Raw genomic sequence first — 121,896 nt, 5'->3', positions numbered from 1 at the left:
CCTACCGCAGCAGCATTTTGCAACATAAGTTCTTCTAACAAAATCCGGACACACTAGGGAAGCGTGGCTTTGCAGTGAACAGTTTGATATTGCACAATACCAGTTATCAATGTTATAATGTACTTGATTCCTGAGCCAGCAAATACTGGAAGAACAAGCTGGTGTTTCCTATGTTGGGGAGCAAAAAGCCCGAGGTCAAATGCAACATAGCTTTTTAGATGCTTCTAAGATTTGAATTGTTTTCAGTAGTCCAAAATGAAAAAAAGGCATTTTTCAGCAGTAACTATAAGGCAGTTAGAACCAAAATTGTTTAAAAAAAATGTAATTTTTGAGAATGCCTTAAATTAAAACTGGAGTTTAGCTGGCCAATAGGAGAGGAGTCTCAAATATTACCTCAGTCAAGCTTTCTTTGTTTGTTGTCAAAGCTAAGGATTTAAACCCAATCGTCATTGATAGTTCTCAAGGCAACAAAGCAGCTATTCGTGTTCGAGTACTGTCACCCCTCATGGCCCAGAACATGTCCTGAGACTCCCAGCAGCTATCAAAACCTTTCCTGACGCACAGAGCTCTACCTTATGTGCTGGTTGTTTTGGATTGCGAAAGATTCAGCAGCTCCTTCCAGTGGGACAGCATTGCGAGTCATGAGGAGGCAGAGAGATGATTGAGAAAAGTTATGTTAATATTCCCTAGCTTCAAAAAAATAAATAAAAAAAAAGAAAAATAAAGCAGGCTTGCACAATAGCAGAGGTAAGTATGCAGGCACACACCTCATATTAGAGAGAGTGTGTTGCTTTAGTTTTCATGACGAGCACAAGCCACTGGGGAAGTGTGGCCTGTGCTCCCACTGGAAGCTGTGAGAGCACGCGCTTCAGGAAGGATTTATCCTCGAGAGTGCTGTCCTCTACAGTGGGGCTGCAACAGGGAAGTACAGGCATCTCTACTGGGATTTTTTTTTTCTGTTTTGTATTTTGTTGGAAAAGTATAAAAAAGGAAGGCGCAAAGGCTAGCTGATGAAAGTGTAGTGAAAAGAAGCAGAAGGGTTTCCCTTTCTTTAGATTACTTTTCAGTTCTTTACAAATTCCTCCTGATTCCTTATTGTCCTTACACATAAACACCAGTGATGGAATTGCACTTAAGGATGAAGTGAGGAATTCAAACTTGAGAAGAGCTTGAGGGTCTGTACAGTTCAGCTGTTCGAAAAGTTAAAATTCTGATTGGGAAATTCAAGCCATTATACACTTGCACATGAATGCCCACATGTACCTAATATATTAGTATGTTTTTCCCCCACAGTCTCCATTTTCCACACAAATTAAATTAACTGTTGAGAATAACCTGGGTGAGAAGGACAGGGTTTTGTTTTCTTGGAAGTAAATATGAAAACTGAGATACCTGCTGTCTCCTTGTCCTTCTGTACCTGTGAACAACAAGCAGATCGGCAGCTTTCTTATTTCCAGTGAGAACAAACACTTAATTTAAAGGAACTGGCTGTGATGTTCCTGTTTGTTTATGATTTGGTGAAAATGGCTTGGTAATGGCAGTGTCTAAGTCACTATCAGCATTTTAACATCTTCTATGGAAATTCCAGAGATATTTAATTTGCTTACTTGGTATATAAAAGCTGTTCCTGCTGGGCATAATGTGTTGAATATAATTCTTACTCAATTACTAGAAGCGCACTGTAAAAATTGTTGAAACTTGCTAAGGGAGCCGTAACACACCCAATATGTCAATTTACAGTTTCTCTTCTCATTTGTCTTGTAGATTTCGCTGTTTTCGTAATTACAAGTGCAGTCTGAGAAGGGGAGTAGGTTGCGATTATTTGTGTTTTTATGTATTTATGTGTTTTTAAACTTGTCTTTTGTCCTCTCTTTCTTTCTGCAATATGTCTCCATAAGTCTTAGCACAGTGGGATGTAATTGTAGTCTCTTACAGTTGCAAAAAGCCTAAGAATTATTGAAGTGTTGCTTTAATGAAAATGATCCTTCTCCCTTTCTGAGCTGATGTACATAGTTACAGGAGCTGCAAGGAATGAACTAGGTTACATGAAATAAGTCACATTACAAAGGATTTATCTTTTTTTTTTTTTTTTAATTCAGCTTTAAAATTTCTGTATTTTTGCCTGTTTAGGTGTATTCCTGCAGCATAGTCTCTGATCTAGGGTTAGTCACCTGATATTGAAAGCATAATTTCTAATGTGAAAAGGTACACCCTGTGTTTGTAAATGCCAGCGTTTCACTTGGACATCAAAGATTCGGGATGAGCCAAGGAGAACAAGTGCTGGACAGGACAACATCTGAGATCTGAGGAAAACTCATGCTTGGGAGCCACAGCACAAAGAAGACCAAGAACTGTTTCTGTCTAGGGAAGCAACCTGTACTGAGAGGCAAGAAGTCCCCCCGGACTCTCCCTCCTGTTGTGGACTGTGTTAGGACCTGGACTCCCCGTGTATAGTACTGAAATTTTCTTGAGGAGTAGGTGGGTGGAGGAGAAGCTTTAAGTGAAAACAAAACTACCAACAGAAAACAGCGACTGTTTTTTGGTGGTTTTGTGTGTGTGTGCGTGTGTGTAATCTAGTTGTCAAAAATGTTCCCTTTTGGTAGTCTGAAAGCTGAAATTTCAGCTCAGCGTGCTTAATATTTTTGGAACATTGTCAATGATGCCTCCTAAACAACAGGTGACAGAGGGACCTGAGAGAGCAGAGTGTGGTTTAGAAAGTCTAAACGTTTCTGGAAAAACTGTCCAAATCCTTCAGCCTGGCAGGGGAAAAAAAGAAATAATCTCTTGCCTTTGTGAATTGTTGGTCCTGTCTTTTTGTAAAGAGCAAGTTGAACTGTATTTGCCCCTGCCTCAGCCTGGTAGATGGACCTACTATAACATCCGTGTGGGACAGAGTACTTTGTGTGTGGAAATCAAAATGTTGCTTTCTTTCTGCTCAGTTGCACATTTGGCCTTTTCAGCTAGCCTTGACTAGTGGAAAGATTATATTTTCTTCTTAGCAGTCTCTGTTCAGTATCCCATACTTCCCTCTTAAATAGCTGGTATTAGCAACTGCTGGAAATGTGATGCAGACTAACTGGACCATGTATTTATTTACATAATGGCCTTAGCTTTTTTTTTTTTTTTTTTTTTTTTGTGGTGTGGTTTGGGTTTTGGGGGACCTTTTTTTTCCCTCCAAATCCAAGCATCATTCCTTGCATTAAATACGCTCTCTTCATTTCCCCTTGTGTAAACCTCTCGTATAAACCATGGAGTACTGGTAGCTGGGGATTTCCCTGCAGATGGAAAGGAAACCATGAAGTTTGAAGCTACTGGAAAAAGTGAAAACTTAAATCTCTACAGCTATTCCAGACAGTCTTTGAAACATTAAAGCAAGTTTTATTACAGAGATTAGTTTACGTTACACTCATTTATTAAAACCTAAGGACATCTTTATAAAAACTACCGTATATAAAGACAAGAGCAGTGCAATAGCAGTGTAAAACACATTTTTTGGTTTACTTAGCAATCACTTTAGAAAGACAACATGATTCATAATATGAAGTTAGAGAATGCTGCAAAAAATAAGACAGGATTAGATCAAAAACTAGATTAGCAAATCACTGGACACTGGCACGTATTGATTTCAAACATCGAGTGTTATGTAAACAGTATTATTGTCAATGTATTAATAGAGTGAGAAATCACTGTAACCCTAGAATTTCTAGTTAGCTTAGTTAGCCTAAAATTTGACTGCAGACTATTAAAATAGACTATTGTACTGTATATATTATCTTCTTAATGATTTACTATTTCTTTAAAAAGAGGACTAGAAGAAATGCCTGTCTTATACAAGAGAATTTTAAAGGCTGAGAAAAGATGTTTCTTCCTGGCGAGTGGGTGAGGTTTTGTTTTTGTTGCTTTACTTTTCATACACCATCACTGGTGGCTAAACAGAACTGACTGCAAAAATCACTTTGACATGTTACTTCATCGCTTCTTCAAGTGGACAGGTCTCATATACAAATTACAGCCATAATAAAACTATTAAAACCAGTTATCTAAAATAGCTGCTACAATATGCTGAAGTATATATATTAAGAGGCCAGATTGCTTTCACTGTTTTTGTAAGATCGATAACCAGGCACGAAAGATGGTTAATTACAACATCAAGTCCTGCACAAGCTTTATAAGTTAACTTTTTATGTCCTACATTATGCACAGCAATTATTAAGAAGTTGGACACTCAGTTCCCAGTAAAACTGAAGAGAGAAAATGAGTTGGACAAGGAAGGAGGTTTCTGGAGCATGGAAGTTGTTAATAGCCACTGAGTCAGACAGCTGCCATTGTTAAACAGGGTGTACAAGGGAATTATACAATTATGTAAATGTTAATTTTATTTCCTTTGTTTTTCCAACTATATCAGGATGAACATAGAGGAAAATATATTTCTTTTAGTCCAGGTCTTTTTCTGTAGAGGGATATTGTGTTTGAACCAGTCTTTTTCTGCAGAAATAATTGAAGAATTCATTGCAGAGTATCTGGCTCACCATAATTTTGATCAGTTAAATGCAGAGGGATATCAGAGCACTGCTACACAGATGGCTGAGGTGGTCAGGTGACTGTCTAGCCAGTGCTCTCCTGCAATGTCCCAAAGGCTAAAGGAGAAGGGCCGATAGTGATGGTGGTAGGGAAAGACGTGTGGTGCACTATTTCCCTTTAGTTTAAGGCCCAACAAGCATTAGTCTTATTCAGGATCTTATATTCTGCTAAATTAGAAAGCCTATCAGATGATTATAACAACACAGTTGATGAACACTTGTTCATCAGCTGTGACATGGATTTATCCATAAATTAACGGGTAGGCAAAATCAGAATTTCAGCCAGAGAGTATCTACCTTCTATTAACTGGCTCCATATAGAGAATAGAAGAAAACAAACAAACAAAATGCACATCAGTTACAAGGTATACATGTACTAGAAGTAAAGCATAAAACTGCTCATTAATAACGCACAAATTCCCAAAGGGAAAAAAACCCTTACAAAATACAGTAAGTCACACAAACCAGTATCTAATACAAATTCCTTCATGAACATAAGCTTTTTACAAAGCTCTCTGTGGCGGTCATCACCTCACAATGAAAGTAGGTGCTGGTAGAATGTAAAAGGAGCAAACAGCTACTACGAAGCGCCAAGGTAACACTGATTACTGTAGATACGTACTTTGTTGGGTGTGTGCAGGGGTTGTAGATCTTGGAGCCAACGTGAGAGTGTGGAGAAGATGTGATGCTGGCAGAGGTATGGATGGCACTGCTTCCAGCTACTTGGTTTCCTTTGCTTTTCTTGCAAGCTGACACTAATAGCACCACCTTACATCTCATAGGGTTAGCTCTCCCACCACCAGGAGCACTGGCCCTTTCCCTCCCGAAGCTCTCATCATCAAGGAGAGAGCAGTCTAGACTGCCTGCTAGTATCTGCAAGCTACTTATAGTGTGTCTTTGCTGGAGGTCCTTTTTGTTCCCAGCTGAAGTGCTTTGAATGTTCTGTAATGCTCTGATGAAAGATTAATTTCAGAAAACTAGAATCTCTTAGGTCTAGCATCAATCAAGGTTTAAAAAATACTCTGTTTTATTTGAAGTGCTACATTCCTCACACTGTAGAACACCCCAGTAGCTCTGTGGCAGCTCTGTTACGGCTCTAACAGCTGAGTTGCACGCAGAGGTGCTCACGCAGGAGCTTCTGTGAACAGAGAATGGGCCAGGCCTTAAGCTTACCCAGGACAGGATGGGGAGTCTAATGCCTGAAGGGTGTAATTTGAATTCTTTCTTATTAGCTGTTGCCTGCCCTTACTCAGTGATACGTGGCATTTTTTACTGGTTGGTTTGCAAAGAAAATGGGCATGTGCATATTGGTATCCTACGCGGATTGGGCCTTCCTTGAAGACTGTGCAATCCTGTGGTCTCCAGATTTGTTGGGTCCCCCAGCACTATTTAATCCTGCGTGGTTTTAGTCATGTACCATCATGCACTCTAGTAGCTGTGAATTAGCTTGAATCACTCAGTAGCCTATTGCTTTTGAGTTCAACAGAAGACCGAAATTCACTCAAATCAGAGAGGTACAAAAGGAAAACTTGATCGATCATTGACAAGGTGTTCTTCATGTTGCTTATACAGTAAAATATATGGTTATTTTAAAGTATTTCAGATTTGCAGGAGAAAATACTAGGCATGAAGGATTAATTTGGCATTATCATGGCTTTGTGTTATGATTTCTAGATGATTTCTCTTCGGTTGTCATGGCCAGGTTCTCTCTTAAATAACTGAATTGCACAGGATTTGCTTAAGTAATTGATACTGTATAATTTTAAAATAAACCTGTCCTGTGGAAAATTAAATCAAGCTATTGCAACCTAGTGACCAAGTACTCCACATACTTCTGTGGTAGCATCATTGCCCTTCTGGCTTACAAATGAATTCTTAGATTTGTGAGGGGTAAACTCTGAAGCTAGTCAGTGGCTGAGGGAATTGGATTATTGCCTTGTAAAGCAGAGGGACAATGGTATTATTGCTTTTGAAATATATAGGGTTTTTATTTTCTTATCTTTCTTTTTCAGCTTCAAAGATTATGGGGGTGCAATGGGATGTCTGTGTTGCTTAATAAAGCTCCTCTCATCAGGAGGGTGCGTGAAGCTGAAGCCAAGATGTGATCAGATGTTTGATGTCTTAGATCATTGCCAAATATCTTAAAATGTGTATTAAGGTTGAAATGATTGCTACCCTGCAGTTGACTTGATGAAAGGGCTTCACTTAACCTTGTAATGCATATGACAATATGCCTAACAGTGATGGGGATTGCCAGCATCTACCCTATTGTGACAAAACATTCACCAGAGAACTTTGGAAAAACTCACATTCAGTATTCTGACACTTAGATTAGGCTCAACTGGCAATAGATGGATGGGGAGGCAAAGAAAAGTTATCTACCAAGGGTTTGTCTTGTGATCTTTTTCCACCTTTGTGTGGATTTGCCAGAGCAACTTAATTTTCTTCCCATTGAACATTTCCTCAAATATGATGCTTCCTTTCAGAGATACTATTGTCAGTCTAGAATTAAAATATTGCTTACAGACTACTTTCTTCTGGAGACTTTTTCTGTATCATTGCCTACAGAAGTTGTCTGAATCGTATTTCTCTTCAGGTGACTTGCTGAATACCTCTCTCGCAGTCTTTCTCTCTCCTGCTTATCCATCATTTTTTTCAGCTCTTGTCATTTAGTTGTTTTTCTTGAAAGCTGCTCCTTGAAGTCTGATCTTACCTCTCCCATCTTGAGGCACATCAATATAATTTTCTGGAAGACATAAACCACAAATGTTCCCGTAATGTTTCCTGAGCACACAGCATCAAAGTATTTCCTGTAAAGAAAAACTTGTAGTTTTCTCAGTTGTGGAATTAATTTGGGGAGGTAAGAAAGAGGAAGCAAAATGTGAGAAAGAAAGAAGAGCTGTTAGGAGGTCTCTACCTTCCCTTGTTAGAGCTATTTGGCCCAGTGTGAGCTTGTGTGATACGGATGGTTGCATTCTCCTTCTCTTTTTTCCTATATAGTCAGAGTGGAGGCTAACCTTGTTTCTCCCTATTCATATTAAACTGGTCCTGGTTCTGCAAAATATTAATCACACGGTAGGTGTGCAAGCTGCTTATTCTTACTTGTAACCTGGGGGAACACGGAGTGATGCCTAGCTCCTGGGTCTGGGTGCATACCTGAAGTGCTGATGGTGTGTGCCAGGCCAACCCCTGGGTGAGCATTATCAAGAGGGAATCCTGGGGACTTAGCAGGGAGGGAGACGGGATTCTTTCCTGCAGGTCATGGAGCCTTGGCTGCTGGAGACAGCAAGGCTGTATGCTACATTATAAAAATCAAATTTCACCCCAAATCCTTCTTCCTGTATTTATGCCACTGTACCCATTCCACATTGTTGTGTTGTCTACTACCTGTGAGATGAAAAGATCAAATACTCACCTGAAAAAGTGAAAGAGAAAATGCAAAGAACTGCTAACCTCTTCATTTCTACTACTCTGAAAGTACAAAGTGCAGAGGGCTTCCGTCTGCAACCATAAATTTACTTATCTCCATGGATATCTCCATGGATAATCTCATCGGAGCTGTTTACATGAGTAGAGTGTGCCGGTGACCATATGGTAAATGCCTTTATCAAATGGCATGGTGACCTCCTATTGCACTCATTACCAACATATGCATCAGACCAAGCATAGGCTGCTTACTTTAACCCCTATTCCTTTTATATGATGAGAAAAAAATGCACTTCTATTTCCACATATGTAAATGTGTAAGTATTACATTCATGTGCTTTCATCACAGAAGTATTGTGAGTATTTGTCATTGCCTCCTGGACATAACAAATGCTTTAAATCTGCCCATCTTTACCTTGTGCAGAGTGTGTGTGTGTAAACGGCTATGTGATCTGTCCATATATGAACTATGGCAGCGTGTAGGTAAATTAGCTGAAAGCCCAACTAGGGAAAGTTTTGAGGTTACTTATAATAATAAATTAAAGCAATGCATCTTTTTGCTCAAGCAGGCAAACATAATGGTCCAAATACAAGCTGCTGGAAGCACAATTTAGTATCCTAGTAGCAACAATACTTAATTAACTTCTCCCACCAGACAGAGTTCTTTGCATATTGGGTATTCCCAAATCTACATGCTACATTATACATATTGCATTCCATTAATGTATAAAAAATAAAGAAACATCTAATTCAGACAGCAGAGTATCTGTGGGAATCAGCATGTTTGAGGTTATTTAGTGTTTTACCCACCAAATCTATTCAGTATCTGAGGCTTGAGTCTCAACTTTTGTGTTGGCATAACTTCTTTGAAATTGCAGCGGTGAATCTGCTCAGAAGTGCAAGATCAGGTAGGCAGCCACCTCAGCTGTAGCTCAACTGTATTATCTTAGTTCGGATTTAGGCATTTCTCACAGTACTGTTAGCCAGGGAGGACCTCTGAGCAGAAATATGCAATTGTCCCCTAACTCTGAGGATTTAAGTCTTCACCCAAAACTCAGTTAAATGAAACCTATGTCGAGGTTTGACAGTTAATTGCTTTCTAATACTCAGATAGACTAGACAGCTTTATTCATGTTAGAAATGCAAAAAAATTACTTTGCCTTCTTTGTTCTGTCAGTGTCCTTTTTTGATGTTGGTAGAAAGGGATACTAACAAAACATGTAAACCTGTCTTTTGTGAGGTCTGCAGGCAGCCGAAGTTTAAAACAGTTGTTTGTATCTAGAAGAGAGTCTCCTGAGACTTATTTATAACTAATTTAAAAAATACCTGGGGAGAGAGAAACTGAAGAGTAAGAGCACATATCATGGCTTGGAGCCACCTACATCCTTCACAGCACCTTCAGTTGTTTCTTTTCACTCTTCCGTAGTGTTGTGTGCTTTAGCTCAGATGAAATGCTTTACTGATCTACAATCTGCAGTTTTAATCACTAAATTGTTTGATAGGATGTGATTTATTTTAGTTATTTATTAACTTTAAAAGAAATGTTTAGAGATAGAGCAGGTAGAGCAGGCATTTGTGTGCTCCAGGACAGAATGCAGATTTAAATGTGTCAGACTGATCAGCCAGTTACTCTTTTCCTGTACCTGAGAATCCCAAACTTGCTCCTGGCCAGATCCTTCTTCCAAGATTAATGTAAAAACAAGAGTGTCACCAAGGTGGTGTAAAATGAGGGTTCCTGGATCCAAAGACCACAGGAAAGGTTATGAATATTTGTATGCAGCACAGAAGATAAAATATCACTTGTGTGAGTAGCTTCAATTCTCTGCCAGTTCCCCTAATGTGTGTGTAAAGCTATGGGAGAATGAGTGGGAGGATGAGAACAGCAGAGCCAGCAAGACATAGACCACACTCAGCTCTGAAAGCCTCGGACATCGAATATGAAGTATTCACCCTTCATTTCCCGAGCTCCTGGCTGAGCCTGGTGCCGAATCAATAGCTTCTGCCTGAAACTGAACCCTGACAGGAGAGACGCTAGGCCAAAAGGTCCTCTTCCTCTAGCAAGAAGTGGACTGGGGTGTGTGATTGACTGATTGACGGCTGGACCAGTAAAGGTGAGATGTACTGCTTCAGATCATTTTGCAATAGTGGGATCAGTGAAAATACTTGCATTTTCCTAAGAAAGATGAACACTAATTTCCATGTGCAGTTAGCCAGAGTATTATATCCCAGCCTCCCAACACTGTGTGCTTGGCAACAGAAACCCAGTATTTGTCACTTCTGGTCACTGCTACAGGATTTTAATGCATTTAGAGCTGACACATGTGCTCTGGAGGTGGCTCAGGTTGCTCCTACTCACTAGCAAAGGTTACCGTCATTGTGTGGCACCCCAGATTGCCATCGCTGCCCTACCTGACTGCTCAGTGAACAGCACCCAGTCAAGTTGCATCAGTTGTTGCCTGGCAAGGAAGTAGCTAACCAAAAGATTGCCTCCCTTTCCACAGCGATGACTTTGCATGGCGGCTTAGTTCTGCTGGAAAAAATGGCATCCATTAATAATGAAGGAATGATTCAGAGCCTCCGGAGACAAGTTTTTTTCAGGAACTTTTGTAATTTTCTGACAAATTAAGTAAATAGTTACCACACTCACTATTCCAGCGCCTCTTGCTAAGTTACTGTTCACATAAAAGCACCATCAATGACCACAGCCCCGTCAGACTTCAGATAACAAAGGAAATGGTCTCCACAAACGTCCAGATCTTGCTCTGGCATAAAATTGTATTACACTGATCTAAGCAGACCTGCACTGATCTGCGCCTGTTGAGGTTCTGTTGCCTTCAAATCTGGTCATGCTGGGAGTGGAAGAAAAGATTTTGCTTTCTTTGTTCATAGGAGTAGCTCGGATACCAGGCTAACAAACAGCTTTCTGCAATAAGAAGCCCTTGGCAGATACACTGATTATTATAGGCAATAGGAATGTCCTCCTTCCCCATACGTGGAAGGACAAGGGAGGACAAAGCACAATGCACTAGATTTTAAAAAAAGCCTCACAAGATTGAAAGGAAGGATATGAGAAATGAATTGCAGGACAAGCACCAAATGAAAAGCCATTCAGGTGTCTAAATACGTTACAAACCAGAAGGAAATAGAAGATAATCTAATCACTCAGCCTGTGGAGTCTGCCAAAGAGCAGGGAAATAATTTTCATAGCTTGGCATCTGCACACTCCTATGGCTATATTATACGTAGCATATAACATTATATCCAAAATGTACGCCGAAAGGCTGCTCGGGTTACCAACTCTAATTCTTAAAAGTTATGAAATGCCAGAACGGATGCTGCTGGTGCAACCTCAGTTTGGCTCTCTTGTTTGCGTGAAAGAAAGTGGAAAGTCTCAGGCTCGTCATCTTTTTTACTTTGGGAGAACATCAAAATAGCTGAATGATTCAGGCTTTTCCTATGTAGGGGAAACTTCAACAACAACTGAAGTTTGCCTCAGGTTGGCTCGGTCCTGAAGAGGTCAAATGTTTCAGTTTATTGAATTGACTAGGAACACTGCGGCATTAAGCAGTGCCGTTGGATGTTGCCATCTTGCCATAAAGGAGTGGTGGTTTGGCCCCTATTTTTATCCCAGGCTGAGTGATCTTTTACTGGGTTACATCGCTTTTGACGCAGCACAAATTCTCCCCTGGTCTAGCTGTGAAATGCATCATGGCACCTGCATGAGGTCTGCCCTAAATGGTGGCAGGTCAATTTTGTTGCAGCCATTATGTAAAATGACCATCACCACTGGTAGCTGTCGCTAATGTTTCTAAAATAATAGCTGGCTCAGGGAAGATAGACATCTGGTGCTTAAGAGTTTAAACAAAACCCAGGCACTGGAAATTTTCAACTTGAAAAACAGACCCTGAATTTTCAGCTCAAGTGTTACTTCTACCATGGCTGACAATTCTGCAAAGGTGGAGAGAAATGTCAAAATATGTTTGAAAGCAAATACCTCAGGAAGGTGTTAGGGCTTAAACAGAACAAATGTGCAACACGTGCCAGATTCATCAGAGTTAAGCAATCCCTTACCTGCAGACCTGATACAAGACGACGGGAATACCTGGGATGTGTTAAGAATGAAACCAGAAGCTTCTGCCCTGGTAGGTGCGCTCTTGGTGGTTGGGGGACGCGTAAATGGGGCCAACTGAGAGAAGCCCTTTGCTAAGTAGTCAGAAATGTCTGGGATGCTTCTATCCATCAGGTGATAAGAAACACTGGGACTTCATAACAGGCCTGTAAGCCCAGGGAGGCATGGGCAGAAGGGCTTGTTAAATCTTGATTATATTCTGTGGGGACATTTTGGAGGCATTCATATTTGAGGGCAGGTACCCGCTGGTGGCTTGTAACTTACCCAGTACAGGTGTGAACGGCAACTAGAAAGGTTATTACATGCCCTAGGTTAAGCATAGATGGAGGACTGTGAACCACTACGTGCATGAGTCATGGATCTGGGGTGTAGCACTAGGGTGCTCAGGAGGTGAAGCTTTTCCCTGTCGGTTCAAAAGAATACATTCTCAGCAGGACTTCTCTGCCCTGCTGCTCTTTTGGAGGACATATAACCTACCCTTTTGCTATCATAGCTTGTGAATTGCTATTCTTATTTAACATGAGGCAAAAGATCGTTCGGTTGGAACAATGAGTGGAATAACATGCATTTAGCTGGTGTCTTATGGAAAGATAAGGCCTACTTACAGGTCTTTTGCAACGTGCCCTGAGCAGTGCTGGGATGTGCTGTGTACTTCAACATAAACAGGGCTATCAGGAGAGAAAGCTTTTGCTGGGGTAGGTTAAAGCTTATACTAAGTTCATAGTAGTCCTACCGAAGCACCAGGAAGCCTGTTTTCCATAACCGATGCCACGATTACGTGAGAGAGACTGCTCATATTGTTGCTTTGCAGATGGGAAGAAACCATTTGGATTACATGAGTTTCCTTTGCAGTGTGCTTTCAGCAATGTATTTGCTCATGCTGCAATGCATTAGTACAATGCGTACGTGACAAGGAACAAGTCAGACACACAGCATGAACGGGACCAACTCAAAAGTGCAGGTGGAATAGGTCCTACCGAACAGTCACTGGAAATGGGGCTGCATGTCACCTGTCAGACTGGTCTCCTCCCTTCCACCTGGGAAATACAGGTGGGAAATAGGCATGTGCTTGCTTCCATCGTGCTCGCAGAGCAGAATAGCCTGTCTGTGTTATGGAACTAATTATCACCTAAAGGCTTAATATGTTACAAAAGTGAATGCTGTCAGCTGTCTTAGATATTGGAGCATTGCAGCCATATATTCTAGAGCAGCAATGACTGTTTACAATGCTTGAAGAAAGGTTACCAGAAAAAGTTCAATTGCACAAATTATGAAGCAATGCAATTTTTAAGAAATTTCCATTTCAACGAGTGTTGGTAAATCTGCCTTTTAAATTGCTCGCTCCATTTCTTAAGAATCTCACCTCTTTTAGCCTGGATAAAGTTTGTCTAACTCCCATAAGGACTGGGGGATATAAACCAAACTGCTCTTCTCATCGCTGCTGAGAGCTGCTCACTGGCTTTAAAGGAGCTTTAGAAACTTTGGGAAGATCTTGCATTCCCAGGGGGTAGGCTGGCTTGGGGACTTGTATGGGAGAAGGAGCTGCTGGTGGATGGCAGGTACCTGCTGGCCAGGTCCTTGGTTGTGCTGCTGCCCTGCAAGGGAAAGGTTGGTGGGTCAGGGGAGGAGCAGGGGTACTCTCCTTGCCAGAGGGACATACAGCAGCTTGAAGGATTTACACTCTACTGTTATTTATTTCTAGCTAAATCTGAACCCAATGCTAAGATCTGATATTAATGACAGCCGAGCCCCACAGTGGTGTGCAGTCACATGAAAGAAGATTACTCACACCAGTGGAGAGTTTTTATTTGCATCTTTAAATTACTTTTAAATCTGATTCAATGACTTCTGGTTGCTAATAGAGAGTTCAAAGATGGTTTTTGGAGGAACACTTTATCTATAGCACGTGTTTGGGCTTGATACTGATGGGTCCATTGTTTCGGACTTGTATCTGCAGCAGTGCTCTGAGCTGGTAGGCAGAGAGCTGGGAAACAAATTGCAACCAGTTAGAAACTGCCTCCCAGCTCTCCCCTGCAATGACAAAAACAGCCCTGTACCAGCGCTGGTTTTGGCACGGCATATGGTCTCGTTACCGATGCTCTGGCTGCTTTTTTGGTAAGTGAAGCTTGGGATCTGCTCGGATCCCAGGTCTGTCTCACAGACGGATGTGGGAGGAGGCTTGGCACTTGGAGTGAGCCTGGAGAGCTGCTGCAGGCGAGGACTTGCCTTCCCCACCTCCTCCACCAGAACTGCGGGTGTTAAAACAGCAGCTGGCTTAACTTCTGTTATTAATATGGCTGCCTGGCTAACAGACCAAAGCTAAGAGAGAAAACGGGTTTCCTGTAGGGTTTCTGGAATATCTATAATTGTACAAATTAAATACATCTTTTGTCCCATCAGCTGGGTTGGGTGGGAGAGGAATGAAACCACACAGGATACAATTTTCTCTATTTTTTTTACTAAAGGCCATATTTTACAATTCTCACAAAGAGCAGTGATGTGAAACCAATACGGGTTGCTAACATAAATAAATATTACTTACTGTGAATAATGGTTTCTGAAGTAATCCTATGCTTCTGAAAGTCAAGTATTTTTCAATTAGTAGCAATGTTTTTCATTTGATAGTCCCTGAAATGGTTGATACTCCTGAATACAGTTCTGGAAAGTAAAAACATCCAGATCTCTTGGAGAGTTTCTGAGGAGTTTTTTAAAAGGAAATATAAAGCATTCAAGGTTCTGATTTATAAGTGTTTAATAGAGGAACAGATGAAGGTTTGAGGACATAAACTGAAAGATGATCACTTAAAAGCTGCATGTGTCTTCCTTCACTGAAGCGCTGCAGTCTGACTTTTAATGACCTGAAAGGTTTTCTTCCTCCTTGTATGGTTGTTTCAAAAAAATACTCAAAATGCCCTGGACTTTCCAAAGCATCTTAAAAGTGTGGATGGCCAAATACAAGTAAAACTGAAAGTAAGCTGGGCTTACTGATTTGCCAGACATCTATGAAACCCTCAAGTCACTACCAGCGTGCCCGAATCCAATGCGTCACTTGAGGCTGAAATTAGTCTGGCTGATTGTTGACAAATTTTCCTGTAGGCTAATGTGTGGCAACCATTAAATAACTGATACACCTGAAAGCAAATTAATTTGCATGGTTCACAACACACACCCCTCCCCCCACCCCCCTGGCTTCATTATGTATACAATTTGAACTGCCTTCATCTTTTCCAAGACCTCAGCGAATCACGATACCAAACTGAATAGGGCTATTGTGTAATGGACTCAGATTCCTTGTTCCAGTTGAGACTGTGCTCATTTTCACATATTTTCAGCTAACTGGAGTGACCAAATAGCTTTAATTGCATTCCTGTCATAGAGGAAGATGATTTGAGATATTTAGACATGGAGAGGCCAACAGGAACTATTGCTAGAGGCAAGTTAGTATATTTTTCCCTGCTTCTTTAGGGTCTGGAGCAGGCATGTTGCTTTGGAAAGGAGATTATTGCTATGTGTAATTTAATGGCATAGATACTATAAGTAGTTTCATGTCACCTAACTTCAGACCTCAAGACGGTTAGATGTCTTCATTTCCAGAGAGTCACCTCAGGCTTCTTTATTTTCAACAGAAAGCAACAGGCACCTCTGCAGAGCTCTCCTCCTCCTGGGATAGGCATCAAGTCGGGTATGTGATGCTGTGGGGACTCCACTTCATCCTTACTGGCCCCAAAAGAAACTGATGGGTAATCAGTTCAGGTGCAGGTGCCTCAAAGTCCCATGCCTAACACAGGGAATGAGTAGACCCACTGCCTCAGAAAACTGAATTATAAAAATGTGTAACACTAGGATGGGTTTTTGTTACCATCATGTTCAGTCTTATACTGCCACATGCAAATACATAATCATCTATGTAAATACATCCAACTCTGTGCTATTTACAATCCAGTACCACTATGTGGAAGTTGATCTGTAGTCTCCATGTTCCGGTTAGAAACCTTCTTCCTTTATGTTTATTCATGAGCAGATTTGATTCACATATTTAAGATCTGTAACATACCAAAAGATTTTGATGGAAGAACCAAGGCCTGTAGGTATTTCCTCACATACAGCTACCTCTCAAAAGAAAAGCAGCTTCTTACCCTGCATGTGCATGTGCAGCCCCAAAGATTTTTTTTTCCCCTTCTTTCATGAACTTCCATTGGCTGAGTGTCAGAAAAAGTGCATCCCTGAGGCTCTTGACTGAAGCACCCCAAGAAATGCTGCATGCTCCTGTGGATGGGGTAATAGATGGGCAGTCCTTGGAGCAGGGCTCAATACTCAGGATTTTTTTGTGCAGTGAGGTCCTTCGTAATGCTACAAAAGCTTTTAAAAAAATCCATGAACCTTTGAATATTTCTACATCAGTGGTAAGGACTGAATTACCTTAATGTGTCTGATTTCAGCTCATCCCAATTTCCCAAAAGATGATGTTGGCGGCTTTCAAAATCTGTTCCCATGAAGGGGCTTTGACATACCTAAGACACTCCAGTACTCTTCACATTTGCTCAGCTCTTATACAGCAGTGTCAACCCATATATCTAAGATCCAAGAAAGCACAATGAAAAGTACAAGAGGCTTTACAAAAGCGTGCCCTTCTATGTAAAATTCAGGTGCATGATACGAGAAAAAGGCCTCCTTTCATGCTGGTTGACAATTTGAATTTAACAGATCCGCTACAAATTGAAAGCCAGGTTTAAAAAGCAAGCAGTAAAACTTGCCGTGTGATTCATGATGTAGCTTGCTAGGACACAGCCATTCCCTGCTTATGCAATCTCCTAATGCACCCAAAAGTTCTACTAGTGATATTTTAAAAACAAAACCACCAAAGCTTTGGTATAACAGTAGTGCCTGTTTCAGAAAGCTGTGCGGTTATAAGTGTATTCTTCTGTCAAGTCTAGTAACTTCTAATTTTTTTTTGCAATTCCCCTGCCATACAGTGACCAATAATTTATTTTAAAAAGAAGGACATGATTTAGAAGGATGCTTATGCAAGGTATACTCAGTGTAGACTATCTTTATTTATGTGGGCGGTCAGTTCTAAGTGTTGTAACAGGTCTTTGCAACTTACAGCTGAGGTTAAATGGAGCTTTATTATACAAGATGATGTGTGGTTTGTACCTTTCTGTTAACTGAGCTGTACAGAAAAGTTAGTAAGTTAAAATGTGGCCATATGTAAGGAACTATGTGGGTAAACATATAATGGTATAAGCGTACATGCATGTGTTTATGTATGTACGTATATATGTATCTAGCATTTATTTACCTGGCCCACAGTTTCTGTATAAAATCTCCCACATTTTATAGATAACTGTAGCTTAGTTTCTTCATAAAATTCAAGAATGAACTACTGAGCTAAACAAAAGTAGGTCAACCTACATCAGGTGAATATCCGGCTCCTTTTATTATCTCTTTCTGCCCTAGTGCTCTTTGCCACCTTGGCATCAGCAAAATTCAATCTATTAAAATTGCTGCCTAGCACGTCCTGAGGTCCAACAGAGGATAAACCAAAACACATTCACGGAAACTGAACTGTTGAAACATGCTGGAAGAGGGGAAAGGGGTTAGCCAAAAATTAGATATGAGTGTTTTGGTACCATTTAAAGAGCTTCAAGGTGCTGACTTCTTTCAAGGCCCATGGAAGTCAATAAAACCAAAAGCTACTGAGATGCCAGGGGATTCATGTTAGAAGCAGAAGAATTTTCTTCTAGATTCCATTTGAAAGAAGATGGCAAAGTTTGTTTCCAAAGCAGATCAGATTAATATATTGCTTGAACCAGATCCCAGCTGGATCACCCACAATTTTTAATAACACTAGGAAATACTCCAGGCTCTTAATTCCCCTGGTAGCAAGGTGGGTGTTGTAGGGGCAGAGGGGGCAGAACAGTGGCCCTGAAGAGGAAGGCGGCTGGTTCCCGTGCCCATATCCGACAACTGCCCAGCAGCAAGGTAGGCAGTGAGCCCTTTGGACGCTGGAACTGCTCCTCAGTCCCCACCTAGCCTCTGCATTTCATTTGACTTACTAAGTTACTCTCTTTTCTTTCTCCTGTTTCCAGTTTTCTCTCCTGTGCATAAAAAAAGCCTTCTATAAAAACTGCTGATTCCCCCAGGAGAGCTGAAACAAGATGCGTGTGCTGCTTCCCTTAGCCTTGCCAGAGGCTGAACTTGCTCCAGCTGCAGAATAGTCTCTTTAGGAGGGAGGAATTTGTTTCAGCACTTGAATTTTGATCCCCAAACCTGTGGTTTAGCCCAGAGTTGTATATGTACTCCCAGTTAAATCAGCTTTTTTAAAATTTACCTTTGCACAATACAGGAAATTCTTTCATTTCTGGAAATCAGATGCATATTAATGGCATATGGAAAACATTTCATTTCTTGAAGTAGTTATTCCTTTTACCAAAGAGCTTTATTTTCTCTTTTCACTTTTCAGTGTTAAGAGGGCTAGTCTTCTCAGTCAGAGCTCAAACATAAAAAGAGTAGTAATTACTGTGTTGAGAGCTAGATTTCAATGTAGGATGAAACAGTCATTGTGTTTCCTGTAACTGCTCTTTCTGTGTATGATTTTTTTTCCTCAGCTGAATTTGTGTGGCCTTTCTAGCAGTATGAAGTCTAAACCTATTTCTTTTAAAATAAATTTCTGAAGATCCTTCAAAAAGGAGCAACGAACAGCTCTTTAAAATTAACAAAATTATCAACAATTAAAAAAATAGGAGTAAACCTGTTGCAATTTAACCTGGTTACTGTCTGGCTTCCTGTTGTAGATCTGGTGTATCTTTCTTTGCACGTAACCATCCAAGCAATAAGTAATTTTTAACTTTGTTTATTTGTAGTTAGAAGCAGAAGGGTAACACCCACAACACCATCACTGGAAACAGCACTAGATGCTGGAAGAGATGTTAGAAAGACAATTTTATGCAGAAATGTCTCTTCCCTTGCTCCTCCCTGCCTTTCCCATGTAAAAAGCCATAGGCAAAGTTGAGGTGTGTTGACATGTGGAAAGAGAAGATGCGAAGCACCCTGGACAACTTTAGCTGAGTTCAAGAGGCAAGAAAACATTTTCTCTTTCATGGTTATCTGAGCTGTATTGCCGGCTTTAAAAAGAAACATGCTTTGACGCCAGTGGTGGAACTGTGACTGGTTTATTATTTTTAAATTGTCTCACAGCTGCATCTAGATATTGGTCTGCTGGGGTGTAAAATGTCCTTTGGCTGCAGTAGGATCTTTGTGCATGGATCAATGACAGTGTACGACCCCTGCTGAGTAGCAATTCTTGAGTCACAGAGAAAGAAAAACAGCGCCTGACTGGCGTCATCGGGCTGAGGTATTCCACTTGGTATGGCTTGGTTTGAATGATAATTTATGAAGCATGGAAATTTTTGTTTTGAACAATTATGACTGCCAGCTGGTGGGTTATTCTCTGTTTGTTCGACGTTATCCTTCATTATATACTCATTTGTTTGCATGTGTGTGCATGTTTTGTATTGTGGATCTATTGTATGCTCATTTTTTCATGACAGACATTTAGGCTTCTTGCAATGGCCCAGTGATGCCTGTGGTTTTCAGGTGTGCACCTTAATATTAGATGAAAGGCAGAAAGACCATAATAATTCAGAATGAGTAATTCAACAGCAGCTATCACGTGCACGCACTGCACCAGAGAATCCTGCTGCGCTGTGTCAATATTCTTGTGTCCACTCTAATCTTACAGCACTTCCAAATAAAAAATTGGAAGCCAATTATTTACACACAAAAATAATCTCCACCTCTTCAGCTCTGCTACCACCCCGGCTTTCTGTGCCCAGAGAACATGAGAGACGATTTGGCAGGTGGTGACAAGATGAGACTTTGCCCAGAGATTTCCATTCTTTGGTGTGATTATGCAATCACCACGCACTCCCACTGGCATCAGCAGCTATTGTGCAGCAGCTGCATAATCAGGCATTTATTGGAAGAGGTGGGGAGGAAGAAGGCCACATGTTTGTCCCGTGTTCCCTAATCATAGAGGATGAAACAATTGGAAAAAGCATTGTGTGATTTTTGATGTGCAGCTGTTGGCCTGTGTTTTCTGACTGCTCTGTAAGTCCAAAGAGAATGCGAGGCTAGGAAAATGTGATGCTTGGGTCACAACAACCCCATGCAACGCTACAGGCTTGGGGAAGAGTGGCTGGAAAGCTGCCTGGTGGAGAAGAACCAGGGGTATTGGTCAACAGCTGGTTGAACATGAGCCAGCAGTGTGCCCAGGTGGCCAAGAAAGCCAACAGCATCCTGGCTTGTGTCAGGAATAGTGTGGCCAGCAGGAGTAGGGAAGTGGTCATGCCCCTGTATGCGGCACTGGTGAGGCCACACTTCAAATAACCATGATCAGTGTTGGGCCTTTCAGTACAAGAAAGACATTGAGTTGCTGGAGCGTGTCCAGAGAAGGGCAACAAAGCTGGTAAAGGGTCTGGAGAACAAGTCTTATGAGGAGTGGCTGAGGGAACTGGGGTTGTTTAGCCTGGAGAAGAGGAGGCTGAGGGGAGACCTTATCGGTCTCTACAGCTACCTGAAAGGAGGTGGTTGTGACGTGGGTGCTGGTTTCATCTCCCAAGTAACAAACAACAGGACAAGAGGAGATGGCCTCAAGTTGCACCAGAGGAGGTTTAGATTGGATATTAGGACAAAATTCTTCACTGAAAGGGTTGTCAAAGATTGGAACAGGCTGCTCGGGGAAGTGGTTGAGTCACCATCCCTGGAGGTATTTAAAAGCTATGTAGATGTGGTGCTCAGGGACATGGTTTAGTGGTGGACTTGGCAGTGCTGGGTTTGCGTTTGGACTTGATGATCTTAAGGGCCTTTCCCAACCTAAATGATTCTATAATTCTATCAAAAGTGATGTTGGTGTGAGTCTTCTGGGAACACAGCCTCACACATTCCCCAGGTAAATCAGATTTTAAAGAGCTGTTCTCCTTAGGGTCCTCAGTTTGGCTTCCTGTGCAGACCTAGCTTCCCACCCAGTGACTCTTGCTTATATTGCATTAGCCCCTTTGCCAGTTTTAAAATCACAAGTACAGGTATTTTGCTGCATTTCAAGACATTTGCCTGGTGAACTGCCGATTTTGAAGAGATGTACACTTAGGTGAGATGAATCCCACTGTCAAACTTCAGCTGGTTAAATCTTAGTGACCTGTATAAGCTCATCTTCCAACATAATGTCAAAAAATCAATGAAGAGAAGTCCAAGTGATTCAAGCCACCCTAAGAGAGGTGGGATGAATAGGCCTCTGGAAATGCCTCTTTCAATGTGTGAGTAAGGGTGCCTAAACAACTAGTAGATGCTTGATTTTTAGATAGCTAAGCTGAGGTTAATCCTGCTCTTTATCGCCAGTCAAGATTTATATAAATTGATCTTCCAGGAATTGGATCTTTTTCTGTCTTTGTTTGCTATAGTCCTCTATTACCTGAAATCTCATTGCCATGAAGAATTTACAGACTGGGATCAAATTGCCTTTTACTGTGCTTTTAGCCTTGAGCTTCTTAAACTTCTCACAGTTTGACAGACTTTCCAAAAGTCAGATAAGCTCTGTAGCTCCTTCTGAATGCTTTCCCAACTGCCATTACAATTTTTTCTGCTATAGGCCCTACTGAAGGTGATGTTTCTCTCTAGCAGTTTCACCACTGCTAGTGCGATAATAACAGCTTCCTACTAATAGGCATCTCCTCTTTATATACTCAAGAATTTCATTAGCTTGCCTAGCCTGTAGTTAATAGGCGATACATACTCTAAGTATGTATATGTACATACTTACATACATACAAAAGCATATACATACTGTGTATGGAACTGATGGTGGGTAGTTACCTATTGTATTACTGGATATTTCAAATGGTTCCAGGATACTCTATATCAGTGATGCCTACAACAGCACAGTAGAGTGAGTTATGCTGTTACCCAAACCGTATGTCTCTGTTTCTACTACCTAATGTAAAACGTGCAATCTTAGTGTTGTGAGGCAGGAACTTTGTTGCCCAGGTAGGTGTGCCAAGATTCAAATACCAAAGCAGAGCGTGGTATAATCAGTCTTTAAGAGCTAGATTACAGCCCGCTGTATATTTGATCTTTGTAATGCATTTGCAAATTCTCATAGGACTACAGAAAAGACATATGTAGAAACTGGATGCAGTGCTAGAAGTTTGTGAATCCTTTAATGACCCCTTCATCTTCCCTTAGACGGTCTGCTAGAACCTTATCAAAGCAGTAGATTACACCCTGCACTGTGCGAGCAGATCTACTCATGTACTCACGCGCTTCCATGTGGTCTCCTCATAGTATGTCAGGTAAGGTGCAAAACCCAACTAGAAGAATCAGTGTTCACATATGTTTGTATGTAGAGCAGGTTGAACCTGGGACTGTCAGAGCCCAAATCAACAGATTTCGACATGCCTCCACAGCCCCAGGATTACTGCCTCCTAGACATGAAGGAGGTATGATCCTCTGGAAACTGCAGTATGAGACTAGGGGTGGAGGGCAATCTCTTGCTCTTACAGTATTACAAAATTTACAAAATTTTATACAAATTACAGTAACGGAAGTATTTTCAAATACTTTCAGTGTGGTCCTCAGTAACCAGATAAGCTTTTCTGTCTCATCCATCATGGAAGTAACAGAACTTGATTAGCTCACATAAACACTGTGTGGGTAAATACACCACAGCCTATTAAGTACTCATTTATTTGTGTAGTATATAGGAGCAGTGCTAACTCCAGCTATAGCCAGTGGTTGTGAGACCTGCCTTTAAGCAAGATAGGGAAATGCTAGCCAATCCCCTAGCTAATTTTTACTAATTTTGTTTTTAAAACATTCCAGACCATGTTTGCACTAACGTAACTAGAGTAAAGGAAAAAAAGAAAATGAGGCAGAGGTTGCCCCCAAGGGTGAAATTTGTTAGTGTGACAAACACTGGAAGATTAGAACTGAAAATGGGAAGATGTAGATTACTCTTTTCACTCTCCTAATGCCTAACAAGATCTTTTTTCTGTTATCTCACTTGCCTCTTACTCCTCCAAAACCTGCCCCTTACAGCCAGCATCATCTTGTGGACTTTCTTAAGTATGGTTGTTGGACTGCTTCAGGTACTTTACGTTTGCATTATGTATTCCCTGGAAAAAGGCAGGAAGAGTCAACCTGAGCAAGAGTTGGCAAATGCTGATCTAAGTTGGTTTTTTTTTTTTTTTTTCCAATAGCATCACAAATTGGTTGTATTTTTAACACATCCACAAAAATGCACCCATGTTTTTGTCTCCTTTTAGTTGTCCATGCAAATAGTGGGGCTCTTTATAATTGGGACACCATGTTTTGTTGTGAGCTCTGAAGGGCTTCAGTGAATAGCAGAAAAATAAAAAGGCAACTCCCAGCCCCTCATGTAATTTTCTTTAAAATGTCTTAAAATGCAAATTAAGCAAGTGTTTTTTCTAGTTAATTTCAGCTGTTAACTTCAGTGGCATAAGAGAAGTTTGGGAGGTTTTTGGTGATCCAAAGAGGTGAACTCTGGCTGCTTTCCAATCACAATTTCTTTAGAACTTTTTAGGTGAAACTGTGCTGGAGATGAGCTGTTGGCATAAGAATGATAAAAGGTGCCGGGTTCAGCAGCTCCATATGACTCACCACTTTTCAGACGTGAGAAGTTGGAAATGCAATAGAAAATAACTTGCCTCCCTCGTCTGTGTGACTGATTAAAATCTGTATCGCTAGCAATGTAGAATATGGTTAATGACTGTTTAATTAATTTACCGTAATTTTTGATGAAGCTCACTGCAGTTACTTTTCCACATGCTAGTAATGATTTCCAACAGAAAGAAGGCAGCCTGTGTAGCACATGTCAGATCTCAGAGCAGCATCACTTTAATGACTGTAAGGGATTGCTCTGATACAGAATTCAGCTCAGATATACGATTAGGTAGTTAATGCACACAATTCCTGTAACTATTAAGGCTCCTTTGTACATAAACTACTCAACTACGTACTAGAGCACCAGCCCTTCAGAAAGAAATATTGTAGCTGGACCTTGTCCCCTTTTAGATTTGAGCCCAGCAGCCATTGTTCTGCCAGGTGATCGCGTGAACCGCTGTGCAAACTCCTTTCCATCATTGCTTTTAGCGCTTACTCTGAATGGTTACGTCTCCACAGTCATTCCACCTCTGAGATTCTTTGGAGCCTAAGTAAAGGTTACCAATGTGTACAACACCAGGAAACAGATTACCCAATTGGGAAGTAAAGTGAGGTAGCTTATTTATTACACACGTAACCACTTTTTATTTTTACTCTCCTGTGTTTTACGATGGGTGCCCAATTTCCACCATTTATTCCTTTGATGCTGCTCTGTGGAGGCTACATAGCGTTGTGATGATTAAACTCATTCCTCTGACGTTTAAAGTAACGTGTCTCACTTGTTCTGTTTTGGGATTATGTTACCACCTGACATGAGACTAACATTAGCAGCATTTCTAATCGTGTTCCAGTGACATTTGCCATATTCCTGCCATTTGATGTCTGAAACTGGCTTTATCTCTAGAATTACCGATTCACAAGAAACTTCTTCTAGTGGATTTCAAAGTCTTTTCAGAGGCATGTTTTTTTCATTCAGAGGCAGTGAATAGATTTTCTTCAAAATTGTGGTTGTAGATAACTGTGTATATGTACTTATGACAGTGTTGATCATGTAACTTCTCCAAAACCTTTTTAAGTTCTTGAAAATTGTATGCTGATTGACATCAGTGTTCTCTCATCACTTAACGCACAGTAAAATGACACTGATGTTTCTCAAATTCCAATGCTTTTTTGATCTATTTTCCTTTTGAGACTTAAACAGCCATATATATGATATCTTCCTAATGATGAACAAACCAACTGTGTTTAACTGATGGCCTTTTCTTGAACTGTGCAGCAAAACATCATTATAAAGCCAAGGCCATACAAACATGTTTTATCACTTTTCTGATGAAATGCCTAATTGCTTGTGCAATTGTCTTCATCATGATCTAATCAGGGAATAGTGACAATAAAAGTAATGATGTGGTAGATCCTTGACCTCAGCTCTCACTGCAAATAATTGTCTGACATTGTTACCATTTATGGTCATGCATCCAGCATTATCACATAAGCTTCTGATGATTTCATTACTGTCTGGTATTCTATAGTATGCTATTATTTCGTGTAGAAATTTTAGCATACTCTAAAAGATCTTACGCAACTCCATAAAAGGTTTATTTATTGCAGATGGCTTTTTGTTTAATAGTAACTCTGAGAATAATGAATTGATCTGTGCATAATCTTCAGCTCAACTACCTGCTTGTTCCTCCTTCAGTTAGGGAGTTATCTGTTTCTTGACATCCAAAATATATGTTGGGACTTGATTTTCCAAGACACTGAAAGCAATGGGATTTTACTTCAGAGACTTATTTTTCTTCTTCTTCTTCATTCCCACTTCTGTTAAAAGCACAAACTGAGCATAGATCATTGTTTTCAGGTGCTTTCAGTAGTTCTCTGGGGCAAAACCCACTTATGGTGGACAGCATTCTGTCTATCATTTTCTTTCTTTTTTTCTTTTCCTTTTTTTGAAAAGTACTTTCTTTCAGTCCAGAACTCCAAATTACGTTAAACCTCCTAGTTTGAAATCCTGTTGCAACTTTGCATGAACAGAGGAAGGCTTGCCTGTTCAGATAATTTACTGCAGCTCCTTAACAACTCCCCTTTTATTTCTTCTACCACTTGCAATACCTTTGGCTGATGCTGTTTACGCTCCCTGTTGTTTGCTTGTCCATCTGCCTTATTTAGTCTCTAGAAAATGAAAAGCAATTAGTTGAACGTTATCGATGTAATAGAAGTTTTGGTCCCTGCCAGTTAAAGCTTAATACAGCTGAGACTGCATAATTCAATACAAGGTATGGAAATTACTCACTGCCTCATATCTTTGCCTTTGCTACTGTAGATCCAGCTACTCTTAAAAGCATGTCAGGGGCAACTAGGATGATTTTCAGTTACATTTCTATTTACAGATCTAAATCAGAGGTGATTGTGAGCACCTAACTTAGTCTTTTAAATGCAAACGTGACAGTGAAATCAGCCAGCCTGGACCCCTTTGATGTGCTATTGAGAGAAACAGCCAGACCGCATGAATGTATGTGGGTATGAAGCTCAGCTGGACTTGCACAAAATGGCTGGAGCTGTTTTAAAGTTTCTCTGTGATGCTTCAGAATCAAAGTGAGGAGGTTTAGAATAATCTTGCTATTTTATTATGCAGTGCATATATAAAATGTGTAAAACATGCATATGCTATTACTATTGAGCATCTGGCACCTAAGAGGATGTAAGGGGTAGGAGTTTTGTAACTACTAAAGTAACTACAGAGTCTTTCAAAATTAAGTGGTTTGTATTGTGAAAAAGAAGATTGAATTAGTTGATAAAACTTGGGATATCACACTTGTTCCTGTGTGTGATGCTATAGTGTTGTGACATTATGCACTGCAATTGTGGGCTTAACTGGAGTCTTCTGATTTCACATGAATTTTATGTTGCTATCTGCTAACTTCAGTAGCGTTACTCCAGATTTGTTGTAATGTAGATGAGGTAAAGATCTGCAAAAAATTCTGCTGAAAATATATGACAAAATTTAAATATGGAAGAATGTGGAACTGGTTTCCAGTATTTTTAGTAGCTTTCTTTTCTCAGACTGCAGAGTTCATTTAGCAATAGTCTTCAGATACCTTCAGATGACCTTTTACCTGCTCACTTTTGTTCTAATTGCTGTTTTCTGTCAATTCATTACCACATTTAAGTTAAGTTAAATCACTTCAACTGTCCAGTCCTTTTAAATGAAAGACCTTCCTGAAGCTGATGAATGTGAGAGTCCCAATGTGATGGACAGGCTGAGAAACAGCTAAAATGGGGAGTATCAATCAGCCCACATCCAATGAATCTGCAGTTCACAAGAACGTAGAAAAATTAATGTTGCAACATGGGGCCTGCAATTTACAGAGCAAAAGGAAAAGGAGAAAGGCGTGAAATGAATATGTATTACATAAGTATCAATAAAAGATGCCGTGGCTATCAATACACACAAAGATTGCCTATATTCAGACGGAGGTGGACAGAAACCTTGCATATTGGCTTAGCTTCACATGCTAACAATGGATTTCTAAATACAAGGAAGAAAGAAAGCACTCAGTAACTTATGTATCTTAAATGCAAATGATAAAAATCAGAACTAAATCTTCCCATTTATTTGCATGATTATAGTACTGAGGCAAGTAAATAAAACTTGGAGCATTGCAGGTTCGATCCAATCCCTCTATCTGTTTGTGCTCTTGGTCTCCTGCCCTGACATCAGATAGGAGGCCAGGCAGCAGAAGGGATATGCAATGCAAAATGAGTTTCAGCATCTGGCTCTTCTAGGAGCAAGAATTTTTTTCCTTAGCTGTGCTTTTGGTTTTAGGCAATTTCTATTTTTACAATTACACAGTTCCTATCAAACAATCAGTTTTTGGGGGGCTATGGCCATGTTCACACTGCACAGCTGACCCACTTCAGTGCCAACGTGCCAAGCTAGGTGACACAGGCAAGGCTGCATGTGCAGCTCTTAGAAATTATTGAAGCAGAGGACCTACTCATTCTGGATATTTCACTCCACTGATAGTCTATATCCTGGTTCAAAATCTGGTATCAAAGCGAATTCTTTCATGTAGCCTTTTTAGCCACCAGCAAAGTATTTAATCCCTGTGTTTTTTGCACAGTTGCTGTGGACATGCTCAGTTACCTGCTGGCTTCTAAACTCTGCCAATATTTTTATAGGCTTTTTCCTCTCTTTCTTTGTAAGTGCTTTGGTAGTCATTTGAAGACATGTCAAGTAGCAGGTGAATAGCAGCAGGCTAAAAACTATTCTATTTGTTGTCTGAAAGACAATGTGGCTCAGAGGAATTCACAGCAAAAGCAGACTGCAACATCTAACAAGGGGAAGTAAAATAGACTTGCCTTTGTCTAACTCATTCCAACTGCACAAAGGAAATAAGCACGGGCTTACCCTGCTGGGCTGATACTTTTCCCGATTCTGGACAACCAGCAGGTTTCTGAAACCGTGAGTCATGTAACAAAACATATATGATCACATATAGAGCAGACATTGCCTCTGCATGCTGTTGTATAGAAAGGCAGGGAACAGAGGCAGAAGTTAGACTTCAGGACAATATTCCCTGTGATTTGAATCCTTGATGGAGGTGGGGAGGAGTTCAACATCACCAGAGCAATGCAGAGAGATCATGTTCATCTGTTACCCTCTCACATCTGGAACACAGCACAGCCACGGAGAGTATAGAGAAAATCTGCCAGGCTGCCCTGGCCCACACTTCCTCTTATGTGGTCTTCCTTGCTAATCTGACCTTTTTTAGTCATTATTAATTAGCAATATTCCCGTGGTTGTGAGAACAAGTTTTTTTCAGTAGTCAGGATTTTGATTCCTCAACTTACAATATTTCATTTTATCGCCTTCCAAGCTTGCACTTTGTGGAGCAGTAGTAATGATTTGCCTGCTGCTTGTTGCTGTTTGATCTCCAGCTGTTAAAAGCTTGCTCAGGCTAACCAGACTGCAGATTCTTACGTGGACCAGTGAGCATGGAAGGGGCCAGCTCATGCACCTCAGCCATGACCTGGAGGAACCACCATGAGGCAAGCCACAACCTTTTAAGCTCATTTACTTTCAGTCTGTGACGGTGTTCGGGTTGCGGAAGGTACGTCCACCTGGACCTTCAGACCACACAGGCCTTTGGACAGCCCTCAGATGGTTTCCATACTAAAGAAGAAATCAACATTAGTTGGGCCGCAAAATCCATACACTAGACTACATTATTCTAAATTGGGCTCGATGTTGCTGAGATTAATGATTTTCCTTCCTGTCCTTGCAACAACACCGCAAGCCCTCTGCAGAGCAGCCAGCAGCATGTATAACAGATCCCAGACTTCTTTAGTTATAATAATATTATGGCTATACATGGTCCTCTTTGTCTCAAGTAAATAATAAAGTGATCTGCTACAACAAAATGTTTAAACATCTTGGGGATGGTTCTACACACTATATGACTTGCTTGATTTTTCTCTCTGACATGTCTGTTTCAGTCATTGGTTTCATTGTCAATTCATAGCTTTTACACCAGAATAGGAAAAGATAAAATAAAAAGCACTTGCATAATTTTGTTAAATCCAGGAGGATCCCAAACTGCTTCACGAACTATAGGTTAATGCTTTCATCTTTTTGGGGATAGTTTCTTGATGTGCAAGAATCATTCTCCTATTATCATCATGTAGTGCCTTCTAGAATGGGAAAGTTTTTTAACTGTATTAGGATAAATGTAGTACAGGAAGCTAACAAGTTTAACAACGCCTGTCATCATGAAAACTTGCAAACTGTTTTGGAAAATATTTTTAACAGTATTTAAGTTTTTAAGTCCTGGCTTATATGCACATGTCACAGGATAAAAAAAAAAAAATACCTATTTTGTATTTTCAAAAAGCTCATCTGTAAACAGGAACTGTTCTTATGGTACGATACCATGTATATATATACATATATATACACACACACGCAAGCGTGTTTGTGAGGTCCTAAAGAAAAATGCTTATTTTTCTTTATGGAGGGAAAAGCTGGGATAATTTTAGGACACAATAAAAATGCCAACACAAACTGAAGAGTTGATTTCATAGACTGGAAACCTGCTGTTACAAAAGCATCTAAGAGATTGGTATCATCACCTAGAATAATGAAAATTCAGGTATAAAATACAGAAAGATATGAATAGATTAGGCAATTTTAAAACCAGTGGTGGAAATTATAAATCCAGTAACACCCTTGCACTTCTTCACTGATAGTATGATTACATTTGAGTAGACAGTACTGAGGTCATTCATCAAATACAGACTGCAGCAGAACCGGACTCTCAAACTCAGCTTAATTTCTCTAGGGCAAAATTGCCATATTTTCACGTATATAATCTTCAGATTATCTAATAAATAAACCAGGCAACCTCCTCTTATTCCCCACTGTCTTAGGAACTGCTATAGTACACAAGCCTGTCATTTTCTGAGGGAGAGTTTTACTCAAAAACCTCTTTCACATGCTAAACACCTTGTCTGTGATCACCAGTGCCTACTACCTTTTTCCTGGTATTTTTTATGTATCCAACTCAGACTGAGCCATCTATGCACTCAGTTAAGGGGTTGCGAGTTTCAAAAGTTGCAGGTTATAAACTTGAAAAAGATCTCCTGTAGTGTTTTACATGCTGAAATACAAGGGATAAATATTGTTTTGCTAAGGAAACATCTACTTATTTCTTCCATTGAGCAATGAAAGGATTAGGAAAAAAGAAACAATTTTATGGGAACTGAGGGGAGCGCAGACAGACAGTTTATGGGGGTAGGGGTGAGGGTTACTGGAGTGACTTATCAATGCTCATCTCCTGCAAACACAGGAAGAGGAGCATATAGGGTATGCTCACCTGATCCTAACATACATTCTCCGCTTAATGCTTTAAAAAAAGCAAAGAAAAAGAACAACAAAAGTCAGTAATGGAACGTGACCAAGAATCCTTCAATAATTATTGAATAGTTTCCTTTAATTTGTAATGGTATGGTGGAATTACCAAGTGGTATAACCATGCTGATATTTTTATATATACACAACATGCAGTCATTACATTTTTACATATGCACACAAGCGCACGCGCACACACACATCGATTAAGTTAGAATACAATTATTGTACTACAAATGTTGGTCTTAACCTGTATGGCAATTCTGACTGACAAATGGCAAATCAATGTGTAAAAAAGCTGAAGGAATTAGATAAAAGGAGAGAAGAGGAAGTAAAAAGAAGAACGTTTACAACTAAGCACAAGCAAGTCTCTATCTTAAGTAGCACTGTTAGACTCTTCTGTTTGAACAAGGCCTACTAGAATGGTCCTTAAGTCTGATCTGCACTGGATACATCCAGTACTGGCTACCATGCCAAACGACCGCCTCTTTCACTGATCCTGTCCTTGGGTCAGACTGTCACTACCTTTTCTATTAAGAAAAATCTTCAACCCTATGTGCTCTAGATTTACACTTAATCAAAGGGCAAGTTATGAACTAAAAGGACTACTGCTGTCGTCATCTCATCCACAACACAGTGCTACCCAAAGCTTTCAGACCAAGATCAACGTTGTAGCTTTATGTGCTCTACAGCTTCAGGAACTGCTCTCATCTTTTTCACCCCACTCATTCTTAGATTACTTTGTTTTGCCAAAACTCAGCACTCAGCCTTCTGGAACACTTTTAAAAGACGCTGGTGACCCTGTACCTTCTCTGCTCCCTTGAAAATCTTCATGTTCTCTTATCAAGAAGAAAGTACCTGCCTTTCTTGACACTTTATTCAGAGCATCGTTTTATTCAACTCTCTTCCTTTGCTCCTGTTTTCTTTGGTAAAAACAGTCCAAAACCATTCAATGTCATTTTGCCCCATCACTATCAGTATTAGTTTCTTCTATTTATATTGCGTGTTCTGCCTGCTCCTGAAGTATCTGTCTCCCTTTTGGCCTGGGTTTTTTGGGAGGGTTTGTTTTGTTTTTGTAGCATTTAACTTTACAGTAGCCTACTTGTGTCACTCTGTCAAATGAGATCAAGCTATGCTTTTTTGGCTATGCATATAAAAAAAGGTAACCTGTTTTTTATGTCGTTTTTGTGTCTCATGCCACATATAGTGTGAATTTGTGACATCTTGAAGGTATATCAGTGTTGCTATTTAGACAATCTTTTAAAACCAGACCAACAGATACACATAGCAATTAATCTTTGACACCAGATTAAAGTTAATTTTATAATGGCCAATGTAGAACAAAGATTTGTAGCTTGTTTGGACCACAGAGTAGTAAAACTATTTAGCACTGAAAAATGGCAGCATCTATTTCTCTGAGAACAGCATTAAAAGATTACTTAATATATTCCAGAGTAAGAAATCACTCCAAGCAGTAATTCTGTAAGACAGTTCATGATTAAAGAATTATGTGCTAGAAATGATGCCGTTCAGCCTGAATTTACAGGCACTTCCAAATAGAGGTGTTTGTTCACACTACCAAACACCACAGTCAAAAAAAAAAATCACAATATGGCTTAACTTACTTACCAGGCAGATGTACTCTGAAAAGACATCAGGGGTGGGCTTAAAGCATCTCCTTTTAAAGTATGTACTGTCTGTGATGTTTGAGGCTGTGGCTGAGTTTGAGGCTGTGTCTCTGGCTGAGGCTGTGTCTGTACTTGGCTTGGATCCTGAGCAGGGTTAATCCATCGGCTCTGTCCCTGTGTCATCCACTTTCCCTGGATTCCCCACCGTGCCAGGTAAAATTTGCAAATATCATAGTTCATTGAAGAGTAATATAAAAGGTCCAGTACCAGCAAGATCACCACAAAAAAGCCATAGATCCACACTCCTAACAGTGCACTGTAGTTGCTGTGAAAGAAAAAAAGGGAAAACAAGAAAATTATCTCAAATCGGTAACGGTCATTGCGTTAGTTTAAGAAGTTTGTTTGTCTCATTAATTAAATAAATATAATATATAGATGGATGAAAACAAAAATTTTGTTCTAAACCATGTGTCCTTAAAGATTATTTATTATTTCAATCTAAATACAGCTATTTGTGTAACATGGGAGGTTTTTAGAATCTAAGGCCCCCTGTCTTACAAATATTTTAATTTCTCACTCTCACCTGTGTATTTATATCAGCACTTAAGTTTGGTGTACAATTAGCTTCAATGCCTTAAGACCACTGGTATATTCACAGTTGACGGGTGGTATGTCTTATTCTGCAAATTCTCATTCCTAGAGAGTCACCCGACTGAAAGTGACAGGGCATTTATGAGAGTGAGGGTTAACTGTGTGAAATATGCTGTAATAACTGAGACCAAGGAGTGTCTATACTATTTAAAACATTCACTTCTCACGCATTATAAACTACTTGCCTTAAAGGGTGTTTAATGTGCTTGGATTTGCTGTGAATTTAATAATTAATTATTGCTGGATACAGAAGATACTAGTAGAAGGATAAGCTTTCAAGAGCAACTGCTAAAGATCCCTTAGTTTGCTGGTAAACAAACTTAGGAAGGAAGAACATTGACAAGATCATATCATACAATGCATTCCACAGGAAGGAAATATGTCCTACATTTATACTTATATGTTGGGATAGTTATAATGTGTATAAATAGGTAAAGGCCTTGAAAATTGTCAGCTCCTGTCACAGTGCATGGAGCTGTAAAGCTATGAGAGGTGACTAAAGATATTAAAAGAAAGGGCGGGGGGAAGGAAGAAAAGGTATAAGGGGTCACAAATTTGTAGATCAAAAAGGGGCAGAAGCACTAAATATCTGCTGGAGATGCCATATTATTAAAATAAAAATGACTGTCAGGTGTAAATGCAGTTTGGATTGGAAACTCTGTGAGTGGGGAGGATGAGATCAGAACAGAGAAGGAAAGAAATGGGTAGGAATGATACTGTTAGGTATACAGCAAAGAAGGCTAATGTAGACCTATGAGCTAACGTTGAAGTGTGTGTACCAGAGATTGTAAAAACAAAAGCAAGCAGAAGGGATACTTAGTGAAAAATATCATTAAGACGACAGTCTTGGAGAAAAATTGTACTGAAGTAATAGGTGGGCAACCCACATCTATGTGAACCTGAACTTACATGAATAAAATTGAACACACACTCAACCATGCTCTCTTTCACAGAATTCAGAGAAACTTTGAGGGAATGGTGTTTTATCAGGACATTGATCAAAATGGAAGTGCTGTAAGAAGAAAAAAGGCTGAGAGCACATATTATAGATGCAAACCAGAAAGATATTTTGACATTTTAAAAATATGTCCCAAGCCTTTTCAGATCTAAAACATTTCAAGTCTCTGCTTTAAACTTTCACTTCCATTTAAACTTTTATATGACTCCTTCATTTTATAATTCTAAAATAAACAAGATTTGAAATGAGAAATCAGACAAGAAATCATAATTTTAGTTTCTGTGCTGCTGCCTATCAGCACGTATTGAGACTGATTCTCCTCACCAGAGAATGATTTTTTTCACAATACAGATGTAACATGGAACCTCATTTAATCTAAGCATAGCAAATAACTCTAAGTAACAAGAGGAAGGTCAGAGCTGTTAATGGGTCCCTTCCTGTGTAACTTTAGGATTACGCAAGCCTAGGATTTAAGAAATCAATCAATCAATAAATAAAAAACCCAGTAAATTTCCAGGAGGATTGGAAGTAGACAAAAAATAGTGCTTCTGAAAACCCTTAACTCAAGAGTCTTTGCCTCTACTAAAGACTTACACATGTGTGCCTAACTTCACACAACAGTATGCAGACCTTTGTAATGCATTAAAATCTTTGCAGTCCAGGCACTTGAAAATATAACAGGATCTGGTTAATCCAGGCTTCTCAGCAGTGCTACTCTTGACTTTCAGTGGATTTATTCCTATTGGGGTAAACTCTTCTGTTTTCTGTTAATATAGATAAAAGGGAAGTGAAGGCTGAAGAAGTCAGGCAGAAATCCACTGTAATAAAATCCTGTTGTTCTTCATCACTAATGCCAATAGGAACCATTTTACAAATAGGTGACCCGTATTTGATCCATAGTAAGAATGGAAATGTTAGAAAACATGTTATTTTTGTTTTGGCAACAATGTGAGCAGCAGGAACGTTTCTTATAGCTATCTCAAAAGAATTTGTTTGTATTTTAGATATTTAATTTCACCCATCAAAATTTTAGTTAGCAAAAATTAGAGCTATTTTGAGTGTTCCAACTTAAGGCAACAATTTATTAATCATACCATATGTGAGTTATCCATCTGCTCCTCCTAAATAACATCTGTTTCTCACATGTACAAAAATGAAAGACTGTTTTATTTTAATTAAGAGACAGTAGGACAACAGCACTATCAAAAGGGCCTTGTGAAAAATCACAAGCAAGCTTAATAAGTAGTATGTTTTGAACACAAAGGGAAATTCCATACTTTCATGTTTTCTGCTTCTCAAACTATAAAGATAGTAGAAAATAGTAATTTTGCTGATGGCTACTACTTATAGTAAAAAAATAAAACTTCCCTACAAATTCAGATGATATCTTAATTAGAAAATAAACAATCTCACTTTCACTGAATAACAGTAAGGCCAGAGACACAGAAAAGAACTGGGAATCAAAAAACTCCTAAGACTTGCTCTCATTTCATTGAATTGAATGATTTAATTGTAAGTGTTTCATCCTGCAATCTGATTTTCCTGTACTTTTGTGCAGAAGTTTCATTTCAATTAAAAATAAAGTGTGACAAGATCACAAATTTACTGAGATTGAAGTTATAGGGGTTTGTTCCTTCACAGGGACAATCAAGTATAACAAGTTGTTACGGTGTGGTTGTTATCTCCTCTCCCCTTCCCCAGCTGGAAAGCTTGCCCTGCCCTGCTAGCGTTCCTGCCCCTCCCAGTCACTCATTCTGGCGGTTTCTGTTTAGGTTCAGCACAAGGTTTAGCAATGCATCACTGAAAATTACTTCTAAAGCTATGTTGCCCAGTCCTCTGCTGCTGCTGGCACACAAACACAAAAGCTAAATCTGGAGTAAAAGTTACAAGACAATTTCCTTTTAGCTTTTCTGTGAAAGAGGGTAATTCATGGACCTATTTGAAAAGTTTAGCAGCTCATTATTTTAAGATACTTCATCTTTTATAGAAATATGATGCATATATGGTATAGCCTTGACAGAAAGCCCACTTGTGTAAATGGAAAGATTTGCTCCAACTTCAGAGAGCCTTGAATTGGGCTTTCTGAGAACAATAAATACTTTTACCATCCATCTCCTCCTATTCCATCTACCGAGTCCTGTTTAGATTTCTCTAACTTGCCTACACACAAATGAAAAGACAGGTTCTTTTATTAGTATTCTTACCCCATGTGATTCCTTCCATCTAATTTATTAACTTCTTAAGACAGATGACAAGCAGGTTAGGACCAGGCTATATTTGTTTTTAGAAGAGTTTGTTGGTTTTTATGTGCAGCACATAGACAGAAAATAATTCATTTGGGAATTCAGGCTTAAGAAAAGTATAAATCAAAACAATTGTGAGCGGAATTCTACAGCTGCAGAGTTTAACTGTGGGCAGATGGCCATGGAAACTGTTTCTTTCCCTCTTCTCCTTAAACGGGGCTCTTTCTTGCAGTAATAACACTTTTTAAGTGTTTTCAAGTGTTGCCCCACTTACATCCTAGCAAATGCCTTGGTACTTCTAACACTGAGGAAATCTGGGCAGTTTTTGCATGTACACTTTAAATATTATCTCCCTCCCGCCCCCATTTTGTTTTTACTATTTTCTCAAGGCCCTTCCCAATCCTGTGTTTTCCTGTAGAATCTGTTACTGTAGTACCTAAGAGGTCTTCCCAGCTACATTACATCTTTTTGCAATAGTTGGTAGTGGAATTGATAATTTTTTTTTTCCCCTTTCTTGTACAGATGACTTTCTGGGAGATATTTAAGCAAATGCCAGCTCTGTGGGGACACGCTGTACATGGAGAAAGATAGTGCTATTCTACCCTCACATTGTTTTCGGTGTGATATTGTAGCATGGTGTGCAAAAGCCAATAAACCCTGAAGAAACTAGAATCAGAGACGAAGAAAAACATCAATGCATTACAGACTGCCATAACACTGTTCCAGTATCAGATTAAGGACCCCTGGCATAGTAGCGCTGCTGATAATCCACCAAAACATGCATAATAGAAAGTCTGAGAGTACAAATACTAGATTCAAGTGAATACTATTTTTAAGAACAGTTAAACGATTTATTAGACAAAGTTTTATGGAAAAATACTTTGGATGGCAGAATTGTTCTTGTCTCTTAGACATCATGGGTATTTCTATATTTAATACTAAATGAACTGTTTACATTCAAAAATATTATAGACTGATTAATCTGCGTGATCACAAAGATATAATAGCCCAGTATTCTGCACTTATAAAAACATATAAATCTTTTGTTATAGTAATAGAAAAAATGTAAATAAACCTGGTTATAGTTATATTGTGTGACTGTAGAAGACAAATGTGTTTTTTTCAGCGGTGCCATGACAAAGAAGTTACAAGTCACTTCATTAAATTTTTTCCCTCAACTGTATTATAAAACAAGAAATTTGTTGATCATCACAAGAATGGCTAGGGGAAAAATAAACCAAATAATAATATTGTAATAAACCAGATAATAATATTGAATCACTCTTCCCTGAAAACTATAATCCTTTTTTTCAGTTCATTGCTATTCCCATATCCTAAATCATTCTCCCCAGCCACAGTACAATAGGTTTCATCAGAATTTTTTCCAGTGGTGTGTGAAATAAGATCTAAACGAAGAGCCGACTTTGTTACTGTAAAGCAAACCCTGGATGTATTAGAATCCAAATAAAGTTAAATTATCCTATATGTTAAAGAAAGCCAGAGCGTATTAATTAAGATGCTTTTTACAATGTTTTAAATGTAGGCATCTAGGCTTCACTTCCTTCTGCCCTCCACAGCATAGTAAAATTATCAGGAAGTTTTTCTACCGATCTCAGTGAGCTCAGGGTGAGGAGAGATCTCTTCCTTTGTCTCACTGCATTGGTGGAGCTTTACATAGAAGGTTAGCATCTCTTCATTTTCCTGGCCCTGACTGATTTATTGGAAGTGATGTTTCAGGAAGTTACAAAAAGGCAATAGTGGTTCCATGTTTGCGCTTCTCTAAGCTACACCTCCAGAAGCTCTTTATTGCAAAAGATCAGCACACAGCTAACGTCCACAGGAAATTCTGGACTGGAGACATACATGGTAAACAGCCTGCAGGTGGTTCTCAACCATGAATCTTACCAACAAAGACTACAGAGGTAGCTCTTTCTCCATCACAACTGAATGAGGTGACTTTTTATAATAACAAACTATTGCTAAATGAAAATTAATATAATACACTATGCTCTAAATATTTCCATTAAAATAAATACTGTAGTTCATAGAATGCCAAATTACCTTTTTCCCATTGAGGAACTGCTCACGCACAACAGACCTATAATACAAACAGCCCTAAATTTATTTCTGTGGGTGTGTGCACACGTGTGTACATGTACAGATGTGAGCAGGTATGCTCACAGAGAACACAGGAGGCAGGGAAATTTCCTATATCCCAGGGCATATTCTGCAATGAGACTGTACCTGTTCCTCTGTACCTGTCTGCTTTGGAAAGTGGCTGATCACCCTGTCCATTTCAGGTTGTTGGTAAAAGGAAGAACATAAGGGCCTTACCTTAGCAAGCTCTGGCCATGACTACATGGAGTAGCTCCTGAGATACTGGAAAAAATCCTGAAGCATTGGCGTTCTACTTGACCAGTAACGCCCCAGACACTGATGATGTTTGAAGCTGCCTGTTAGGCAGACTTAGTTGCTCAGCAGTGTTGGTGCAGGGTTTACAGAACAGTAAGAGAATAAGTAAAGCAAATTTGCTGTGTGCAAGACAAAGAACTTGGGAAGTGGGGGGGAAACAGCCACACCAGTCCATTCTTGAAGCTGGTTTTTTATCATTTTGAGTGTGAAGCAGTTTCTGGCTATGCCTGCAACTACACACACAGCTCTTCTCTACCGAGTGCTGTGAGGATCTCTCTTCAGGCAGGCATCCGATTGCTGCCGGGGTAGCATGGTCATCTGAGTAAACAAAGGGGCAGCACATCCTGCGTCTACCACAGAGTGTATGTAGAGCACGCATTGCACAGGGCACTGGGGTATAGCATGGTATAAACTCCACCAGGTTGCCTGGAAGCACATATGCTGGCAGAGTTGGGTAGCCCCAGGTGAGGGTGCTACCTGTTTCTAGATTGTCTGGACTGCACAAAGGGTACAGAAAATGGATGGCCTTTAATGGGCCTGATCAACTTGAAGTGTTTCCACTGCGTTCTGTGTGGTATGTTCTCATGGTGTTCCCAGATGCACTACAAGGCCAAGGCAAGGAAATTTCACCTCAAGGACATAGCTGCACATACGGTAACAAGACAGTATAGATCCACATTGATTTAAAGGTGTCTTATAAGGGTAGAATATATTTTTGTCTTTCTTTTACACTATGCGCTACACAGACCTCTTTATAGTAGGTGTTTGTCACTTTAACACCTGTAAAGTTAGAGTATGCAACTTCTACATCTATGCAAGTTTCAAACTTCTCTAGGCAGAGCTGTATGAGGAGTGGTTGTGAAGGAAGACAACAGCTTGCTGACTCTATGACCTGGCTGCTGCTGGACACAGCTACACACAGCGAGTTAGAAGAGCCAACATCAGTATTCCAGCACCATAGCCTCCTAGCAGCCTTGCACCTGCTTCCATAGGAATCAATGGCCACACACCGAGTTTGGCACTGCAGAAGAAAACACTAAAATCTCTGTTGTAAACAAAAATCAATAGGGTGGAATTCCAGTTGTCTTTAACCTCCCCCTTCCTTGCCCTGGTACCAGATACCAGAATAAAACGGCAGGGGAAAGCAGATAGATCAGAATTCAACCTTGGAGTTTTACATCAGCTGAAAGTTGCCTTCTGCACCAGAAGAAATCACAGCAGACTAGTGTGGCCAGAATTTCAAATACTAGGTAGGGACAGACCACAAGGGAGGATTTTGTCATAATAAGTAATCAGTAACAAAGATTTACTTGCTACTTACTGGTTCTTTAGAAAAAAAGTTACTGCGATTTATCTTGAAGGATAGGCTCCAGCAGTACATGGAAGTATCCCAGGTAACAGGCAAGGAGACATCACGATATTGGCATATAAGCAAATACATCCTGTTCCCCAAGGTTGGTGATTACAAGAGATTTGTATTCAAAACAGCAGACATTCAAAATCATACATTTGGGTTGATGTGGAAAATGTCAACTCCATCCCTCTTTCCCCTACAGAGAGCTTTGGGTTTTATTTTTATTGATACACATTTCAACACAGTTTGGATCAGACTGGGGTCACAGGGAGACTTTTGTAGCTTTTATATGTAACTTTGTATTTGTTACATTTATATGCAACTTTTACATACAGGCTCTCCTAGCAACGTTTATAGCCCATGTGAAAGCAAAGAAAGCAAAGTTAAAATATTCTTTTTTTTAGGAGTTCCATAACAGCAAAAACCTTTTAGTAATGTTATTCTGTATGTGCAATTAATCTAATCGCTTCCACCATTAAGTACACCTCAGACTATGTTACTAGACCAGGAACAGTCTGGTGAAGAATACTTCAAAACTCATTTACTTACTTATGCATATATCCATCTGCGTTCCCTGTTAAGTTCATCTGCATAACAGTCTGAAATTCTGTCTCATTGCAGCAGTATTTAAATACTGTGTTGTTATGGTGACAGCAAAAGATGTAAGATTTATTGTCAGAAAGACGGGGGCAGTGAAAACCAAAGTGGTAGCGACCTTTGTAGTCCGTATACGGCTCGCAGACCCGAAAATGTGCAGACAACACTGTAAAACAAAGAACAATATTGGCTTTATGAGTCACTTGTGTTATCTGTATGTTATAAAGTATAATTTTTCATTGGTTAAGCTTAAACAATTGTTTGATTTCTGAAAAACAGTATTTCAGAACTTTCAACACCATAACATTTAGTACTAAAATATTACAGTACTTAGCCTCTTATTGTATTTTAACTTTTATTGTTACTATATTTCTGATCACTATTATTTCTTTTAAGGGAAGAGGAAAAAATGCTTTCTATGCCAAGAAGCACAAAAATATTTAGGGAAACATTTCATACTGCTGGTCTAAATATATGGATATCCATAAACACCCAACAATGTTGATGTTTGATTCTCCTGGAATGACTTCATAAAAACAAAAAGTCTATGTAAAAACTGCAATAAAAGTTTGACGGCACTTGATTTATAGTCACCTTTCTTAACAAAAAATACTTTCTCTACTCTAACGGTCTTTCTTTTATAAGGATTAGTCTGCCAGAAATAGTAATTACAAAACAGTATAACAGATCTGAACAGCTCTGAATTTGCAAATATATAAAACTAATAGAAATACAGCAATTCCCAGGAGTTCTTACACTTTCCCTTTATAAATTCTCATGTAAAGTGTTTATTACATCTCTGAGAACATTTTTTACAGGAATATGTCACACCGATTTCACCATCACTTCTCCTGGGGAAAAAAAAAAGAAATGCTCTCCATATATATCCTTCGAATGCAGACTTGAGGCTGAGTGTCATGTGGCAACAGGCACACTGTGGTTACATCTACATGGTAAGACTGTGGGCAGATGCAAGCTCTGACCATGCTCTAAGCCTACTGGTTGCAAACAGCCCTTATCTGGCAGCTGTGCAGTCATCTTAGTCTCCCTGAGCTCATCAAGCATGCAGAGGGGCAGGAGATAGATCCCTTCCAGTATGGTCATAAGCAACCACATATGACTTGTCTTGTTTACAAGAAAATATTTGGTTCCATATACTTCCAACGTTTTAACTGATTTATAGTTTGTGTTATGGTAGGCCTTACAGCATCATTTAAGATTACACGTGTACCATACAGACACCCCCCCCCCCCCAAAGGCGTTACGCTCTAAGGAAAGTGAAATGTAGAAGTCAAGAGCCTGAACGCTCTTAGCGGTGAAATGTTTTTACTCTGATCACAGAGCAGAGGCACAGCAACGCTGGGGGTAGCTGGACTTCATCAAGTCACACCAGTTAATACAGGATATCTGCTTTAGACTGACAGAATTAACCCTTGTAACTTAGTGTATGATTTTTGTATCAGTTTACTAGTACAAGAGGTTACAGATAATGGCTTGCATGGGTTTAGCTTAATGGTATTGTTTTCCTCTGCACATAGTCCCTGTTGATCTGTAATTGCATCTGTGCACCTCATCTATCTAATCCTCATTTCTATGTTGCTTAAAAAAAGCCTACACTTTTGTTTCTCAATTTTATAAAATATATTAATTTCAGGAATCTCTCTCGCTTACTGTAGGTCTAGTCACATTTTAAGGTTGTGACAGTGGAGATTACTTCTTTATTTGCGTGTATAGAGGGAGCCTAGGACAAAAACCAGAGTACTAGTACTAAACTGAAGAGAAAAGGTAACTTGTACTGCCCTCTGAGTGAAGGAGAACCACTCTAAACATTTTACATTTTTTTATATATATATATATACACGCACACACAGAGACCTGTCATCATTACTTTAACAAAAGAGAAAATTCTTTTGTAGATTAATTCAGTCAGAAATTGAAAGTGCTAGAAGAATACTATTTCTAAAGGAACATACATATTGAGAAAACTAATTACATATCTGTTCTTGCCCTGCCTGGGAAAAATGTATGTTCCAAATCTGAGGATGCTATCATCAGTAAAGAAATTGTCTTTCTCTAGGCTTAGGATTTCAAGACCCTCTGTAACTCTCGCAACAGATCTGTGTTCAAATCCTGTTCCAAAATCCACACAGCATGCAATTGCATTTACATGTACTTGTCTGAACAAGTACTTACTTCCCTGCACTCCCCCTTAATTAACATAGCAATAATGTAAGTGTTCCATGATTGATTTGGTTTTTAAAAAAACTCAGTGGCTGTGGTTGGAGGGGACCTCTGGAGCTCAGCTGGTCCAACCCCTCTGCTCAAGAAGGGCCAGCTAGTGCCTGTTGCCCACGACCACGTTCAGACAGCTTCTGAATATCTCCAAGGATGAAGACTCTACAGCCTCCTCGGGGCAACCTGTGCCAGTGCCCTGTCACCCTCACAGGGGAAAAAAAAACCAAAAAGCATTTCCTGATGTTCAGAGGTAACCTCCTGCGTTCCAGGTTGTACCCATTGCCTCTGGTCCTGGTACTGAGCATCACTGAAAAAAAGACCCTCGCTCCATCCTCTTTGCACCCTCCCCTCTTCAGGTATTTATATACACTGATAAGATCTCCCTGAGCCTTCTCTTCCTTAGACTGAACAGTGCCAGCTCTCTCAGCCTTTCCTCCTATGAGAGATGCTCCAGTCACATTCATCATTCAGCGGCCCTTTGCTGAACTCTCTCCAGTAGCTCCATCTTTCTCTTGTACTGGGAAGCCCAGAGCTGGACACAGCACTCCAGCTGTGGCCTCGCCAGTGCTGAATAGAGGGGAAGGATCACCTCCCTTGAGCTGCCAGCAGCACTCCTCAATGGAGCCACAATGGAGCTTTCCAGCCAGCTGGTCCCCAGCACATACTGGTGCCTGAAGTTGTTCCTCCCCAGGAAGGTGCAGGACTTAGCACTGAGCCCTTTTCTCCAGCCTGTCCAGGTCCCTCTGGATAGCAGCACAACCCTATGGTGTATCAGCCACTCCTCCCACCTCCATATCAACAAAACTTGCTGGGGTTGCACTCTGTCCCATCATCATTTTAGTCTTTAACTACCTATCATTTGTTTTTGGAAAAGTAAACCTAGAAAATAATGAGAGACACACGTGGCATGGGAGAAATTCACAAACTAAATCGAACTTTTAACTAAGTATTTGATTTGTAACAAGAACAGGAGCTTGATTCAGTTACTTAAATACAGGTCTCCAGTGCCAGCTAAGATTGCCCCAGTCTGTCCTGTGTGGTCTCCAGCCTCCAGTGGAGGAGATGCCGGTCTCTTGTAGGTCCAGTGCACACATGGATGATCTGGGGTAAGTCAAATGGAATTAGTTGCACATGATTAGGCACCTATAAAGGTCCCTAAGTGTTTTGTAAATGTTTGATACCAGCTTGCGAGGGTGCATTACATGCATTACAATGTGTCAGTTCCACTAGTCACCATTACTAGGAAAAAAGGTGAGTCTATGCCTGAAGTCAACAAACAGAAAGTAAGTCTTATTATTGGACTTAATAAATATAAGTAAAGGGGTAGCCTTCATAGTATAGCACGGCGCTTCCAATAGTGATGTTTATGCACAGTATTTTTATTTACAGTATTCAGCAGAAGAGCACCCATCCAATCCTTCTCTGATAAATGGCCAGCTTCAGATGCTTCAAAGGAAGATACATACGTAATATATCAAAAAGCTGTGCGATAAACTCTCTAGTAAGAACAATGTCTTTCCATTCTTCTCCTTTGGGGGTTGCTTATGTCCAGAACATTATTGTTTGGGTTTTTTCTCTCCACGTTGTCCAGTGTTCTCCCTATCCAGCTGAAGGATAACTTTCACTGAACCTACAAATTTCTTATCAGGATTAAATGGCTTAATGTATGTACTACTTCAGTTGCGGCCATAGAAAAAATATAATTGTCAAACTGATCAATTTGACAGTTCTCACTTTTTAGCCATCTTGACATATTCCTTCTTAGCTGGAATATCTGCACTTCGATTATATCAGCTGCTCCTAGGAAACAAAATTTTCTTCTTTGATACTTGCAAAGCCTTAGAGTGCAACACAAATTGTTTATCATGCATTGCCAACAGAATTGTAATTTTTTTCAAAATGCCGGTATAATGCCTTTTATGGCTAAAGATATATTAACTTATTTTTCCTTTTAAAAGAAGTTACATTATTACACCTACTTATATGTTAGTAATTTCTGAAACCGCCAGTACTGATAGTTGTTTCAAGTTTGGGACATTTTATGGAAGATATTTATTGCTAGAACTAGCTTTGCAAATAACAGAATAGCAAAAATGTCATTTTTTTTCTTATGTTATTACTAAAACTTAAAGTGAATTACATCAGTGTTAAGCTACCACAAGTGAACAGCAGCCCTGCCAGGTTACACCTGACCTGTATATACATCTAGTGCATGCTATAAGGATTAAAACTAGTTTTTCATGTTTCATAAGCAATCAAATATTTCCATACTTCTGAAATTATACAGTGCTCTGAGAGAGACACTGCACAGTGAGAATGCGCTAGAGGGCTATAAGGACCCCAAGAAGTTTAGCTTGCTCATCACTGCGAAGCAGTTTACTTAACAGCACATGTGAAAGCATCCCCTGATCCCTAGACGGGTCCTTTGCCCATTTTAAAAGGAAAACAACCCCCAAACTTCTTTGGGGATGAAAACTAGGGGAAGGATGACTATGGAATTAAGGGAGAACAAAGATAACATCAGGTCAGAGAAGGAGTGATGTCTGTAATGAAATGTAGCCCTAAGCAAATCCTTAAATAGTAAAATGTGTGTCAGTGATTAAAATAAATGTACAAATAAGAGCATAACATGATGATTGAATTACAGTCTGAATTTGGTAGTCAGTGTGCGGTAGGTTAACCCTACTAGGCACTAAGCACCACACAGCTGCTTGCTCACTCCCCATCCCAGTGGGATGGGTGAGAGAATCAGAAGGGCAAAGCGAGAAAATTTGTGGGTCGAGACAAAGACCATTTAATAAATAAGAAAAAAAAACAAACCAATAACAACAACAACAAAAAACAACCCACAAGTGATGCTAAAGCAATCACTCGCTACCAGCAGACTGATGCCCAGCCAGTCCCTGAGCAATTTGTGGATAAACTCCCACCTCAATTTTACTGCTTAGCATGCTGTGATATGGTATGGAATATCACTTTGGCCAGTTTGGGTCAGCTGTGACCCCTGCCAGGCTCTTGCCCACCTCGGCCTCTTCGCTTGGGTGCACAATGAGAAACAGAAGTGGCCTTGACGCTGTATAAGGGCTGCTCAGCAATAGCCAAAATACTGGTGTGTTACCAACACTGGTTTTTGGTCACCATATGGGTGCTGTGCAGAAAATTAACCCCATCCCAGCAAGACCTAGTACACAGTGAAAAAGCTTTACACAGGTTACAATAAATTGATAAATTTACTTGCTGTCTTTGTTTCTCTGAGAATCAGAGATCCAGTAAAGTGCATTTTTTAAAAAAAGTATTTTTCCTGAAAATAACTTTGCTTAAATCCTGAGGATTAAAGAGCCTTATTTCTACAGAAATACTTCAGATAAAAATATTGTACCTGAAAGGCTCTTAAGTTGCCTATTGCAAAGACAGCAACTGATTCTGAAGTATAAGAATTTGCACATGCAATTCCGCTATTTTTGAGAAGTATTATTGAACAGGTGATACAGATGCTCCTATCTCTGTTCCTACTAATTTAGAGAGGAGAATAGTCTGTCATGCTTCAAATGACTGATTTAAGCTAATTTTAAGATTTATCTACTCTACCTTAAAAAGTAAACAGCCAGTGCCCATCAAACTGTTACTTCCCTATCTATTCACAGTTAGAGATCTGTGTAATGCTGATTAAATTTTTAATTGAGCTACTAAATTTTTAAAGCCCCAAGGCTTTCAGAATGTCTGGTCCTCATAAGCTTTCCATATGGATCCACAGAAATATTCAAATACATGCATTTTACTTAGCACAATGCCAATCATTTGAGATCCTTGGATAATTTTGCTACATGGACATTCATTTCCTACTTCAAAGAAAAAAATACTGTAATGTGCAAATAATCTGTCAATTTTTGCTAGTTAATATAAGCCTTGCTGCCATCCCTGATTTTATAAATGTGTTTCAATCATTAAATGAATATAAGTACCAACATTACTGCAAAGCAAACCTAGGAGTTAGTGGTCAGAAAGCATATTCTTCTGGCATGGATGCACGCTGCTCCTCCCTTTATTATGCATCTCTTGTACGGCTAGTACAACTAGTGAGTGTTCACAAATCCTAAAATTGCATGCCATTGTGATCTTGATAGCACTGAAATAAAATCAGCATGAAGTTTCAGTATTCTCAATTCAACTTCATCCTTCTTTTTAAATGGAGCTATAGCCTACCTACTCGGAACCGAAGGCTTTCTTTTCAGTGTTATTTGTCCCTACCCTGAGAGCATTTTGCCCATCTTAGGCAACTGCATCTCCTTCCTAACCACACAGCTGAAGCTGCCAAACTTCATCCTTGTTCTGAGACACAACTTTGGTATCTGACCACATCTCTGCTCCACTGCCGCTGTCACTGCTTCTCTCCTTTTCTGACACAAGGAAGACCAGGCTCTGAGAACAGCTGCTCTGGGAAGTCTCCTGTTACTCATGCCCTTACTTTCATTCCACCTGTGGGGCCAGTGAAAGTTATGCTTCCAATTGTTAAGTGCAGTTTTCAACCACGCATACAGATTTTAGAAATTTAGAACTAAGATTGTGAATCTTAATATATGAAAGACTTGGAAGTAAAGCATGATCTAACAGACAGAAAAAATCCAAGGAACTCAAACGGAGTTTTGCCATTAGATTTTCATTCCAGCCCAGTTTAAAAATGATGTTCATATCATTCCAGTGAGAGTAGCATCCTTTTTTTCCTGACATTCTCACTGCACAAAGCCACCAGCTTTCCTTTACAGAAGCTGACCTGTTTTGGACAAAAAAAAAAAAAAAAAAAAAAATTACATTCATGCTGGCTGCAAAAATCATAAATAATAAATTTCAGCCTGTAAAATGTGTGTGAGTTAGCAATGACCTAAACCCAATCCTACCGATATCAGTAGTAAAATTCCACATGGAGCAGAGTTAGGCTGGCATGAAAGGTTTGTGATGATTTGACATTAAGCCTGTACCATACATGTTAATAGTTAGCCAAGGAGCAATAAGAAAATAAGGTACACATTTACAATGACAATAGTTTGTGATGTTAATAGATTAATTATGCAAGAGGTAAAAACTACGTGTACTTCAGAGGCAGTACTTTTCTTCTAAGAGGAAAAAAAATATCAGAACACTGGCTTTATGTCTGGGTCCGAGAGAGTAAGTGCACATATACACCAGCGGCGGACTACTTCTGTTTGCACACATGGTGTAATCAGTGTCCCATTCAATTGGAACATAGGTACTTATATCATCTTGAGAAAAAGAGTTGGAGAAGGGGGATCTCAGGAGGTCTCTAGAAGTCTCCTATAAGGAGGGCTTCTAATCAACAGAAGAGACTGCAGCAGCTGGAAAAGTTTTGTGATGTTTGATCACTAGGATACACTCACTGAAGTCTCCGTGAATAATTGGCTTCACTCACGCACCAGGGCAATAGCTTTCTGAAACGACTTTAACTGGGAGAGCAACAAAGAAACTGCAACCCCCGTGCCTGATTCTAGCACACAGGAGGAGGTAGTTACATAACTAGGGACGCAGCGCCATACGTAGGGATATCAGTGGAAGGACTCTACAGGAAAACTGTTTAGGCAGAGAAGTAGTCTAGTTGATAATATCATAACATTGTTAGCAAAAGGACTGTGTCAGTTATAGCTAAATAATGAGCTATGATCAGCAAGAATCAACTTGAACACTTGCAAAAAAGCAATGAGACTGTGGGCAACAAAATGCACACTTGAACTAATTGATGAGGATCTAACACTGAATATTACAGGCATTATGCAGACAGAGTAGTAACACCTGTTACCAGAGCACAAGGATACCTTAAGATTTATAATGCCCGGTAAGGTTTTAAGTATGGTGGTTAGGGGTGTGATGTACTGCAAGGGAATAAGGAGCAGGGATGGAAAAAAGGTCTTTCTGGATTAAAAAGTGCTTCAAGAATGGAGGATAAAAGAAGTTGTACTGAGAGTTAAAAACTCATAGAATTAAATCTATTTGGACTGAGAACCTTTTTAATTATTTTTTACGTATTCATATAAGAAAAACCTTAATGTCATAAATAACTTCTGAAGAACAAATGCAACTAATAATCATAGCATTTGACTAATTCTCAATCTAACAACTGACAGATTTCTGCACAAATCGTTTTTGTGTGCTAGTAGCAAACATCTAGGGCAGATCTACCAAGCACCAGGAGAAAAATCTCTGGAACCACTCCCTCGTCCAGTCAACTCTTTAGATTCAGGAAAATAACATAGCATTTGTGTACCATGATGTCGTGCATTTTTCTTTAAAATGTATATAGCAAGTTACATTGTATCTAACATGTATTCATCTCAAGAATAGCTGAAGTTCCAAGTTCAATCCTTCACATGCTTACATACTCTAGTGTGCTCATACAAAAACACACAGTTGGAACCCGACTTGCTCTGCTTCCAATAAATGGTTATTCAGCAAAATGATTGGATTGTACGGTGGTGTAGAGCTTGCTTTTCCTTTTAGATGAGCTGAAAAACTAGCATATCAAAACAGTAGCTTTGTTTCTTTTAATTTTTCAGCCTGCTTTACCATGTCAGTGTCCCACCACCTTATCCTTTTTCAGCTGAATTTTCAATTGCATTTAAAATTCCAGCTTTCAGTTCTTAAATACAAAGAAGCTTTATTTAATTTATTACTCAATTAACCACCCATTTGATTTTGTTTGTTTTGTAGGAACCCAGTATTAAATTGCAACTAGTTTTTCCCTATGGCACACAACAGTGAAAGATAAATTCAAATAATAAAAGTTACCTGCTGATAAGAGGAATGAAAGCAGAACCATCAGCACATTCAAGGACTGTTGACCACAACTTGTCATCGTTGGCTTTCATTGGTCCATTAGAGAATTACCTGTTTGACAAGATGCAACATCATGGTTAAGTGTCTGTTTCACCTCACTGTCATTATTCAAACTTCTACTTCCCCAAAAAGCTTTGGTAAGTTGAGATGACTTCACACAATAAGAAAAAAAGTCATACTTATTTCTGGACTTAAAAGTGAAATACACTCTTCTTTCTATGATTTTGTTAAAATTCGTTTCTCATTTCACCATGAAAGTATAGAGCTATTTACATACTTTTCATTAACCCAGAGTAGAGATGAACCATATAGAGTCTTTACTGGATATTCACACTTCTCCTGTAATCTACATTCAACAAAACTGTGCTTGTTTTACTGTCACAAGAATGGGCTGTTGTATTATGCCTATAAGGATGAGAAGGAGATAAACAATTTAAAAAATAAATTCGCTGCTTTGAAAGTCAATCTGTTTTACCCCATTAGAGGGTGCAGTCGTTCAGAAAGTGGGTCGAGCAACTGAGATGGTTGGAAACATTTCAAAAAATGTCTTTTCATTACAATCAGAGCATTTCATGGGATTATTATTTCTTGTTTTCCTAGAATCGAGGGTGAGCTGTGATGCAGCTTGGCCGGCAGTCAGCATGAAAAGGCCATCCCAGTTTTTTGCAGAACAGCCCCACAGCCGGGTGAGTCCAAATGCATCTTATATCCACAGTGATTCAATGTCACCAGCTGCACATTCTACAGCTCTAGCAGAGGCTCTGTCCGAATGCAGTTGTTGTCATCAACATCAGTAGAAACGTCTGGCACCCCAGCCTGTTGTCACCGCTAATGCAGACTAACGCTGGATGCATAACATCTTCAACATCCTGAATGCACGTTGACATCAGAGAATAATAAATAGGTAATTTATTCGTTTGTACAACAACACTGGGAGCTTGGGCTATAAACTAGAAAGCCTAGGTGGTGCTACTGAAAGCTGGTGGGGTGAGTCCAATTCTTGGGTTATTAAAAAAAATGTTCCTAAAGGAGCAACTTGGAAAAAAGAAAAAGAAAATGGCAAATTATGTCAAAAATTACACTGTTTGTTTCTGACAGCTCAAGAATAACACGTTGCCAAATGCTTATGAAATCAGTGCAGTATCATATGAATACTAGGTAGTTTACTAATAAGTGTTTACTACTGAATCAAATTAGAATTCCAAGACAATTACACCTGCATGTAACAAAAGGGAGCAGGTGAAAAATCAACATCATTATAAATAACTAAATTGAGTAACATATGCAGCCACAGGAGGGGAGACACAGACACAGTGCTATCTACAAAGTGTTTAGAGACAAAAGATTTCTCACTAACAAAAAAATGCTCTTGTCTGGCAGAAGCAGATTCTCTTAGCACATGAAAAACAAGAGATCATGAACCTAGAAATCAGTGTAAATTTTGTACAAGAAATCAGGATAGTTTATCCTGCTGCCTGCAAGCATGATTAACATCCAAACCACCGTATTTGGAGGAACTGACTTTTTTTAAATCTACAAGAGGAAAACAATTAGAAACCATAACACCATGAGGAAAAGAGAAGTGCAGAAAACTATGAATGCTAATTAAGAATACTTCTCTAAGTATACATCTTGTTTGAAAAAGCTGCCACACTTTTTCAGAAGGAATATCATTTTAATTAAAACACCAAGCAGACTTAAATTTAGTATTGCATAAAAAAAGAATAATACCAAATATAAGCCAGAGGTTAAGAATGTAGGAGTTTAATCAAGAAAAACAGATACAAAGAACAAGCTATTGCCAATATTGTTAGGAATAAAAGGAATAAGATTTTTTTTTTTCCTGAGTAAACCAAAGCTGCAGGAATTCTGATAGCGATTCATTACTAGAGGGAGATCTTGGCTTTAGTAACAGTTAATTAAAAAGAGATCAATATGCACTTCTGTTGTGTATCTGGGAAGAGACAGATGTTTGGTATAGCTGAAACTATTAAATATTTCCGTATCAAGAATAATTTAGGATGACATTAATGAGTTGATACTAAGGTTTGTAATTTGATAGTTGTAATTCTGTGTAATTTGTATCCAGTTATTTTAGAAGAGCTGGCTGGGGGACATATATCTCCTTGTTTCAGTTTGTTGGGAAACTGGCAGCTTTCAGAGGACCTGAAGAAACCTAAGGACATTTTTAGAAGTAAGTGAGGTAATCCAGATAACTACAAGCTTGTGAGTGTGATGTGGATCTAGAGAAAGTTAATGGAATGGCAAATATAGAATCCAAATAATAAATAATTAAGGAGTGTAATATAATTAATGCATATCACTGTGGGCTTATGGTGAACTAAGTTTTATTTCTCTCAGTGGTGTTGTTGTCAATGAAGGTACCTTAAAAATAGTAATAATATAGCAGATATCTGCAAAATATCTCAGTAGCTTGCAATTTGACCAGGCAGTGAGGATGGGGCAGGCGGGGAAGAGGCATATCAGTTATGGAAGACTAACTCAGACTGGGAATAAGATGCATGTTTTTTGAAAAGTGCATTCTTGCTAGTAATTGAGTACATACAGCCTTACTGTAATTTTATAATCAGTGCTGTATGTAGAAATCTAGAAGCTTTTCAGGGAGGGGAAGATTTATTCAATTACGTCCAATAGAACTGGCAACAATGAAATTGCCATTTTAATCCAAGTCTTGTGATGCTTGTATTTTATTAAGTGCCAGCTGGAAAGATCAGAGCAAGAGACTAGAACACTACAGCCACACATCAAAGGCCAGGAGAGTGACAGATTCCATGTCTATGTATACATATATACAGATTTGTGATGATAGGGAAATGCTCCAGTTTATAACTACTGCTTCAAGTGATCATTAAACTGAATATGATCATTTTTAGGAGGACAGAGATACAACTAACCATTCACCACTTGACAAGTTTGATTTTTTTTTTTACATGCTGTTGTCTGACTAATACAGCCATATTTAGTGCAATATCACAAGATGCCTCTGAGCTATTTGAGCTCAATCAGCCAGGTGGAAGTCATGGGCAGGAGAACAGGTGGCATGATAAAATAAAGTCACTAGGTTGTACACAGTATTTCCTCATGCTAGGCCACAGAGTAGCGATGGTAGAAACACAGTGATTAGCAATCACAAGTATCCCTGCAGCTACATCATAAAGTAGGCAAAAAAAAAAAAAAAAGGTTGAAGAATCACAGTTTTTCACTCTGTGTTTCAACTGTGTTTCATGTCTACTATGAAATAGAAGAAACGGTCCCTACTCATGTTTAAGTGCTTTGCTATCTCTTTTCACAGAGCAAGGATTGTTAGGCATATTGCTTTCCCTTGCAGAAGATGCAACAATGAATGATTCAAAGAGAGCAACATTCAAAGAAAAGGTGCTGTACTGTTATGATCAAGGAGAACCGACATTAATATGAGACACAACAGATGGTCAGCAGAAACAAAAAGCCACCCAAGAGCCTGCAATTCACTGTAACTTCTAATTTCACCACCACTACAGAAACTGAACTTATTTGCCTTTAACCTCCCTCCTCACCATGGACTTTAGGTGCAGGGACCAAATACATGTATGAGATCATTATGCCAGATTTCACTTTTTACTTACACACTGACCTTTTAGGTCTTACTCTGCTGCTATGTACATTGATTTTGCTATCCTTATAGTTTTATCTAGCTGTCTTTTCTTGAAGGGAATCAGTGAATCACTGGAAAGAAAAGCTGCCAAGAGAAGGAACCATTTCATGTGGCAAGATTTTTATGCAGAAATAATTTTCCCCTCACTTTGAAGGAAATAAAAAGCTATGTTTAGAAGAAATGTTTGAAAACCATTGCACTTCTTGCATTTTTTGGTTATTAGAAAGAACAAAGGGAGCTAGCAAATATATCAGCACTGCCTCACAAGTTAGCTCTCTGTATAGAATGACAGAAAATAAGGTAATTCAAGAGATCATTTAATCCATCTTTCTGTCACAGGATTAAGTACATCTAAACCATGCTTAGAAGAAGTTCACAGAATCTCCACTGCCAGAGGTGTTTTCCAGCCTTCTCAGGCAATTCCCTTCCAGTGTTTCTCTAACCTTGTGGCTACAAAGGTTTTCCTATGTCTAAGTTGCAGCTCCTTTGCTTTGATTCAATCTCACCCTATCCCCAGTGATGCTGGAGAACGATTTACCTACAGATACATTGGTTACACCTCTCTTTGCATCAGTCTTTAGTTAATACATACAAAAAGTGCTATCATATCTTCACTCATCCTTTTCTTAGGCTAACAACTTTCACTACTTACACTCTTTCCTTGCGGGGGGGAAGTATTTGCTAGACCTCCTATACCTCCTTTTAAATCTGGCTCTACACTTCATGGAAAAGTTGTGCGTGCAACTTCAGTGTCATTTTGGTTTTGGTTGTCTATATTTTCTTAGTGCCCTGAAGGTCCTAACACATACCTCAAATAGCTGCCAACTTTTCCAAGGTAAACAAAATTACACCATTACAAAAGCGTAGAGAGCTTCTGCTAATTTTCACAGTTAATCAAAAGATACATAAGTTTATCACTGTTATACCAAGATAGGTACATCTACATACAGACAAAACTATACAGGTAAAAACATACCACCACATGTGACATAAATGAGGATGCTTCCTTCTTTTCACACTAATGTCCAGCAGGCCTTCCAATCCTAGTAAGTACCAGTGGCCTGGCCCTAGGAATTCATGCCACAGCAGCGATGAGCTTCCCTCCATTTCTTCCTCCACTCTCTTGGGACAAGGTCATCTTTCACAGTTATGATTAAACGATACCTAGAAAAGCTCTGATTTCTGTGGAAATCTCTTATTCCCCAGTCTCCTCCTGGGAAACACCCTCACTAACCTCAGACACATATTAGCTGTGCTGTACTTCCTACACTGTTGGGACGAGGTGGATCCACCAGCAGGGAAATGGCCTCCTCTCAACATATTTGCTCATCTGAGGACAACAGACAACACTGGTTGCATTGTGGCAGCAGTAAGGGGATCAATAATGCAGCCGAGACAATGGCAGTAGTTGAGAAAGCTGTTTAAAATTAGATGGAAAAGAGAAGGCTGTGATCCAAACCTAACTTCTAGTCCAGCTCTGTTCACTTCTCACGTTAAAACAGGATTAAAAATGCATCTAGTATGAGTTCATGAATGCTATTACAATGAAATTAGTCTTATTACAAAGGCAGCCATGTAACTGGCATGAAAGAAAGCCTGATTATTAAGAAAACATGTGGTTTTACACTGCAATAACCTCAAGGAAATGTTTATGAAAAACAGATACTAGTTTTCAGTTGACAGTTGTCTTCCTTGAAACAATTGAAACAACCTATGAAAAGGAACTGCTGGTAGAAAACCTTTTGGATTATAGAGCAGCATTAATGTTACAGAGTGTCTCTTCCCTAAAAACATCTTATACACGTATGCTTGAAGATAAGCATATGTGAGTTCTTTGCACAACTGCAGATAAAGCATTGCAGTTAGGGTTGTGGTATTGCTAAAGATGAGCAAATTTATATTACACTAACTTGGTCATTAAATTCTTTCCCCTTATAAGTTTTAAAATTGAAAATACGAACTACTTTGTTTTATTTCTCCCCCATGTTTATTATTTCCTCCAGCTATTCTCCAAACAGATATGAAGAGACAACATGCATGAGTCCTAAAAAAAAAAAAATAAATAAAGCTATTAAGTACAGCCTGACAAACATCTTGTGAACTTCAAGCAGTCTAAAGCTGTTATTAATAGGACAAGGCCAAGAAACCTGTACATGTTACAACTGCCAACTGTCAAAGTCTCATTCATCTCCTGCCTCTTCTACCCCTTTCACTTTTCATCAACACATTTAGTCAGCCATTACGACCTGTCCCACGCCTACACGGAGAGACACATCATACACATGCAAGTTGGAAACGGGTTTTAGCAGTTCCTACCCTGGCTACGCAGTACATTGCACAGTAGAATGTGATACAGAAGTACACGGACTCCTTCATTACAATAGAGAACCAGTGGTACATTCAGACCTTTTCATCACAAAATTTAACTGATGAGAATCTTCCCTAAGATCGCACAAAGTCTTTCTTGATGGCCAAATTCCTCACTGACTTCACAGCAAAACTAAAGATACTACTATAATGTAGCTTTAGTGCAAATAAACTTCAGCTAATCAATTTCTTGGTACAATTCGTTATGTATTTGCATGTGGTAGGATATTTGATTTCCTACATTTATTGCTCATAAAGGTCAGAAAATTCTAGATTGCTGTCTGTTGTACAACTGGCCCTTCACTGTATATATTAGATTGCGTTTTGGGGAAAAATACCTAAATTACTTTGAGGAAACAGTGAGCTATGTAACAATAACAGCTGCAATTATGATTATTTACTGACACCGATAACTAACTTCGGCTACAAGTTAGTGGCAGCTTTCTCACTTCTCAGAATCAAAATTCCTTCTGCAGCCAAGAGCTGCAACTTCTCCTAATGCTCTGAACACCATTCATTTTGTGAAGAGACTGAAATATTCATATATTCTCATTTGCATGTACTGTATCAGCATGAGCGTAGGCAGCTCACAAAGATTTGTTGTAGTCATCCAGAATCCTTATTTTTAATGAACTAAACTCAGTTCAGATATATACCTGGATTACTGAGTCAAATAAGGCAGCTGAGTGATTTTGTGCAACCAGCTTCTAAGATTAGCCAGCTGTGTGAGCTGGAAGGAATGCTTCATTACTGAATTAGTAAATAAATCTAGTAAGATGAAACTATCAAGTCTGGTCTATTCATGGAACAAAGTAATCTGAAACAACTGAATTTTGACTCAAACTATGAATGTTCTTGGTCTCCCATGAGGCAGAAATTACAAGGAAACATAGACAGTTTTTAAATAATTTTCTAAGAGAGCTTGAGAGCGGGACAGGATTCATTTTGAAGTGATTACAAATCTCTGTTGTTAATCAAGTTATCATTTCAGCTTTTAAGAAATGCAAAGCTCTTCTGTAGGGAAACTTAAGCCTGTGTTTTTGAGTTACTTTCAGTGCAGAACAAGAGCAAACGTACTTTAAAATATTTCAATTTCTAAGTCTCAAATTAATGATGTAAATTCTACTAGTTTATTGGAAACAGTTTGTCCATGTAATTTCAAAGACGTTATTGAGAAATAAAAAGTTATGCAGGTAAGATTAGAGGTTTTATAACAGGCATGTTTTAAAAATCTCCCAAATCTAATGGAAAGGCAAATATCACTAATCTCTAGATTACAGCATAGCTCTAAAACCTGAGAATATGTGTACTATAAACACGGCAGTAAACCTGGCTAGTGTATTTTTATTATACATTTGAGGAAAAAAATGTAATGTTTCAACAATTTATCTAGTGAAAAAATAACTGTGATTAACTTTTTGGTTTCACCACTATGTAGTCAACTGTTGATATACAGATATTAAGAACTACCTATAGTCTCTGTGGGAACACTTTTGATACATTTTCCTTTCAAAATGGCCTCTTCTGAAAAATAAACCTTCCTGTGAAAAGTCTGTTGAAATCTAAGTTTTACTTCATTCTCACGTTCTTGAACATCATTAATCATTATCTGTTTCTAAACAGATTGGTTTCTAACCTTCTGTCACTCTGGGTTTGTAAAACAGTTTCAGAAATTATTTTGCTCAAAAGTGAAAGAATATGAGGAGGAAGCAAAGCAAAAGTTAAATTGGACTCAGAAAAAAGGATTCATTTAAACATGCCAAATTCAAAGGAATTCAGAATTCTCATGAATACATTTTTCCTCTTCCCATCAACTTTAGAAAGGATGTTTCCTTTTTACCAATTATTACTCCATTCCTTTACAGTCTAATTGACCATTCCAAGCCCCTGTACGGATACCAAGTTGTACTTTACTCTGACATCTAGAGTACTTTAACCACTAGGCAACATCCTTGCAAAGTTACTACCTTAAGCATGCCCCGTCTTACAGCACTAGAGGTAGCGCTTTCTAAAAGGCTCTGAAATGGTTTTCTGGCCAGCAAGTATTGAAACAATAACTTGTGTTCCTGCTCAAAATGTCACTATGCTATTTAACACATTTTAAAACCAGGACACATTGCAATGGGAAAACCAGCTAATTTTGCTGGCAGTTAGCTAGGTAGCTAGGTCAGGAAAGGGTGCAACCTCTGATTAATGTAGCAGCGCTGGAAGAAGCTGCCAATTGTGGTTAAACTTGCAAAAATACCTTTTTTTTTTTTTTCCCTCTCATGAGGATCGTTTTACTATGCCAACACAATGTGTAGCTTATCTGACATAGACAGATCTGCGCTACAAGTATTTTGGCAGTAGTATTCCAACTTTCCTAAGGAAAACATCTCAACATCTACTGCAAGCCAGCTCTAAATGTGGACTGAAAGCACACTAGCTGTCCTAGTGCAGATGTAGCCTTGTCTACTCTGTGAAGAAATACAGGTTGCCTCCAGTATTTAAGCTGGTTCATCTAGGACCAGCTTGGCTGTCTTTATACTACAGAGTATTATTGATATACCCTTAGTGCTGGCAGCAACAAGCCTTATGAGAAAAGAAATGGCCCAGGTAGTCCCCTGGGGTGAACTGGCAAAATTCTGCACTTAATCTACCATGTCCGTGTGTGTGGTGGTGAGAATGTTTCTGGGATGGGTTGGCTCTTGTACAAATTTGTTCACTTTTTCACTTTTGAAATCTGAAACTAGCCAGTGTTCCCTTAAGAGGCAAATAACACCTTGGATTCCAGGAAACATTTTGGTCAAATCTTGCTCACCCTCTCATTTAAGATAATGATGAAAAACACCCATCAGAGTAAACCGAGAAAGAACCGGCCTTCCTCCTTAAAACATGGTATTATCCAAATGTTTCATATACTGAAATGTTCCTCGGTAACATCAGAAACGAAGGCTGTTCCTAAAGCAGACTAGAACAGGATAAGGAGCTGTCACTGCACCAGCCAAGGAAAAAGGAAACTGTGTGGGAGCCTTGAACCAACAAATGTTGGAGAGAGAAATTATATGGTAGAAGATGGGAGTAACTTCCTTTCACGTGTTCTTTTCCTCATTCCTGTTAAACACACCAGCCTCACACTGCAGCAGAAAATGCTGATTTTTCTCTGCTATACACTAGAAGAATAGCTTAAAAAGCTGGTTTTAAGAGTAGTACTACTGCTACTGGAGTAGTGTGCTGTTGTGCTAGCACAACCATCCTAGCTCAGAGCCATTCTAATTAAAAAAACTAAATTTTGGAGCCCCAATAACACTGAATTATTAACAAGAACTTCATTTTGAAGCAGAACCAAGGAAAAAAAAAATCTAGTGAATCTTTTGTCCTTTCCTCTTAGGCAGAAATACATGCAGGACAAAAGAGAGGAGAATTTTTAGTAGTCAGAACAGGAGGTGTGGAGGTTGCCAAGCAGAAGGGAAAAAGGCATGCAGAACAACAAAAAAGTGGCTTTCAACAATGTTTTTTGGGTTTTGGTTTTTTTTAAGCATGCATTTTTAGAACTGAAAATCCAGGTAAAAGAAAAAAGCTGTGCTGCTGTGGTGACATCACAGGCCCCAACCTTTGTTTCACATCCTGTGTTTTATAGGATGTAAAAAAGTGCTTGTTCAGTGTCTCGTCTGGGGTTTCTCCAGATTTTTTGCTGTGCACAGAGGCAGGTGCAAGAAAAGCTACTTAAAGGCTTGTACAGAATTCCACATAGGTCTTATTTCTTGACCTCACATAGATCAAGCATTGAACAACCCCTCCCCATTGAAGCCAGTGGAGTTGAGCAAAAATACAGTAATGCACTAGAAGTATTAACCGCAGCTTGAAACTACAATTTATTTAGAAGTGGCTTCCCTTGTGTACTATTTCTTTGTATATGCTCAGTGGGCAGGCATACGTCATACAGAGTGTACTCCTTAGCGTTCCAAGTACTGCATAGTAGTACCTGTGAAACCTAGTCATGAGCCACTGACTTTGCTCCACACAGCCACGTCCCTAAGAAATGGCTTGCAACTGAAGCACTTGCCATTTATACAGGAGTACACAGAGAACAATCTGTGTGGAAGAGATGCTGGAATGAGGTTCCAAAAGCTTCACGTATAGGCAGGGAGGGAGTGAAGCTCAGCTCACACCTGAAACAAGTTCTGGCATGGTATTCTGGGTCATTCCAGCACAAAGCTGGCACTGATGGCATGTGACCTACATGTACGCTTCTCTCTGAATAGTTAACTAGAATATTTTACTTTGTTGAAAAATTCCAGTACTGATAGAAATTTTTTTTACATTTTTAAACAGAGAAGCTTAAAGGCAAAAATTAATTGCCTCAAGAATATAACTACACTAAGAGCCATTATGAAGACTGATAAATATCCTTGGTTTCAATCATGGGGCTACGTCCCATTGGATTCAGCCAGGTTCAAAATTACGTCACTACTGGAAAAGGTTTTGCTGTCAACCACACCTGAAACACAATTTCACCTTTGCTTGGTACATGTGCAAGTCTGGTAGGAAGTCGATGGGCTCACACTATATTCTGGAGACCGTAGAACAATCACCCCACATCCCAATCAACAGTAAGTGACCCTGAACGAATGCAGGCAACTGACTGAGGAATTACCACCTTTGTGGACACGTCAGCCTCTGAGCTGACAATTTTACTCTATGGTGGGAAACAAAGCACTCCTAAAAGACCATTTACCCATCTTTCTGTAATCATGTTTCTAGTTTCAACATCCTTCTAAATCCAACTTATCTCAGCATGCACTAATAGTAAGCACCTTCTAACTTGCAGATGGAAAGTACGTTGAGTCATGCACAATAAGCATGACCCGGCCATGTATTTTTATTCCACTCAATTGGTTTATGCTATGTAAGTTTCCTCTACACAGAGAAGGACATTTATTTCTGCATCTTGTGCAAAGTAACTTTACCACAGTGTTTTGATTAGCCCCTTAGCTAACTTATAATTAAGTTTCAGGGCAAAATACCAGCTTTACTGAGGTCAGTGGGAGTTTTGCCTTGAAGCAACAGATCAGCTTTTTACATCAGATGCTCACACCCATAGTAACAAACCACTACTTGTCTTCCCACTCCAGTACCCAATAGTTCCATTTGACAGACCTTTCTGAAATGGTTCCTGACGTTGACATTCATTTCCTATTTACCTTATAGGCCAGTATATAGAACATCATCAGTGGAACATCTCAAGTCCAAATATTTCATACATAAGGAAGAAAGTACAAAATTCATCATATATGTCACGCAGCAAAGATATTACTAGCAAGCAATATTGCAGTCATGCAGTCCATTTCTTCTCCCTCTTTAGAGTCTAAACAAATTTTAAAAAAAAAAACAAAGACAAGTGGAAAGGTGGTACTATTTCCATTTTACAGAAAAGAAGCTGATGCACAAAACAGTTACAGTCATAAAGGAAGAATACATCAGATTTGAGAACTGAATATCAAGTTTCTGGGTCTAATGACTTAAACAGGAAACACTGATTAAAAATGCCATGCTCCTGTGAAAACTGACAGGGCGGGGAAGAAAAAAAAGAGAAATCCCCAGAGCCATTACCTATGAGAATACAAACTCACTTGATGCTTAAATGATTTTCATAAAGTTTACATACAAAAGAGAACATGGCTAGGTAATTCTGCTGTACCCAGTTTAGTAATGGCCAACTTTGAAGTCATTATAAGCCATAGTGATGCCTTCTGTACTAGTGAAGTTGGAAAGTGGCAGTCAGGAGTCTAACTTGCAACTTTCCAATGGGAACTAGATGGCAGCCACTGTGTCTTTGAGATACTCCTACAAAGCCTTTGACCCAAAGAGCCTAAAAGAATTATTTAATCTTTGTATAATTAACACACACCTCGATTTATCAAAGATTGTGATTAATAGATACATGGATATCAATATCACTTTAAACCATCCTTGCAGAAAACAAGCTTAGATATCTTTGAAGGGCCATACTTAACCTCCACGTTCAGAGATAGTGAGGAACAGGACATAACCTGGACATGTTAAAGAAGCGAAATAAGAAGGTAGAGTTTTAAATCACAAGAATGATTTTTAAAATGAGATGATTTGTTCCTGGAAATTCTCGTTGTTTAACTGCATTTCCTCTCTGCAATAATGCCACATCATATGCATTACCTCAAAGCCTGTGTAAAGAATCCCTTATTGGCACAGGGAACAGTTTCTCAGTGTCAGGTCCCAATCACCCCTTCTTTTGGGTATTTTAGCAATATTAAATTAGTTACATTTGTTAAGTGACAATTTTATTATCCTGTAATACAGTTAGTTTTAGCTATTTTGCTTGAACGGGGAACACAGAAAACTTACCATAAAGCATTTAAGGCAGGGGGGCACAACATCCATGCAAATTTTGTGAGTATTATTTTAATCCTAGTATATCAGTGCAATTTCAAGGTCTGTTCCCAAACATCATATCTATTGTAACAAGATTTTTTTGACCCTCTTGTCTAATAAAAATGTAATCCTTTTGGCAGCCATCACAGATGCTCATTCTGCAGTTATTTTCTTCTCACATAAGGACTTTGATGCCTACTATGTAATATATTTAACAGTATGGATGAAGTCATATACCCCAGACAACCAATTGTGTCTTGGGACAGTAAATGACATCCAAAATATACCAAATTATGAAATTCTTAGAACTCAAATATAGCTGAACTAAATCTAATGGAGTCTGTGAAGAATAGAGGGGCTTTTTATATTTAGGATTAACCCACTTCAGCTACAGGTTCCCAACCTGAATTCCAGCCTTTCCCCAAATAAAGAGGTCTGATATGGAGAAAGAAGGATTGAAATCTGCCTTCCTTATTTAACCTGGAATGACAACTCACAGAGGCATCTCCGGAAAACTCTGGGTTATTTCTATTCCCACCATTTTGGCTGGAGGGACATATTTAAACATAGTAGAAGCAAAACATTAGACTGATCACTAGAACTGCAACAAGGTTTGGTTTTTCCTTCCAGGTAGTGTCACACCTTGCTGCAACTGCTAGAACTTTAATTTAATCATCCTAGTTTTCTGCTTACTGGCACGGTTGGTAGCACTCTCACATAGCTATACTCTAGATAGTTAAGTTCAGCTCTGTTCTTTTAAGCCAGCTGTCTAAATGTCTTTCACATGTAGTTTAACTCATAAGAATTTACACAAGTCCTTGTTCTTAAGAAGTCTTCTTTGAGGAAGAGAGCCAATTTCCTGCTTGTTCATGGTATAAATCAAAATAAGACATTTTGATTATACTACATGCACCAAAAATTAAGTTTTATAACAAGAGTAATCATTTATGAAATCAGCTAAAAATGAGTGTATTTTAAAACAAGAAGTGTTTCATATTCTAGATGTAGACATGAGAAGAGCAACAGAAAAAAAAACCCCAAAATTTTGTTCTAAAAACATCCAAAAGCTTATTTTATTGCTCTCTAATTTATAGAGCAAGAGAAATACACACTGTCCTGGGTCAAATGAAACATTCTGCGTTGATTTAACAGTGTGGGGGTTTTTTCCTCCTTGAAAAGGCAAAAGCATTTCTGTTTAACCGTATTTAATGTCACTCCATTCCTCATACAATATGCTTTAATTTTTCCATATGGCCACTAACTCAGAAATCTAATTCTAATGCAACTTCATTACACTGAAGTCAAGGACAAAAGTTTCAATATAAGACGACAAAATGGAAGTTTTGACTCTTAACAGTAGATTTTTAGAGATATTTCGGCAGAAGAGGCTACAGTGAAATTCCTACACTTTGGCTGTCATATCAGTCATGGGTCAAATCCAATTTTCCTTTTCCAACAGACTGCTAGATATTTGAAAGTGGACATGAGCAGAAGTCTGTCTTAGAGGCAAATTTCTTCTGTATCTCTTTCATTAGAGGCTTACAATGCTTTGAAGAAAAAATTTACTCTTGAAAACTTTTCATGTAATTATTATAACAGCCAATTATTATACTGTTATTTCATTGTTTCTATAAAACTCTTTCTCTGGAGCTTTTATTAGCACGGATGTCTTCTACCTCAATGAATTCTATCGATTAGTTGTAAATAAATGCTATTGGACCAGTTTAAGATCATCTTATTCTTGCATTACAAAAGGGTTGGTCTTCCCTCGCTGTATCACCTCTAATTTTGTATGTCCTTTTGCACCCCACCTTCCAGTAACCTGTTTCAATCTTCAGTATTCTCTGTGGAGCAAGTCTTGTATCACCAGTCATGTGAGAAATATGGGAGAAACTCAAGAGTCCTTGATTAGGAAGCTAGAATTATCTTTTAATAAGGCTTGGATCTTAATGCTTATTTCAAAAATGCACTTAGAAAATGAAAGAGTATTGAAACACCAATTAATCTGAAGAAGTAAGGAAATGGTTTTGAAATGTTTTAGATTAGACTGATGTTTACATAGCTTAAAAACTGTTTTCTTTGGGAAGGTACATCACAGTAGTTCAGAAACCCTGTCAACCAGAAACACCATCCAGTGAATAACAAAGTCAGTTTAAAGGCGTCCTTGTTTTTAAGCTGATATACTTCTAGCTAAGAGTTATTTACTCTCACAGGTTGCTTTTGGGCCACATTTCCCACCCCCGCCCCCCGTCTTTACCTCAATTGTATATCGAAAATGCCAAACAAAAAGGGTAAAACTGCAATTTCATCTTGCTTATAAGCTTTAAGCATAGCAGCTTCTGAAGGGAATTTTGAACAGATGAATTTCCAAAGCAAGTTAAGCAATTCATAATCTTCCTTATATTATAAGGTAATTAGCAATAATTAGGAAGGCCACTCTAGCTTACAGAAATATCTCAGCCTAAAAAGAAAACTCACCTTGAAGTACAGCACTGATTAAGAAAAAATTCAAGAAAAATAACACTTAGGAAAACACTTCTGAGCTAACCAAGCCTGCAGCTTGAAACTGCAACACTGTTGGGTACCAAGTTCCACTTAATCCTTCACAAAAAGGTTCATAACCAGGCTAGGCATCAGCACTGTAACTGCCTTCAGCTGTCATCAACCTTGTCACAAAGGGGCTCTTCAAATGAAGATTACTGCAAAATATGCTCAGAAATGAGGCCAAAGTTCATCTGAAGAAGTGATAATCTTCTTCAGGGAAGTCAAGAAGTAGCAAGCAGAACTTAAACATCACAGTTTGTTTTGCTTCCTTGCAGGGCACAGACATTTGATAATTAATAACAGTTGCAAAAAGCACACGTCTAACAATCGCTGATGCATATGAAAGAGTAAGTCTATTTGTTTATCTAGTAGAAAAAACCTGGGATCTTCAATAAGGTAAGGCAAGGCACAAAGAAATCCAGAAGGCATTGTTTGTTGGAATAAGCAGAAAGGAGAACTAGCTTGGAACAAAGACGAATATGGCAATGTTTACAGCCCAACAAGCAATGAGAAGAGCCAAACAGCTGCTTACATGATAGCAATACATAGCCTTCTGAACTAAAGATCTCTGATTGACTGCTAAATGCATGCAATACAAGACAAGAAGATGCACTTAAGAGACCTATGGGGATATCAGCTCAATGAACTTGAAACAAGATGTTAATAAAGCACTGTCTCAATTGCAACTGTATAATACAGCCAGTTCAAAAGAATATCCACGTGAAGGACTAAAAAAGCATTTACAGTTAAATTAAAAATCCCGGCAGTTGTATTGGTGCGACTACCCGCAGACGTTTCCAACTCTCTGTGGGAACAGAGTGATCAGCATGTTTTTTGAAAGCCAATATTACTATTAAAAAGGCAGATCTCCCACAGAAGTACATGTACAAGGTTTCAGAGCAAGTCAATGCTTGAAAGTGCTGACAGTTAACCTGAGGCAAGTGTTTGGGTTCTGTTGTTTGTCTTATAGCTGGAGGAGAACCGGAACCTACTGAATTCAGCCTTACGCAGCATACAAGCATGACAGTGGGTCTCTGAAACTACTCAAAGAGCAAACATCAGTACCACCAGCAACATTAGCCAAAACTTCCATCTTGATCTCATAACAAGGGAAAAGCATCCCAATTATCCATCCTCTCTCCAGTCAGGCTCCCCATTGTACTGATAAGCTACTAGCTAGCAGGAAAGCAGTATTTCCAAGAAGATGACAGAAAAACAGACTAGGGAGCCAGCTGGGACACGCATGGTACGTGAAAACACAAAACCCTTGAACACTAGGGTCTCCTACAGCATGTCTCCTGGCTACGAAGGCAGGTCTCCCAGCATGCAAGAAAGTTTCTGGCAGAGGACGAGCAGAGGTAGACAAAGGAAAATGTGTGTGCGTGTCCGTGTATTTAAGAGAGAGAATGCAGTGCGAGAAGTCGAAAAGTAATTTGGTTTTATTACAAGCAGTTACATAGTGGGCACTCCTGCAAAAGCATTTCCACTATAATGGATCTATCAACCTGTCAACACTACACCACAGCACCTAATTAGCCTGCTACTTTTTTATTCACCTTGCATCATATTTCAATTTGCCTTTGTAGTTGGAGCATGAAAAGCATTCTGGAAAGGTTTGTTGTAAAAAAAAATCATGACCCTTAAGTATTTATATTATACCACATATATTTATGTCACCTATTTTTACTACTGAAAGCCAGACTAAAGCTTCTTTGCTTTTAATAAGTTTTTTTATTGAAAATAAAAACTCTTTATGTATTCCATATAATTTATATTGTTCTGTCATGCAAACACATCATTCATATTGTTCATTCCCAAGAAGATAAGCATTTTTATTCTTCCATTGGCTCAGTGCTATGAGAAAATTAAAGCACTCTAAAACTACCCATAACATAACTCAAAAAATTAATACTTCAATCCTTCAGAGCTTTCTTACTGGAAAAAGGTAATCAGATAATTAAAGAAAGCTGTTTTTCATCAGGAAAATCAGCAGTTTTAAAAACACAAAATAACTACTGGTGCAAACATTAAGATTTTCTCCACTGTCACAAACCTGATTCAATTTGAAAATGTGCACACAGATAATTTCCATATATTTAAGCACAGTCTGCAGATAGCACCTAAGAGCCTTGAGTGGTACTCTCCGGTTTTCAGCTACGTACAGGATAAAAAAAACCCAAAAACCAAAAAAAAACACCAAAACAAAAACCTATCGACTTGCTTCAGCACTCCATGACCAACTTAGTCATCAAGTGGGTTAAGTATAACATAAATATATAATAACCACTACAGTGTTGACATGTCACTGTAAGCACACCCTCTCTCCCCCTTATACAAGTACAGTTCTGTCATAGTGTTGCAATACTTGAGTGTCAATGCCATCTGCTTTGTTCAGGGTTTGCAGAAAGCCAGACTGAAAAAAACCAAAGATCCTACTTCTCTTAACGGACTTGGACCTTTTTGATGTCTCACTCTTTTAAGCATAAGCTTTTTAAAGATAAAAATTATTTTGTCATTACTTAGAAGCAGCATGACTTCTGTTCAAACACTAGGAAGTTCTACTTCTGCAGAACAAGTGATGTGAAAGTGATTTTCCCCGTTATTTGAAAGATTTCTGTAGCATTTTCAGGCAATGTATTTTTAGGCATTCATCTTAAGTGACAAGGAATATTCTTGGATAGTAATATTTTTTTTCTCCTGAAGTATTTCTGAAGGGGTTCAAAATCTGACAGGAATACTCATACTGCCTTAATGAAAAGGCTCCCCATTTGTGTGTAGCAGCTTGGCTTTCACCCTTTGGATTTTGTGAGGTCACAGAGTCACAGAATGGTAGGGGTTAGAAGGGACCCCTGGAGATCATCACTGTGCTAGTCCTTTCGGTGACCAAAAATTATTCTATATTGGACAAAGTCAGCATACTACACGTAAGCAACACGTGGGAGCAGAAATGGATGCCAAAGGTCTGGAAACATTTTTGGTTTTAATTTAATTACAGAAAACTTACCTCTAAAAGTTTATTGTTACGAGTACTTCACAATGGAATGGAAATGGCATTTCAGGCTTTGTCCTTGGTTTTTTGTGCTAAAAGCGACTGGAAAACTAAGTTACCTGTTCTTCTTAAATGATTACCACTTTGACCGAGCCATAACGCTGAGAACTCTCATCCTCTTTCAAGCAGTGCCACTCCTGCACCAACAATGCTGCGCAGGTGCCCAGAAGTCACACTACAGCAGTTCCCTGTAATTTGCCAGAGAAGACGTACTGCCCTGCATGATATGATACATGTGATATATATGTGACAAAGACATATGTGATATATACAATATATATACAATATACATATACACAATATATATTATTTATACAATGTGATATAAACAAGATATATACGTGATATATCTACAGAATACATAGGATATATGATGTAAACAATATCATATATATATATGGAACATATGATATATGACAGACATACAATATGTTATTATAACATGTAAAGGGACTTGTTTTTTTGCTAGATCCTCATAAAATTAGTCATGTTCCACCAGAGTAGCCTCTCTGGACTTTTTGTGTATTCACAGAATCACAGACTGGTAGGGGTTGGAAGGGACCTCTGGAGATCAGCTTGTCCAACCCCCCTGATTGAGCAGGGACACCTAGAGCAGCGGGCACAGGAACACATCCAGGTCGGTTTTGAATGTCTCCAGGAGACATTCAAAGGAGACCCCACAACCTCTCTGGGCAGCCTGTGCCACTGCTCTGTCACCCTCACAGTAAAGACGTGTTTTCCTCACACTGAGGGGGAACTTCCTGTGTTCCAACTTGTGCCCATGGCCCCTTGTCCTGTCATTGGGCACCACTGAAAAGAGCCTAGTCCCATCCTCCTGACACCCACCCTTTAGATATTTGTAGGTATTGATGAAATTCCCCCTCAGCCTTCTCTTCTACAGGCTGAACAAACCCAGGCCTCTCAGTATTTGAAAAAGGGCACAGAACAGGTTTAGAAAAACTTGAGTGAGTCAGAACCTTGCACAGTCCTGAACCTTGAATGACCGTCAAAGCAATGATTTTCATTACCGCAATGCACATTGTCTGTTCAGTGTAATAAAATCTTTAAATATGGCTGAGTTCATGAAGGTGTTTTCACTTAATAGCTTGATCTTTTGGAATATGCCTGAATTAAGCTAGAAATCATAGTACATTGTCTCAAGCTGCTAAAATGTGACAAACCAGGTTTTCAAACGCACTAAAATATGTTTTTAAACCTATTCCAAAAGCCTTTTTACTGTCTTTTCCTTAAAAATCACCTATTAACTATGCTGAAACATAGTGCACTATACAAATGGAAAAAAAAACCTAATGAGATAGGATATTAATAAAAGCAAAGAGTGAGAAAATGCACCAATGACTGAGAAAACCTCTTAGCAACAAGATTCAGGAATGAAAAGGATGCTGCACATATGAAGCAAGTTTATGCAAAACACAGGCCAGAGTCCAGCTGAACAGGTAGCGGTCATAACAACACATTTCTTTCAAGTGTTTAGGAAAATGTATGTAGTTAAAAATGTTAGCACTTATTCACTACTGATAACTGGACTACCAGGTACGGGGAAGGTATTTTTGAACACCGTAATGGTTAGAAGTTTTCTGAAACTGAAGTTTCTTTTGAAAGTTTTTTTGAAACTGAAACCAGTTGTGCAGAATAAAAATTCAAAGCCTGTTCCAATTCTTTTAAAAATCAATGCAGCTAAGAAAGACTTAAGTGAAAACAGGAAGAACAGTATTTCTTTAATTCCATGGTAATTATCATAGAATACTTCATCATTGAGCAATGTTTAAAGTCACTTTACAAACTACCTGAGAAGAACAATTCTTTCAGCACTTGAAACACTGTCAGTTTTGTTACCCAGCGTCTCAGATCCAAATGACTCTTCTAATGTCTGCTTCATTTTAGCCCATATCTATTTAATGGGTACCATGCAACAGGCACCTTTGTGTGATTTTCACCAACTCACGCCCCCTCTCCCCAATCTCCCATCTCCAAAGAATTTAAATGTTAACAACCATGACCAAACAATAACAAGCTACAGAATTTAAGACACCTAGAAATCAATAAACAAAATACTAATTTACTGATTAGATTAACTAGTTAAACAATGCTGTACATACTGCGAGGAGCCCTATCTGAAATATCAGCCTTGCTATTGTCAGGCAGTAGTGAATACACAAGGCTTTGGTTTTCTGTGCACTAGAGCTCTGTTGCCTCAGCTTGCTTTGCTTGTCTAAGATCAACTTCATCAAAAGGATGGACTGATTATTTGTCCAATAATAGATACTAAGAAGAAAGTCTTCTGGGTAAGCTTACATTATCTAAAGTAGGGACTGTCTACTGGCCTATGATGATGGATTGACTAGCTGTGATCATTGCTCTTGCTTCCCATATCTAGACACAACCTTGTAATGGGTCCAGCTCTTATGGAAGACTGCTGTGTCCCATGCTTCATTTCTAAGATCAAGTACAGAATAGTATTCCGGGAAGGAAAATAAAACGAAACATCGCACCAAAATGACACTAGAACAAGAAATCTGTCCTATATCCAATGCCTCTAGTAGAAGATGGCTAAGTTAAGGGTCCCTAAGCAGAAATTCCCCATGTAGATGTTTAGACGTTCCTGGGATACATCTCACCTATCTTTAAAAACTTTCTGTAGCATACAGATCTATATCTATACTCAGTTTAATGGAGAAGGAAGTACTTTCCGCATGCAAATCAACATGAACGTCTCCATTCTGAAAATATGGAATGTGCTGTTGACTCCACTGAATGACAACAGGTGGAGAGAACTCAACTGTGCACGAATACATCCAGTTTAATGAATCACATCCCATCTGCTAGCACTGGGGGACAGCTAAGTGTGAGACAGTCTTAAGAAACCTTATATCTGACAGTAGTCGACTGTGTTTTAGTCAAATCCAGCAGAAAGGGCCAACTATGAAGCACTCTTAGAGATAAATGAGGAATTCTGCACTGACAAGAGACCAGGCTATAACTACAATATACAACAGAAACAGAGAAAGACCACTGGAAGATGCAGACTTGAACTGTCTTGAGGAAACGAGGATGTGCCAAGTGAAGCAAATTCAAATATAGAGTAGATAACCATTATGCGATCTTCAAAGAACCCAAACTATTACAAGCAAATCTGATACAGAAAGTTGCCCATGGACCTATGGTGAACCAATAGCAAGATAACTTCTTGCCATAAGGAGGAACAGATGCAGTGACTACAAGGGGGTTATGTCACTTAAGCAAGAGCATGTAAGAACCAGAGCTTGCGTAGCATGAATGAGAACCATGTCAATAACATAATTAATTTGAAAGCATTCTATTGAAGAATTACGTACAGGGTTTTAGAAGAAGATAAGCAAGGCTATCAGCCTGAAATCAAACCGGCTGTTTATTACTTTTGTATTTGGTGTACAAAAGTTGGCATGGTTAGTCAAATCACAATATCAAAACTTTAAAAAAACTTCACAGAAAGAAGTTAAACTGAAGTTCAAGGGTACTTTGTTTTCACAATGGGAGAATGTAGAATAAAATGCTTAAGTAAATGAACCGAGAATGGTACAACACATAGCAATACGGTGGAGGAGAATTTACCCATCACTGAGTTTAACCACTTTGCTTGCTAGACAGGCCATATATAAAACTGCTAATGCAGGGTCCAAGGACAATGTTAACGTGGTATAGGAAGGGACAGAACAGAGGTCAAAAAGTTCAAGCACTCTGCAGCCTGTGACTTAAGATACAGATTACAAGAGGAGACTTTTGTCACATGGCTATTGGAATAACATGTAAAAGCAAAGAGTGAATTCACCCACAGTATAAAAGGTAGAACTTACACATGAGCTGAGAAGAACCAATCAAATACATAACAAAAGAATGAGGAGAAAAATCTGGAGATAAATGATTCCAAATATTTCCTATACCTTAGGCAGCCCACGATTATGCCTAAAGATGGTAGAAAAATAGAATACCTTTATGGTACCCCTTAAGGGAATGTATTCTGTAAAATACAGATTTTTTAAAATAAAAAAATCTAAATTTTTAAATATTTAGTACTATTTTATTATTAATAAAAAGAAAAATACTTTTCCCAGAAAATAAGGTAATTAAAGGAAAATAATAGACGTTTTGATGCTATAAAAGGTTAATGCTGACAATGCTGATGACTTCATCTATAAGAAATACCAGAAGAACATTACTAGAGCGTCTAAACAGCTCTGGAAAGAACTAGAATTCACAGAGTAATTCAAAGCAAGAATGTAAATCCCCTAAAAATAAAAGTAATGTTAATACCACATTTGGAAATGCAGGCACCTCAAACTGCTCAGGTGACCACGAGGATGCCATGACAAAGGGCTACTGCAAAAATAACTCAATTTTCTTCAATATCTGATCTGAGCTGCTATTGTTTGCTGTTGATGATGTTCAACAATTGTTCTGTCTCCTTGAGATAAACTCATGTGAAGACTAGATAGATAGTAATCCCCTTAAGTATTTTGTCTGGGCACACTCTGTGTGACTCCACAGTGAACCAAATTGTTTTGCAACAACAATAACTGAAATTTGCTTTCCCAAAGAGGCAATGATTACCCATGCCCTAGCCAAGGTAAAGACATAGGGAGGGAAAAAGCCTAAACATCTGGTGACTCACTAAGGACATTGCTAGTTCCACATGGGCAAAACTTATGATGTATAGGGGAAGATTTGAGAACCTGAAAGATTCTTCTTTTTGTTTTGTATTTTGTGAGGAGACACATCTTAAGACTTGCCTTACACAAGAAACCAAAGTACTGCATCCTCAGGGCACATACTCTAGTTTTAAAGCAGTTTGAATAAGCATGGGGAATTCAGATTAACCAGAAGGTCCCTTCTCTCAGCAGTAGGGAGTATAATTCCTACTGCTGACAAAAATACCACATAGCGAACAAAAACCAAGTACCACTTCTGTTACAGAAACTTTAAATCTGTACAAGAAACATAGCATAAAGCCACAGTGGAGAATTGCTTCACTCTTGTCAATTGAGAAAGAACAAGAATTTGCAGAACCACCATGACGAACTGCACATATTCTGTAATGGTTTCTGCTGTCAACTGATCAAGTACCTGACCATAGCGTCACCCTGCTCTCAAAATGCTGGGTTTCTATGTTAACAGATTTCTGGTAGAGACCAACCTTTACCTTTTCTTTGTGATTCCAGGTCTCTCTTCCTCTCTTTCCTGTCAACTTACCTTCTAGAACCATGTGTTCTGTTCCTCCCGCTGCTGCCCTTGATCCTGAAACCAAGTAAGGCAGACTTTCCACTGTCACTACTCCTCCATAACCTCATTTGGCTGTCAGGTTTTGCCCATTAAGTCCTTCAGACTCCATGGCAGAAGGCAAAGAAATGCAGAGGCTTAACAGGAAAATTTCTTGTCTGAATTTATTTTAGAGAACTTAGTAGTTCTAATTCTACAAAACTACATACTTATACCAAGCTGACTCCCTCTTCAAAGCATCCACAGCTTGGCAGAACACTTCCTTGCCTTCACCCAGAAATCACTCCAATAGGATCTACCGCTTACAACACTGAGTAACTGGGGGATAAAGTGGCACATGACATTCACGTTGGTAAATGCAAAGTAATGCAGGGAGGGGCCTCAGCACTGGTGGGCTACTGCATCTTAGAGAGATATGACAGCTATAATGAAAAAAAATGTATGCACGTCAACTTATGCAGATGGTGATTTAGTACTCAGTAGCAGTCAGAAGGCAGATCAATTTTCAGAAGCTGCTGAGAAAAAAAAAAGGAGCAAAAGAGAAGCTCATTATATCATGATACCAGTTTATGGTTTATCTACATCTCTAGAGCTGGAAAGGGAACAGGAGGGAATGAGAAGAATAGCAAGAGGTGTAGAATGTTTTCTGTATGCAAGCATTTAAACAGACTAGGAGATTCAGCTGCGAAAGAATCTCATAAAAAGTCTATAAAAATCTACAAGTGGCATGGACAAAATGAATAGGCAATAATCACGCATCGCTTCTCATAATCAAGAATTACAGTATTATCAGAGAGAAGGTCCAAAACAAACAAAAGGAGGTGTTTTTCCACAGATCATACAGGTTAACTGGATTTTTTTTAAATGACAAAATCTTACTTATATTTTAAGCACAATTAAACCGATTTCATGGATTAAAAGATCCACCAACAGCTATTAAATACAAAACTATGACTTCTAATGCAGAAAGTACCTGCAATGCAGAAAGCCAGAAGCGGAGAGGGTATATCTGGAAAAATGTGTTTGCCCTATACTTACATGATAGGATATCTAGCCCAGCCAGTATCAGAGACATGGCAGCAAGCTAGACCAATGCTTAACCGGATCCAAAACATCCACTCTTACATCCTTTTTGTGTGTCATCTGCCCAATCCAAAAGAGCCACACCAGAGCCCAGTCTCCTTGCCCTGTCCCGTCTTTGCAGAATGCCTATACATAAAGCAAAGCATTGCCCTACAAGAACAGATCATGACCTTCAAGTCGCCTTTTGATGGCTGCAAAGATCACAGTTTTCTGAAACCTCTTAGTACTAGAAGATATTCTTCTCCAGGCTGTCCGAAAGCCTGCTGCTGGGCAAATACAAACTATGGTAGCCTTCAGTTCTAATGTTCAGCTACTGGAACAAAAACTGCATGATTTGATACTTATAACCCACCCTTCACTGTGTAGAGCTGACCCAGCTTTGGATCCTCTAAAACCACAGAATATAATGAAGTCACAACTCGGGGTCAGAGCACGCAAGAGAACCCTTCACACAGACTTACATCTTGAAAGCAGATTCCTGTAAAAGGGCAAAGCCACCGTAATGATGTGCAGTTATTATTGTGCATAGACAACTACTGTCTAGATAGTCAACTTTAAATTGCTCTGGACCCTGCACAGGGTAGACAGCAGGCAAAAGCTTCAGCAGACTCTTGTGAAGTGGTCAGCCTGCACACTGCTTAGTTTTTGGCCTCTGTAGAATAAGGTCTTTAGAAAAAACAGACACATGCAGTCCTTAAGTTGTTTCTAGGAAAGCAGCTGATGCCTTTTGTTGTCAAAATGAGACAGGAATGAGAATCTTCCTGGATTTGTTTGTTTGTTTTTTATTTTTTTGTAGGAATGTAATTTGTACAGCTATCTATGCCTCACCTGTGTCCTGTTGATCACCTGTGTTTTGAGGGTTTTACTTTCTACTGTATTGTGCTTTATATGGTGAAAAATTATGAAGAGTTTGCATCCCAGTGAACTTTGGTTTTGACTAAAACCTGATACAGCACACCACTAAGAAGACGGATCATGCAGAAGAAAATTTTTATTTTTAAAATTTTAAGTGGTACTTTACTACTCCTGCCTTAAAGGAGCACATTCTTCAGACATTATTTCATCCTTCTAATGTGGAAGATGTGCTGCTGACTACTTGTATCATTACATTTTCAGACATTCTTCAATCTTGTGGTAGAACAAACTTCAGTATTGCTTAGGTGCTTGTTCATGAATTTTAAATCATTGACATTTCTTCTTAGTCTTGCTGGAAAGTCTGGATGCTTTTCGCAGGAGAAGGAAGGCCAGAGAATCTGCCATCCTGATGAATTTCAGTTGCATCCATCATCACTTGGCGCTTTAGAATTCAGGTTCTGTATTTGTTATTATCAGTACATTTGTTTTTGTTATATCAGTACCTTTCTTAGCAGTAGCAAGCTGTATAACACATGGCTTGCTTTATTGGGTCTGCTTTGCTACGAATAGCTAGGCAATTTAATTTGGGTGACATCCTCCCCACTCCCCCACCCCCCAGCCAACGAACAAACCATCATACAGATGGATTGCGTTCAGCATGGTTATTTCAATCATGGAAAATACTCTTGTGCAAGAAGACAGGACTTCTTTTCCAGGAAAGAGGACTTGCAATGATGACGATTCTGGAAACAAACTGATCGTGTCAGGTGCTCAGCATCTCAATTCACAGCAAAACTCACATTCTTTTGGGGGGTTACTCTGTGCCAGATATAAGTTCTCCAATAAGGCTGTGCAACTGAGCAGTATTTTCTGTTGTTTTGGCAGCTGAATTGGAAAAAATTAGAAAAGACATTCATCTTTAAATGGGATAAACATTTGTTCGGTTTTGGTCCTTGAAACTAAAACAGCAGAACATTTACTTCATACCAGACAGAAAGGAAAAGGAAAGGAAAAAACACAGGAAATAGGGATTAGGTTTATGAATCAGGAAGATTATTTTCCTGGTTTCCTGTGCAAGACATGAAGAGGAAGGCAGCACAATAAGTGTTTTTTGAGATAGTCTGGCAAATTTTGGAAGTTTGTAGGCAGTTGCTGGACATCCAAGCTTTATTAGCCCAGACCCTGCCACCAGTATACTGCAAAACACAGTCAGTCCTGACTTTGGTAATGAAAAATCAATGACAAGAGTTCCATTACCCTCCACTATGCGCCTGCCTAGGCCCGCCTGAAGAGGGATACATGACTGATGAGGCAGACAGAACAGAAAAGGAAGAGCAAGTTCAGAAACTAAAAGAAGAGAAATCTCAGCTTTGATTGTGAAGAGTGACAGCACTACAGTTTTATTTCTATTATTTTATACAGGCCTTTATTGTTTGTTGTAACTATTATGCAAAAGGTTGCAAAAACAATGCTTGCTTTTAAAGCCTAATTATCAAAACAGACATCAGTATAAACACATCCTGCTTAAAAAGGGTGCTGACTTCCTTGAGAACATTGCTCCTCTCATATCTTTCCTTACCGAGAACCTAGCACCAAGAATCTTGACTAGGGCAGACAGACAAACACAGTACAGGGTGCTTCTGAAAAATCACACCCATGTTGTTGGAGCTCTTGCTTGATGTTTTAAGGTTGGACTGTAATTACCATTGATTTAAGACTATTGGATTAAATGTCATACTTCAGAGAAGAATAAAAGAAAAGTGGAAAATTAGCTCTTAAATGTTTACAATTCTGAAGCCTTGTGAACATGTTTATTGCATATTTCATTTCCATCACTGCCGTAAGTTTAGAAAGACATTACTGTTGTTCAATAGGTAAAGTATTAAGTTTTGTTCATTACAGTTCTCGATCATCTGGACTCATGTTTATGCTACTGCAAATCTTCCACTGCAGTCCAAACTGAGAAGATTTAGGGAGAAGCTAGGTAGAGTTAGAAAATAGTTATAAGCGTTACAAACTCTGGACCAAAATCTGCCATAAGCATTAACCTCGTTGCACCCTTCATGTTATCACAGAGAGATTAGACCAATTACAAAAATAATAATAAAAAATGAACACATTATGCAAATTAATGTTGATGAGAGCTATGCATGTATGCCTGTATGAGTGCATGTGGATACACATTCATTTCTCTTATGTGTAATAGATTCTAGGGAAAAAAAAACAAACTGAAGCAGTCTTTGGACTATGGCCTTAGGGCTCAGATGACTAACGATGGATAGAACTTTGCCTGCTACGAATATGTTACTCTGAGAAAAAAGATGTGAGACTAACAAAGACAATTAATGAACTGAACAGCTCTCTGCTAAGAATGACCCGAAAGTGTGGGAAGCTAACGATAAAGAGTAGAAAGGCGAAGAAGCATTATTACTGCCAATTCCCTTCCTCATAAATCTCACATTGTTATATTTAGATTACTGGCCAGGAGTGCATCCTGATTCCTGCAGAGGGGACTCAGCAAGCGTTTGCTCTCATAATAGCATCCCTCTGACACACGGGGCTTGACCCTGCCTCCATTCAAATAAATAGGGATTTGCCCGTGGACTTATAAAGTAGGATCCGTATCTTGAAAACAGTAATTTCATATGAAAGAAATATTTGAGACCTGTTCAGTAACTCTTCACCTGTGCTCTTCTACTCTGAAATAAGCACGAATTGTTTCTCTGTTGCAGGATAGGCTTTAATTTTTAAATATACTTCTATGAATGAGGCTCCTAAAAAGTAATTATCATCAGCAATATATGATGTGAGCTGGTTTCTAATGTAAAATTATATACCTCTAGAGTTTCAAGGGAGCTGCTTTTGACTAACACTAGTCAAGAGAGGAACAGTGAAGCTAACCCTGGGTGAAAAGGAAGGAAACAGAAATGGGAAGAAGTTAAGAGCAACTGAGCCTGATCTTTGCAGCGAAGATACTGACCACAGTGATTCATACACCCTGCTGCTCTTCTAGCAAGAGAACAACTGGAAGACTGTCACAAATCACAGGTTAGGAGCAGAAGAGCACCAAGCCCACAGAACCCTTTCCATTTGCCACCAGTCCTTGAAGGGCTACGGGACAGGATGTGGCTCACTAACCGTTGCGCTGGCTAACGCTCCTGTGCTAGAGCGATCCCTCTGCGGCCAGTTACTTGGCTACTGAGTTACTTAACATAGGAAGTTACTTCGCTGATTTGCCCAAACACAGACTAGAGAGTCTGCAACACGGAGTAATAATTAAGTCTCCCACTTGTGTGTATAGAATCTCCTTGCATAGTTGGCTTCAGTGATTGTTTATTTTCTGGCTAGAGCCCAGGTTTCTAAATCCGTGCCAACAGTATTTCTAAAAATGAAAATTCAGCAATATCTTAATCAAGGAAATGCCGCCATGTCACAATGCTTTACAACAGTATCACAATGAATTACTCTTAAAACTCCACACAATCAAAAGAGATAACAAGCGTGATTATACTGAACTTGCTTCATAAAAAATGTTTCAGTATTGAGAACAGCCACTCACTGATTTCTCTCTTGACTTTTCAATTCTAGTCCAATCTGTCAGCGAGCAACTCTTCCAAGAAGCCAGATATGCAACCAGTGTTTTATTCAGGTCAGGGCTCCTCCACCACATATCTACAAGCTAAATTTAACTGCTGGTGTACTGACAATATGATATTTAGAAGACTGAAAGTATTAATTTTTTCCTTCCCTCCCAAACTAGAAATGAAGACCATCCGTGAAGATGATGTTCAGTTTCCATTCACACATGCTCGACATTTCCCTTGTTTTGGATAGTCTCAAGTTCTTCACGACTACAAAAGTTTGGGCTGACACGGTTTCTGGCTATAGTCTTATGTTGTCTTTTACAGCGTTCAAGTAAATCAGTCAAATAGCTTTGTATGCAAGTTCTGCATTTTGGGATATTTTGTACCTTTAGAAATGGAAATACTTCTTATCTTTCGAATAGAAAGTTTGATCTGTTACCTTGGCAAAAAAAAAATGTTTGGTCTATTATCTTGGCAGCTTTCCGTCCAAATGACATGCCATGGTTATACTGAAAAAACAAGGCGGGAACAAAGAACCTAACCTAACTGTATAAAACAATGCCAGTGCTCTGGATTTTAATGCATATTGAACAGTCATATTTGCTATTCAAGATAAAGTGTCTGAAGCAGAAATAATTCCCTTGGAAAAGTTTACCTCTTTAGAATTTTGCCTGTGTTTTTGAATGCTAAAATATTAATTACCTGGGAAGTGGCATAATGGGAAAGCATGTCAGCCACATGCTTTACAAGACAAAGTTCTTTTCCCCCCCCTTGTTTTTTTGGTTGTATTTGTGGTTTGTGGGGTTTTTTTAATTTCTTTTTTGGGTTTGTTTTTTTTTTTTTACAACTGTAAGAATTGTTGGGCAGGGTAGTAGGTGAAGAAGATAATGAACGTTGATGCTGTTAGGATGCTACAGGGAAAAAAAAAAATAATCTCTCAAGTGTTCACCACAAAAAAAAAGCAGTCCAAGATGGGAGATAACCATGCTTCACCTGGTAATCAGAGAAAATGGAGTTCTGACTACCACAAGCTGAAAATTGCATGAAAAAGCAGCCCTGAAGCTCGCATGTTTGGGAATGCAACGCAAACGGCAAATAAACAATCTATATGACTCAAGTGACTACCTTCCCACCACTTCCCACTTCCTACCTTCCCACCAGATAAATAATTTATTTGGACAGAACATCGGCTTTCTAGTGGCAAAATTAATGGAATACAGGGATTTTGGAAAACAAGCAAGGAACTGCAGATATCTGTAAGCTACATTTTGGAACCCCCTACCTCCAACAGGCTCTAGATATTTAATTTCAAATCCCCTTAAAGAAAAAGCCTGCAACTGAAAAGGTTCCTCTCTTAAGTGAAACATAGGAATGTCAGTAAGGGTAAGATGAGGGGTGAAAGAGAGGAGAAAAAATTAATACCCAAAGGAAGAAAAAAGTTTTAGTTAGGGACCAGTCTGACTAAAGTCTAACAACCCAAAGCAGCAGACTTGCAGTCCAAAGTTTTCCTTGGTAACCTCCAACAGCCTCCACATCAGTGTGGGAAAGGGCCTTTAGCTTCTTCAGGTAAACTGAAATCCCACTGCCTTTTCTGCTCAACATAGTAAATCCTTTGTGTAACAGCTATTATGTCACATTTCACTGCTCCTAGAATTCCATTCCTGATATAATCTAAGGGGCCTGAATAGTGTCCATTAGAACAACTCCGATTTTATCAGTAACACGATCAAGCCTCAATTGTTTCTTGGGGCAGAATGAGAGCTGGTAATCCTCCACAGTCCTGCCAGGAATGCCCTAAGATTTGTTGTTTGCAGTGCTTGGTCTGCAAGCATGTTACTGTTAAGAGCTTTGAAGCCTAGAACAATGCTTGATGTTTTGTGTAATGTTGTGGTCTGGTTCTTTATTAGGAAGTTTCTTTCTAGCTACCGAAGTATGTTTAGGAACACATCTTGTTCCTATGGAAATCAGTGAGAATTCTGCCCTTGACTCCAAATAGAGCAGGAACAGGCTCGTGTCTGCAACATCAGGCACCCCAGCATAAAGCGACAAAATTGGGTGGGCCTGGTAAGCTTCACTAGAGGCAAAAGGTCACCCTACAAACCAAGAGACTCAAAAGGAGAAGCATGCCAGCTGTTGCTGGGACTGCTGCACATGCAGTGGGAGGTCTCTCCCTGCCTTGTCCCCAGCGGACACCTCAAATCTGCGCCTTGGCTTCCACCCTGCACAGCCAGCAAGGCAGACCCATCAAATGCCGTGCTCAGAGCTCATCTCCTGCAAGTGAAACAGCCTAGGCAAACCAGTCCTACCATAAAGGCAATGCTTTATTATGCCAGCTGAAGTGAAAAGGTAGTTCAGGAGCAGCACCTGGTGCTTGAGATGCCACCTGAACTCAGGTATGTACTCAGTGGCTCCTCTCTGTAGGCATTATATATTGACAGAGGGTACTGAGCTGTAAGGGGGAAACATGCTATCCATTTTTCCTGCTGTGCACTGATTTCTTGGGGGTGGGGTGTTCCTTTACATTTTGGCAAGCAGTATATGCACATCTGGGGTACCAATCAAAGCAGAAATCTATCCTCTGTCCTACCAACAGCTAGCAGATAAATTTGCCTACATTTTTTCCACCTATCAGAAAGACAAGGAAACAAAAAAATATTTTTTCCTCTAGTGCTTTAAATCTGAACTGTTCCAAAGGTTGCACTATGCTGTTCTTAGATTTTCAGGGATTACCCAAGAGCAGAGGCTTCTGAAATCTACCAGATGCCAGAGCAAAGATACAATATGGCGAAGACCAACTGTTTGCCATGCATTTTTTGCTTCTATCTCTAGATGCTAGTCAGTTCCTTTGAATCAGAATTACACCACTGATATTTCTCATCACCAGTGGATGAACTCTTCACAATCAAGGCAAAGGCACGGAGATAATGAAGACTTTATACTGCAGAATCCATAGAGGCCAGCGAACAGCTCCCATCTTTGTTTTCACCGCCTTTGAGATTAATCCTTTCGTTTGGTGTTTATGAAGCAGTAAGGCAGTCTGGTCTGCTCACTCTCAGATTTATCTACTCTAACATCTGTGATTTGGCTTCTGCTCTTACTGGGCTTCTGGTGACTATTAACACCGCTACCTACTTAACAACTCAATTCACCAGTATCTGGATAACTCTTCTGTAATGGCTGTCTTCACCGAGTGCCTTATTTCACCCTGAATTTTTAAGTCCTTAAAGAAAAAAACCTGTCATTCATTCCATTCCCTTCATGCAGAAGGCCACAGCATGTTCAACGGGACTCTGAGAAGATTTACTTTCCTCTTCAGAATTCCTGTAGTCTACATTGCAGTGATGCACAAACTGATCGCTGGCAGAGCTCTACAACTACTGAACTCCATTATTGGTTTGAGCAACAAAAAGATTTGGAAGTAACTTGAATTTGGAAGTAATTAGAACTGATGTCTCATTTAATCTATTTTGTAAGTAGAAAATACACCCAGGTCCAAAACTTCCAAAGTGACTGGAGATTTCGTGCATGTCAACTTGCAGGTGTGCAACATTAGGCATTTTAGAGACTTGGGAGAGGTTTCCTTCCAGAATACATTTTTCAGAATACAGATTTATTTGGGTTGTTTCAAATTCAGGCCTTAAACATCTAAGTAATTTTGAAATCACTGTACACAGTTCATTAAAAATATGGCAAGTAAATAAAAGGTTGGAATGGAAATTTTCTATATAGTCACACTTAAGAGGTCTCATCTTTAAGAGGAATAAAATGACTGAAACAGAAGAGTTTCACTTTACCTTCCACTGGTATGCGAATTCTTGATCTTAAATTTGCCAGCTAAATTCTGATGAAAGTGAATCTACCATATATACCAGAAAAGAGATCACTTTAAAAGTCAGTTTTTCATCTGTAAACCCTTCATAGGAAATAACCCTGCCCCAAGCCTAGTTTATCAGAAAGCTTCAGTACCGATTAGCATAGTGATTTTGAAAAGTAAGACCAAACAAAAAAACATAGCTGAACCACGTACATCATAGTCTGAAGTGTAAATATTTTATAGTAGTTTTGAAGAATATAATTAAGCTCCCAACTGGAATAATATAGGAACAGCTCTCATACCTTCCTAACGTCATTACTCACTCCTGTCAAATGAAGCTGTGCGTTTTATAAGCTCGAAAAGTATACTTGAATACTCATCTGCCTTTCTGCCTCCTAAAAACACTGGAAGGGGGGAGTGGGGGGGGGGGGGGTGCGTGGGGGAAAGAATCAAGATTCCACTTTGGATCTTTAATGCTGGTTTCTGCCCTTGAGGATCCTGTGCCGCTAATATGCATATTTTAAATTCATGATTGCCTGTTTTTACATCCAGAAAACTAGTAAATTCAAACTGACAGCAAATATAGTTCTTCAGGAAAAGCAGGAATGAGCCATTATTTACTCTTTAGTCCTCGGAGGATACATCTGTGAACTTTTTCTCTGAAAGAGGTTTTCTTCAAACACACTTAGCAAAAGGAATTTTAAGGAACTAGCACTAGAAGCAATTGCTCTAGTACATCTTCACGCTGATCTGCAACAATCTTACTGCCTCTCAGACAGTAACTAGTGATCATGCAAAGACCACAGTGACCGATACAGGAAAAATGTTGGCTATCATTTCTTGTAAATTATACTGCAGTAACATTTTGCTACTCCAACAGAGATCTGTCTGGGCACAATATATGCCCGTTACAAGACTACACTGAAGATCCTACACTCCAAATAAGACTGAATTATAAATAGGGGGAGGATGACTGGGGAAAGATGAAATAGAGAGGTACAGCGATTTGTCCAGTGTAGATCAGTTACAGAGAAAGGAGCTCAACCACCGCCACTAAATACTGCTCCAACACTTTATTCACCAAACCAGTTGAAGGACTTCCAACACCAAGAAACAAACAATATTAAGTTTATTTCCACATGCTGGCAAAGCCTAAGCAATATGCAGCTTGAGCAATATGTAGCTTGAATATGAACACCGTTAGAAGCATTTTTGTTTATGAAAACTGGTGCACATTATATCCAGGTTACTTCAGTGCAATACTGAGTAAAATACAGTATAAACCAGTATCATAATCTATACCTATGGATTTAGCTTTCACATCTATGTACTTTTTTTCCCCACTCCCTCAAACAGAAAGCCTTTATCAGTGACAGGCCATATACTCAGATGTCTTCTTAAATGATTATTGTCCTGAAAAATAACTACAGAAGTAACACAGGCTTCTTGTGAATTATCTTTCTTGCTGCCCTGTTATCGGTCTTCAAAAATAAAATTACAATTTTTTTCTTTTTCCTCTCATGGCAACTAGGGTCTGAGAATTGAACAGGAATATCTGTTGTTCTTACTATCACCAGCAATTAAAGGACTGAGCTTTGCAGACGATGTAAAGCACAGAGTAAAACCTAGATCACTTTCTCTCTACCTGTATTGACCGTGCAGCACTAAGTAGTAAAAATTTAACAGTTCAGTATGGAAATTTAAGTCAGTGACATCCAAAGGAGATGAGATGCTGACTCAGATGTCATTCCTTTTTCTTTCTTTTTCTTCATGGGATTTTCATAAAATTACTTCCCTGGTAATGGTCAGAGGGTCCTCAATTTCCAAGAAATATTTTCAGACAGATTTCTCTCTACTAAGCCGCTAAAAACACAGAATAGAAAATTCAAGGTCACAGGCCTCGATTCTTTGGATTATTTAAGTAAAAGCTTGAAGCACAATTTGCCTACGGGTATTAGAGAGCACTAATGCACTTGGAATAGGCATGTGTTTTAGCACTTTGCTGAACTGAACTGAGCTGGGGATAGACTCTTCCTCACAATATGAAAAAGACACTTATTTTATAATAGATGTAGTTTATTCACTTAAAAGGAACACTTCAAGAAAGAAGAGAAATACACGCTTCTTACTGAAATTCCTTTACTACTATAACTTACTACTCCTGTCATCTAAAATGGTCACAACTGAACATCTCTCAGGCAGTATTTTGGTTTAGAACTATATATTCAAAAACATTTCTTACACACTCCCAATGCTTCTCAACAGAACACTACGTATTAAAATATTTCTTGGGAAACAAGAAGAATTGGTAGAACGGGTTCAGATGTTTTAGTTGACATACAGTTAAAAGCACAGGCTTGCTAGATCTCTCTCAAAAAAAAGCATTTAAGTCCCTCTCGGGTTGTGATGTTAAGGCCAGCGATCACGACTGTCATTCAATTTTACAGTCTTTTGTAAAGTTCCTATGTATACCCTTTGTCATGGTAGATATTCCTACAAATTTAAGGCTGCTAAAGACTCTCCTTTTTACCTGACTCTGATAAAGTTAACCCACGAAAGTAGTGACTGGTAGCTCGCATAAATAGGATTAGAATCACTGATTTCGGCTGGATCACATCATCATTTGAAAAGGTAAAAGGACAGTGCTATGCTAAATGAAGACTAAAGTTTAAAAAGGGGATTTTCACCTGTATCATTAGGGAAAAAGGATGTATGTTTATTCCTGATAATAGAAAACAATATATTCAGTTTCAACAGTACTCCATTTTAGAAGAAGTGTTTTGCTTCATTAGCTCAGAGCACTTCACAGGTACAAGTGGGCAACATGCCCTTTTGTTGAGACAGGGTGGGATATAAAGAAGTTAAGAGACCTGTCAAGGTCACACCACAAGAAGGTGACAAAGTTACGCAATAAGTCACTCCTGATTCCCAGCTCTGCTGTAGCAATAAAACTACAGAGACAGCAATACCGTGCCTCTCAAAGGGTTCTGTGCTACTAAATGATACGCAAACAAAAAGATCGCAAACGGCACGCTTTTCAGTACTAACACGCCTAAGGAGTACTTTGAACAAGCGACAAGTCAAACCATACCTTAGTCTGACCTTTACAGCTAAAGGAGGTATGGGAGTAAAATAAGTACTAAGAAATCTTGTATAACTCACACAGTTGCTTAGTCCCATCCATGTATCGTTAATTAAGGCTGGGGAAATAACCGAGCATGAGAGGAACGCTAAACAGAGGCCACAGGATCAGGCAGGTTTTATTTGTTTATTTTTCTCCCCAGTGGCAAAACACGATACCAGTACAAACACGCTTCATGAAAAGCAAAAAAAAAAATTAAATCGGGCAAATAAATAACCCCGAAGACTCAGAGGGGTCCTGTTGTCATGGAAACAAGTCACCACTAACGAGCCTTCCAAGACTCGAGTGATTAATACCTGAGTCCTGTAAATAAATATTGATTCAAAACCCAAACACACACATAATAAACCTACTGCCAGCAGCCTAGATAATGGGCAAACAAACAAGATAGCCATCCCGCAGCTTGCGCTCTCCGCCGGGTCCCCGAGCCGCGCTGTTTACATACCGCCTCGGCTTCCTTTCGCGCCGGGAGGCACACAAAGTTTCCGAAAGCCGAGCTGCCGCCGCGCCGCGCCGCGCCGGGGGACGGCGGCGGCCGCCCAGCCCAGCCCAGCCCAGCCCAGCCCCGGCAGCCCGGCGGCGGTGCTGGCCCGGCGCGGCTCGGCCGCGGCAGCGCTGCCGGCAGCTCTCTTCTTCGGGAGCGCCCGGGAGCGAACAGAGAAGCGCGATCCGCGACCCCCACCCTCCACAAGCCCCCTGCGAACAACCCCTCACCTTGCGCGAAGCGGCTCCCGGGGCACGGCCACTTCTCCCCAGAGTTGCGCGGCGAAGCGCCGAAGGAAAACTCGCCGCTGAGGCGGGGGCCGGGGCCGGGGGCGGCGGCGGGGCCGGCCGGGGGGCGGAGGGCGCGGTGCTTCAGCCGGCGAGGCGAGGGACGAGTCGCCGGTGCTCAGGAGCCGCCACCTCCTTCCCCATCTCCCCGCTCCGCAGCAATCCCGTCCCCTCCTGTCCCCGCCCGCTTCCCCACCTTCTTCTTTCCTCCCCCCCGCCTCCGCTCCAACCAGCTGCTCTCCCTCCACCTAGGGCCGGCTCTCCAGGTGCCTCCCTGCTCCCACCCGCGTCCCCTCTACGACGAGGTGAAGCGCCGGAGCGGGCTCTGCCGCCTCTCCTCGACCCGGCTGGCGGCTCCCGCGTCCCGCACGCAAACTTCCCCGCCCGGGCACCCGGCACCCGGAGCGGCGCTGCCCGGCTCGGCTCGGCTGGGGACACCTCTGCACGGAGCCCCGGATCGGGGCAGGGCAGAGCTGCCCGGAGGTGGCCGCTCACCTCAGGAAAGCCCGGCGGCGTCCTCCGGGGGTGGGGGCTGGAGGCATCACCGATGGAGGGGAAACCTAGCGGGTGCGCGCGGCTCACCCCGTCTTCTCCTCCTCCTCCTCCGTGCGGGGCTCGCTTGGCCGCCCCGCCGAGGAACCGGGCCGGCACGGCGCCTCTGCGGCTGGCCGCCTCCCGCGGGAGGGAGCGGGCTGAGGGGGAAGGAGGGGAGGCGGGAATTAGCAGGTGAGGGGCGGCCGGCGTGTGGCACCGCTCTCCGGCGCCCGCGGGACGGCTTCCCCCGGCGAAGTTGGTCTCTTGTCACTAGCGAGCGGGCGGCCGGGGATTAAATGTGCTCTCAATTTTAAGAGCATTACATTAATAAAGAGTGATTCGGTGATTTTTAATTACTCTGGGAGCATTCGGCAGCCTGTTAAGAAGCAATCCTCTCTGGGGAGGTTTTAACCGGGGGGGGGGGGGGGTGGTGTCACCGCCCGGGCACCGCCTCCTCCTCCAGCGGCCCTGGCGCGGCTTGCCCGCTGGGAGGGCCGGGAAGACCCTCCGCAAAAAGTGTTTGCTTCGGGTTCCCTCTGAAAATGCGTTGTGAGAGAGTTGCCGGGGGTGCGGCACGCGTCCGAGGCGGCGGCCCTGCCCTCCGCACCTGTCCGTCCGTCCGTCCGTCCCGAGGACGCGGCGGCTGTGGTGACGGCCGTGCGTGCCCGCGCAGGTGCCAGCCAGCAGCCGTGGGCGCCGGTACACGCCGCCGCGGCGAGCGCGGTGGGAGCGTGCCGCGGGGATGCGTGAAGTCACCGGCACAGCATCTCCTAGGAGCGGCGTGACGCAAGCGCCGGCCCGGTACCGCTGCCGGCAAGCCCCAGCCTCTGCGTGGTGACAGCGTAAGAGTTTCGAGTCCTACGTCTCACTACGAATTAAAACAGCCGAGGGTAGCCGGGGTCTGGCCGCGCAGCAGGAGTTCGGGCTGGAGGGAGCGCGCCTCTGAGAGCGGCCGGAGCCTGGGCGGTTTTACAGCGTGGCGGGAGCCGAGGCGCCCACGCACCGGCGGCGCGACGTGGGCCCTCCCGGCTCCGCACCGCGGGGCCATGCCACAAGCACGGCTGCGCGCCCGGTACGCCCTTGCTGCCGCAAGAGCAGAACCTGCCCCTTTAAGACAAAGACTAAAGCGGCTCTGAGAGAGGACGAGGAGGGTGTACACCGATTTGCGGGCTCACTTTTCTAAAAACGGCTACAGCTTCCTCTGCTCTCCCTCCCCCCTCTCCCACCGCAGCTCCGTAGTCCAACAGGTGGTCGCGGCCTCAGAGAAGGTGGTCGTGACCTCAGAGAAGGAGAGTGCTCTAAACCAATGCCTATGAATAATCTCTCTCAAAAGAGTTCAAATTACAATCAAAACTATTTTTCATTTACATTTTAATGCATAAATCATGCAAAGCAGGGAGCTCCGCAGATGCTGTTGCAAGAGTGATGACTCATGCCCACCACATGTACGTTATTTACTGTTTGGGGATGGAGCTATGTTTAAATTAGGCTGGCTTGATAACATAATCTGGATGTTCTAAAGTGCTTCTCTATAATTATCATCTGGAGGAAATAAAGCATCGTTTCTTAAACCTAGTCTCTCTCCCTGACATGTTTTAATTCAGTCTTGTGTGAAACTACATGTTTTGAATATCTGAGCAGGCGAAGTGCACTTTCTGCACAGGTGTTGCACATGGAAAGGAGCGATTGCACATGTACTTATCTGATCAGGCAAGAATATAGAGTATGACTTTCTTCACATTAGCAAATTTAGTCACTTGTTTAAAAACTGTAGAGTTGAACAATTTCAAACAGAAATCAAGGTGCCCTGTCAGCTTGTGCCAATTTCTTATAGTAGGATCTCATTACACAGCCATGTAAAACTAGGCTACACTGTCCCATTGGGACTAATTCTGTTACAGACACCAAATAAAACTCCTTATGACTAAGTGGGCTGCTGTTATTTTTTCATAAAGTAATTACAGAGCACAGGAATAGTGGACCACCAGCTCATCCATTTGTCTTTTTCTTAAAAGTTCTGTTGTATTGCTGATTCCTCAACTTCCCTAAACCCTGACAGGACAAGGGCAATAAGCTGTTCTATGCCCTATTTTTCCTTTTTTCTTTTTTAAGCCGATGTTATCAAGGAAGCTTTTCCCACATGGACACAAAGATTCAAAGCCGTTCTGATGAGGCACTCGGGCTTCAGCCACTCCTTTTTTTCTGGGCTTCTCTTTCTATTAGAGTGACGCACGCTCACCCTCATCCATTTCATTGTTGTGAGTGACCAAAGGAAAAGCGATGGCCAGAGTCTCCTTTAAGTAAGACACAAATGATTCCGTATTACTTATGCCTGTTTCCTGAGGAGCAGTGCCTATGTGTCAGGGGAAAGAGCAGGAGGGAGAGTGTTTATTTTTGTTCGACTCTTTTTAGAGAGAAAGAAATGCTGGACTTTACTGGCTTGAGCTTTCAATTGGCTTTTGGTCAGAACCCAAACCCACAGGACTGAAATGCAACAAACAGTAATAGGAAATGCAAATTAGGACAAGAAATTAAAATTAAATCCTGATCAGTGATTCTACCATCCCATGCTTATGCCAGATGCAGCAACCAAATGCTTGTGTCCCAACAGGCTCATCATCAACTGCTTGATGTTGTACGGCTCTTTTTGCTGTAAATATAAAATAAAATCAATCTTATATTTTAGGTAGTTAGTAGACACTTCTTATTCTTTTTTAATAGCTACACATCTTCCTGCTCTAGCACTCCTGTCTCATATAATAAAGGCTGTTTAAAATCATGACTTCTATCACTGTGTAAGCTTCAAGTACACATCTTGGTATGGAGAGTGACGCCAAGCAGAACACGAGCGAGTGATTTAGCTATCACTCTTGCTTAAACGAGTGCTGGCACTGGTATTAGGACCAGGTTGGCCGAGTATGGCAGTGTTCCTGATTAAGCCTATACTACTTCAAAGTTTCAAATTTGAAGTTCTATACAAAAATACAAAAGATGGTTAGAATCCAGGCAGTGATTGTGTGCATAATTGTGGTACAAAGAAGCCTTGAATGGGAACCTCATTTGGTCCCTGGGATGATACCACAGTAAATAATACAATCATGAAGAATAGTATAGAGCCACTATTCAAAGATTCCTTTTTTTCCCTCTGAAGTTAGAGCAAAGAACTATTTTAAAGTTCACAACATCTGAGTAGCTAATTTACTATTTTAGCTACTTATGGGCCAGCTCTGCTGGCTCACAAAAGTAACTTTGCTCACACGGAAAGTCCCACTGACTCCAGTAAGGACAAGATCACACCCTAGGCTTTACAGTACAGAACTCTGTGCTGAAGCAGCCACCTCAGAGGCCAACTGCTGTAACGATTTGCACGCATGAGTTAGGCATAAAGATAAGCATATGTGTAAGCCTTTGTGGGACTGACCCCAGATTTCTCAGGTTTTCATCACCAAAGATTGTACTTTGCCAAAGCCAACAAGGCTGTATTGTTCCATCCTTGGAATTTCACGCGCTTTCACCCTCTGTGTAGCTGTTAACATACATACAGCTTTTTTCCTAGGCCATGTCAGGAAATCTTAAAAATGCATTATAAGCGCAGAAGTATAGCACATGTCAGTATCGGATTCATTTTCAAAATGGCTAATTTACCTTTCTTAGTATTTTACGTAGTTTTCATTGGACTATTATGATATGAAATGCAGTTTCCACACAGTATTTGGAAAGAGAGGGTGTTCAAGAATTGTTTCAGCCACCTTTCATAACACATCTTTAAATATTGTCTAAAAGGAACTTGCATGGATTTTTTCTGCGAGGGACTTGCATGCTAACAAGGTACACCCAAGGCATTAGATCCTTCCAGATGAGAAGTGTTGACATCTGTAGTGAATTAACAATCAAAGTGCTGACTGCAAACAGAGAAGTCCAAACTCAGGTGGTTTGGACATGGCCCTGGCTACCACATGGTCCTGAAAGATCGCCAAAGATGGTTTTCAGAACTAAATGTCAAGGAAATGACTCAGGGACAGGCCTTACTGTTGCTGTCCAGGCTGTATATGTGTGAATATGTATATATGCATGTATCATTTGCAAGAAGAAGCTGAGATTTAAAAAGTGGATGAGAACCAAGAACATTGGCATATGCTTCTGTAGACATTACTGGAGCCAGGACTTTGGAAAAGACTAGCTACAGCATAAACATTTTATTATTGTTTTAATTAGCTGGGGTTTCCAAAAAGAGAAAAAGAAGATAACAGAAGTAACACAATGATAACAGTGCAAGGACATCTAGCTATGTGATTTAGACACACACACAGACACATGCACACAAATATACACGTTCACTTTCAAGCCCACACCTAGGGAAGCAAAATGGGTCACAACAATACACAGTGCAGATGCCTCTGCTGTGCTAGCTCATGGTAAGGGCTTGTATCGATAAATCCACCTCAGAACACACACAAATGTGAAGGATTGACATTAATCCTGTTATCAGGGAGGGAAGGACATTCACTCCTCCTCCCACAGAGCAGCCTACTGTGAATTCAGGATGTCCCTCCTCCATTTGATTGCTAAGCAAGTCAGGCTGCAGCACGCCTCTCCCATTCACATGCACCCAGCCAGCTGCTGTCCAGAAGGCAAAGACAGGAGGGCAACTGGTTTTGTGTAAGCAAATAAAGAATACTGGTTACTTCTTTGTGTAGACAGTGGGTTATGCTACAACACTTGACATTTAAAACCCATTAACACTTGTCATAGAAATATTACACAACGGGTGGACTATCCCTCAATAGCTCAGTGAGGCCATCCCCAGCCTCTCTTTTCTACCTTTTGAACGCTTTTTGCTCTTTCACTTTCTACTGATTGCCTAGAAGAAAATGTATGATTTCCATTGTTCCCAAAAGGTTAATAGATATTTGTGCTTGTAGATTGTGATACAATGGACTTGTAAAGCGGAGGGTGGAGAGCTGGAGCAGCGTTCCTGTCTGACATTAAAAGCAAAGGTATCTTTATAGTTTTCTCTAAGGGTGCCATTTTTTCAAAGACAACCCACCCTTCTGAATCATTCTGCACACGGCAGAGAAGTTACCAGTTCCAAAAGAGTCAAAGTTGGATGGGACTGTATTACTTTGTGTTGATGGAGAGGGGAGGGAGGAAGGGAAGGAAAGGAAGAGGATTTGGCTCTACAAAATCCAAGTAGGTCTTTGTGGCCACAGTGTCCAGCCAAACCCTCCAGTTATGAAAAAAGAGATGCAGCTAGATGCAGTATTTGGACTTGGATGTGGAATCCTTAATAAGAGAAAAAAGTGATGGAAGAACAATTGCAACTTAAGTGGAGTATAAATGGGAAGGGTGAAGAGAAAAGAGAGCAAATGCTGGGACAAGTTTTATATTCTCCACAATTTACGGTTTAAATTATTGTACATTGCATATCAGCTAATAGTTTTTCCACAAGTTTCATTTTGTCACTGTGCACTGTCAGGGATTATTGCACAGACTTGGATGGTTGAACAGTGGCTACATTTCATTCCAAATATGGCTACACTTAAAGGGTGGGATTGTTATTGCTGAATTGTATCTTTCATAATTTTTAAAGACGTTGAGATCCTTGACGTGGAAGGAGCTACACAGATGTGCGATGACTGTATTTTACTGGGAAATATTAATCCAAAGCAGGGAGGGTAGCAAAGGTTTTCTTGTAGTTACAGCACAAGATTTTTGGGTATCCGGTTTTTGTTTTGGTCCCGTCTTGTCCCGTCCCCCCAGCCATTTATTCTCTCGGTACCCTTGACAAGTGGAACATGCTTTAGTTCAGCTATCCATGACATAAACACAAAAATATCTGGTCTCCCAGATGTGCTGTGGGGCATATTGTTTGTAAAGTATTCTAAGGTTCTCCAGGTGAGAAGGAATTTGTATTGTTGTGTTTTGCTTACTGCAAACCAGCAGGAGCTGTTCTACAGCTAACTCCCCCACTGCACGCCTAACTCCCTCATCGCAAGCTCTCTTTACAGGGTTTGGAGGGCGGTGCATGTGAGAGACGCATGGGACTGACTCACGTTCGTATTTCTTAGCTGGCATAAGTGACTTTGCAGGACAGTTTGTTTAGAATTTTGCTGGGAATATAGGTTAGCTTCGGGTTCACCAGTCTCCTTCAGTCCTCCTACAGCTGTAGCACATCTAAGGATCTGGTCCAATGAGGGAGAAGAGGAAGGCTGCTTTTCTTTGAGTCAGAAAGGGGTTTGTTTTGATGGGTGCACAAAATGAGATTTTCCCCTAATCTCCTGTGTAATTCATTCACGTAATCTCTTTGCAGGCACATCATATTAATCCTCGTTATTACAGAGAGAACCTAAAACATTGAAAGTGTCAAAACATACTGCTCAACAGAAGAGGCCAAGATGTTGGATCTCCCTACTCTTTATACTATAATAAAGATTTACACCATTTATGTCTTAGCACTTCACTGGAAATATTCCCTGAAGTTAGCATTCATAGAAAAAAAAAAAATAAAAAAAGAGAAAGTGTCTGAATGAGAAACATGCAGTGCAACATCAAGCCATGCCAGCAAAGGGATTTTTCTATGGTGATGAACTGCAAAAGCTGTGTGAAGGGGTTTTTAATGTGAGCTGAATCTAGAAACTGAAGCATACTTTGCAGAGTTGCTTATGTTTTCTTTTATATCCAATCTCCATGGAATCTGTTGGTGCGGAGCAGACACACAGAGAAAATAAACTATAAAACCATCACATAAATAGGTTTCTCTTGCACAATATTCCATGCTCACAGGTTTTAGATTGCCATCCTTGGGCTAGGATTTGCATACAGTAAACGCTATTAATGGGTATGGCTTATAATCAAAGTCACCTGTGGAATACCAAGTGATTACATCCAAAACAATATTCTGTCCTCCTGTTTAGGATTTCTTACTGATGGGCAGGAAGAGGGAATTTTTAAATCCTGCCTGAAATGGAAACTGGGATGGTCACCTTCCCTCTGATGGCATGCTTCTCCCTCACTGTACTGCTGTATCCCCCCTTCTACACTTAAGGTACTGCAACCATTCACAGAAATATGTGTGAAGAGCCAGCGTACCAAACTGCACCGTTTTCACCAGGGTCCAGGATTTTGTAGAAATTCTCATGAGCTCGTACAGCATTTTCATTTCTCTGCTATGCACTGTATTATAGTCTCTTCGGTATTTTCTCCTTTGCAAACCTTTGCAAAAATGGACACACCAACCACAGGCAGTTTGGAAGACAGATATTTAGGTGACCTTCTAAATCATCTGTGCCCACATCCTCAAAATTATTGAAGCATCAGAGTAAAACAGCTACGTATCCTTGAGGATCTGGGTCACAGTTGTATTAGAAACTGTCACCTTCACTTTGAAGTGCAACTTCAATAAAAATTTGCTTGCTTCATGCTGCTCCTTCCCTTGTTTATTTATACCAGACACCTTTTTGTTAGTGAAAGAAGCGGAAATAGGTTACTTTGCGTTTCAGTCCCTTAACCATGCATTTGTGGGCCACTGTTTATTTTAAGAAAAAAAAAATATTTTGGGGGAGGCATACCTACATTAAGACACTACATATCACTGACAGAAAATGGAAGAAACCATATTGCTTGATGGGCTGGGAGCCAAACCCAGGGAGAAAGCGAGTAGAGGTGACCTGAGTACATTAGAAATTCCTGCTCTTTCTGGAAGTACAGGTTGAAACTCATCCACTTCTGTTTCAGCTAGATAAATACTGCTCTGTGTGTCTTCCTACGGGAAGGGATTACAAGTGAGACTACTAAAACAAAGGTCCTTTTCTGTTCAACACAAACCTAGTACGATGTTGCGGTTTTGCTGTCCTTTGCTAAATGATGGCTGCATATCTATGGTGTTCTGTGAGCCATGACTGGTGAAATATTTTTCAGGATGAAATACATTGAAAAATATCACTGTCTGTAAGTAGTAATTACTAGCAATTTGATGTCAAAATATTAAGTTGTATTTCTATAATTTTCATAAAAATAGAAGACTGTTTTGCATGCTGCTTTTGGGGGAGTTCTAATTTATTTTGGCTAAAATATTTCTTTTTCCTTCTCACAGCATAAACTATATTTTTCCAGAAAGCATATCAGTCAGTATTGAGTCATACCCAGGTTGCCCAACTCGCCAAGAAATGTCCATTGCGCTGCATTGCTCACCGTGCATGAACAGGGAGAGCAATCTGGACTTCGGGGCAGAATGTGGTAGGGAAAGAGAGAAATGTCAGTCTTGGGGTAAGTGGAGAACAGAGAGTGGAAAGAAAATATGTTTCGGAGGGTCAAAAGAGAAGTGGGTAATAAGGGTTTCCAGAAGAAAAGGGAAGAAATGTAGACATACAGGGAGAATCAAAGAAGGAGGAAGAGAAGCAACTCAACAAAGAACATGTCAGGGCTTCTTAATACTGTTGCATTGACTCTCGTACTAAAGCCCTTTCAAGGCAGCCAGGGAGTGCTACCAGCATGGCTGCTCATGCCCATTGGAATTCTGGACATTCTCTTGAGGCAAAAACATGTGCAAAGAAAAACGTACAAATGAGTAAATAACAAGAAGTCACAAATATTTTCAGAGCTATTTCTCAGTTTTGAAGGTAAACATTCACAAATACATCCTCCTCATCCCTCCCACATGTCAAGAGCTTGTCCCAGCCTCCTGAGGACCAGAAATGAATGTGAGGAATTGCAGAGAATCCAGGTAGAACATAATATTAATAATAATTATTATTGTTATTATATTTGTCTTTATTTTACACAGTTCCAATATTTTTTCCTGACTCTTCTTATATTTTTATAGTACTCTTGTATGCATGTAAATGGATATTGTTTAATCAGTAGCTGTCACTACTTTAATTATAATAGCAATATTTGCTCTACAAAGCTATGTAAATCAGGCACATTCACATTCTAATCTAGTATTTCCACATTCCATTTATTTGCAATATCCTTAAGAATCTTGTAAGAATTATTTAAACTGTCTCTGGTCTCCTCTGCTGAAAAATCACATTTGGCTGGATTTCTCTGGCAATTGAAGCCAGCCTGGGCTTCTTCACTTGGGCTGTTCACAGCCCAGTTAGTGATGCAAACATGAACATAAGATTTTCCGGGAAACTATATCTACTGTTCATTTTTGCTGCACAGTGGTAAGAAGAAAATTACACATTATTCTGCGCTTTTTCCTTCATTGCCAAGACTTGCCCAGAGTTTGAATGGACGAGGCAGAGTTGCTAACAGAAATAGACTCTTATGACAATGCTTGCTGTGATTGGAATCAGCCAGTAAAGACAGAGGAAGGGCCTTTTTGAATTTGTTCAAGTGGCAAACATGAAGGTAAGTATTAATAGCAGAATCTAATAAACCTTCACGTGATCAGCAACAATATCCAACTGTTGCAGCCTTTTAAACACACGCAGTTGCGGCAAATCTTGCAGTCTTGACCCAGAGAAAATTCCCACTAGAGTTAATAGGAACTTGCCTGAACACGGACTGAACGACTGCAGACTTACAGCCAAGCCCTACAAGCCTTTTCTCATGACAGCATCCAATTAAAATTAATGAAGTAACTTGTTCAGGATCTCCCAGGGAAATGATGGGAGAGGCAGGAGTGGTGGGGGGAGGAACTCAGACTACATGAGCCACTGCCAAGTTCCTTGATATTACGAAGTCAAGCATACTTAGAAAACAGAAATGCTGTAGAACAGTGGGAAATGCTAGCCATTAAAGTGGCTCCCAGGCAATTTGTCTGGGGTGATCAATTTGCATATATATCACTACTGAGGTATAAAGTCCTGCTTCCTGGCAATATTTCTAACCTATCTCACATGTAACCAGGTTTTATGATTAAAATGTGAGAGTATCTTATATTTTGTAAAGGAAAAGTATTATGCCTTAACATGCCACATGGACTCAATCTCTGTTCTCTTCACCTATACCATATTTCAGCTCCCCTTTGACATTTCAAAGCAGGCCAGAGATGATGCTCTTTTACACGCAGCTGGCTGTGCATGATTTTGCCCCTTGCCCAGCTCAAACCAGTAAATTATATTCTGTCTGTGACCAGCTCTCCTCCTCCCTCTAGCTCAACCTCTGCACTGGATGCAGCTGAAGGGAGATGACATCCCTTTGCTGGCTGGCTAAGAAAGCAGCTGTTCAATCAACTTGCCATTGCCTATGGTGTTGGAGTGACGTGAGGGGAATGGGGATTTGGCCTGCTATTTACAAAATAAACAAGTTTGCTTGCTTGTGTTGCAAATGCCACATGGAAGTCACTAAAACCAGGAACTGTTTCAGAAACCTAATTTGCTTTTCCTTGTGTATGCCGTTTGATTACCTTGTACATTTCTTTCTGTTTGCAATAAAAATAGTTACTTTCCAGGCATTTTCATTTTAGGTCTCTCTCTAGCACTCAAATACCAATATAACATTTGAATTGCAAATACTGTTAGAAAAGTTTATTGAAGATAGTCACTTCCTCTGGAATTTTATGTATATATGCATCTCTATCGTCCTAATGTTTTCAGTTACTAGGAGGGTTTATTCTATCTGTCTTCCAGCAAGTGGCTTTTAACTAGCTCTGTGTCTCTCAGTGAGGAAGAAGGGAGGAGCAGTACATTTAATGTACTTTCTCAGAAAACTGTTCAATCACAGTTTTTGAAAGAAACATCTGAGTATTGTGCGAGAACTTCAATGCGTAGAAAGACCTCTCCTTGACTAGACACTCGGTACAACCTTGTCTGACACCCATGCAGTTTCAATGATTAAATGAGTTCAAAAGAAGATTTTATAATGTAATTGCATCTTCTCCTATTTTTCCATCTGCTTCCCTCTCTCCCAGCTTACCTAACTCAAAATGAGGATCTTGCTTGCTGTGTTCCTTTATACACCAAAAGGAACAAGAAAGAGTGTCTGAACCAAAAACATAAAACACATCAACACGCATTTACAAACACCATGATGGTGCCATTCAAATCCCTGAACCCCAGAATGCAATATATTTTCTCCAGTATGCTAGCTACTTGTGGAAACAGTACAAGAGGAGTTTAAAAAAACCAAACTCCCTAATATGCAGCAGAAGAAATTCACACAGGCCACTGATAAAGGCAAAATGGGTAAGGCCCCCATGGGACAAACACTTCTCCCAGGCTTGTTCCAGGGCAAATGTGAAACATTTTCCCATTAGCAGGGGCACTGTTATCCTTTTCTGAAAAGGAACAAAGGCCACATTGGATTTTCACTCCCTTGAGCTGAATTTGCAGAAGTCTGTGTGGCTGTGCAGGTCCAAAAAAAAAAGCAAAAAAGGTCCCCTGATTGTAACGGAACAGCATGCTAGAGAAATAAGTGGGTCTTAGCTTTCCACTCAGCATTATGACCAGCATTTCAAAACAACTTATATTCCCTGGTCAGTAGATATTATTTCTTTTGGAAGCCTGTATATACTTATTAGACTTCCATAGCACAAGCAGCTATTAAGGTAATACAGCAGTAGGCTAGTGATTTGTGTCTGTCCATAGGGTCTGGCTTATCTTTCATGGAAGTCAGTTGTAGATGCATAAAGATGGCATAAACTTAGGACCTTTCTCACTTTCATACTGATTATGGTGGTGATTATAATGGTGGCATTGCCTGTGATATGGTCAGGCACTGAAACCATCCGAAGCCATGTAAGTGACAGGCCAATTTCATACACAAGTATATGACTAAACTGGTGTTTAAGGGCATGGGAAGATCCCCAGCTAGCTACTTAGCCTTCTCTGCTGTGTGACCCTCCTTCACCCTTTGTTACTATCAGCTTGTCTCTCTGGTTTCAGCAAAGTTACTGATGATGTGCATCAACATAAGGAAGATCAGAAGGCCCCTTGATTTTTCTCCATATCTGTATTTTCCCAATACTGCTTTGACAAACAAAGAGGTTCCACCTGTTCTTCCCCCCCCCCCCCTTAAATAAGTTGGTAGAATGCTGTCAGTTTAGTTGTTTTATGCTTGATGAGCTGTCAACAATCACCCAAGAGGGAAGAGGTCAAGAATCCAGATGTTTTTTTTGTCCTAATGTCCCTAGATCCATGTGTCCAAATGCTATAACACAGCATAGATCAATTGCTCTCAGCCAGTGCCCTGAGAAAGAACTTTCTAATTTCAAATTCAAAGGATTGTGCTCCTTCTGCTGAAATCCATGAGAATACTGGTTTGAACAGGTGGAAGATACAGTGCTTGAGGAGCCTAATTTTCAGAAGTTTGGGGTTCCAGCTTTTCTCATGGGCTGGAGAAGAGAAGGCTGCGGGGAGACCTTATTGCGGAATTCCAGTACTTAAAGAGGGACTACAGGAAAGACGGGGGCAACCTCTTTAGCAAGACCTGTTGTGACAGGACAAGGGGTAATGATTTTAAACTAAAGGAGGGTAGATTTGGACTGGGTTTAAGGAAAAAGATTTTACTATGAGGGTGGTGAAACACTGGAACAGGTTCCTCAGAGAGGTGGTAGATGCCCCATCCCTGCAAACATTCAAGGTGAGGTTGGACGGGGCTCTGATCAATCTGATCTAGTTGAAGATGTCCCTGCTCACTGCAGGGGCGTTGGACTAGATGACCTCTAAAGGTCCCTTCCAAGTCCCTTCCAACCTAAACCATTCCATGATTCTATGATTCTATGATTGGTTGAAATGGAGGAAGATACAAAATGCTGATCCTAAGACACCAGATCACCAATGCATTGTATGAATCATTTGCAGTGATGGAAAGGGGATTTCCACCCATTCACAGCTATCCCACTTGTGCTACACAGAGCATGAGCACCAGGCTTATCTTATACAGGAAATATTAATGTTGCTGTCAACTCAGCTCATGTGTACTGGCTTTCAAAGTGCACAACATTTTACATTGCATGATAGGCTGCCCTATATATTAAATAGCATTGTATCACAGTGTAAAACAGCAGAAAACTAAATAATAAGTTATGTTAAATGTTATTTGAAATTGTTCACAGTGATGCAGAAAATATGAGCTACGGATTAAAGTGAACAGAATATGCTACTGTCATGAAGTCAATGCATGTAGCACATGCCACATTGCAACTTATAATTAACTCTGGCTATATTTAGGGAATATGGCATGACACTGTATGGATCATGAAGCCAAACAAAATTCCAAGTGTCTTTGATTTCCTGACAAGTGTTATTTTAGCAGTAGGATAACCTATTCTCCTGCCATCTTACTGCATTCATTAATTGAAATAAATATTTTCAGTGTTATTTGCAGTATAAATGATGATACATGTTTTAATTTTGAGTTTGCTGCATTAAATCATGTCATTAATAGGATTTCCCCTCTCTGTCTCCCCTAAATGTCCCTATTTTCCCTTCAGGGTAAGTCTCCTGACCACACTTTCAACAATACCAGACGGAGGAAGCTTCTATCATTTATTAAGAAATTTATTCCTGAGGTTAATTCCTTTCCTTTTTATAGTAGATACACATAAAATGCGGTTTCAGAGCAGCACCAATTGAAATACTGTTTCAGCTTGGAAAGATACAATTACTAATGTAGAATCAGCAGGGAGACCTACAGGCTACACAAAATCACTATTTTTGGTAAGTCATACTCAATAGTTCAGTGAGTCTGCTGGTATATCTCCAGGAGGAGCTTACACTGTGTACTTCATCTACAGGCAAATCTCATTGCAGATCTCATTCTTTTTGCTCATGCGGTAGCTTAAAAGTGGCATCACAATGAAAACAGATGTGAATTCAAGAAACAGCTGCCATGGCTTGTGTTGACTCTTTCTTCCTCTGAAGAACGTACACACTGTTCATGATAAATTCAAGTTTGTAGCTCACCGTGACTATCTATGACAAAAAGTTGCTAAGGTGTTGAATTCCTTCCTTCATAAGAAAAAAATTGCTTTGCTAAGACGTCAGCTAACCACAGCCTGGAAGCACAAATACTCGGTGCATTGGCAGGCAAACATAAACCTCAGTGGCAATCAGTGAAGAGGTTAGGGAGAGGTGCCATTTTTGTTGAGACCAAAGGTGAGCGTGCAGCATTTAAAACAACCTTCCATTTTCATTCTTCCATGTAAGACCGGTTAGAGAGAAGAAAGAAGTTAGGCCATGTTGGTGATGCTTCAGTCTGAAAGAATTGAACTTTCCTTTCACTTACAGTGACAAAATAATATGACTGACTTCATTCACTTTCATTTATGTAAGGTCTATGTACACAGTACCTCAGCCTCTGGCAGAAATCAGATGATTTATACTCAGAGAGTATCTTTGGTGTATCATTGTCGGAGCACAGAGGAGAATATTACTCTAAGACATAGCCAACAAAGATTTTGTGCTTGCCCAGGGAAATAAGACACCAAAAGATGTATTGGGAGAATTGTCTCTCTGCCGATGCTGTCTTCTCCTACATAATGTTTCTGTAATTTCTGCTGACTAGCATTTAGTATTGTCTTCTGCCCTTATGATCAGTACGAGCCCGTTAAAATGTATGGGGCTGTGTTTGGCAATAGAAGGAGCTTGTTATTTGGTGAAAGTGAATGGAGGCGTTCAGTTCTGATTGAATGGCAATATTACTTGATACACTAGGCATTGTTAAACATAATTAGTGACCAAGAAAGAGAAATGCTAAATAATAGAGGAATATGAAAATAAACTGCAATATCACATTATTACCACGTTGTCTTTCAAAAGGAACATGACACTATATTAAATAGGAATCCAATTCATCCTTGATATTAAAAAATGTTGAAAAAACCCCATTGAATTGTAAACACAGACAATAGCACAGCTCCTTGAACATTTTGAGACACTCTGTTGTTTATTTGAGAAAGTTGATTCTGTTCTTGACATTTGCTTTTATATTCAAGGCAATAAAGATCTGGAAATCTGTAGAGGCAGTTTCTTAATAGTTTGGCTTATAAAAAAAATCCAAGAACATCCAGCCAGCTGAACAGTCCAACCAACAACATATGCCAGCTTCACTGCTAATTGCCTGTTTTAAACCAGAGTAGCTGCGTGTCTGCTACCTTACATTTTTACTGGGCTAAACTCAACATATTTTTTTTCAGTAACACAGATTGTAAAAGAAGTAATTCAGAATTACTGAACATTTTGGCTGACCAGAACAGAAGTGTTATCTTTCATTCTTTAATCCTTTTCTTTAAAATTATATGTTGCCAACTTTGAAAAAATCTTGCAGGCAAAAATTGGCTGCCCAGGGAAGTGGTTGAGGTACCATCCCTGGAGGTATTTAAAAGACATGTAGATGTGACACTCAGAGACACAGTTTAGTGGTGGACTTGGCAGAGTTAGGTTAATGGTTGGACTTGATGTTCTTAAAGGTCTTTTCTATAGAACAATGAATCGCAGCATATTTCCAATATTTTTTCCCTTTTTAAACTATCAGCCAAATCAGTGAAGAATTGTGACTGCTGGACAAATGCATTTCTGGTAAATAAATCATTAGTAAAATTTATGAGTCTGAGTCACTCCACTCTAGATACTGACTGTCATAATTTTCTAAGATCATTCTTTTGTCTCACTTTCATCTACTTGTAAAGCACTGAGTGTATATCTAACCTTGAATTATGTAATTGATTGATGAACAATCACTAACATTTCCATAATTTCTACTGCAGTACAGCCTAACATCCCCACTGACACTGGACTCCCATTGGGTTAGGCTCTGGGCAAACAGAGCTAATCTCCCCTTGTAGAATTGCTCATAATATGAGTGCTTAAAAAAGGTTAGAGTAGAAGAAGAAAAAGCCAAAATCCGCTTTTTAGAAGTTCAGTGCTGAGACAAAGGCAGAGTGAATGATTTCTCTCAAGTTTTGCAAGAAATCTGTAGAAGAGATCAGAAACTGAACCAACATGTCCTGAGGCCCTCTGTGGTGCCGTACGGCAAGACAATCCTTCCTGGAAAGAAAAGACAAACCACACTTATTGTTTCACCATTTACTGAGCTCCAAATGTGGTGAAGCTGCTAGGCCAAGGATCACCTCTGTCTCCATGAGCATGACGGTAACTGCTCAGATGCTGGTGCAGAATAAGGCAAGAGTCTTCAGTCTCAAGTGAACTGAGGGGTTTTCTCAACGTAATTTGCAATGTGTATTGGTATATTGCCTTTGAGCCTAAGCCACAGATCCAGATCAGGCCGTGGTAGGCTCTGTTCAATCACAAACCAAATGAAATAGCACTTTTCTCAAAAAGCTTATAGTTTAAGCACCGCTGGTACCTCCAGTACCTGAATTGCTTATGATTGCAAATGAAATCAGGAGTGTATGGCCATGACATATGTAAGGCTTCATTATTTTTATAAATAATGATAGGCTGAGAGGCGTATGAGGATCTGAGTTGTAATATGCTGATGAAAGGTTCTGTGTTTATATTCTCATATAAAGAAATCTCTTTGGAAGACATTTATCATAACAAGTTCTTATTTTTTCCTATTCAGAACGTTATGTTCTTTGGGAGATTTCAAGTATTGATTTGCAATAAAATTTCCAGGAAGAAAGACACAAAGGAAGAAAAAATTGTTTTTAAAAAGAGAACTTACATGGAAATATGAGAGGAAGGAAAGCTATTTTTCTTCTAACTGGCATGCAAATGAAATGGATATAGTTGTCTTTATGAATATGTCTTTGCTAAAAGTAACACAGCTATTTACGAGAAAAGGAAAAATAAGATCATGAGGAAAAAATGAAGAAGAGATTTAGCTGAATTCTTACCTTTCATTTTAATTAACAAGAAAATAATCTGGTAAGATAGTGGTCTTTGGATTCTAAATCCAATTCTACCACCACCACCCCAAAAAAATCTGAAATTTTTGCTGGCAGCACAGATTGTGTGTAAATAAATTTAAATTAGAACACGTTTAGCTCTTTCTTAAGCAAACTCGCTTTTATTCTCTTTATTTACTGTCATTAGTTAATGAGCTAAGCCGAGTCACACAGAAAGAGTGTGTTGAAAAGCTGTTTCAAGAAGGCAGATACTGTTCTATACTGTTCTGTTAGGCAGCATCTCACACTTTATGCAACAACCTACTTATGCAACAACTCTACCTCACTAGCAAAAACAAGATCTGCAGCGAGAGCCACATTTCAGTACAGCAAGAGCCTTTTTCCAGGAAGAAGCAGGAGACTGGTCTGTTTAATTAATATTTGACACCACAGGTCAACTTTGTTTCCAGCTTTTTTAAATGCTTTTTGCAAAGTTTCTTACTCATTAAAAGAGCAGTTGCATCTTACGCAAATGTGCAGGAAAACCCCTCCACTTTCTGTTACTCCAGCAAAAACTGGCTACTTTCTCATGGGAAGTTTCTCTGTGTGATTGCAACAGAACACTTAGATTTCTAAAGAAGAGAAGAAAGTGGGTGAGATAGGAGCTTCAGAATAGCCAGGTTCTGAAAGAGCTTTCAACGTCCTATTCAGCTTCCATTAAAACCCCTGCTTTTGATGATTCTAAAACATAGAGGTCACTTAATAATAAAATTGCCATTTTCATCTCACTGACCTGAATGCTCATTTGTCTGCCATTATAGAAAAATAGTTTTAAGGAAAATGCTTAAAGAGCCAGCAGCTCATTTATGCTTGATTCACCACACTACTATAATCACTGGGTTTCAATCTGTATTCGCAATGGTAAGAGATTTCAAAGAAGGTTATTGGAATGTAGGAAGGCAGGCTGTATGCTTGAAATCATCACTGGAAGTGTTTCCCAATGGGTTGTACCACCATTTGTTTTGAATGAGGTAGATACAGTTGATTCTTCCTTGGGCAAAATGATAAACTAAATAACATCCTGAGGTCTTTTGCAGCTCTATTTTTGTGATTAACGGTTAGTCTTTGATGGTGAGTCTTTCTTCCGGAAGCTGTACAAGAACATGTGTTTCTCTTGGTGTTCACACGCAATTACAAGGCATGCTAAGAGGAGCTGGCATTACTCCCAGGCCATGGCTGAGCCGCTGTCAGGCCTTCCAGCTAACGCTGGGTAAAGCTGAGTCGGCACTGGAATAGAAAACCTTTGGAGAATACCAAGCTGCTGGGAAGCAGTGGAAAAGCTGGAAAATGACAGAACTGCTGTCTTCAGCATGTGATGGAACACCATGGTTCCAGTCACTTCCCATTATTGTTCAGGATATCATCATCCTGGCCATACTCGCAGCTGGCCAAACATTTCTTGCTCCCTAAGCTCCCTTTGTGATTTAATGGATAAAAAGACTGTTCACTCTTTCTGTCCCAGCCTTATGCTCAGTACATGACTGAGAACAGAGTGCTGGGAAGGAAGATCGGCAAACAGCTCTGGGGCAATCAGAGCTGCCCCTGTTTTTTATGGCTTTCTCCGAGAGGACATGTCTGTTAGCAGGCTGGAGTTGTAACACACAACACCATGTAGACATGCCTCAGCTGCCTCCAAATGAACCGATAAGTGTCCAAGTGAAGTACCAGGCTAAGGAAACTACATTGCTTGTAGTACAGAGAAAGGTATCTAGTTCTCTTTATACTACTGCACTGATATGCAATGAACAGCCAAGGTTGAGATCTACTGATCTTGTGTTGGGGTCCACTGTTAAACTGAGGTTGTGCCCCATTTAATGACAGGTTACTTCTGGGATGAACAGTCAGTGCTACACATTAAAAAAGTTTATATTGGAGCGACTGGAGTGGATCCTAACATGGTCTTCCCAGATGACTGTTATAGTGTGCCCACTAGTATGTATATGAAGACCTGTGCCAGTTGGTGCTCTGTGACAATCTCAAGAGAAATGGCCAATATCAATGAAGAAAAGGAGATGAGCCTTGGTGTATAAATACTTGAACAGGAGTCCTCTCATCTGCAAAATGAGAATACTTAAACAATCTAGATGAAAGAAACATGAAAGCATCACTGAGAAAAATCCCTTTTGGATAAACAACCTCTGAAAACACGACACAAAGTATACACTAATCATCTCTTCCTAAAATGAAAACTGAATTGGTAAAAGCTTGACAGACAGCATTTAACTCTCTTACTCTTTGTGTGGATACTGCCAAAACTGAGAATTCAAACCTGCTCCTGCTCATTTAATGAAATTCTTGAGATGAAAAGTAAAATTCATAATAATGGTTTCTAGAGTTCTGCTGCTTGTGGTAGAAGCAATATTGTAAATTCTTGCATGCTTTCTAAAGGAAGCCTACTGTAACTGCATGTCTCTGTGTGTATTATAAGTAAGAATTGTTAAATGCTCAGTTTTAAGAATCACATTCCATTAGATTGCTTACAGGAAACCTCATTTATGCATCTGCTTTTTCTTTCCTAAGAAAATACAAAATTAGGTTATGATGACAATATTTTATTGTGTACAAAATTAGCTTGATTACTAAATTAGAAAAGAATTCTAATAGAAACAGATATAACAATAGTTTGTCAAATAAAATCCTTATGGCTCCTTCTTCCTGTACTTACAAAATGAAGAATGATTAGCCACATATTATTGTAGCAGGACCTGTGTTGTTGGCTGTATAGTGCAAAAATCTTGATTTTATATGGTATTACGTATGCTCGATTCTGCCTATTAAACTTTCTCTGTTTTATCCTGATGGTGTTCTTTGTATATGAAAACTATCTGGAAATGGAGGATCGCAAGCATCTGTCCTTCATTTTTGTCTATTGTAGATTTTGATTTTATATTCATGTCACAATGGCTGTGACATGATTTCTGTGGATTAGAAGTTTGAAAGAGCTGATGACTTTTTACCACATATGCACATAATAAGTCTCTAAAAGGCTATAAGGTACGAGGATAGTAGGTTCTGTTCCTACCTAACTCGAGGCCTTGACAAGTTAGACACTTAGCTGATGTGCTTAAATTAGAAACAAGGTCATGTTAGGCTTCCTACATAGTTAATTCATTTTTCCTGAGGGAGACGCAGCCCACCTATGATATGAATCACCCGCTGGAGGTGCATAGCATTCTTTATTGACTGCAAAGGGACCCTACGGTGACCTTGATCCAAATATAGATTCTTTAGCTAGGTAATTGAAGGTAGTTTAAAGGAATCCAGGACTCTCTAGATAGTTCAGTAGGTTTAGATTAGAGAGGGAAAAGAGGCAAGATGAACTGTGAAAACATGCTGAGTTTAAATAAACCAAGAACATTTGGTATTTGAAGTTTTGATAAGAAAAAAACCGCAATATGTTACAGAACTACTGTCCCTCATCCTTTATGTTCCATTTTGGCCTCTGACCTTCCATCTCAGACAAGAATCCAAGCTAATTAAAACACCCCACCCTCCCACTGTGGTTAAGACTGTTACTTGCTCAGGAACATTAGGACCACCTGTCTTGCATCAGATCAAACGTCCATCTCTGCCAGTACCCGATCTTCAACAATAGCCAGAAATACCTGTCTATGGGGGAGAACAACTATTGGAACAAACACGGTGTGACATTCTCCTGCAATATTGTTCTGATTTCTAACAGTCTGTGGCTCAGGGGCATCCTTTGTAGTTAACAACCTTCAATTGTATTGCTCTTATGTTAACCTGTCAAATGTCCTCTTTAAGCTGTGTAAACTGTCGTCACCCACAATTTCTTGGGGCAAGCAGTTCCACTGCTGAACTGCATGTTGCTTTAAGACTTCCCTTTGTTTCTTCTGATTTTGTGGTGTTTTCTTCACCATATCCCTCTGCACTCAGCACCAGGAGTCCTTGACAGTCCTTCCCTCCTTTGAAACCTCAGAGGGGTGAGTAGGTAACCGTCTGGTGCAAGCTTACAAGTGGCTGAAAGACTTGGGAAACAGTGCCTCCTTCCAGGCTCAGGAGGACACAACTGCCCAGCAAGAAGAAGTGGCTAAAACACAGAAGGCCTCACAAACACCGACGCTATGGAAGAACAACATCAAAGGGAGAATGCTGATGATGGATCCAGTGCAAGAGCTTGGTAGCTAGCTAGAAAGAAACATTCAGAGATATGTTAAGTCTGACATATGGGAGAACTTCAAAAGAGGTCGTTCTGCAGTTGTAAGAGTTCCTGAGAGGACAGAGAGAACCAGCCTCTGAAACTATGCCCCGCCGCCCCTCCTTGAAGAAGTTTTTACACTGTTGGAAAAAATAAAATTAATTTTGATAGGTTACTGTGTTCTAAACCAACATTGAATGCTAAACCTCAGGAAATGATTGGAACATTTTTCCAAATTCCCCTTGAAAAAAAAAGAATGCAGTTAGCCTGTGATAAAAAAAGAAGCTATGTTAGGGAACACAGTGTATTAAGACAGCATTAAGACAATTATTTTTAAAGATTTAGGCAAAAGACAAGCAAGAAGAGAGATCAGACTTTTCAAGGAAATAGGCTAAGTGTGGGACACCATGTTTCTCCATGAACTTCTCAGCCCAGCTTTAATTCAAAGTTGGTTACAAAGTGCATCTTTTGCAGAAACCAGAAAAAAGTTTTAGTATTTCTACTAGTTGTTTTTGTTTGTTTTACACCAAGTTCCTTCTAGTTGTTACAGTTGTCTACCTTACCAGTATATAAAAACTTAACCAGTGGCTGTGACTAACACATCTAGTAATATTTTCTGCTCCAAATGTGTGCTTTATTATCTCCTGGAATAGGTATAGCAAGTTTACTACATGGCTGAATGTGAAATGGTCCAGGAAGAGAGTAAAAGGAGTATTGACTTCCACAGGATTCTTAGGGGAATGAAGTATTGGTAGGAAGGATACATTTAAATCATGTTATCAGTTACATGAGGTGTCTTTGGTTCCTCTAGCTGTAGCAGGGAGTTAATGACTGTTGGCAGGCACGCCTAACTGGACAGATCAATACAGATAATTTGCAGATAGTACAACGTTATCTCAGCACCAAAGAGATGGTTTCCCTGCAGGAAAGCACTAACTTTTTCTTCTGAAAAGGAGTGCTTGCAGAAACCCCCTCTGTGCCGTCCTGTCTGTTTCTGCGGCTCCACAGAGGCTTGATAGTCCATGTGTTGGAAGCATAGCAGAAAGCCGCTTTTGCAAAACAGCACCGTGTGATGTGTGAATAACCTGAATGATGCACTGATGGGGGTGGTGAAAGGAAATAAAGGTAATACAGGTTGCTGAGCTATGGAGTACTGTGATTTATATTAATCTAGAGCTTTTCGCTGTCTTTCTTTCATTACCTTTGATTATTTTCTTCACCTCAAATGCTCCTTCTTTGCTCCTATCAGTCCACGCTCTTCCACAGGCCCAGTCCCTTCTCCTATTTTCCCACCCCCTCTCACCTGAGATCTGAGATTCCCTCTCCCTATTTTCTAATCAGAGCTCCTCAAAACCGCTCAGATCTTGAGTATAACAACGTGGCACATGAAATGTACTAACAGGAGCTTTAATACAAAATTTTACGATTTGTGGCAATAGGTTTGTTTTTCTTCAGTCATTTCTATCTGCCTTTTATATGGGAATCTTTGCATGTAAAGTCTCATTGTGATGAGATACAGCTCCCACAGTATCAAATACCTCAGTTCAAGCCCAGTCTCTTTTACAAGTACTTATGTGCTCTGTTTGGCAAACATTTTATGAGGAAGCAATAATAGGCAGGAATGTTTTGACATCAGTTAAAACCCACCAATTTTTCTTAGCCTCCATATTCTAAGTCCCTACAAAATGCTTGCTATTCTGCCATGAAAGAAATACCAAATGATCAGAGAAGGTGCTAAGTGTTGGAAAAACTCCTGACCAGGATGTCACACCTTCTCACCGTGTCCCAGCCGGCCTCCATTTCACATACACATTAGTTCGCTTGTTTGAGATGCTAAGTGCTGCCTTTTCATTGCAGTGTGATATTTAGCAGATGAATGAAGAGATGCTACCAAATGTCAAGGAGCAGCAAGGCCAGACTGCAGGGAGCTCAGGGCATCTGCAAGGCAGGCTGGGGCAGTGTCCTCAACAACAAGGGGTCAGAAGCGTGATACCAGTGCAAGGGGAGCTGAGAGGGTCTGCTGATGTTAACCTGGGTCAGTCAAGAGTCCCACTGATTTCCAGACACATCTACAATGAGGGGGCAGATCTGTGGCACCAAGCCAGGAAATCAAGCTATGAAGACAAAGTGTGGATCAGCAAGGTGCATGGCCCACCAGGGCATTCCTGCAGTATAGCTCAAACAAGGACCAAGGCTGAGGCCTGAGCTAAATTTGAGCCTAATATATATATATCTAGGCCTAACACATATATATATATAAAAAATTGCACACATGGCTGTTGTGGTTGCTTTAGTAGTTTAATTCCCTTTATGGGCACACCTAGCCCCCAAACTTGTAAGCCAGCCAAAACTACGATGGTGCTGCAATTACATTTCAAAGTTGTACAGGTAAGGAATACCTGGAAATTTATATATCCAATAGATGGAGATTATTCATGCTTTTGCCATTATCTGGGTTCTGTACTCATGCAGATTTCTTTCTGCTTTGCAAGAGCGTGTTAATTTTCTAGCTGCCTCCTGTATTGCTACAACTCCTTTCTCTGATTGAGCCTCTGTAACGCTCTGAAAGGCAACACATCTAAGGAATAGATACTCTGGGGATCATATACTTCTGTTAGACAAATATTTCAAAAATTTTATGGAGGAAAACAAGCTTGCTAGTGAAAACTAAAGAAGCAACCCCCCTTCAACCTGTAACACAGACTACCAGATATGCCCTACTGAAAGGTTAAAATTAGCATTACGGAGAAATTTTAAGAGAACTTGAGAAAAAAATACAAATGCCTGTCATCTAACTGACATTGCAGGCACTATTTCCACGTAAGTAGCAAGCTCTGGCTAATAGCAATACGATTTCCAAAAAGTACATTCATGTCAGCCTCAATTCCTCCTTTATGGACAGGCATTATTTCTGGGAATTAGTTGAAAAAGCAAGCATTTCTCAGCTGATTAAAGTTGAAAGGCCTGATTAAGCAGTCCTTTTGGGTAGAATAGTAGCCCTCTATAATAAAAAATGGTGAATTATTAACATTGTCCAAAGATTTCTGATGAAATGAAAGAATCTTTTCAATTCTAAGAACACAAGGACCCGCTGGGTATGAGCACACTGGTGTGGTGGGGCTACTTACTCAAAAATTGCCAGGAGCTATGGTAGCGCAGCACAGAAGCTTTCATCATGGTAGGAGAGGGCAGTGTGTTAATAATTTGAAAGCAGGGAAAGTCGGGAGGACATTGTCACAGGGATCCACACACCATTCCTTCAACTTTTTTTCTTAAAAGGTACTTGGACAGTTTAAGAGTTATTTTTGGAGAGTGACATTGAGGAAAGCTCTAATATTATTGTGCTCCCTGACTAAAGCAGGGATGCCATGCTAAGCTTTAACTTCAGATTGATATCTCTTCTCAACAGTGCTGGCAGATGACTGGGTAGAAAGTGATACAGACAGAATGAGTCCTAGCAATGAGCCTGAAAATGCTTTTGGGTTCTGTTTTGCATCCAAATCAAGTTGGATTTATTAAAAATTTGACAGCCATTGACAACTTATTTGTACCACTGCATGCAATCCAGTGATCACAATGTGATATTTTAGGCTTATGTGGAGAAAAAGAGGTTTATCTTCAACCATCTACAAACTTTTGGGTTTCAGCCTGTGTTTAATTCCAGCATTCAGATCTTGTATTCTCACCAGCTTCTCACATCATGAGCTAAAGAGTCTCTGACACTTTCATTATCTTCAGACACATTAAGCCATCATCACATTATTCCTTTCAATTTGCATCTGAAGCAAAAACTTTGAGAGTTCATCTAGACAGCAGACATTACAGAGCCATCCACTGGGGCATAAATTAATAGTATATACTGATTAATACCCCACAGTACATATATCCAACTTGCCAAACCAGAAATTCAGTACTATTACTGCTTTATTCCCAAAATGAGTCAATATTTGAGTCTGAAATTAATTGGGAAAAATGTGAATTGTTGGAAATCTCCCAGCAGCCATGTAATGGAGAATCTCTCTCAAAGGAATCTCCACAGGGAAATGAATGCAATTAAGGACCAAGGTAATAAACTGCCAAGAAATTTTCACTAGCTAGAGAAGCTTTATTTAAACCCTGAGTTCCCCCAGTGAGGTGTTCAGGGGGTGCCACCTGTCCCCAAGCTGCTGCAGAAAGATTTTTAAGTACAAAAATGAATATTCTACATAAATATCTCTATATTTTCTCTTGACTCTCTGTGCAAGTTAGGAAACTTATTAAATAGAAATTAATAGCATTTGTAGAGGTCTCCTGTGTGATTCTGTTAGCACCCTCTCTATCGTTTGAAGAAATAGAAATTATTATAGGCAAAGTGGCAAAGGTGTTCTCCCTTTCCCAATGCTAAACAGTGTTCTGAATTGTTGCCTTTACTACTGTAGTGATAATTAAGAAACTAGATCAGATACTCCTGGACTGTCACAGGTCCCAGAATGCCCTACGACACTTTGCTAATGAACAACTGCACCAGCCTGAAGATCTTGATGAAAGCAGGTCACTCCTTGAAAGGGTCCCAGTGGCAGAGCATATGCTGTAATACGAGACTTTTTTATGGCTTGCAGACAGCTTCATACAAAAATATAAATATCAACTTTATCAGACACACTATGGAGTTTGAGCTGGCAAAGGCCTTTTCTCTAATGCCTGAGAGTGCCGTAATAAAGAAAATAGGGCACTGCTAAGTATTGCCTGGGACTGTCCAGCAGCCAGGCAGCTGAAGGAACAGAGAGAGACACAAGAATTAAAGTGGTCCTTAGTAGACAAACTTCTGCTGAAAAATCACATTCACTATGTTTATTTGCTAAAATGTATTACATCAGGCCACAATGACTTTGGGTTTTAACAGCTGCAGAAATCATGCCTGCATCGAGTATATGAATTTACAGAAAAGAGAGAAATAAGCCTGAGCCCAGAATAGAAAAAAGGGTGTTTGGCTGTTCTGAAGGAACAGCACAGAAAGAGCAGCTTTCTACCCTAGAGAGCAATGAGACAAATTCAAAAACACTTGGAGCATGCAGCTAGATACAATTGTTGAAGAACCACTGACATTGCTGAAGGAATTTCAGCCCTCCATTTTCCCCCCTGCCCTTGATTCACTTCTTTCCCTATTATGCACATCTCCTCTTATTTTATAACTGTAAGACTCACTCTAATGTGTTATGTCTATGCTGTATTGTCTGGCCTTGTATTGTCTGCAGCTTTGACAAGCTTTAAAATTGCCTAATTGCATAGTTCTATCTGAGAGCCTGGGAAGCACACAGCATTTGGGAACATGTGAAAAAATGGTACTTTTCATTTGTTTTTTCAGAGTTTGTAGAAAAAATAATTTAAAAGGCTTCCCGAAACAGGCTAGAATGCAAGTCCTCGAAAGAGAATGTGATAAACCTTGTTTGTCACTTTAAAAAATCAGAGTATGCTTTTACACTGCTGTCACCAGGAGATACTCTGCTTCTGCTGAATGTGATGATGAACAGTGAGTAGCAGCATAAACAAGGAGCATGGCAAAGGCTGGTGCTGGAACAGAGAGGCAAGCATGGCTCTGATTCTGCAGGAGAACCTATATAAGGAGGGAGTTATGTTTGAGAGTAACAAGAGAAAGAATACTGTAAAAAGCAAAAGAAAAAGGCAAGAAGACGTATGTGCCTGGAGGCAGTGGGATAAGTGCCAGGTAGAGACTAAAGACAATAGCACTGGAGCACGTAAGAACTGAGAAGAGAAGCTGCTAGCTTGCAAACAGGGTCATGGGAGACTGAAGGTTTTGGGAAGACAATGCTCTGGAAACTGCGTGACTGAATGAAGGGAAGATTGAGAGTGCGACGGCCAGCACAGTGCAGAATGTAACACACAAAGTCCTCGTGTAAAAATAGATGGGTTAGCGGAACAGAAATAGAATTGATGGTTTAGATGAAAGATGAAGTCAGGCCAAAGTGCACAGCTAAGGAATTCACAGAAGATTTTGCCAACCCAATGGATTATAAATCTGAGATTGAAAAAATCTTTCTACATGTCTAAAAGTTGCATATGTGGCAAGAAAAAGTTTATTGTCAAATTAACTGTGGAAATGTATTCTAGAGCAGGAGTTCCTAAGTCTTCTGCTCGATAAAGCCTCTCAACCATCTGAATTCCTTGTGAGTCACCATCTGAGTTGAAAACACACTTTGTCTGAAAATGAAATAATTTCCTAGACCACTTACCATTGCCTCAAGGACCAGTAGTTTGAGAATTCAACCATTTTTAGAGACCCCAGAGGACATGAGTCTGAAGGAAGAGGTGGCAGCAGGAGTTGGGCAGTGAGCCTGGAATAAGGAGAGGTGACTGCATCCTGTCAGGGGGAAGGAGGAAGACCTGGACTAGAAACATGGGGAAGAGGAGGAGAAGGTAGGATAGTGGGTTGTTTTGATCTGAGAGACTGAGCTGGTAGGCCTAAAACGCATACAAAGAACAAGGGATGGGGGAAGTTAGTTCTAGATCAAGACAGCTAGGAACAGCTCAAAATAAGGAGGACTTGTCTTCAGAGGCTATAGTGGCCTGAATCTCAATATCGATGCCAACAAACAAGAAATTGGATTGAACACTTCCGTATTTGATAATGAAACATGCTGAATCACTACTTCTATCTTTGATTATTCTCTTGGTCACATTCCTTCAGTATTTTCATTTTGGATATTTTACTGAAGGTAACTATACCAAAGCAGGTTTTAAGAAACTACTCGCAGCAAATCCAAGACAGTTTTTCAAATCCTGCCCCCCCCAGAAAAAAAACACTCAAAGCATTTGGATGCTTGTGTTAGTGTTATACTGAGAACGGTATGCTCACACTACACTGGGAATGACAGCCCTGTGAGAGCACTGGCTGGCAGACAGATTTGCACTTGATATATCTCTAGCATGAGCTGAGGGTCTGGCTTGTGCTCTCTGCATCTGTTTTCTCCTTTCCAGATCTGTGTTGTTATTGAAGTTCCCTTTAGAGAGCTTACAGAAAACTACAAGTTGGATCAATGAAGAAGAGACCACCACAGGCAAACAAGACATCATATACTACATAAAAGATTCATTAGAATCTGGCACTGTGAAATAAGAAATCTAGTATTGCCCTGCAGTACAGTTATGAAATAATGAATACGTACAAAATTAACTGCTATTAGATGTATAAATTACTCCAGATCAAATGGGTCTCAAATGCCACACCAGTACAAATTTCTCTTTAGATTAGCGTCCCCATGCTTCTACTGAATTTCTGACTGGTGTGCAGGACACGTGGCACTGATGAGCACAACGCTAGCAGCAGTGTTACTGTAGCTGCAATTGTCTATGGCTACCAGCCAGGTAAAGTCTGCCGGAAACGGTCATAGCTTTTATTAGATTAACTGGCATATTTAGGAAAAATATAAGTGTAGACAAAATCATAGGTGCCCATTGGGTTTTTTTAATATATGTCTCTCATGGATGTAAATTTGTGATATTCAGATAAGACATTAGGAATTAGGGATGCACAAGCCTGAACTTTTCCTTTCTTGCTGCCTTTTGAACGTATATACCAAAATGAATCACATATATAAGAAACACTTATGAATTCTGGATAAGAAAACAAAACTCAGGTCACTAAAGGATAAATGTATGCATGAGGATGAGTTAATCTTTACACAGTTTCCGGAAGTACAAATGGTTGGAGCTACAATCCTAGAACTAATGTTGTTATTTAATCAGGACCAATCTGAAGACTGCTGTCATCTGAAGCCATAAATTCATGGAAACATCAATTTCCTAGATACAATGGAAACTCTACCACAACACCCTGGCTAGGCAATACATGGCCATTTGTTCTGATTGAATTTAAAATTTTCCTTGTTTGTGTGTTCATAAATCAAACTGAAAAGTTAGACTATTATGTTAAGAACGTAACTGCTGATATGAGGAGCCTATGCTACTTCTAGCAGGACAAAAACATAGGGTGTCATCCTGTTTGGATTAAATTAATCACATTACTCTAAAAAAAAAATCCCAACCCATTTGGGAAGACAAATGCATGGGTTAAATATCAATGAGGGAGAAACATGGTTTCATGCAAGAAAGTTTATTAGCTAAATCCATAACAAGACCAAGAATTCAGGTTGATGTTCAACAGTGCAGCTGCAAAGCTACGCTGGCTATTCGATACGTGTGCCAGAAGAATTCTAGTTCCAAATGAATCAACATAATATAGGCTTTTCTTGCAAAAGAAAGTGGCAGTGGTTTTACTAGGATTGTTTCTTTAAAACAATTTCATTAAACATGCAGCAAATCCACCCGTGGACACGGTTAAATTGATTTACAGCTGGCTTATGTTGATTCAGCTTAATTCAAAGTGTGGAATTCTATATGGCAGTTGTACATTGATTTAAGTGCTTCTTAAATCTACTTATGGAAATGTCATATTCAGTATTCCAGCAGCATTGATCATCTTATCTTGTGAAGGACACTTAAAACCCACCAGTTTTGAACATCAGACTGCTTTCCTACAGAGCACAGAAGAAAAAAAATGAGAGAGTTTGAAACAATACTGAATACCTTTTCTCATCAGTATGTTCAAGCCATGCTCCAGAGTGAGTTTTTTTGTTGCATTCCCGGTGGAGGTTCTAGTCCATGCAGCAGGGAACAGATTGCTGATTCTTATCTGCTTGTAATTCTGCAGTCAGGTTGCAAAACCTCATTTTATTTCATACCTGAACATAAGAGGAAGAAAATACCACAGAAAAAAAGTGAGTTTTACAATACCCTTTTTGATAAGCTGGGGTTTTGTTACTTTTCCTACTCAAAGCGTTTTTGCAATGTCTTTAACAGATGCAAAAAGAAAAAGTGAACAATGCTTACTTGGGATAAATATTCACTAGTCTGTGTATGTTAGAATGAGCTACAGTGACTGTTCATTGGAACGGTCTCATCAGCCCCAGCCTGTAAGTACTCAATGCTTTTGGAAATTAGGCCATTTATTTCGGGGCCTAAATGGGCACTTGGGAACCTAACTTCCAGTAGGCATTTCTCAGTGCCATGCCCGCTAGCCTCTAAGATGCACAATCCCTGAGCAGACCCAAACTAAATCTCAGTGTTTTACCTCTCTGAAGTCAGTTGAAATTTTAACACTTCCAGTGGAATTTTTAACGCTTCCAGTGGTTCCAGTGGGACCAGGATTTCACCCCTTATTTAATCTTTGCTTAGTTTAATGTTCAGCGTGACATCAGTGGTTAATCAGTACAAATGGGATTAATTTACTTGCTGAAAGCAGGACTCCAGTGATAGCAATTACCCCATTTATTAGCTTTAATAATGGAAATTTTTTGTCATCTTCCCGCCACAGCCAATGAAGAAGAAAACACCAATCTGCAATCATTTTGTGGGTGAAAATACTCTTTGCTTTGATGGTGTTCTTCATGGACCAATTTGTGACATTTGACGTGAGGGATGGCAGACTTTACCTGGGGAATTAGGAATGTTCATGTTCTTGGGAAATACTCAAGTGGATTCTTTTCACTGGGAAATTTTACGTGTCGTATCACCTCCTTTTTCTTTCTCTCTCTTTTTTTTTTTTATCAATACAATATAATGCATGTCAGAAGGCAAAATATTTCTATTAGCCTCAGAGATAAGTCATCTTTCATAGTTATGATTAAATGATACATGGAAAAGAATGTCTGATCTCTGAGGCAAAGAAATTTCCACTTATAGAAGTGGAATTTTAACAAGATGTTCTCATGAGCCCCCTTCTAGCATGTTTCTGGAAAAGGTTCCTTATGCCATTACCAGTCTCCCAAGCTAACCACATCTGCACTAAAGAGGCTGATGCAGAACAGTTTTTAGCTGCCATCCAAGGTACAGTGCTACTGCTGCTCCTTCACGGATCTTGGGTGACCCCAGGGCTACTCCAGACTACACATCCAAACACAAAAAGCATAACATATTTACTATCTACCCAGAAAAAAAGAAGCCTGTAATTACTGTGTGAACAGTAAGAATATGCATGTAGTCTGCCTATAAAGATAAGAAATTAAATAAAGGCTAGCTGAGAAGCGTTATACTGAACTTTAAAAAACACTCAGGAAAAAAGAGAGGAAGAACAGCAATACTAACAGGAGCGGAGTATGTTGGATTTCTGTCAGTGTTCTATGGCATCTATATGTAGTCTATATCTAGTGTAAATATGAAAAAACAATAATAATAACAAAAAATAAAAATACTGATTCTGCTAAAGTCAATGGTAAAACTCCCATTAACTTGAACAAGACCAGAATTACTTCCACAGCAGTCCTGTGTACTTGTCACTGTACAAGATGTTGGTCAGCATTATAGTGTGCTGTAATCATCAATAAAATGTCACTGATCCTGGAAATATTTTGCTGTTACCCTTTGTGTTTTCATTCTGATTTCCAGAGATGTGGCTCTGCTTCCCACAGCAGCACACATACTTAACCTAATTCAGACCAAGGGAGTACAGACTTGCTTGAAAATCAAAAGACAAAAAAGTTTTCTACCTAAATATTATAGAATATTGTTCAGGCTTTAGCTGAGAATAGTTTCAAGATGCGGCTGAATATATACACAATATAACCAAATGAAAAAAACAGGTGAGTTTAGAGTAGCCATTTCTACCTGTGGCCTGCAAACTGCTGTAGTGCCATAAACTATGCCTAAAAAACTAGAAGAGGCAATGAGGACAAGCGCTTATACTGCCAGTAAAAGTAAATTCACTCTGAAGATGCCTGCACTGCCCATGGAAGTTTTTGAAAATCCAAAAATTCAAAGAAGTTGAAAAGTCAAATATGTTAAAACAGTGACATTGTTAAACTTGCTAACAAGGTGTCATAAGTGGACTTAGAAAATGAGGATTATCAGTATTTATGCAAAATACTTATCACAAAAAAATGAGTAGCAAACCACTTTTATGAAGGGTTAGAATTTGGATCAAACCTATTCATTCCAGGTACCTTCCTCAGGCTGAAATTCGTGTACGTTTGATAGACAGGGAACCTATACAAGAATGGATTCTTTGTGGTTCCTAAGATTTTACGCTGTTTTCCTAAGGAAAAGAAATTTCTTTACTCGTAGGTTTTGTGTGATTGCTTATCTTACCTTTCCACCAATAGCTTCTGAGCAGTCTAAGTTCAGACCAGTAATTAAGCTCCTACAAGTTTTGTAAGCACAGTCAGGTAAACAGAGCAAGACAGTAGGAGCATGTTGGCAAGGAGGAGAAACCGCAGTGTGAGGCTTACTTTGCTTGACACCAAAGAATCCACACAAAAAGCAAACCCACTAAGTCCGCTGTCTTCAGTCAGACCTCAAAATCACTGCAGGACACTAACCCATAAAAATGCAGGTTTTATTAACTCTGGCAGTCCCAGAATGATTTGTCCTGAGAATAGATATAACAATAGATGTATTACTGATTAGGAGTTTTGCTCCTGTCTCAAGGGTATTCAGGACTTTAACCTTTCACACAGAGGGCAAAATCCACAGTGCACATGGACTGGTGTTATGCCTCCATTAAGAGCAGATGATGTACCCAAGACTGTTGATCTGTAATCAGGCTGGGGTGACAGAGTACACAGTCCTACATTCGTAATTTCAGTACTTGCTGGTTTACCCAAAGGTTGCAAGCTCCCCGATAGCCTTGTTTTTGATTAGGATGCGGGGCTGAAAAATATGTAGTAATTTATTGGAAAATCTCAGGCTCAGTTCTGTGAAGCATACTTACTGCAGTGACTGGATAGATGTTTATCCCATTTCAGACTTATGTGATGTCAGTACTTATGTTCACTTCTAACAGTAATAGTTTAAAATCATAAAAGCCAATCAGCTTTTCTCAAATAGGAATAATGGATTTAAACATCTAAAATGAATGGATATTAACTGAATAAACTGGTTTTAGTGTACAGACAAACCTTATACTTGGAATAATTTTTAAGCAACGGGAGCTACATTACAAAATAATTCTTTTAATTAGGTGAGCTTAATTAGACTACAGGATCGGAGGAAGTGACTAAGTTTTCGGAGTAATTCCTCCCCCCCTCCCCAGTGCAGGGCGGGTGATGGACCACGGGCATCATGTGGCAGCAGAAGTGGCTGGTGGCTGAGCTGATGCCAGGGCCCAGCAATGTTGCTTAGCAACTTCCCAGGGCTGCCTCTGGCAACCAACTCTTTTGTGCATCGGGTGTGCCCCACCGCTTCCTTCAGAACGGGAAAAGACAGAGCAAATGGCCCTCCAGAAGAGAGACCAGTAAAGCTGCATGTGCCCATCTGCTGTGGCACTTCATCCAAAGAGCCACTGTGAAAGAAGCCCTTGTGCAGTAGCTGCTTCTTAACTAGCTCCTTTTCTGGATGCCCTCATTCTTACTATGCAAATATAACACACTTTTGAAAAGGATTAATCAGTAAAAATGTGCACACCTGTTACAGAACGGGAGCATCTGCATAGGGCATTGCTTCAAAAATGGCCTTTTAATTTTACATTCACGCTTGAATCTGAAATGATGTTCAAGTGCAAAAAGCCCTTGTTTAACCTGAACTGCAGACCCATCCACAAAACCATTTTGCTTTGCAGACTACATATTATTTTTGTTCTTCATTTGAAACCACACTTAAGTTGTGCCTTAGTCTGAGTCAAGGTGTCCCAAGATACTGTGAACGCATGAAGAAAACGACGAGTCAATGTTCTCGTCTTCAAGGTGGTACTGGGTTACTCCAGAGCTGGGCCATAATTACAGTCCTCTCTCCAGCTTCCCCCCTCTCAGTTCTCAGGGAAAAAAACCTATGCGCCAGTCTGTGCCCAGCTTACTCTTTGCAGTCTCAGCTCTGCAGGGAGCTCAGGCCCTGCTCTTCTGTGAAGGGGAGTGCAGCTGGCCCCCAGAGAGGGAATAAGGAAGCTCAAAGTGGCTTTTTTACTTCCTCAGGTGGTGTCAAAAGGCAGGTCACAGGTGAGCCCTGCTCTGGAAGCACTGAACAGCGACATTCCCTGTCTGGCGGGTCTGACAGCCACCAGTGCATTTGCGTCGTTCTTACCAAACGCTCCGAGAACTTGACCCACGCATTTATTTTGCCCTGAAACATGGAGGTGGAAGCAATGCTGGAGGTGTTTGAGTACATCTGATTGATTTCTCTTAAGCTTTTGTGTAAACACATACAACAGAATTATTTATTAATTGTTACCTTTTCCCCTACCATGACAAACCAACTTGTTAAAAAAGGCCCAAAACAGTGGCAGATCCTTTATTATGAAGAAAAAAAGCATTTCCACTGTGCTTGCAATACGGTTCCTTAAGAACACTGAAAGCCAAAATTTTGCATGATATTGCAGTGAAGGAAAACTTGGAAGTAAATTCACTTTCTTTGCAGTTGAAAAAAAATCTCTGAAGGACAACTTTCCTTCCTTCAGTAATTAAGGGAAGCTACAGTTCTGTTTAAATCAGGATGCAAAAGTTTTAATATACTTTACACCTGAACTGTGGAAAGAATTTGATAATGCACCTCAAAAAACTGACCAGCTTGTTTTGTAATGGTCAAAAATAGCTAGTCTTCTCTGCAATTCAAAATTCAATCACTTGAGACATTACAGAGCTCCTGTCTTTAGACTTCCCAGTCAGCTCTTGCAGCATGAATGATGCCTTATTACTCACTGCAACTGCTTCTTTTGTCTATTGAGTCAAGTAATTAAAAAATGATTTTATGGTGGAAAAACTGCCCTAATGAATATAATTTTGACAATTATTTCACTGTATGAAGATTTTTACATTATTTACATTAACTGAATTTTTAACATGCCAGTGATTTGTGATCTACCAACCAAAAGAAGTACCCAGCAAATGAAAATGCCCTGCGAAGACTGTGCATTTACGTAACGAGTTTACATTTAATCAGTAGTTGAATATGCATAACCACAGCCTTTTTCACAGGCTGAGCTTTGCCCAGGTATGTCAACTATCTGTTGTAGTGACCACTACATGCCATATACATGCCAGCTATCAAGGGGTTACATTGCTCTCAGTCCACCACCACTGCCCTGCAACAGCACAAAGCAACGCTGCTCGGCTGTTCAGGGCACGGACCCCACGATTTGAGGTCCTTTTACTTTGGGGTTTGGCAAGTACAGCAGCACCACTGCTCTCCTTATTGTCATGAATAGGCTGGGGGGGGTGGGGGGTGGAGAAAGAGAGAGGAGAAAATATACAGCCCTAA

At 39.8% G+C, this 121,896-nt stretch overlaps 1 protein-coding gene across 3 annotated transcripts; it reads right to left on the bottom strand.

Annotated features, from left to right (window-relative positions):
* Positions 1 to 3,357: 3,357 nt before the first annotated feature.
* Positions 3,358 to 86,749, bottom strand: SHISAL1 (shisa like 1). Of its 3 annotated transcripts, none has more exons than XM_075112775.1 (5): positions 86,111 to 86,199; positions 49,592 to 49,690; positions 40,514 to 40,727; positions 32,348 to 32,671; positions 3,358 to 7,326 (listed from the first exon to the last, which is right to left on the bottom strand). In XM_075112775.1, coding segments are annotated over exons 2-5 (606 nt in total). In that variant the 5' UTR covers positions 49,659 to 49,690; positions 86,111 to 86,199; the 3' UTR covers positions 3,358 to 7,325. The 3 variants fall into 3 exon arrangements, with proteins under 3 accessions (XP_074968876.1, XP_074968866.1, XP_074968860.1); XM_075112765.1 differs by lacking the exons at positions 3,358 to 7,326; positions 86,111 to 86,199 and adding exons at positions 27,729 to 28,984; positions 86,663 to 86,749; XM_075112759.1 differs by lacking the exon at positions 3,358 to 7,326 and adding an exon at positions 27,729 to 28,984.
* Positions 86,750 to 121,896: the final 35,147 nt, after the last annotated feature.

Source organism: Phalacrocorax aristotelis, chromosome 1, assembly GCF_949628215.1.
Source record: "Phalacrocorax aristotelis chromosome 1, bGulAri2.1, whole genome shotgun sequence".
In the NCBI taxonomy this organism is placed as follows: Eukaryota; Metazoa; Chordata; class Aves; order Suliformes; family Phalacrocoracidae; genus Phalacrocorax; species Phalacrocorax aristotelis.
Note: the sequence above shows the minus strand (reverse complement) of the source record. Positions and strands in the feature narration are given on the sequence as shown.

Coding starts and splice junctions, on each gene's coding strand:
- SHISAL1 (XM_075112765.1), bottom strand. CDS start 49,658: ATGACAAGTTGTGGTCAACAGTCCTTGAATGTGCTGATGGTTCTGCTT. Junction 40,728..49,591: donor TTCATTCCTCTTATCAGCAG/GTAACTTTTATT, acceptor TTTGTTTTACAG/TGTTGTCTGCACATTTTCGG. Junction 32,672..40,513: donor GCAGATGGATATATGCATAA/GTAAGTAAATGA, acceptor TTTCTTTCACAG/CAACTACAGTGCACTGTTAG.